At 43.1% G+C, this 144179-nt stretch overlaps 1 protein-coding gene across 1 annotated transcript; it reads right to left on the bottom strand.

Moving 5' to 3' along the window:
* Window positions 1-79647: 79647 nt before the first annotated feature.
* Window positions 79648-143661, bottom strand: LOC124550696. Its single transcript, XM_047125420.1, has 6 exons — window positions 143511-143661; window positions 133229-133457; window positions 110457-110629; window positions 103546-103673; window positions 100478-100653; window positions 79648-80742 (listed from the first exon to the last, which is right to left on the bottom strand). Exons 1-6 carry the CDS (start codon window positions 143659-143661, stop codon window positions 80613-80615), a joined length of 987 nt encoding a protein of 328 aa, XP_046981376.1. The 3' UTR covers window positions 79648-80612.
* Between the last annotated feature and the right edge of the window lie 518 nt (window positions 143662-144179).

Below are 144179 nucleotides of genomic sequence, written 5' to 3'. Positions count from 1 at the left end.
AGGATTCGAACCTGCGACCGTAGTGGTCTTGCGGTTCCAGACTGCAGCGCCTTTAACAGCACGGCCACTTCGGCCGGCGTATGCAGGAGAGCTTCTGTGTAGTTTGGAAGGTGGGAGACGAGGTACTGGCGGTGTCAAAGCTGTGAGGACAGGTCGTGAGTCATGCTTGGGTAGCTAAGTTGGTAGAGCACTTGCCCGCGAAAGGCAGAGGTCCCGAGTTCGAGTTTCGGTCAGGCACATAGTTTTAATCTGCCAGGAAGTTTCATATCAGCGCACACTCCTCTGCAGAGTGAAAATCTCATTCTGGAAACATCCCCCAGGCTGTGGCTAAGCCATGTCTCCGCAGTATCCTTTCTTTCAGGAGCGCTAGTTCTGCAAGGTTCGCAGGAGAGCTTCTGTAAAGTTTGGAAGGTAGGAGACGAGGTACTGGCAGAAGTAAAGCTGTGAGACCGGGCGTGAGTGATGCTTGGGTGGCTCAGTTGGTAGAGCACTTGCCTGCGAAAGGCAAAGGTCCCGAGTTCGAGTCTCGGTCCGCCACACAGTTTTAATCTGCCAGGAAGTTTCATATTGAAGACATTCAGCCCAGGTGTCAATTGTGTGATTATAGCCACAAAGTGTTTCGGGACAACATTGTCCCATTTTCAAGTACTAAAAATAAGAAAACCACATCAAGCAGTCCTATGCCGACAGATACAGACGACCTGAGACATAACCTACCTTAAAAATTTTTTATACCATTAGGCCTCGTCACAACTTTAAAAACAAGCTGCACACGTACATTATCAGCTGAAACATAAAACATTACAAGCTGGAGCATCCATCGCTCCCGAGGTACAGTTGCAAACTGAAAGCCTCTGCCATCACGTACCAATGATGATATTTACTTAAAGGCTAATGCTCAGCACCAGAGATGCTACTGTCTGTCATAAAATCTTTGAGAAATGCCTGCCTAGTCCTAGCCCATTATAACTTAAAACTACCTTACGCTGCAATCCGAATGGAAACAGCATGCGTAAATCCTGTGTCAACAAGTAAAATATATTGGTGGCTGTTTCTTAACAAGTCCATTGCAAAAGTGTGCCCAGAAAGGCCCTTTAGACACTTTCGTCCTCTCATTTAGAACGCAGACGCAATCTCCTTTCAAGGCACAGTAAATCTTTACCTCCTCTAAATTTTTATAGCAACCAGCCTCTTTCTTCAACGTGCAGCATCCTCATGTTATATCCCCAACGAATACTGCTCGTTCTTGATGTGCTCTGCTACAGCTGACGAGCCGTTGTCTCTATTATTACGCTCTTTAAATTTGGCTTTAAAATTCCGTCCCGTCTGCTCCACATATCTCGCTTCACGGTCCTGATATTTCACTTCATAAACGGATGATTCCCTCCTGCAGTTCTCATCAGTGTCGATCTTATGCCTCAGCCTCTGTCGTAATTTGTTGTCCTCCTTGAAAGCGTCTCACATAAAACATCTCACATAAATTAGTGAGGTTGTTTAACAAGAAAGGGCTTAGAATTTCTTTTAAAAAAAAGGCGTGGTTTACTATTAAATTTAGAGGAAGTAAAGATTTATTGTCCATTGAAAGGGGAGTGCGTTTTAAATGAGAAGACGGAAATGTCTAAAGGGCATTCCTGGGTTCACTTTTGTGGTAGCCCCGTCAAGAAACAGCCACCAATATATTTTTCCCGTTGACATAGGATATACGCATGCTATTTCCGTTCAGATTGCAACGTAAGGTAGTTTGCAGATAGAATGGGCTAGGATCAGGCAGGAATTCCTCAAAGATTTTAATACAGGCAACAGTATCTCTGATGCTGAGCATTAGGCGTTAAGGGGAGTCGTACCGCCCTATCTCGACAATATTACTTTGGCTATATAAATGCCCCGTTTTCTCAGGATCTGTTGAGTGTGGTGTTTTTATCACATATTCTCCCATGGTTTGTGACTGTATTGCTCTACAATCACTTTAAAGTAACAACTGGAAAAGAGTTATGATTTTTTCCCTAAACATATAACTTTTTGGTGTAATTTTCACAATTTTAATTTCTTGAATTTTAGCTATTACAGTAAATACTTCTGAAGTAGAGCTACAACATCATTGTACTATCTATGGTGTGTGGTAAATAACTCATTGATGTAGATTCAGAAGTTTCTGAGAAAAAGGGGCTTTTATACTGAAAAATGTCACGTTGAGAAAATTGCGTTTAAAGAAAAAATTTTAATATACAGCGAACTGATACAAAAAAAAAAATTGTTAGAATCCTCCTGGATGGTAGTCCTCATCTCCTCCTTCATCTTTCTCACCCAGTGCTGCCCTCCTTCTCTCGGATCTGGCTTCTTTTGACATATTGTTTGTTGCAACCTCTGCCTTCATGATTCGCAGTTGGTCCAAGTCCATCACACTTTTAGTGGTGCTGTAATCTTTATGAATATCAAGATATTCCAAAACCTGTAGTCTTCCAAAATAGCCATAATTAAAAGTAAGAACATCATCCAAAACACCAAGTTCAAAGACTGACCTACCAACAAAGACATTTTTTGGTATCCTTGACCATACAACATTGTTAAATGATTCATTCGCATTTTGTGTTTTGCCCTTGAGACATTTCTTCAACAGCTCTGGTTGGGCAAGATCGTCAAACACGGTTTCATGCCAAGCATAACAGCATTTGGTATAGTAATTTTGTGCGAGAAGGTGTCTACTTTACCCTTCTCTTTTGCGTTCAAGTATTTACACCATTCAGTGGAACACAGGTTGTGTATTGGTTCAGCATCTGTAGACAGCTTGTGAAAATAAATTGCCCAAACAGCTCTCTTCATACCATCTAAATTATCTCTGATACATCTAATAGCCATACCATAATATTGTGTAATCTGATCAATTTGTTTATCAGTCAGTCGACGTCTTATACTTAGATCATCAGATAACTTGGTACTTCCCAACTGCTGTTTGAGTCTACGTACTCTCGTGCGCATCCTCTTTTGCACATTATTAACTTACTCTAGTTTTGTAATTGACTAATCACCATAAGGATTACTCTCCACCACTGCCTTATATGATCGTGACTCTCCATCCCCAAGAAAACTCATGTAGCGAACAGCACGGTCATGCTGGGACCGTTGGAACATTTTCACCGCAGAAGGAACCGCCATCCCTCCACTAGTTCCTTCATAGTTTCTCTGACAATTGATTTCATGTTTAGTTCGCTTTTCAGTACTCTTTCCTGCTTCCCTACAACCCTGACAGTACATGGTCAACACATCAACATCCAACACTTTCCCATTGTCGATGCTGATAATAGATGCACATGAATTCTTTGACTGGAAACCTCTCTTTTGCCTGGATCTGTCGAATGATATTGCTGTGTCAGAACTACCATTTTCTGCTACAGCCTGCTCTGCTGCTGTAGTCATTGACTCCATAGCGCACGCCTTGACACTACTTTTGTAGGGGGACTACATCATTACCCGGCAGTTTTTTCTTGGAAGCACTCGAGGGAGTAGAAGGACTGTCACTATTTACAATCACATTATCACGCCCTTCGGCGCTAACCACTCATTTTACTACTGCTATATTTGTTCTGTAGTATCTGTTTCCTGTGTTTCGTTTTTTTTTTAACGCTCCTTTTGGTTTAGTCATGACGAAAACTATCACAGGAATCACAGAAACTAAATCGCGGTTAGTGGATAACTGTTGTTGTCAAACCTTCGACCATAAATATAATAGACTGGCCCTGACGTCATTTTCGTGGCTCCAACATCTCTGGGCTAAAGTCACGTGAATGTTGGCAAAACATGGTTGTTTCGTGTTGCGCTTATGGCTGTACTCAGCGTTTTGTCGGGGGAAATGGCATTATATTTCACGTGTGTTTCTATGATAGTGCAGATGCGTTTATTGAAATCTGTGGAAGTGACTTTTATGGGTTTTTTTTTTACAGTTCAAATAGAGTGTCACGTAAATTAAAGTGTTGAAAGTGATGCCTGTAAAGTCAGACTCATATTACATTTTGGAAAGTATCTGTGATAATTCGGTTACAGAAATAAGTATAATTGTTTCTCGTTCCTACTCATAGGTTCCCTAAGGATGAAAACCGAAGGCAACTTTGGATACAGGCCCTGAAACGGAAAAACTTTAAGCCATTTGCACATACGCGCCTTTTTGTATATACAAGTGAGATTATAATAAGGTAAGAGCACCTATTGCCGACACATGAAGAGAATTTTTTTCTACCTTCTAATACTATTAAATAAATGTAGGCTCCAAAATTATTTTCTGAAACTTCAAAATCTCACCTTTCATCTAAAATATCATTTTTTTTAAACTGATAGTTTAAACTTTTGTAAAGTCGACAATTTTGGCACCTATAGTTGACACAATTCTCGTATCCCATCTTCTTTTATAAGTGACTAGGGCTCAAAACGCGGCGAATCAATGTTTAAAGTTTTGACAACGAGTCCACTCTTACTGTTTAAATGAATTTTAACGACATTTTACTTTAATTGATAGTTTATAGTAATTTCCTCCCGCTGCCCACCGGAGGGGCGTTCGATGTATGTGTTAGATTTTATAAATGGTACTGTGAACAAATCCAGGTCAAATGTAGCTCTCACATAATTTTTCGCAAATAAAAAAGTAATTTTTGTTGGAAGCGTGTGACAATCAATTGAGAAATGTGGGGAAAATACGATACAATCATAGGATGGCAGACCGCTGATTTGAAATCCCGCCACGTTTTGCCGACAGTCACGCGGTTTATGTTGGAGCCACACCAGCCCTATAACTTCTGCACAGCAAGGCCAATCTACTGGTATCTATGGTCGAAGTGTCAAACACAAACAAATGTAGAGTTCAAAGAGTTTACTGCGAAGTACCGCCAGTGTAGGCAATGTATGAAACGGACAGTTCTCTACAAAACAAAAGAAACCACAGCTTTCTAGACTATATAGTTCCAGAGAAAAATGCCAATTTTCGAAATGATGGAAAACAAAATTCTCGGAAATGGCATTGCATGATTATTTTCAAATATTTATTTAAAATAGTAAGTAATCGAATATTTCAATAAAACCAACACCAAATTAAACATAAACATCCATATTTTCGTAATTTGCATAGAAGTAAAAATGTCAAATTTTGTCATTTTGGGCAGTACGACTCCCCTTAAGTAAATATCATCGTTGGTACGTGATGGCAGCGGCTTTCAGTTTGCAACTGTACCTCATGGACGGTGGGTGCACCAGGTTCTGATGTGTTGTTTTGTGGATGACTTGACAATGCTCGCGTGCAATTTGTTTTTAAGTTGCGACGAGGCCTAACGACTAAAAAATAACTTTTGAGGTAGGTTATATCTCAGGACGTCTGTATCCTTATATGTAGGTCGGTAGGAGGATTGTTTTTATCTGATTTGCCCGTTTTTAAGCACTTGAAAATGCGATAATGTTGTCCCGAAACGTGTTGTGGCAATAATCACACGATTGACAACTGGGATGAATATCTTCAATATTGTACGAGTACAGGATGTAGACACGTGGTTGACTACATATGGAAGTTTGGATCTGGCCTTTAGTCGTCCACAGATAGCCAAAAGATAAGGCGACCGGTCACGATAAGCCGGAAACTCGGGTTAGAGCCCCGGTCCCAATCGTAATTCAGAATAACACAGGCATTACAGTATCGTATTCATTAGGTTTTCCACCACCTTTATACCTGCTGACTCTTATAACACTTTCCTAATATCTGGGTGTCTCTACCAGAACACTCGTTTTTTTCTTAGACCATGGTATAATTAAGCTCCAGACAGTCCTCGGCAAAACGTTAGTCTTACACTTCCTAATTTCGTTTCCTCAGTTTCACCTGACTTAATTCAACAACTCTCCATTATCCTTGTTTTCTTTTCGTTGTACTATTTTCATAACTTCTATTCAACACAGTAGGCAGTCCGTTCACCTGATCATCGAAGCCCTTCTCTGAGCTCCGGTCGCAGGTTCGAATCGTGCCTCGGGTATGGATGTGTGTGATGTCCTTAGGTTAGTTAGGTTTAATTAGTTCTAAGTTCTAGGCGACTGATGACCTCAGAAGTTAAGCCGCTTAGTGCTCAGAGCCATTTTTGAACCCTTCTCTGACACTTCTATACCATCACCAGAAAACCTGAAGTTTTATTTCATTGCGCCGGAATTTTACTCACTACTGCAAGTTTTTCAGTAGCTTACTGTACTTCTTGCTTAACGTACGCACTGAATAACACGGAAGTTAGGTTACAACACTGTTCCACGGCGTGTTCCGGGCCTCGTCGTTTCCGTCATTTTCGTAACCGCGAGCGCACGACAACGGCAGATTACGGTCACTTCCCTGACGGAAGCTCGTGTTCCAGATAAGTGCCCAGGCGGATCTGGGAGTTATTTCTGTTCCCTTATCGTCACCTCTGAAGGGTCACAGCAGACACGCCAAGGCGAGATTTTCCACCGGTGGAGAGGCATCTGGAAGTTTCTTCCTTCTGTTTCCGCCACAGTTGCGGTCATCTGATTCGGTAAACCAGAATACCTCTTTCGAAATATTGTCTGAGCTTTTCCGCCCGCACTGAACAACACTGCGTCACGAAGCAAGGCGGCTGTTTGAGTGCCCCTGCCTTTGTCGCCGTATCATTATCTGACTGTTGTTTCTCGTTTTGTGTTTCTCTTTTCCCACTCAGTTCCTCAATAAGAGCCTACCGAGCACTGAAGCAGATTTGCGATTGGATTCATGACTTCCTTGCCGATAAAACTTAACACGTCGCTCTTAACGAAACAAAATCGACAGATGTAAAGGTACACTACTGGCCATTAAAATTGCTACACCAAGAAGAGATGCTAATGATAAACGGTTATTCATTGCACAAATATATTATACTAGAACTGACATGTGATTACATTTCACGCAATTTGGGTGCATAAATCCTGAGAAATCAGTACCGAGAACAACCACCTCTGGCCGTAATAACGGCCTTGATACGCCTGGGCATTGACTCAAACAGAGCTTGGATGGCGTGTACAGGTACAGCTGCCCATGCAGCTTCAAGACGATACCACACTTCATCAAGAGTAGTGACTGGTGTATTTTGACGAGCCGGTTGCTCGGCCACCATTGACCACACGTTTTCAATTGGTGAGAGATCTGGAGAATGCGCTGGCCAGGGCAGCAGTCGAACATTTTCTGTATCCAGAAAGGCTCGTACAGGACCTGCAACATGGGGTCGCGCATTATCCTGCTGAAATGTAGGGTTTCGCAGGGATCGAATGACGGGTAGAACCACGTGTTCTGAAACGTAACGTCCACTGTTCAAAGTGTTGTTAATGCGAACAAGAGATGACCGAGACGTGTAACCAATGGCACCTCATACCATCACGCCGGGTGATACACCAGTATGGCGATGGCGAATACAAGCTTCCAATGTGCGTTCACCGCGATGTCGCCAGACACAGATACGACCATCATGATGCTGTAAACAACAGGTGATTGTTGTCTTGCAAACGTCCCCATCTGTTGACTCAGGGATCGAGACGTGGCTGCAAGATCCGTTATACCCATGCGGATAAGATGCGTATCATCTCAACTGCTAGTGATACGAGGCCGTTGGGATCCAGCACGGCGTATTACCCTCCTGAACCCACCGATTCCATATTCTGCTAACAGTCATGGGATCTCGAGCAACGCGAGCAGCAATGTCGCGATACGATAAACAGCAATCGCGATATGCTACAATCCGACATTTATCAAAGTCGGAAACGTTCAAAATGGCTCTGAGCACTATGGGACTCAACTTCTGAGGTCATTAGTCCCCTAGAACTTAGAACTAGTTAAACCTAACTAACCTAAGGACATCACAAACATCCATGCCCGAGGCAGGATTCGAACCTGCGACCGTAGCGGTCTTGCGGTTCCGGACTGCAGCGCCTTTAACCGCACGGCCACTTCGGCCGGCAAAGTCGGAAACGTGATGGTATGCATTTCTGCTCCTTACACGAGGCATCACAACAGCGTTTCACCAGGCAACGCCGGTCAGCTGGTGTTTGTGTATGAGAAATCGGTTGGAAACGTTCCTCATGTCAGCACGTTGTAGGTGTCGCCACCGGCGCCAACCTTGTGTGAATGCTCTGAAAAGCTAATCATTTGCATATCACATCATCTTCTTCCTGTGGGTTAAATTTCGCGTCCGTAGCACGTCACCTTCGTGATGTAGCAATTTTAATGGCCAGTAGTGTAATTCCGGAGTACTTTTCATAACTGAGTAGCCATTTGCAGAATGACATCGAGAGAACTGATGAATGGTGCAGGCTCTGGGAGTTGACCCTGGACGAATGTAACATCTTGCGCATACATACAGCATACTGTACAGCTGCACTATTGCTGAAAAACCGCTGGAAACAATATCTACTGCAAAATATGTAGAACTAACTATCCAGAGGTACCATAATTAGAATGACCACATAAAACAAATAGTGGGAAAAACAGACGGCAGAGTCAGATTCATATGAAGAATCTTAAGGAAATGTAGCTCATTCACGAAAAACGTCGCTTATAAGGTGCTTCTTCGACCTTTTATTGAATGCAGTTCATCTGGGATCTCTACCGGGTAGGACTGATGGAAGAAGTGAATCGACCCACAAGACTGCGTCAAGTTTTGCTACTGCTCACCCTACTGATCCCACAAACAAAATTATCAAGCAATCTATTAGAGAAGTCATTATAGAGAAGATCCTACGAGGATCGGGATCGTTGAGCTGGTGCGAAGGCGTTACGGAGATACTCAACAAACTCCACCTCCAGGTGCTACAAAAGATGCGTTGCGCATCACGGAGAAATTTACTATTGACATTTCGAGAATGCACTTTCTGGCAAGAGTCGGATAACGCATTACTTCCCCCCACATACGTATCCCGTAATGACCACGAGGAAAAAATTCGAGAAATTAGAGCTAATCATTCTTCCCACGCGAGTTAGAGGCCTCAGTTACTCCGTCACACACCTTTAGGTGCCTTGCGGAATATGACGTAGATGTGGATGATTTGATAAGCCCGTCATTACTTCGTCGAGCTTGCAACTTCTTTACGTCAGAACAGGATACGCACCTAACGTCTTCAATTATTTGTTGTATAGGCGAAAGTTGCCTATATTGTGCCTGATCCAAATTTGTTCAACTACTAGAAATTTAAGAACCTTCAACATCGCAGCGCGTCAGCAATCGTTGGTTAATATATTAAAAAACTAAAAACCCGCCTCGATTGCGAAAAAAGCACCTAGTGTTAACCCAGGTTTCGGCGTAGATAACTACACCTTCTTCAGAACATTAAAACCCACAAGTGCCTAAGAAGATCTTTGTCAATGGTAATGTATAGCTATGGTGTTCTTTTAATCATTGACATGAGTTTTTGAAGGTCAAAGTGGCCGATTACTATCGATCGCGTCAGGACCTAAGTACTCCACAGTCACACGAAGAAACGGTAGCAGTATGCTTACAAAGCCGGCCGAAGTGGTCGTGCGGTTCTAGGCGCTGCAGTCTGGAACCGCGCGACCACTACGGTCGCAGGTTCCAATCCTGCTTCAGGCATGGATGAGCGTGATGTCCTTAGGTTAGTTAGGTTTAAGTAGTTCTAAGTTCTAGGGGACTGATGACCTCAGAAGTTAAGTCCCATAGTGCTCAGAGCCATTAATAATGTGTGTCAAAGCGTGTTTATGGTCCAGCTGTAGGAATCTTTATTTAATTTTAAGTTATTTAAATGTAAATACAGTATTTCGCATTGAAACATCCCGTTAGCAAAACTTATATTTTACTGTGCTGGAAAACCTATACGTTATTTGATTTTCCAACAGCTGAGCAGAACTGAACGTACTCAGACATTTCGCTCTTTACTTATCCTGATCAACGCTAAACTGACACACAATATTTTTAACGCAACGCAATCTAACTTTCAATAATCCCTACAAAAGAATGGCCCTGACTAACAATAACCTATACCTTTCATGAATCACCTTCCTCAGAAAAATCTTCGTTATTCGAACTACTGCAATTCAGCGAGCGCCAATACTGCCAGCTAAATAAAAGATTCAAACTACTGAAGGCACTAACTACTGATAGGCATAGTCAGCAAATGAAAGATAAGATTTTGATGGAGAACAAACAATGTATTTACTTATCTCAGTTCATGTCATCCAGTCTTACAAATTTACTCTTTCTGATGGGACACACGTCCAGATCGTCTGCTCTCAAAGTTCTGCCATCTCTCTCCCCACATCCACCACTGCTGGCGGCTCACCTCCAACTGCGCAACACTACGCGCTGTTCACATCCAACTGCCCAACACTACAATAGCAAATATTCCAACAATGCAAACCAGCCACAGACTGCACACAGCACAGTCAGTGATTTTCATACAGAGCGCTACGTGGCGTTGCCAACATAAAAACCTAAACAGCCTACTTACAGTATGCGTTTCAAAATGTTTGGGAGTGTGCGTTGGCTTGGAGACATGGCGGGACCGCTATCGTCAATCACAGTGGTCGTTACAAGGGAAGGTGACTACCGAAGTGAATGGTAGGGGAGTTCTGGACGGTGCGGCGTGAGGGACAGTCGCACAGGACACGGGCAGTTTTGGACAGTATGGGAGAGGACACAGGGGAGTGCTGGAAGTGGAGCAGCGATGGACGGCCGCTGGAAAGACTTGGAGAGTGTAGTAGTTTGCGCGAGGTCGCGGGAGATAGAACTACACTCCTGGAAATGGAAAAAAGAACACATTGACACCGGTGTGTCAGACCCACCATACTTGCTCCGGACACTGCGAGAGGGCTGTACAAGCAATGACCACACGCACGGCACAGCGGACACACCAGGAACCGCGGTGTTGGCCGTCGAATGGCGCTAGCTGCGCAGCATTTGTGCACCGCCGCCATCAGTGTCAGCCAGTTTGCCGTGGCATACGGAGCTCCATCGCAGTCTTTAACACTGGTAGCATGCCGCGACAGCGTGGACGTGAACCGTATGTGCAGTTGACGGACTTTGAGCGAGGGCGTATAGTGGGCATGCGGGAGGCCGGGTGGACGTACCGCCGAATTGCTCAACACGTGGGGCGTGAGGTCTCCACAGTACATCGATGTTGTCGCCAGTGGTCGGCGGAAGGTGCACGTGCCCGTCGACCTGGGACCGGACCGCAGCGACGCACGGATGCACGCCAAGACCGTAGGATCCTACGCAGTGCCGTAGGGGACCGCACCGCCACTTCCCAGCAAATTAGGGACACTGTTGCTCCTGGGGTATCGGCGAGGACCATTCGCAACCGTCTCCATGAAGCTGGGCTACGGTCCCGCACACCGTTAGGCCGTCTTCCGCTCACGCCCCAACATTGTGCAGCCCGCCTCCAGTGGTGTCGCGACAGGCGTGAATGGAGGGACGAATGGAGACGTGTCGTCTTCAGCGATGAGAGTCGCTTCTGCCTTGGTGCCAATGATGGTCGTATGCGTGTTTGGTGGCGTGCAGGTGAGCGCCACAATCAGGACTGCATACGACCGAGGCACACAGGGCCAACACCCGGCATCATGGTGTGGGGAGCGATCTCCTACACTGGCCGTACACCACTGGTGATCGTCGAGGGGACACTGAATAGTGCACGGTACATCCAAACCGTCATCGAACTCATCGTTCTACCATTCCTAGACCGGCAAGGGAACTTGCTGTTCCAACAGGACAATGCGCGTCCGCATGTATCCCCTGCCACCCAACGTGCTCTAGAAGGTGTAAGTCAACTACCCTGGCCAGCAAGATCTCCGGATCTGTCCCCCATTGAGCATGTTTGGGACTGGATGAAGCGTCGTCTCACGCGGTCTGCACGTCCAGCACGAACGCTGGTCCAACTGAGGCGCCAGGTGGAAATGGCATGGCAAGCCGTTCCACAGGACTACATCCAGAATCTCTACGATCGTCTCCATGGGAGAATAGCAGCCTGCATTGCTGCGAAAGGTGGATATACACTGTACTAGTGCCGACATTGTGCATGCTTTGTTGCCTGTGTCTATGTGCCTGTGGTTCTGTCAGTGTGATCATGTGATGTATCTGACCCCAGGAATGTGTCAATAAAGTTTCCCCTTCCTGGGACAATGAATTCACGGTGTTCTTATTTCAATTTCCAGGAGTGTATTTCATAGTGCCAATTTGTGCACGTATGGGATATGCGTGGCTTCTGCAGTGAAGACGTAGTCCGTGTTTAGAACTGAATATCTCGCGAGCTTTGTTGTTGCTCATAACTAATTACGTGAAGTAGGAATCTATTGTTTCTCTGTTATTCAACTTTTGTTTAATTGCTGGACCATCGATACCAATAAGTGTTTTGCAGTAATAAACAGCATTCTTAAATGTTTTAGAACAAATGAGTCCTCGGTCAGAAATATTAAGTGGAAATTGACCAGGTTTCGACGCTACTATGAGCGTCGTCTTCAGAATTAGACTAACTGTTCTAAAAGAGATTAAGTATATAATACATTAATAGAATTGAAGTTTGTACTCACTGGAAAAAGATGCAGTACTTACAAGTCACATATTAAAAAAGATCTAAGCTGGAAAGGCGACGTCATGAATAGTTGTAAGAGAGATAGCGAGCTGCTAAGGGCTTCTCGTACTTTAGTGAACAAGGGTTGCAACAAGGCGTACTTACAATTATTCATGACGTCGCCATTCCGGCTTAGATCTTTTTTAATATGTGACTTGTAAGTACTGCATCTTTTTACATTTTATTAATGTATCATATACTTAATATGTTTTAGAACAGTTAGTCTAATTCTGAAGACGACGCTCATAGGAGCGTCGATACCTGGTCAATTTTGACTTAATATTTGTGACCGAGGGCTTATTTGTTCTAATATAATTCTGACACGGTAAATGAACTTTGGCAGCTATGTTCAAAGTTTTATATTCTTAAACGTACTTCTGCTATCGTACCCATCATTTAAAGTCGTTAAAACTGTACCTGCAGAATTTATTTAATTGCAATCTTTCATTTATAAATTCGAAATTACCGAGCGGTAGGAGCCGTCGACCATTCGATTCATGTGTATATCCATATTGCGTACTGTAGACTCAGCAGTATTTGGCTTAAAATGCGGTAATCACGTATCGCATCCGCTAGACAACGAACGCAACTAAAACTTTTAATATTTCAACTCTGAGTCGGAGGGTACGTAGCTGAGGGCCACCCCTAATCACACTTTTCTTTTTGAAAGCCCACAACATCACACCATGTTTACTTCAACATGGATACAGGCAGTCATTTTTCCCTCGTTCTGTTTGGGAGTGCAACAGGGAGAGCAGGTGCTAGTTGTGGTACGAGGTACCCTCCGACACGCACCGTATGGTAGATTGCAGAGTATGTAAAAAAAAAAAAAAACAAACTGCAACTTCGGCAGTAAATAGTAGTGGCACTGGTAGTGAGGTCTAAGGCGCTGCAGTCATGGACTGTGTGGACTGTGCGGCTGGTCCCGGCGGAGGTTCGAGTCCTCCCTCGGGCATGGGTGTGTGTGTTTATCCTTAGGATAATTTAGGTTAAGTAGTGTGTAAGCTTAGGGACTGATGACCTTAGCAGTTAAATCCCATAAGATTTCACACACATTTGAACATTTGTTGGTAGTGTGGTACACCCATCCACCACAGCGAGGTCATACGACGCCGTTGGGAAATACCGGATTTTAATTGTTAAGAGGCCAAACACCACATAAAAAGCAAAATCACGTTGGTTTTTAATTGTCCTATGGCCAAAACCCAAATAATAAGCAAAATGACATCGGTTTATAACTGTCGTAAGAGTGGCGCAAGACATGTTCAGCATGCTGTCCACCGTTTTCTGCCACAAGCTGAAATCGAGAAACAGCACGTCCCACAACGGCTCGGAGTGTCTCGAAGGTCACGTTCAGAGTGCATTGCGCAATGCATGCCTTCAATTCAGCTACATTCGTAGTAGTGCAAGCAGTGATACCAACGTCTTTCAGATAACCACACAGCCAGACGTCACAGGGATGGAGATCAGGTGATCTGGACGGCCACGCTCTAAGGGAAATACCGCCTGATAGTTCTAGCATTTCCGTAATCCCTCTGCAGCAGCTGGTTAAGTGGCTGTGCAACGTGAGCGGGTGCACATAAACACTGTTGAAGCATTGCAATGACTTCGGTGCGCTGGAGACTCCAACAGCGTTTACTAGTGACGGTACAGGTAACAGGGCTCGGAGGACTCGTTTCCACGAAAAAATACGCCCCTGCGATAAACGATGCCGTCAACACGTACCACCCAGTCACCTTTGCAGAATGAAGTGGAACCGGTTAATGTGCGTGCGGATATTCCGCCCATATTCTGCAACTCTGCATGCTGACATGTCATTGGAGATGGAGAGGGGTTTAGTATATGCACAGAATGTTCCAAGGCAACGGCCTTGCCGCAGTGGCTACACCGGTTCCCGTGAGATCCCCGAACTTAAGCGCTGTCGGGTGTGATCGGCACTTGGATGGGTGACCATCCGGGCTGCCATGCGCTGTTGCCATTTTTCGGGGTGCACTCAGCCTCGTGATGCCAATTGAGGAGCTACTCGAGCGAACAGTAGCGGCTCCGGTCAAAGAAAGTCATCATAACGACCGGGAGAGCGGCGTGCTGACCCCACGCCCCTCCTATCCGCATTCTCCACTGACGATGACACGGCGGTCGGATGGTCCCGGTAGGCCACTCGTGGCCAAGAGACGGAGTGCTTTTTTTTATCCTTACATGAAACAATCCAAATTTTTTTTAACAATCATGAATATGTATTCGTTTTGGTTCGTTTTTAAGATATCGCCAAATGAAAAATGGCGACGTTGCCTGTAATGTAGCGCTATGTTTCCGCCTTTGTACCGGTGCTATTTAACAAAGTTGGTCCTGTAGTCAGCTTTAAAAAAACGTGTTTATCGTTGTTAATGCAACATAATGTTAAGAAATGATATAAAGAATTATCTCATGCTTTCTTTGTCCTTGGTTATTAATCACCTAACTATTTTGTTTTGTAGTATGGTAACATAAAGGTGTTCTAGAAGTTGGAGTACAGATAAACTGAATTTAGCTGTAACAGTATGTCTAAATAAGGATCAAGGGTTAAATAAATGTTCAAGCGTATAAAACGTGCCTAAGCCAACAATTACCTTGTTTTACCGACTATAAGACGCTATGGATTACAAGACGCACCTTAATTTTCAAGCAATTTTAATCATTTTTATTATTAGGCTGCAAAGCTATACTAAAAAAGTCTTTGTCTATAAAACAGAATTGACCTTTAAAATCACTGAAAAGCGTCATCTGAACTGCCTTCTTTTTCCTCATCGTCGTCGCCATTGTCCTCTTCGTACATAAGATGGCCTTCACTGGCATCGAGAGCGTTATTTATGTCGCACTTCTTGAAAGATGTAACAATAATGTCTTCTTTCACTCTACACCCCAAGTATTTCATCCGTTAACACAGTTCTTTGATTGTAGGTCGTTTTACAGCTCCCTTCGACGTGAATTCACGTATCAAGAGCTTGCAATTGTGAAGTAAGTCCTCCTGGAAATACAGGAAGCTCTGTATTTCGCTGTCTCAGTTTCTCTTTCACACAATTTTTCAAATTACTACTACCGTTACATGGACATTTTTAAGACTGGCGACAATTTTATATCAAACCCTGAAGATTTTTGTGTTAATTTCGAGTATAAGACGCAGCTGAATTTCGAAGGCAATTTTTCTAAGAAAAAAGTGCGTCTTATAGTCCGTGAAATACGGTAAAAGACAGGTTGAAAATAAAAACGAAAATTAATTTTGCTCGCAGTAAAGTGTTTTCAGCGAAGCTGGAAACGAATTGTAAGAGCATATTCTTAAATTAGATGAGGTTCAGTTTAAGCTTGCTGGATATAAGAAAACTTGCGTTCAACATTGCAGAAACAATTGGTTTCCCCATAATTTCATCGAAGAAGAAGTCTTGGCAAGCAAAAAGTGGTCGAAAAGTTTCCCGGGCCTCGTGGACGAACAGAATGATCTAGGATTCGCTTGATCGCTGTTTGTTTTCCCCTACAGAGGAGATTTTCTGCCAGCAAAAATGTCATTACACGCGAGCAAAATACATGTTCCAAAATTCTAGTGACTAGAATTTCTGCCTCTGGATTAGCGAGTCCCGGGTTCGATTCCCAGCCGGGTTGGGGAATTTTCCCTGCTCGATGGCTGGGTGTTTCTGTTGTCCTCGTCATTTCATCATCATCATTCTTGACTTTGGCTAGATCAGATTGTGTATAAACTGTGCTGTATTAAAACTGGGAGTTGGTACGGGAGCTGATGACCGCGCAGTCGGGAGCCCCACAATCCAAACATTATCATTTTCGAAAATTCTACAACTGACCGACGTCAAAGATACAGGCCTATGATTCTGTGCGTCAGTTCGATTACTTCTCCAAACCGGGAATGGTCTGTGCTTTTTTTCAGTCCTCAGGAGCGCTTCGCTTCTTCAGAGACTGGAGGTTTTTTTTCCTTCTGTTATTGTATACATGCATCCGCGACATTTTCCGCAGTTAATTAGGAGACATTATTTTTTATTAACACCCGTCAAAGAAGATACAAATCCCAAAGCAGAACGAAGCTTATCTATTCTCGGAGAGAGAACTTGTAAGCTGAATCTGAAACGAAGTTCCCGGAGTTCGCGGTATCCTCTGGAAGAAGTTTTAACAAGGACGTTATACTGCGTCAGTTATGGACAGTCAACTATTAGCGTTTTATGAGAACTGTGCGGAACTTTTTTTTACTAAAAACTCTGTCTGACTCTGCAATGAATGAAACTTTTGCTGTGTAGTAGAAAAGTCTTTTACCTCACGAACTCTACATATAGTAATGGTCAACCGGAATACACAGAGAAGTTAGTGGTTGCGAAGTAATTAAACCGTTTTCAGTTTTAATCCCCCAGGCGATTCGTGGATTTATTAGCTGCTGATTGCGTTCGGAAAATTTCCATCACTCGTGTACGTTGATATCTTTAATTGTGAATGAAGAGTCTTATCAGTAAACGTTCAGTATCGACCTCTGTGCATAAGGGCCAAGCTCGGATAACAATATGGAAACATCGCTAGAACTGTGAGCTTGCACGTAAATTCAGATGCTAGCCGAGCCTGCAGATTGCTCTACTGTAAGAAACTTCCTGGCAAATTAAAACTGTGTGCCCGACCGAGACTCGAACTCGCGACCTTTGCCTTTCGCGGGCAAGTGCTCTACCATCTGAGCTACCGAAGCACGACTCACGCCCGCTACCCACAGCTTTACTTCTGCCAGTATTTCGTCTCCTACCTTCCAAACTTTACAGAAGCTCTCCTGCGAACCTTGCAGAACTAGCACTCCTGAAAGAGTGCCAGGAAGTTTCATATCAACGCACACTCCGCTGCAGAGTGAAAATCTCATTCTGGATACATCCCCCTGGCTGTGGCTAAGCCATATCTCCGCTATATCCTTTCTTTCAGGAGTGCTAGTTCTGCAAGGTTCCCAGGAGAGCTTCTGTAAAGTTTGGAAGGTAGGAGACGAGATACTGGCAGAAGTAAAGCTGTGAGGACCTGCCGTGAGTCGTGCTTCGGTAGCTCAGATGGTAGAGCACTTGCCCGCGAAAGGCAAAGGTCCCGAGTTCGAGTCTCCGTCGGGCACACAGTTTTAATCTGCCAGGAAGTTTCATATCAGCGCACACTCCGCTGCAGAGTGAAAATCTCATTCTGCTCTACTGTATTTTATCACGGACGGCATCAGCGCAATGCACTCAGTACGTCGGAGATATCAGTCGACGTCAGAACACCGTTCTATTTAGTTGTGACTGCGCTATGTTGCAACTAAGTTAATTCGCACGTGTGCAAATTATTGCTACTCTAGTGGTGGGTGCTTCCGTTGCCAAGATGGTCGAAGTGTTTGCTGCTCCAAGAGGCACTGTTTTATCGAAAATTTCTATTGTATACAGGGAAAGCAGAAAATATCGTCTGCAGTGTCAAAATGCGGACGAACGTTTGTGTGTCGTGGCGGAAGGTCGCTGAAGAGTACTGTGACGAAAAATAAGATGACGACAGCTGCAAAAGTCATTGCAGAACTGAAGGCTGCACTCGCGAGCCCTGTCAGCATCAAAACGACAGCGAATTCGAACATTTTTAATAAAATAATTACGTGAACGCCGTGCACCATCGCAAATTAAACGAATAGATTCTCATCTCGTGGAATACCCCGCGTAACTCTAATACTCTCTTTTGTGGAATGAATTACTTCTGCCTAAGAGAGTACTCACCCCTAGTTACTTACTCTAAAGGATGCAAATTATAATTGTTTACAAAGTACCTTATTGGTGTCTGTCAAGTCTAGAGAAACGATCTGATATCATGTTGCTCAAACTCCACTGCATAGTTTAGATGTTTCTTGACGGATAGATCATATATCAAGTTACACACATCTCAAATGGTTCTATTCTCCTCTGTTCCAATTTTCTCAGTCCCTGATTCACTACCAATCAGTGGATCCCCAAATAAAGATCTATCTTTGTTACTAGTACAACTATCTTGGCCAGGCATGACCTTTTTGTCAGTGCTAGTCTGCTTATTATGTCCTGCGTGCTCCGTCCGTGATGGGTTATTTTGCTGGTGCCTAGGTAGCAGAATTTCTTAACTTCATCCATTTCATTATCAACAATCCTGATGTTATGTTTCTCGCTGTTCTCGTTTCTGATACTTCTCATCACCTTCGTCTGTTTCAATTTTCTCTCTATCCATATCTTATATTCATTAGACTGTCCATTCCATTCGAGAGGTCTTCTAATCCTTCCTCATTTTCACCCCAGGACATCAGTGTCATCAGTTTGTTATTGTTGATATCCTTTCATCTGTAATTTTATCCCACTTTTTAATCTTTCACATTCGTCATTACTTCTTCAATGTAAAGATTTAACAGACGGGGCGAAAGATTACACCGTTGTCATACACCCTTTTTAATCCGAGAACTTCGTTTTTAGTCTTCCACTCTAACTTTTCCTTCCCGCTTATTGTACATATTGAATATTAGCTTACCCCTGTTTTTCTCATACCTTCGAAAATCTTCCACCATTTGACACTGTCGAGTAATTTTTCCAGCGCTTTTGTCAAAAAGAGAGATCTGTTAACATGAATGTGTTCGGAAGTCTTTTCTGAAAGAATTTGTGTGGCTTCCAGCTTGTATGGAAGTGAAACGTGAGGAATAAACAGTTCAGACAGAGAACAGAAGATTTTGAAATGTATTGCTACTAAAGATCAGACTATATGGGTAGACTACGCAACAAGTGAGGTAGTAAATGGAAGTAAGAAGAAAAAAAAAGTGCCCTGGTACACACTGTTCTCTTTCAGTGATAGATCTTACTTTCACCCAGCTCACAGTTTCCTGATACGTCTCTTCAGTTTACAACCTGAATTTCTTAGCTGTGTCTTCAGTCCTTACTGGAGAGTAGTGAATTCCTGAGAATTGTATCACGAAGGGGCCTCTACTACAACGACAGTTGGGCCCACAAGTAATTCCTCCAAGTTTCTTGACGCCGTTAGTTTGTAAGTGCGGCACCGGTGTGGCGCTAGTAGATCACAGGAACGGAACTAGCTCCTCCCGTGACTCACATTGACCGACACCATTTTCGGTGCGAAGCGAAACGCGGACGATGAACATTTCAGAATGGAAGGGGTTATGGGGTTACGAAATGGGGTGCTGCTAATGACTGGATTATTGGATTGCATAACAGATGAGGTGTTCAGTCAAAATGGGCGAAAAAAGATATTTATGGCATAACCTGACTAAGGGAAGTAACGGCTTGACTGTACACATCCTGAAGTACTAACGAATCGTCAGTTTTCAAATGATCAGGGATGATGAGAGGGGGTAAAATTGTAGAGGGAATCAGGGCTCGAATATACAGGGTGTTTCAAAAATGACTGGTATATTTGAAATGGCAATAAAAACTAAACGAGCAGCGATAGAAATACACCGTTTGTTGCAATATGCTTGGGACAACAGTACATTTTCAGGCAGACAAACTTTCGAAATTACAGTAGTTACAATTTTCAACAACAGATGGCGCTGCGGTCTGGGAAACTCTATAGTACGATATTTTCCACATATCCACCATGCATAGCAATAATATGGCGTAGTCTCTGAATGAAATTACCCGAAACCTTCGACAACGTGTCTGGCGGAATGGCTTCACATGCACATGAGATGTACTGCTTCAGCTGTTCAATTATTTCTGGATTCTGGCGGTACACCTGGTCTTTCAAGTGTCCCCACAGAAAGAAGTCACAGGGGTTAATGTCTGGCGAATAGGGAGGCCAATCCACGCCGCCTCCTGTATGTTTCGGATAGCCCAAAGCAATCACACGATCATCGAAATATTCATTCAGGAAATTAAAGACGTTGGCCGTGCGATGTGGCCGGGCACCATCTTGCATAAACCACGAGGTGTTCGCAGTGTCGTCTAAGGCAGTTTGTACCGCCACAAATTCACGAAGAATGTTCAGATAGGGTGATGCAGTAATCGTTTCGGATCTGAAAAATGGGCCAATGATTCCTTTGGAAGAAATGGCGGCCCAGACCAGTACTTTTTGAGGATGCAGGGACGATGGGACTGCAACATGGGGCTTTTCGGTTCCCCATATGCGCCAGTTCTGTTTATTGACGAAGCTGTCCAGGTAAAAATATGCTTCGTCAGTAAACCAAATGCTGCCCACATGCATATCGCCGTCATCAATCCTGTGCACTATATCGTTAGCGAATGTCTCTCGTGCAGCAATGGTAGCGGCGCTGAGGGGTTGCCGCATTTGAATTTTGTGTGGATAGAGGTGTAAATTCTGGCGCATGAGACGATACGTGGACGTTGGCGTCATTTGGACCGCAGCTGCAACACGGCGGACGGAAACCCAAGGCCGCTGTTGGATCACCTGCTGCACTAGCTGCGTGTTGCCCTCTGTGGTTGCCGTACGCGGTCGCCCTACCTTTCCAGCACGTTCATCCGTCACGTTCCCAGTCCGTTGAAATTTTTCAAACAGATCCTTTATTGTATCGCTTTTCGGTCCTTTGGTTACATTAAACCTCCGTTGAAAACTTTGTCTTGTTGCAACAACAGTGTGTTCTAGGTGGTGGAATTCCAACACCAGAAAAATCCTCTGTTCTAAGGAATAAACCATGTTGTCTACAGCACACTTGCACGTTGTGAACAGCACATGCTTACAGCAGAAAGACGACGTACAGAATGGCGCACCCACAGACTGCGTTGTCTTCTATATCTTTCACATCACTTGCAGCGCCATCTGTTGTTGAAAATTGTAACTACTGTAATTTCGAAAGTTTGTCCGCCTGAAAATGTACTGTTGTCCCAAGCATATTGCAACAAACGGTGTATTTCTATCGCTGCTCGTTTAGTTTTTATTGCCGTTTCAAATATACCGGTCATTTTTGAAACACCCTGTAGTTTGCAGTTGCAAATGGATGTAGGTTACAGTAGTTACACAGAGATGTTGAGGTTCGCAGAGGACAGAATCTATGGACTGAACAAAGACAGTTAAAATCATTGTGAGTAATTTTACAACGTATTAGGGTAGTTTGTGACGGTAAGTCAGAAGTCTGATAGCTACTAACACATTTCTTCAGCCCACTTACTCCCTCCATGGCCATGAAAGTCGATGAGTAACGCGAGTGGAATACCGCTTGTGGACAAGTGCTATTATTAAGCGAGACGATAAGGGGGACGTAAATAGCTGGAGCGGTGCTGACATGAGCCGGTATCAGCCGTGTTTACACTGGCCCGCTGCGATAGCCTCCAGCCGAGATGTCCAATACACACACATCCGCTACATCTACCTCTCTCTCCGAATACGCATGGTTCTCAGAACGGAAACTTTCCGTGGCACCCCCTCAGATTTAGTGGTAAGATTTCCCAGTGTGGGAAGCTGAACACATGAAAACAGGGGGCCGGCCGGAGTGGCCGTGTGGTTCTATGCGCTACAGTCTGGAACCAAGCCACCGCTACGGTCGCAGGATCGAATCCTGCCTCGGGCATGGATGTGGATGTGTGTGATGTCCTTGGGTTAGTTAGGTTTAATTAGTTCTAAGTTCTAGGTTACTGATGACCTCAGAAGTTAAGTCGCATAGTACTCAGTGCCATTGGAACCATTTTGAACCATGAAAACATGGAGAAGGTGTGCTGAACAACGAAAAACGAAGCAAAAGAGAAACAGTGAACGATTCAAGCTCAGGATGTCCAACATCGACCGAATTTCGACAGCTACGGCGTCGTGGTTATGTTTTTACGGCGTTGGACTGTGAAGGGGAGATTTATAGTCGAACCTCCCCCGTGCCCATGTCTTTCTTTTTTCACAAAATTATGAACTGTCCGTTCTGTCATTGAGCTGTCTGGTTGCTGTGACTCCTGCGTTCCGTTTTGGAAGCTTTGACTCTTCATTTCGTTTGTTGCAACACAATTCACACCAGTTTATTTGTTGTTTTCATTTCTGTGAGAGGTCTATGACGCATCTCGCCCGCTCTCTCACTGTCGCATTTAGTTACGGTGGTAACACACTACTGGCCATTAAAATTGCTACACAAAGAAGAAATGCAGATGATACACCGGTATTGATTGCACAAATATATTATACTAGAACTGACATGTGATTACATTTTCACGCAATTTGGGTGCATAGATCCTGAGAAATTAGTACCCAAAACAACCACATCTGGCCGTAATAACGGCCTTGATACGCCTGGGCATTGAGTCAAACAGAGGGTCGATGGCGTGTGCAGGTACAGCTGCCCATGCAGCTTCAACACGATACCACAGTTCATCAAGAGTAGTGACTGGCGTATTGTGACGAGCCAGTTGCTCGGCCACCATTGACCAGACGTTTTCAATTGGTGAGAGATCTGGATAATGTGCTGGCCAGGGCAGCAGTCGAACATTTTCTGTATCCAGAAAGGCCAGTACAGGACCTGCAACATGCGGTCGTGCATTATGCTGCTGAAATGTAGAGTTTCGCAGGGATCGAACGAAGGGTAGAGCCACGGGTCGTAACACATCTGAAATGTAACGTCCACTGTTCAAAGTGCCGTCAGTGCGAACAAGAGGTGAACGAGACGAGTACCCACTGCCACCGCATACCTTCACGCCGAGTGGTACGCCAGTATGGCGATGACGAATACACGCTTCCAATGTGCGTTCGCCACGATGTCGCCAAACACGGATGCGACCATCATGATGCTGCAAACAGAACCTGGATTCATCCGAAAAAATGACGCTTTGCCACTCGTACGCCCAGGTCCGTCATTGAGTACACCATCGCAGGCGCTCCTGTCTGTGATGCGGCTTCAAGGGTAATCGCAGCCATGGTCTCCGAGTGATAGTCCATGCTGCTGCAAACGTCGGCGAACTGTTCGTGCAAATGGTTGTTGTCTTTCAAACGTCCTCATCTGTTGACTCAGGGATCGAGACGTGGCTGCACGATCCGTTACAGCAATGCGGATAAGATGCCCGTCATCTCGACTGCTAGTGATGCGAGGCCGTTGGGATCCAGCACGGCGTTCTGTATTACCCTCCTCAACCCACCTATTCCATTTTCTGCTAACAGTCATTGGATCTCGACCAACGCGAGTAGCAATGTCGCGATACGATAAACCGCAATCGCGATAGGCTACAATCCTTGCTTTATCAAAGTCGGAAACGTGACGGTACGCATTTCTCCTCCTTACACGAGGCATCACAACAACATTTCACCAGGCAACGCCGGTCAACTGCTGTGTGTGAAAAATCGGTTGGAAACTTTCCTCATGTCAGCACGTTGTAGGTGTCGCCACCGGCGCCAACCTTGTGTGAATGCTCTGAAAAGCTAATCATTTGCATATCACAGCATCTTCTTTCTGTAGCACGACAGCTTCGTGGTGTAGCAATTTTAATGACCAATAGTGTATATTCTTACCATATGATTCATTTTCTGTAACCAATGTATAGTTGCCAGTTGCCAAGACTACAGAAGGAGAACAGACGCGTCATTTACCGGACGGACAGTTCAAAAATTTGTGAAAAAATGGGGACTTGGGGATTTGGAAACGGACCTGCCAGTGGGCCGTCCACCACCGTGACCGCAGAACCATGACGCCGTGGTTCCTACAATTCCTTCGACGTTGCAGATGTTAAGCTTGGGCCATCACTGTTTTGATTTTTCTTCTTTTTTCACGATTAAGTGCACCTTCTCCCTGTTTTCATACTTCATCTTTGTTCAGTTTTTGATGGACTATCCACTGGTACATCTCCCTTGTCAGCACTTTTCCTTGTCAACTGCCTTCACCAAACACGCACCCATTCATCCAACCCCTTTTTGGATCTCGCATGCGAGTTCTTACACATGTTCTGCGTTTAAATTTTCTGGTTGTTTTACAAGAAGTTAATTCCAGTGCTTGCTTGTAGCTTCTGCACAACAAGCTTGCACGTTTTGGTTTCCAATGCCGTTTTCATGAGCACCTGTCATCCAAACTTAATTTAAGAGTTGCCGAGGTCTTTATTTTCAAATTGGGTGCGTGATTTTCTGTTTTAATTTCCGTACGGACCTCAATTTGTATATTATATTTTCATTGTTGCTCTCTTGTGCATTTTATGTCACTGTTCTACTGCCAATATTGTACACACCATTGTTTGAATTGTGTTCGTCATTTTGGGTTAAAATGGTTAAAATGGCTCTGAACACTATGGGACTTAACATCTGAAGTCATTAGTCCCCTAGACTTAGAACTACTTAAACCTAACTAACCTAAGGACATCACACACATCCATGCCCGAGTCAGGATTCGAACCTGCGACCGTAGCAATAGCGCGGTTCCAGAGTGAAGCGCCTAGAACCGCTCGGCCACAGCGGCCGGCATCATTTTAGGTTTTTCTTTTATTTTAAGTACGTCTATCTGTATGATATAATTCACACATGGTTGCATGATGTTATTTGCAATTCTGTTCTTCAACTACTGTTGTATTTATTGTATGATGTGCGGTGTTTGTCGTTTAATGTTCTGTGTTTTCTGTAAGAGCATCTGTATCCAGAATGAAATTTTCACTCTGCGCTGATATGAAACTTCCTGGAAGATTAAAACTGTGTGCCAGACCGAGACTCGAACTCGGAACCTTTGCATCTGTATGTTTGTCATAATGTTGCTGTATAGTGTGTAATGGGACACCCTTTTCTAATAAAACCTTTTTTTTAGAAGTAGCCGATACCAGGATTAATCCCTAATATGGTATAGGTGAACACTGTCTGCTCTTTCACTGAAAGAATTCATTTGATTTTCTATACGATGCATTATATTAATATTGTGAGCACCGCAGTATGTGAGTAGTAGCGGGCATGCCTCTGATGGAGGCGCGCGTGCTTTTTAATTTTGTCTAGAACAATGTAACATGATTTTATGAAAATGGAGATTGGAAGTCAGTGTGGTATAGGAGAATGGGATAAAATAAAAAGATATTCACAGCAACAGAAAGAATTCCATCAGTTACTCAGTTCAACAAGAACCTACAAAATCAAAATTTCAGCTGCAAGAGTGTACCCCTAGACGCAATAACTCCAGCGAACAACAAGAAGACACTCGAAGCTTTTGAAACTAATGAAGTCACTAAGAAAAATGTAATGGTGATATGTGGTAGGGCAAGATTACAAGTGCCATTTGTAATTCTGTTCCAATGTCATTGTCCTCACTGCCGACCCCGCTCTGGTGTTTGTCTAATTGCGCTTTTATTTTACTTTACGAGTGTGTTAATATGCTAATTTCGTCATTTTGTGCTATTCGACTTTTCTGTGATTATGTTTCTTTGGTACTTTGTAACTGTTGCTGGCTGTATGGTTCTTGTAACCCAAAGCGAAAATAAAGAAATGAAAAAGTGCACCTGTGGGTGCTGCGAATAATGAAGCTTATTTTCATCTTACCTATGATCGAAAACGTTTTTTTATGCATTATATTTCTACTTACATCAGGTGGAGTTGACGATACTATGGCATCCAGAGCCACTTTCTGTTGTGAAATATAGTTATTATAAACACGTTGCTGTTATAATATGAAATTTTTCGTGACAATAATTCTTTGACAGCTATTTGCTACATGCTAGATGCTACATCTTTAAAGATTTTCTTTGTCTTTGTGAGTCAGGAATGGCGCGTGTGTTGCTTAGATATTACGAGTATAAGGTTAAAATTATTTTGTGTATGTGTTACCTGTGATGTTTTGTTTATCGTGGTCGAAAATTTTGGTAAAATTTTGTGTAATGCTCGTGTTTCAGAACAGTTTTCTCGTTGAGCAAGTCTTTCAGGAAATTTTCCCCGTGAATGTACTCATAGCTCTCCGAGTCTTTCAAAATATTTATAGTACTTCCTTCAGATACATTGTGCAAAATTTGCACGGTGTTTTCAATGTGTTCTGCATTGTGGTCTTCATTTTTAAGGTGTGGCTAAGATTTCATCTGACTAGTTTCACATGGTGTCGTATGTTCCCTGAATGTAATGTTGATGTTTCTTCCCGTTTTTACGGTGTAAAATTTCGTATAGTTTCCATAAGAAATTTTGTAGTCCCGTGAGTTCGATAATTCTGGGAATTTCGCTTTTGCTGGTCGAATTCGTGTTTTCAGATTAATGGTCGTGCAAAAGACTAATTTTACCTTTGTCTTACATAGAAGTTCATTTTATTCGTTATCTGGCCTTGAAAAGGTGCAGAAATGTCTAGCTCTAAGCAAATAACTATTACGTTTCAGCTACATAAATTGATTTCTTGTAAATAGCCGCATTTCGACATATTTCTTGCTGCAGGTCATATCGATAAAAAAGGGAGAAAAACTAGCGTCGCTTTTATCATTTCCTATACATCCGTATGATAGCCATAAAGTTTAAGTTATCACCTCAAAAGCATCACACTATGACTACGGAATTTAGTGATGATGTTAGTGCTTTTCTGCATCTTCACCCTTGAATGCGACACTGGCACTTCTGCGTCTTTCTGAAGATCCCTGCCATGCAGTGGTTTTTGAGAAAACTGGAAGATCTCACTGCACGTCATGTGAGTATAATATGTGAAATGATTATGTCTGACATTTCGTCTTGATAGTGCATATTCTAAAGGCTAATGCCCTGTCGCTGCAACCACTCTTCTCTGTCACGGCTTTTCGTTTCAGTTCCACATACTTGCCGCATCCTATCATCTTCTCGATTTCTTTCATATACCTCATCCTCAGCAGACTTGGGAAGCGTGCTCGGTGCTCATGCAAAGGTCTGCCCCCTTACGAAGACAATGTGTTGGTTACGCACTATGGCAGCCCCAGAACACGACTTTCCCCTTGCCCGACAATGGTTGGGTCTCTGCACCTTCCAGCGATGTTCAAAGAGACCTCATGTTTCTACGTTTGTTTTTATTTTCCCCTTTGTCCCTGGCTTATAGTGTTACACCCAGGAAGTCACGCTAGAAATATCTCGCAGAAGGAAAAAGAAGGTCGCACCACGAAGAAATTGTCCGAATGGGACAGCAGAAATCGGTAGACGTGACATTTATGTATAAACAAACAAATGATTACAATTTCAGAAAAACTGAATTATTTATTCAAGAGAAAGAGCTTCACAAATTGAGCGCGTTTCTCCACCTGTGGCCCTTACGCAAGCAGTTATTCAAAAATGGCTCTGAGCACTATGGGACTTAACATCTATGGTCATCAGTCCCCTAGAACTTAGAATTACTTAAACCTAACTAACCTAAGGACAGCACACAACACCCAGCCATCACGAGGCAGAGAAAATCCCTGACCCCGCCGGGAATCGAACCCGGGAACCCGGGCGTGGGAAGCGAGAACGCTACCGCACGACCACGAGATGCGGGCGCAGTTATTCAGTTTGGCACTGACTGATGTTGTTGGATGTCGTTCTGAGGTGTATCGCACCAAATTCCGTGGAATTAGCGCTTTAGATAGTCGGATAGATAGACGAATAGTCAGGGGAGTGCAGTAGGTGGTACTAGGGTGTGTTACAAAAATGAACAGCATAGAGACGGAAGTGATGACACTTTCTGCAGGACCTGACCATCAGTTTGCAGGACAATGCTCAAGCACGTACTGTGCAAGCTGTTACTGATTTGTTTGACTGACGGGGCTGCTAAGTGCTATGCCATCTACTGCAATCTCCTCACGTAAGCCCTCGTGAGTTCAACACGATTTCTAAACTGAAAGAAAGACTTCACGTCATTCGCTTCAGAACTGCTACAAATTCGTCTGGCAGTAGACCGCGCCGTTCGAACTGTCAACATAACTGGCTCTGCTAACAGTATCCAACGACTTCCACATCGCTGGCAACGGGTTATACACTTTGAAGGTCAGTAAAACTTGGAAACACATATCTGTTTTGTACGAGGTGTAAATAAATAGTTGCCACTATTAAAGTTCCAACCCTCGTATTAATAATTTAATGATTTACCACACTAATTTATGTACCATACGAAGTTTTTTCCTTTTATGAGCAGCCGGCCGGAGTGGCCGAGCGTTTCTAGGCGCTACGTCTGGAACCGCGCGACCGCTGCGGTCACAGGTTCGAATCCTGCCTCGGGCATGGATGTGTGTGATGTCCTTAGGTTAGTTAGGTTTAAGTAGTTCTAAGTTTTAGGGGACTGATGACCTCAGCAGTTAAGTCCCATAGTGCTCAGAGTCATTTGAACCATTTTTAGCCTTTTATGAGTCACAATAAAGCACTTAAGAAAACTTTAGATCAGTTTTTTTGTTTCTGGGCGATCAGAGTTTCGTTGTGTTTTTGAAATACTGACCACCAAGGGAACGTACGGTAGGCGACAGTTCTGGTACAACTACTCACCGGTCAATGAATCCCCAAATCCCTGCTACCTTTCACCAACTACATTTCGTTGTACTACTCCCGTTGCGTTTCAGAAAAGGTATTCTGCTAATTAGCATGTGATCCTTTCACACATGCCCCTTCGTTCACCAACATAAATCTCACAACAGTTAAAAAACAGTCATGATAATCACATTTGCTTCTGAAGTATACCCAGTTTACCATATTGTGGACATTGCACAGGCGCCGGTCGGGGTCAAAAACGAAAGTAAGTCAATTATTATCCGCAAAGTAGTTATAAAATTTTATTGTAATGAAATAGGAAACTTACAAGAACATCATTTTTCGACATAGCCTCCTTGTGTTTCAACGCATTTGGTCCATCGTTGTACAAGCTTCCTGATGCCCTCATAAAAGAAGGTTCTCGGTTGAGCTGCGAGCCAGGAATGCACCGCTTCTTTCACTGCTTTGTCCGAGACAAATCGACGGCCATTTAATGCCTGTTTGAGTGGACCAAATTAGTGAAAGTCAGAAGGGGCAAGATCGGGACTATATGGAGGATCATACAATACTCCAAATTTGAGTTTCTGGAGCGTTTCAGCAGTGCGGGCAGCAGTATGCGGACGAGCACTGTCGTGCAACAACACAACACCTTTTGATTATTTGACGGCTGTAGTCGGCGTTTGCTTCGAACTGCAGGCTCTAGCCTGGCAGTAACCATCTCACTGTAACGTACATTGTTTATTGTTGTGCTTTTTTCCCTATAATGTTCCAGTACTGGACCTTGTGCGTCCCAAAAAAACCGTAAGCATCAGTTTTCCTGCAGACGGTTCGGTCTTGATCTCTTTCTTGCACGGCAAATTTGGATGTTTCCATTCCATACTCTGCCGTTTACTTCAAAAAAATGGTTCAAATGGCTCTGAGCACTATGGGACTTAACATCTGAGGTCATCAGTCCCGTAGAACTTAGAACTACTTAAACGTAATTAACCTAAGGACATCACACACATCCATGCCCGAGGCAGGATCCGAACCTGCGACCGTAGCGATCGCGCGTTTCCAGACTGAAGCGCCTAGAACCGCTCGGCCACTCCGGCCGGCTGCCGTTTACTCTCCGGCTCGTAATGATGGATCCATGTTTCGTCACCAGTAATGATCACGTCTAAGACGTTGTACCCTTCGTTACCACAGGGATCCAAAAGTTTTTTGCAAATGTCGAAGCGCTGTTGTTTATGCAATTGTGTGAGTTGTTTTGGGACCCATCTTGCACAAAGTTGATGAAACCCAAGACTGTTGTGGATGATTTCGTAGCCAGAAACGTGACTAATTTGCAGATGATGTGCCACTTCGTCAATAGTTAATCGTCTGTCTAAGAGAATTATTTCGCTTGAACGCTCAATGGTTTCTTCATTTGTGGCGGTAAGCAGTCGGCCGGCTCCTTCATAGTGCGTAACACTTGTGCAACCATTTCGGAATTTTTCAATCCATTAGTAGACACTCCGTTGTGAAAAAACACTGTTCCCGTACTGTACCGAAAGTGTTCGATGAATTTCGGCCCCTGATACGCCTTCCGACCACAAAAAACGGATCACTGGACGTTGCTCTTCTTTGGTACAAATAGACAGCGGAGCAGCCATGATTAACAGCACGGGAGCGATAACTAAACTAGCCTAGCAGCTTGAAAATTGCAGAGATATAACAGCAAATAAACAAATGTAATGCCACTTCCTCGGACGAGAAATGAAAATGAAAAATTAGCTCCAAAATTCCCAAAGATTTCCCCAAAACAAGTTCCAAATTCCATGAAAAATGAACAAGCAAACAAATTTCCAGTTAACACTATCATTTGGATATTAACCAGTAACTGAATCAGGAATCTAATACTTCGTAATTTATTAACATACGAAAGAAAAATAGGATTCCAGTAAAATCAAACTCAAAATTCAAAATCATAGTAAATCTCAAAGTGATCGTAATTAAAATTCGCAAAGTAGAACCAACGTTCCCAAAGAATACTCCGTGTGAGTACTCTGAGATTTGTGAGTAATGTCTAATTCAATGCATTGTCACTACGTTACGAGAGTTAGCCGAAGCAGGTCATACTTCTGAATGCTCGTACATGTAGGCGCAATTAGATTGTTTCTTCAGAATCGATTATTGCGATCTACTATGAGGGAGTGAAACGATACTTTGTCTTCAAATATTACGTTATTTAGAATTCAGATAGAGGACTTGCATATATTAGACAGAAGTGACTTTTAATTAGATAACCTGAAGTTAACACTATTTAGGAAGTGAACACAGGTAGACAATTTCATTCGTAATAACTAATGAACTATGGAACTTGGCGATAGTTACGAACCGTATAATTTATAATTCCCCCCCCCCCCCCCCCCCCCAACATCTGGAACAGCTTCTTCCTCACGGCTCTGTTAGGAAGTGACTGATATTGTGTAATAAACCAGCATATTGTGTCAATTCACGCATTTATCATTCACGTTTTACAATATTATCTATAGAGTTTACGTGCTGCGATATTGTTTGACTGAAGCGCTCGGCGCATATGTAGAAACTCCTTGACGTTAGGAATTAATAACACTGTTACGACTGATTATAGATTTAAGATTACAACCAGTCTATAGGGAATTTGGTGTCGCTGGAACTTGTTTGAACTTATCATTAGTATTTAAATATGAACTGATAAACCATCGATTATAAACGATTTAATTACGACATTTGGTGAAGTAAATATCTCACACAAGTCGCGAGTTGAGTTCATCAATGTTATTTTTGTAACGTCAATCCCGATACATAAGAAATAACAACCTTATTGCTCTATCGCTGAGTGTTAGCTAAGACCGAAGATCCGAAGGACGTTACACAAAACATGCGTCATCAACGTAAAACGCCTGTACTACCAAAATAAACAAAAATATAACTAAATTGCGGATAATAATTGACTTAGCTTTGTACAACAGATCAATGTGCAGGCTTGGCTAGCGTTTGCATTTATGTTCAAGGATGCATGCAGTGTTTCCTTGTTTTGTCCAGCCCTTGTATTCGACTGTGGAACGGTAGAAAAGTGGTCTGAAAGTGCTTCGATTAAAACTCTGTGTGAACTGCTGAGTAGTCGCCTAGCTGAAGATGTAGGGTTAAAATACAGAAACACACCGAGGTGACAAAAGTCGCGGAATACCTCCTAATATCGTGTCGGACCTCCTTAGCTCGACGTAGTGCAGCATCTAGTCGTGGCATGCACTCAAGAAGTCGTTGGAAGTCTCCTACAGAAATATTGAGCCACGCTGCCCCTATAACCGTCCATAATTGCGAAAATGTTGTCATACCAGGTAGAGTTGATAGAAGAGGTAGAGAAGATCCAACGGGGAGCAGCGCTCTTCGCTACAGGATCATTTTGTAATAGCGAAAGCGTTACGGAGATGATAGACCAACTCCAGTGGAAGACTCTGCAAGAGAGGCGCTCAGTAGCTCGGTACGGGCTTTTGTTGAAGTTTCGAGAACATACCTTCACCGAGAAGTCAAGCAGTATATTGCTCCCTCCTACGTATATTTCGCCAAGAGACCATGAGAATATAAATGAGAGAGATTAGAGCCCACGAACAATACGAGACTGGAATAGAAGGGAGAAACGATAGAGGTACTCAAGGTACCCTCCGCCACACACCGTCAGGTGGCTTGCGGAGTATAGATGTAGATGCGGATGTAGATACGTCCCATAAATTTTCAATAGGATTGACGTCGGGCGATCTGGATGGCCAGATCCTTCGCTAGAATTGTCCAGAATGTTCTTGAAACCAATCATGAACAATTGTGGTCCGGTGAAATGGCGCACTGTCGTCCATTAAAACTTAACCCTTTGTTTCGGACCACGAATTCCACGAACGGCTGCAAATGGCCTCCAAGTAGCCGAACATATCCATTTCCAGTCTATGATCGGTTCAGTTTGACCAGAGGTCCCAGTCCATTCCATGTTAACACAGTCCACGCCATTATTCACCAGCAGCTTTCACAATGCCTTGGGTCCATGCCTTCGTGGAGTCAGCGCCACACTCGAACCCTATCATCATGTGTTACCAATCATAAATCTGGACTCATCTGACCAGGTCACTGTTTTCCAGTCCTCTGGAGTTCAGCAGATGTGTTCACCAGCCCGGGAGATGTGCCGCAGGTGTTGTGCCTTTTGCAAAACCACTCGTGTTGGTCGTCTGCTGTCATGCTCGTTAACGTCACATTCCGGCGCACTGTCCAACGGATCCCATATCGATATCTGTCGTTATTTGACACAGCATTGTTAAACTGTTAGCACTGGCAGCTCTACGCAAACTCTGCTGCTCTCGGTCGTTATGTGAAGGCCGTCAGCCGCTGCGTTGCCCGTGGTTAGAGTTCATGCCTGAAATTTGATATTTGACACTGTGAATCCCGGAATATAGAATTATCTAACGAATTCCGAAATGGAGTGTCTCATATGTCTAGCGCAGTGGTTAGCACACTGGACTCGCATTCGGCAGGGTGACGGTTCAAACCCGCGTCCGGCCATTCAGATTTAGGTTTTCCGTGATTTCCCTAAGTCGCTCCAGGATGGTTCCTTTGAAAGGGCACGGCCGACTTGCTTCACCATCATTAATAGAATCCGAGTTTCTGCTCAGTCTCTAATGCCTCGACGTCGACGGGGCGTTAAACCCAATCTGTCTTCCTATCTGGATGCGTCCAGCTCCAACTACCATTCCGTCGGAAATCTTTTCACATGACTCACCTGAGTACAAATGAATCTCCGCCATCTGATTACCGTTTTGTACATTGTCTACGCGATACTACCGCCGTCTGTATACAGGATGGTCCATTGTTAGTGACGGGGCTAAATATCTCACGAAATAAGGGTCAAACGAAAAAACTACAAAGAACGAAACTTGTCTAGCTTGAAGGGGGAAACCATATGGCGCTATGGTTGGCCCGCTAGATGGCGCTGCCATAGGTCAGACGGATATCAACTGCGTTTTTTAAAAATAAGAACCCCCATTTTTTATTACATATTCGTGTAGTATGTAAAGAAATATGAATGTTTTAGTTGGACCACTTCTATCGCTTTGTGATAGTTGGCGCTGTAATAGTCACAAACATATGGCTCACAATTTTAGACGAACATTTGGTAACAGGTAGGTTTCTTAAATTAAAATACAGAAGGTAGGTACGTTTGAACATTTTATTTCGGTTGTTCCAATGTGATACATGTACCTCTGTGAACTTATCATTTCTGAGAATGCATGCTGTTACAGCGTGATTGCCTGTAAATACCACATTAATGCAATAAATGCTCAAAATGATGTCCGTTCACCACAATGCATTTGGCAATACGTGTAACGACATTCCTCTCAACAGCAAGTAGTTCGGCTTCCGTAATGTTCGCACATGCATTGACAATGGGCTGACGCATGTTGTCAGGCGCTGTCGATGGATAACGATAGCAAATATCGTTCAACTTTCGCCACAGAGAGAAATCCGGGGACGTCAGATCCGGTGAACGTGCGGGCCACGGTATGGTGCTTCGTCGACCAATCCACCTGTCATGAAATATACTATTCAATACCGCTTCGACCGCACGCGAGCTGTGTGCCAGAGATCCATCATGTAGGCAGTACATCGCCATTCTGTCATGCAGTGAAATATCTTGTAGCTACATCCGTAGAACATTATGTAGAAAATCAGCATACAGTGCACCATTTAGTTTGCCATCGATAAAATGGGGGCCAATTACCCTTCCTCCCATAATTCCGCACCATACATTAACTCGCCAAGGTCGCTGATGTTTCACTTGTCAGAGCCATCGTGGATTTCCCGTTTCCCAATAGTGCATATTATGCCGGGTTAAGTTACCGCTGTTGGTGAATGACGCTTCGTCGCTAAATAGAACGCGTGCAAAAAATCCGTCATCGTCTCGTAATTTCTCTTGTGCCCAGTGGCAGAACTGTACACGACGTTCAAAGTCGTCGCCATGCAATTCCTGGTGCATAGAAATATGGTACGGGTGCAATCGATGTTGATGTAGCATTCTCAACACCGACGTTTTTGAGATTCCCGATTCTCGCGCAGTTTGTCTGCTACTGATGGGCGGATTAGCCGCGACAGCAGCTAAAATATCTACTCTGACATCATTATTTGTTGCAGGTCGTGGTAGGCGTTCACATGTGACTGAACACCTCCTGTTTCCTTAAATAACGTAAGCATCCGGCGAACGGTCCGGACACTTGGATGATGTCGTGCAGGATACCGAGCAGCATACATAGCACATGCCCGTTGGGCATTTTGATCACAATAGCCACACATCAACACGATATCGACCTTTTCCGCAATTGGTAAACGGTCGATTTTAACACAGGTAATGTATCACGAAGCAAATACCGTACGCACTGGCAGAAAGTTACGGGATACCACGTACTTATATGTTCGTGACTATTACAGCGCCATCTATCACAAAGCGAAAAAAGTGGTCCAATTAAAACATTCAAATTTGTTTACGCACTACACGAATATGTAATAAAGGAATGGGGGTTCCTATTAAAAAAAACGCAGTTGATATCCGTTTGACCTATGGCAGCTCCATCTAGCCATAGCGCCACCTGGTTTCCCCCTTCAAGCTAGACAAGTTTCGTTCTTTGTAGTTTTTTCGTTTGATGCTTATTTCGTGATATATTGGGCCTGGTCACTATCAATGGACCACCCTGTACCCACGAGTTTTATTTCCTCATTTAGCTTACAAGACAAACGGTAATGCTCCCTGTCTCTCCCTGCGTCTCTCTGTCTGCCTGTCTCTCTCTCTCTAATATATTTCGGGTTTCGAGCAACGCTGCCCCTCCAGAGCGCCTATGACCGTGTCTGGCATCCTGGGCTCCTCTACAAACTCTAGACCTATGCTCTCCCCATCAACTTCGTCCGCCTCGTTGCTTCCGTCCTCTCCCATCGTCCCTCCTATGTGACTATCTACTATTCCAACTCCTGTACTTTCTATCCCTCTGCTGGCGTGCCCCAAGGTTCTGTCCTTTCCCCTCTATCTCCTGTACACTCCTGATATGCCCAAACCTCCCCCACTGGTTCATCTTCTCCAGTTTGCTGATGACACTGCCTTCCTAGCCCTCTATCCTACCCATCAACGGTCCCAACGTACCCTCCAAACCCACCTTGACCAATTCACCGCTTGATGCAACCAGTGGTTCCTCCGTATCAATCCCTCAAAGACCCAGGCGATCATCATAGGCCGCACCACCTGCTCCTTCCGCCTCCATGATTTCTACCTCACCATTTATGACCATCCTATCCACCTCACTCCTACCCTCAAATACCTTGACCTCACACTCGACCGCCACTTCACCTGGACTCCCCATCTCCTTACTATCCAACACAAAGCTCACAACCGTTTCCACCTGAAACTCCTGTCCGGCCGGACATGGAGTCTGCATCCTTCCACCATCCTTCACGCCTACAAATCCTTGATCCGCCCCAGCCTCTGTTATGCCAGCGTAGCTTGGATTTCCGCCCGTCCGCAGTTCTATAAAGCCCTCCAAATCTTCGAACGCCATGCGCTCTGCCTCTGCTTCTGCATCCGCCTTCCGTTCCCCACGCGCATTCTCTATGACCTTATCCTCTTCCCCCACCTCCTCCTTTTCCTCCACCACATCTGCACACTATATATTGTCCGCCGCCTTGATTCCCCTCATCTCCGTTCCTCTCCAGCCCCAACCAGTTGCCACGCTGTTACCATTGTGTCCCACTCTCTCTCCATCTCCACACCCTCCATCTCCTTTCCCAATGCAACTTCCACCATCTACCCCTCCCGGATGATGAGCTTCACTCTGAGATCTACCCTTCCTACCAACTCTAATCTCATCTTCCTGCCTCCTCCTCAGGGCTCCCTCTCCTCCCCTCACTCCTCCTGGGTGGGTTCCCCCTTTTATTCCCCTCCCTCTCTTGTGCCCCCTTTCAGTGTCTCTGCACTCCCTCCTGTCTTGTCTTCCCTCTTCATCTCCTGCCCCATGTGTCTCCTGCCTCTTAGTGTACCCGCTGTACCCTTTCCTTTGGCAGGTCCCACCTGACAGTTTTACTCTTTGTTGCCCACCAGAGTGGCCGAGAGGTTCTAGGCGCTACAGTCTGGAACCGCGTGACCACTACGGTCGCAGGTTCGAATCCTGCCTCGGGCATGGATGTGTGTGATGTCTTTAGATTAGTTAGGCTTAAGTAGTTCTAAGTTCTAGGGGACTGATGTCCTCAGATGTTAAGTCCCATAGTGCTCACAGCCATTTATTCTTCGTCGTGTGTGCTCCAAGTGTGTTTTAAGTGTGTTTTTCCGGAGTGTTTTTAATACTGTGGCCGACTTTTAAGAATCGCCAACTTTGTTTTTTATCTTTCTGGTGACTTCTTTAACTGTCCGCCATGAATGTCTCCATGTCGGTTTTTTTACTTCCATTTTCTCCCCATACTCTGTTTTATGTTCCCCTTTTTTATCACCTTATGTATGTATAATTTAATCTTGTTTTAGTTGTCGTGTGACTCGGCTGAAGAGCGGCGGATTGTGCCGCTGCCAGCCCTCCCCTGCCCATGTGGGGCAGGGGAATGAAATCACAATAAAGAAAAAAAAAAAAACGCTGCCCCCTGCGTGCTTGCTAGAGGCTGCACACTACTGCCGCGCACGAGGCGCCGTGCGCTGAGGAATTGCCTGCCCTCCTCATCAAGATACATTAGCGGCACCCTACACTACCGTGCGGAGCGTGGCGCTATGCGCTGTCGCGGTCGTACGTGCCCCAGCGAAAAACAGACGCCCACACGTGTGTAGACGCTCGTCTGTCACCGAGGCAAGCAGCTCAGCCCACACACGCCGCTGTCCTCTTAGCAGTTCATCTCTCTGCTCTCGTCTTACACCCGTTCCTGTTATCACGTCCAGACCCGCACCGAACTCTACCGGGCATACTATCAAGAGTTTCCCTCTCGTTTGATCAAGCGTATAATTGTCAGGAAAAAAGAAAGATTATGCGTTCTGTCGATACCGTGTGTATCATTCAGAGGCCTCGGTGCCAACCGGTAACGCGAATCGATGCCACAGATATTAGCGAGAGACACATTGTCAGGAAAAAAGAAAGATTATGCGTTCTGTCGATACCGTGTGTATCATTCAGAGGCCTCGGTGCCAACCGGTAACGCGAATCGATGCCACAGATATTAGCGAGAGCTAGCTGCAACCGAAAACGACTAATCGGAGGGACTAAATACCACACCTCTTGTCTCAGACTGCAGCGCCCTCATACTGATGTCAATATAAAGACGAACAACGAAGTGCTTTGCCACAGTTACAAAACTTACTTACAGCAGTCAACACAATACTGTAGGACCAATTAGTAGTTAAAGTTCCTGATGAAATTTATTTTCGTAAATGTTGCACTTAGTACTGCAAGAGAACAGTTTGTTAATACACTACTGGCCATCAAAATTGCTACACCACGAAGATGACGTGCTACAGACGCAAAATGTAACCCACAGGAAGAAGATGCTGTGATATCCAAATGATTAGCTTTTCAGAGCATTGGCGCAAGGCTGACGCTGGTGGCGACACCTACAACGTGCTGATATGAGGAAAGTTTCCAACCGATTTCTCATACACAAACAGCAGTTGACCGGCGTTGCCTGGTGAAACGTTGTTGTGATGCCTCGTGTAAGGAGGAGAAATGCGTAGCATCACGTTTCCGACTTTGATAAAGGTCGGATTGTAGCCTATCGCGATTGCGGTTTATCGTATCGCCACATAGCTGCTCGCGTTGGTCGAGATACAATGACTGTTAGCAGAATATGGAATCAGTGGGTTCAGGAGGGTAATACGGAACGCCGTGCTGGATCCCAACGGCCTCGTATCACTAGTAGTCGAGATGACAGGCATCTTATCCACATGGCTGTAACGGATCGTGCAGCCACGTCTCGATCGCTGAGTCAACAGATGGGGACGTTTGCAAGACAACAACCATCTGCACGAACAGTTCAATGACGTTGGCAGCAGCATGGACTATCAGCTCGGAGACGATGGCTGCGGTTACCCTTGACGCTGCATTACGTCTAGGAGTGCCTGCGATGATGTACTCAATGACGAACCTGGCTGTACGAATGGAAAAACGTCATTTTTTCGGATGAATCCAGGTTCTGTTTACAGCATCATGATGGTCGCATCCGTGTTTGGCGACATCGCGGTGAACACACATTGGAATCGTGTATTCATCATCACCGTACTGGCATATCATCCGGCGTGATGGTATGGGGTGCCATTGGTTACACCACTCGGTCACCTCTTGTTCGCAATCACGGTACTTTGAACAGTGCACGTTACATTTCAGATGTGTTACGACCCGTGGCTCTACTGTTCATTCGATCCCTGCAAAACCCAACATTTAGCAGGATAATGCATGACCGCATGTTGCAGGTCCTGTACGGGCCTTTCTGGATACAGAAAATGTTCGACTGCTGCCCTGGCCACCACATTCTCCATATCTCTCACCAATTGAAAACGTCTGCTCAATGGTGGCCGAGCAACTGGCTCGTCACAATACACCAGTCACTACTCTTGATGAACTGTGGTATCGTGTTGAAGCTGCATGGGCAGCTGTACCCCCCGCCATCCAAGGTCTTTTTGACTCAATGCTCAGGTGTTATTACGGCCAGAGATGGTTGTTCTGGGCACTGATTTCTCAGGGTCAATGCACCCAAATTGCGTGAAAATGTAATAAGATGTCAGTTCTAGTATAATATATTTGTCCAATGATTACCCGTTTATCATCTGCATTTCTGCTAGGTGTAGCAATTTTAATAGCCACTAGGGTAGTAGTTAAAGTTCCTGATGAAATTTATTTTCGTAAATGTTGCGCTTAGTACTGCAAGAGATCAGTTTGTTAATAAGTACGTCACGCTAGGCTTTTTAATCAATGACAGTTGTAAATTAACCAGAAATACTGCCACAAAAAAGTGTGTCAAAATTAAGCAAATCTTTTATTCATCTCTGTACTTAAAAGGCAATGTCCCGACAATCTTATCATCTCCCAGCCCAAAACACTAAGGATACAAACTTGAAATTTGCAGAGAATGATGACCTTATACTATACGCGGGATCTAAGAAGGGATTTTTCTTAATTCCACCCCCAATGGTGTGAAACAAGGGTAGGAGGTTTTTATTGAAAAAGTGTCGCTATTAATGCAATTTTGAATCTAGACCTTGGAAAATTGTTATTTGTTTCCTGCTCAGAAATAAACACATGTTTCAGAAGTTTTGGAAATTTAGCCTTTTGGAGGAGAGACACGGGGTGATTTTTTCAATAAATGATTTTTGAAGAACTACGGAACTATTTTTAAAGCTACAGCCAGCAGACTGGTATTTTACTTCTTTGTTAGAAATTGTAAGAAAATAAATGTTTCAGTGTTCTCCAAAATTCATTCCCTAAGGAGGCTCTTTAGTGAGACATAAAAAATACGTGTTCCACTGTGTTTGGATATTCAACTACGAAGGGGGTAAAATAGGGGATGAAATGTTTCATGAAATATTTCATTATAAAAGCATGTTTTAAGTTAAACCAATGAAAATTTGAATTTGGCTTTTCGGTTCGAAATAAAATAAAAAAATAGGTCTGTCACTGTTTTTGGGAATTCAGCCGCCAAGGGCATGAAACAGGGAAGACTGATTCACTGACCTGCCTACACCGCTAAGGATAGACACTGGAAATTTGCAGAGGGCGTGGATTTTGTACTGTAGGCATCGTTTAAGCAGGGAGCGTTAGAAATTCCACTCCTAAGTGAGTGAAGGCCTGTTGAAAATATGTCTCTGAGCATTTTTGAACATAGACCTACGTAAGTTAGCCGTTGGTTTCTCAGCCTGATATAAGAACATACTCGTTTCAGCATTTTTGGGAATTAGATGACCAAGGAAGTAAAACAGTACGTGAAAGCTTTTTTTTTAAACAAATCTTTATTAAACTACTAAAACATGCTTACAGCTACATCTATGAAAACAGGTATTTTACATCTCGTTAGAAATAAAAAATACGTTATTCACTATTTTTGGCACCTCGACCCCTATGGATGTGAAACCGGAGATGAAAGTTTTAAAGAAAGTATTTCGTAATATTAAAAAAAAAAAATTAAAGCAAAATCTACGAAAATTGGTATTTCATTTACCAGTTAAATATTAATGTGTGTTAGCGGATTAAGGTTTCTGTGGAATACCACCACAAGAAGCGCAAAAGATATGATTAACAAAAATCTTGGCTTCCAGCTACCAGAATCACCTTATGGTCAGAAGTACATTCGAAAAAGGCTATGCTTCTGCGGTCTTTATTAGCGCAAAAAATTTAGAAGGTCTTGCAGTTTGTGAACTAAATAAAAATTCGATTAAAGAAACACAAAAAAATCTGTGCAGATCATGCAGTCTGCGCGAGCGAAGCAGCGGGCGCTAAACTAGTTAATACAATAAAGTGAACAAATATTTCATGTTTCATAGTTTGATGAACCTTCTCCCGGAGCGGTCAAAGAACCCGCGGGTACGACTGGACGAAAGTAGTATCTTCTGATCACAGCAGTTTGAGTCGGAGCATAAGCTCGGATTGGCTGAAGCATGGGGAAGGAAATCGGCCGTGTTCTTGCAAAGGAACCGTCCCGTCACTTGTCTGAAGCGATTTAGGGAAATCACGGAAAATCTAAATCCGAATTCCGAAATATTACTCCCAATAGCGAATAATTGTCACTTCAGCTACATTAGGCATTAAAAGAATACCTGCTGGTCACGCATGAAAATCCGTGCCCAGACCGGGACTCGAACCCAGATTTCGCGCTTATCGCTAGCGGTCGCCTTAACCATGTCCGATATACGTGCAAGCTTCCAGGATCGATTCAGACGTCCATACGCCAACGTGTTTACATTCCCTAGTGGTCACATGTATGTCTGAAGAACAAACAGACATTGCAAAAATAAGTGTTAAACCTAGACAGCCAAAAACGGCGATAGTATGATGTTAGGATTGTGGGGTGTTCAACTGCGCGGTTATCAGCGCCCGTACAAATTCCCAACCTTTGCTCAGTCCACTCTCGCCACTATCATGAACGACGATGAAATGATGAGGACAACACAAACACCCAGTCATCTCGAGGCAGGCAAAAACCCCTAACCCAGCCGGGAATCGAACCCGGGACCCCGTGTTCGGGAAGCGAGAACGCGACCTCGAGACCACGAGCTGCAGACCAAGGAGGTAGACCAGGATCACGTTCAGTTCTGGAACCAATACTCATGACTTTTTTCCAATAAAATAACGAATAAATAACAAAACTGATATTTATTACTCACACTTAAGATTGTATTATGTATTTGTTTAAGTAGAAAACTTTCACCCTGTGGGCACTACACAGCGACGCAAGGAGTTTCGGGGAGAGGGATCCGGCTTGAAAAGCTCTAAACACCACAATTTTGAACCTAGAACAAAATTTTCGGGGAGAGGGATCCGGCTTGTAAAAGCTCTGAACACCACAATTTTGAACCTAGAACAAAATTTCAAAAACGGCTTTCAAACTGATGATACATTTACACCTACATCTACGTTTATACTCCGAAAGCCACCCAACGGTGTGTGGCGGAGGGTACTTTACGTGCCACTGTCATTACCTCCCTTTCCTGTTCCAGTCGCGTATGGTTAGCGGGAAGAACGACTGTCTGAAAGCCTCCGTGCGCGCCCTAATCTCTCTAATTTTACATTCGTGATCTCCTCGGGAGGTATATATTCGATACCTCATCCAGAAAAGCACCCTCTCGAAACCTGGCGAGCAAGCTACACCGCGATGCAGAGCGCCTCTCTTGCAGAGTCTGCCACTTGAGTTTGTTAAACATCTCCGTAACGCTATAACGGTTACCAAATAACCCTGTGACGAAACGCGCCGCTCTTCTTAGGATCTTCTCTATCTCCTCCGTCAGACCGATCTGGTACGGATCCCACACTGATGAGCAACACTCAAGTATAGGTCGAACGAGTGTTTTGTAAGCCACCTCCTTTGTTGATGGACTACATTTTCTAAGGACTCTCCCAATGAATCTCAACCTGGTACCCGCCTTACCAACAATTAATTTTATATGATCATTCCACTTCAAATCGTTCCGCACGCATACTCCCAGATATTTTACAGAAGTAACTGCTACCAGTGTTTGTTCCGCTATCATATAATCATACAATAAAGGATCCTTCTTTCTATGTATTCGAAATACATTACTTTTGTCTATGATAAGGGTCATTTGCCACTCCCTGCACCAAGTGCCTATCCGCTGCAGATCTTCCTGTATTTCGCTACAATTTTCTAATGCTGCAACTTCTCTGTATACTACAGCATCATCCGCGAAAAGCCGCATGGAACTTCCGACACTATCTACTAGGTCATTTATATATATTGTGAAAAGCAATGGTCCCATAACACTCCCCTGTGGCACGCCAGTTAAGTCTGTAGACGTCTCTCCATTGATAAGAGCATGCTGTGTTCTGTTTGCTAAAAACTCTTCAATCCAGCCACACAGCTGGTCTGATATTCTGTAGGCTCTTATTTTGTTTATCAGGCGACAGTGCGGAACTGTATCGAACGCCTTCCGGAAGTCAAGGAAAGTGGCATCTACCTGGGAACCTGTATCTAATATTTTCTGGGTCTCATGAACAAATAAAGCGAGTTGGGTCTCACACGATCGCTGTTTCCGGAATCCATGTTGATTCCTACATTGTAGATTCTGGGTTTCCAAAAACGACATGATACTCGAGCAAAAAACATGTTCCAAACTTCTACAGCAGATCGACGTCAGAGATATAGGTCTATAGTTTTGCGCATGTGCTCGACGACCCTTCTTGAAGACTGGGACTACCTGTGCTCTTTTCCAATCATTTGGAACCTTCCGTTCCTCTAGAGACTTGCGGTACACGGCTGTTAGAAGGGGGGCAAGTTCTTTCGCGTACTCTGTGTAGAATCGAATTGGTTTCCCGTCAGGTCCAGTAGACTTTCCTCCGTTGAGTGATTCCAGTTGCTTTTCTATTCCTTGGACACTTATTTCGATGTCAGCCATTTTTTCGTTTGTGCGAGGATTTAGAGAAGGAACTGCAGTGCGGTCTTCCTCTGTGAAACAGCTTTGGAGAAAGGTGTTTAGTATTTCAGCTTTACGCGTGTCATCCTTCTGTTTCAATGTCATCATCATCCCGGAGTGTCTGGATATGCTGTTTCGAGCCACTTACTGATTTAACGTAAGACTAGAACTTCCTAGCATATTGTCCAACGTATTTCGCAGGATATTTAAGAAAATGGTTTTAACGAAATGACGGCACTCTGAAATAGAAGTAAATATTTACGACAGAAACGTCGTTATAAAAACTTGCAAAAATACCTAAATTAAAATATATAGCTAAAATTCTAAGTACTACAATAGAAAAAACGCCGACTCACAAGTTACAAAAACGTCTAATGTAACTAACTGCACATAAAAGCTGACAATTACCGAAACCGTAAATTAGTTACAAACTACCGGCGTACGCACGCTGTATTCAACGTGTAAGCGTCACTGCAGATATTAGGATGTAGCTTATGATGTGTCCGATACGCCTGCCATCATTGGCGATGATGTGGCGCAGACGAAAAACGAATTTCTGCATGACCCGCTAATGTGTCGGTGATCTCCTGAATGGCAGTTTTCAGCTGAGCAATGGCTTTTACTTTATTGCTATGTACTTTGTCTTTAATATAGCCCCACAAAAAGGAGTCACCAGTGGGCTCTGGGTTGCCCCAGAATACTGTCCCCAAAGGGCTCCTCCAGGACACAAAACATTCTTCTGCTTCAATGGGGCCGAGCTCCGTCTTGCAGGAACCGCATCTTGTCGAAATCAGGGTCACTTTGGATAATAAGGATTAGATAATCTTCCAAAACCTTCACGTACCGCTCACGTCACCGAGCCATCAAGGAATATCGCGCCCATTATTCCGTGACTGGACACTGCACGCCACACGGTCACCCCTCGAAGGTGAGGAGACCTCCCGATGGAGAAAAGCAGATTCTCAGGTCCCCAAATGCGCCAATTTTCGTTATTGACGAACCCATCCAAATGAAATCCGGCTTCGTCGCTAAATCAATCCATACAGTGCATGCTAATTCCCCATCATGCACCGCGGCCAATCGTGCAGTTTGAACGTCCTTAAAGAAGCCCTTCAGAAGTTATGACGATTTCATATCATATAGTTCCAAACCGGTCAGCCTGTATATTTCGTGCGTTATGGCTCCCTCTAACTTGAATACGACTGTTTGACATACAGCTTGAAACGTCATATCAACATGCAGTAATCGCCACTGGATATCTGATGACGGATAAATTAAAAAAAGCGTCATATGAGCGATAAAGCCATTCCTTGCCTGTGTTTGACTTTTGTCGTAGCGACTCAGTCAGCCTTATTGGAAAACTACTGACTCTTATAATAATGGTAGCCTGTTTGCTGCATGATTTGTGTACCATTTATATTATTCAAATTAAAAAATTCTCGAAAATCTAGGAATCCATGGGACTGATATATAGCCAGTAAGAGTTTCATAACAGGCAAAAAACTGACGAGAGTCTCGATTCCTGGAATGGATTGACTGTCTACATCTACATCTACGTCCATACTCCGCAAGCCACCTGACGGTGTGTGGCGGAGGGTACCTTGAGTACCTCTATTAGTTCTCCCTTCTAGTCCAGTCCCGTATTGTTCACGGAAAGAAAGATTGTCGGTATGCCTCTGTGTGGGCTCCAATCTCTCTGGTTTTATCCTCATGGTCATACGTAGGAGGGACCAATATACTGCTTGACTCCTCGGTGAAAGTACGTTCTCGAAACTTCAACAAAAGCCCCTACCGAGCTACTCAGCGTCTCTCTTCCACTGAAGTTTATCTATCATCTCCATGACGTTTTCGAGATTACTAAATTATCCTGTAACGAAGCGCACTGCTCTCCGTTGGATCTTCTCTATCTCTTATATTAAACCTATCTGGTACGGATCCCACACCGGTGAGCAGTATTCAAGCAGTGGGCGAACAAGAGTATTGTGACCTACTTCCTTTGTTTTCGGACTGCATTTTCTTAGGATACTTCCAATGAATCTCCGTCTGGCATCTGCCTTACCGGCGATTAATTTTATATCGTCATTCCATTTTAATTCACTCCTAATGCCTACTCCCAGATAATTTACGGAGTTAACTGCTTCCAGTTGCTGACCTGCGACATTGTAGCAAAATGATAAAAGAACTTTCTTCCTATGTATTCGCAGCATATTACACTTGTCTACATTGAGATTAAATTGCCATTCCCTGCACCATGCGTCAATTCGTTGCAGATCCTCCTGCGTTTCAGTACAATTTTCCATTGTTACATTCTCTCGATATACTACAGCATCATCCGCAAAAAGCCTCAGTGAACTTCCGATGTCATCCACAAGGTCATTTATGTATATTGTGAATAGCAACGGTCCTATGACACTCCCCTGTAGCACACCTGAAATCACTCTTACTTCGGAAGACTTCTCTCCATTGAGAATGACATGCTGCGTTCTGTTATCTAGGAACTCTTCAATCCAATCACACAATTGGTCTGATAGTCCATATGCTCTTACTTTGTTCATTAAACGACTGTGGGGAACTGTATCGAACGCCTTGCGGAAGTCAAGAAACACGGCATCTACCTGGGGGCTCTGAGCACTATGGGACTCAACTGCTGAAGTCATTAGTCCCCTAGAACTTAGAACTAGTTAAACCTAACTAACCTAAGGACATCACAAACATCCATGCCCGAGGCAGGATTCGAACCTGCGACCGTAGCGGTCTCGCGGTTCCAGACTGTAGCGCCTTTAACCGCACGGCCACTTCGGCCGGCTTCTACCTGGGAACCCGAGTCTATGGCCCTTTGAGTCTCGTGGACGAATAGCGCGAGCTAGGTTTCACACGATCGTCTTTTTCAAAACCCATGCTGATTCCTACAGAGTAGATTTCTAGTCTCTAGAAATTTCATTACACTCGAACATAATACGTTGTCCAAAATTCTACAACTGATCGACGTTAGAGATATACGTCTATAGTTCTGCACATCTGTTCGACGTCACTTCTTGAAAACGGTGATGACCTGTGCCCTTTTCCAATCCTTTGGAACGCTACGCTCTTCTAGAGACCTACGGTACAACCGAGCGAGGTGACGCAGTGGTTAGCACACTGGACTCGCATTCGGGAGGACGACGGTTCAATCCCGCGTCCGGCCATCCTGATTTAGGTTTTCCGTGATTTTCCTAAATCGCTCCAGGCAAATGCCGGGATGGTTCCTCTGAAAGGGCACGGCCGACTTCCTTCCCTGTCCTTCCCTAATCCGATGAGACCGATGACCTCGCTGTTTGGTCTCTTTCCCCAAAACCAACCAACCAACCTACGGTACACCGCGGCAAGAAGGGGGGCAAGTTCCTTCGCGTACTCTGTGTAAAATCGAACTGGAATCCCATCAGGTCCATGGGGCTTTCCTCTTTTGAACGATTTTAATTGTTTCTCTGTCCCTCTGTCGTCAATTTCGATATCTACCATTTTGTCATCTGTGCGGCAATCTGGAGAAGGAACTACAGTGCAATCTTCCTCTGTGAAACAGCTTTGGAAAAATACGTAATTAAATTTGCACAGAGCTCTAATTGTGCGAGTCCTATTCGCATCTGGCCATTTTTTCATGTAGGGTACCATTACCCTAAAGACCTTTCACCACATGGAGGAAAAAAGCCGATAACTAAAGTAAACAACAACAAATATAATTTAAACGTGAACAGTTGCCTGAAGATAAATTTGTCTGTTCAAAACCGGAATCACTTTTATTTGTGTAAATAAACCGCGTTATTAGCAGTGGATGGTTGTTGTTTTCTTCCTTGCAAGAATCGACTTGTACCTTCCATGGCTCTCTAGATTTTGCGTTTTCTTCTAGACGTGCAGTGTTTCCTCTGTCGTTATTGCGAATGGCTGCGCGTGGGGAGTTGTACATTGCCCTTGAGACTGACCTACCCAATGTTCACCGGCGGTGCGGCTCGCTTCCTTTGGCAACAAAACATAAACAAACGCGAGCCAACACTTCCGAGTACTGACTCCCCGTGTTTGGACAGCGAGGCATGAGTTACCACCAGCGCGTTCCACTGCCTGTAAATCATCCGCGCAAACACGCACACAAGTAGGGCTTAGCCTAGCACACTGCGTGAGGGTATTATGCTTAGTAATACGTAGTAATAATGTCTCCTAAGTACTCGTTCACTGTGTGTTGCCACACTAGGGAGTCCATTAATTCATGAAACCTAATTTATAAGTCTGTGACGTTTGCTCGCTGAAGAGTAGGGAACGATGGCAAAAATCCTAGAGTGTCTGTTTACCGTAACATATTTGAGCTGCCGTACCCCTCAATTATAATATGTCCTCATAAAACCTTCCTGATTTGCAATCGAAATTAAAAAAAAAAAATAGTGTGAGACATAGATACACTACTGGCCATTAAAATTGGTACACCACGAAGATGAAATGCTACAGACGCGAAATTTAACCGACAGGAAGAAGATGCTGTGATATGCAAATGATTAGCTTTTCAGAGCATTCACACAAGGTTGGCGCCGGTGGCGACGTCTACAACGTGCTGACGCGAGGAAAGTTCCCAACCGACTTCTCATACACAAACAGCAGTTGACAGGCGTTGCCTGGTGAAACGTTGTTGTGATGCCTCGTGTAATGAGGACAAATGCGTACCATCACGTTTCTGACTTTTATAAAGGTCGGATTGTAGCTTATCGCGAATGCGGTTTATAAGTATCGCGACATTGCTGCTCGCGTTGGTCGAGATCCAATGACTGTTAGCAGAATATGGAATCGGTGGGTTCATGAGGGTAATACGCAACGCCTTGCTGGATCCCAACGGCCTCATATCACTAGCAGTCGAGATGACAGGCATCTTATCCGCATGGTTGTAACGGATCGTGCAGCCACGTCCCGATCCCTGAGTCAACAGATGGAGACGAACAGTTCGACGACGTTTGCAGCAGTATGGACTATCAGCTCGGAGACCATGGCTGCGGTTACACGTGACGCTGCATCACAGACAGGAGCGCCTGTGACGGTGTACTCAGCGCCGAACCTGGTTGCACGAATGGCAAAACGTCATTTTTTCGGATGAATCCAAGTTCTGTTTACAGCATCATGATGGTCGCATCCGTGTTTGGCGACATCGCGGTGAACGCACATTGGAAGCGTGTATTCGTCATCGCCATACTGGCGTACCACCCGGTGTGATGGTATGGGGTGTCATTGATTACACGTCACGCTCACCTCTTGTTCGCATTGACGGCACTTTGAACAGTGTACGTTACATTTCAGATGTGTTACGACCCGTGGCTTTGCCCTTCATTCGATCGCTGCGAAACCCTACATTTCAGCAGGATAATGCACGACCGCATGTTACAGTTCCTGTACGGGCCTTCTGGATACAGAAAATAATCAACTTCGGCCCTGCCCAGCACTTTCTCCAGATCTCTCACCAATTGAAAACGTCTGGTGAATGGTGGCCTAGCAAATGGCTCGTCACAATACGATAGTCAACACTCTCGATGAACTGTGGTATCGTGTTGAAGCTGCATGGGCAGCTGTGCCTGTACACGCCATCCAAGCTCTGTTTGGCTCAATGCCCAGGCGTATCAAGGCCGTTATTACGACCAGAGGTGGTTGTTCTGGGTACTGAGTTCTCAGGATCTATGCACCCAAATTGGGTGAAAATGTAATCACGTGTCAATTCTAGTATAATATATTCGTCCAATGGATACCCGTTTATCATCTGCATTTCTTCTTGGTATAGCAATTTTAATGTCCAGTAGTGTACTTGCCATTTGCGGCATCATACATGGTAACTCAAACGTTTTGTGCAAAAAACTAGTGCACTTCTACATGGAGTCCTTCCGTAGCCTGAAAAATGTCCAAACATACTATGTGCGCACGTGCGTGTCTGGAGTATTGGACGTTACTGCATCCACAATGCGTCTACAGAGGTCGTCATGATGCCGTAAATGCGATGCGTCACAATGCGTTATTAGATAACTCCACAGGAAGAAATCACAGCGAGTACGTCCAGAGATCGCGGGGGCTACTTGGTTAGTCCATCACGTTCTATGAGGGGTGTTCAAAAGGAGAGGTACGAAGCAGCACTGTGGGTATAGCTGAAGTCTTTTTTTTTTCTTTTTTCAAATATAATCACCGGACTCCTGAGCACAGCCACCCCGATATTTCAGGAGGCGTAGTATTCCCTTTTCCCAAAAGTCCTTCAGTTAAACGTCCGGCCTGAAGCGGTTCCCTTTGAAATGCTTGTACGCCGACGAAAGACATGAAGCATATGAAGATCTTATCTGTTCTTTCGGACATGTCCGAAAGAGCAGATATCATTTTGATATAGTTAAGGCTAACCGGCCATTGACCTTCTTCTTCTGTGCTAGATGCACACGCATTGCCGGAACTCTTTCGGGACTCGGTAAGATTTTGTGCCGCGAGTAATGAGTTAGCGGGCAGGGGCAGTACGAATGTGGTGTGTGGACATTAAGTTGGGAATGTGGGTCTGACGGGGAGTGCAAGGGATAAATCCCTGCAGTCGCGCTATCGTCTGTGCCCTCGGTGGCTCAAATGGAGAGAGCGTCTGTCCTGTAAGCAGGAGATCCCATGTTCGACTCCCAGACGGGGCACACATTTGCAAGTGTTTCTGTTGATGTATATTAACGCCTGTCGACAGCTTAGAGTATTGATTTAATTATCATTTCATTAAAGACATGAAAGTCTTAGGGCGACATGTCAGGGCTGTAGGGGTGCTCCTACTTGAACTTGCACATTACACTTTGTGTGACACCGAGCAAGGTGGCGCAGTGGCTAGCACACTGAACTCGCATTCGGAAGGACGACGGTTCAAGGCCGCGTCCAGCCATCCTGATTTAGCCGCTTCATGAAAATACGAGGACAGATCGTTTGAAAGTGCACAGCCGACTTCCTTCCCCCATCCTTCCCTAACCCGATGGAACCGATGACCTCGGTGTTAGGTCGCCTCTCCCACATTAACCGGTCAAATTTGTGTGACCTTGGAGCCATGTGGACGTGCATCATCGTGGAGCAGAATCACTCTCTCCGCGAGCAGCAGGTTTTCCCGTGATCACGGAAGTCGATGACTATCGAACCTCGGACGTCGAAACAGATGGTGAGCACCACCTTGCGTGGTGAGGGCTCGGCTTTGAATTTTTTAGGGGGAGGTAGGGGCACTACATTTGCGTCCCTCGACGTCTCACTACATTACCCCAAAGCAGCATGTGCAAACGTCAATGGGTTTTTGGTGTTGCGACGTTTCGTACCTTTTCATCTGAACACTCTGTAATATCCACGCATACATTTTACTACATACATTTACTACATCATCGTGTGTGGAATCTGAATGAACATTCTCGTGATATTAAATAAAAGGACTTCAGCGTTACTAAAATAATAAATGATTATTGTCAATGACATAATTAAATATTATGTAAAAACCTGTGTGTCACATAACACCTATGGAAAAAGGTAATGATAATCTATACCTTTCGTTATCTATGATTCTTCTAGAATAATCCTTCTTCTTGTTCGAACTGTTGTACTGGTCGGATGTGTCTCGTATCACAGAGGTCTGTAAAAAACTGTATTATGTTGTTAAGTAATATTTGAAAAATACAGTTTCTGTGTCACTAAAATCAACTCTTTCGTTTGAACTTTTGTTTCAACATGACTCCCGTCCTAAATGAATGTTACGTTTTCTTATCAGCTACAATTGAGCGCAGCCATTAGCGCTATTGGTCTATGGTGCGGTTTATTGGTAAATGCTGAATAATCACTGATAAACATTAGAATTACTTTTAAATGTCAATGCACATAGTAAAGGTGCAGGAAAGGTTTTATATATATATATATATATATATATATATATATATATATATATATATATATATATGTGTGTGTGTGTGTGTGTAATTTCCCTTTTGTATATAACGAATAACGAATCCCCACCGACGTCACAAACGGACGTCACATACGGCAGAGGACACGAAGAGTGCTGGACGCGACGGCGTTTCAGACGTACGGTCGCGAGAGAGACTTGGAGAGAGTGGAGCGGTTTGCGCGTGGTCGCGGCAGACAGAAATACTTTGGCGTGCCGGCTTGTGCACTTGTGAGATTTCCGTGGCTTCTACTGTGAAGAAGTAGTGTGCGTTTAGAAGTGAATATCTCACGAGCTGTGTTGTTGTTCATAATTAATTACTTGCTGTAGGTATCTATTGTTTCCCTGTTATTCAACTTGTATTTTATTCAATTGCTGGACCATCGACACCTAAAAGTGTTTTGCAGAAATATACCACATTCTCAAAAGTACTTCTACTATAGTACTCATCATTTAAAGTCGTTAAGATAGTACCTGCAGATTTTATTTAACTGCAATCTTTCATTTGTAAATTTATATGTTACATTCATAATTCGCAACTACCGAGTGATAGAAACCTTCGACCATTCGATTCATGTGTGTGTTCTTACCTTACGCTGTAGACTCAGCTGTATTTGGCCTGTAATGCGGCAGCTAGGTATCGCAGCCCCTGGACAACGAAACCAGCCAAAACTTTTAGTATTTCAACATTGAGTTGGAGGGTACGTAGTTAGGGGCCACACCATCATTCATTTTCTTATTGTTTGAAAGCACGCAAACAGCACCAAAGATTGCTAAAAATCCTTACTCTTGTATTGTTGAGATTATTTAATGTGCATGTAGCTTGTTTCCTGGTCCTATAAGATCACTTTTGTGCACGAACTTGGTGCCATTTACACTGCTTGACAGACGACATTGGTACACGATCCCAGGTCGAGATTTATTTAACAAAATGAAGATTATTAGCCGGGAGAAGCAGATATTACAGAAAACCTCATGTTACGCTAATGATAAGTAACTGCTTTTTTTGTAGTCTTGCCCAAAATTGTACAATACCAATCTACCACGACACACCACAACTCCTTACATCCATCAGAGTGGAAATGTTCGGTTTTGCAAGTCACGGACATATAAATTCCACTCCCGTGGTGCACTATACTACCGAAAGATAACGTTCGGCTGAAGGGGAAGAAACTGAGGAACAGCAAATTGCTCGAGCTTGTCCAGATCAACGATTACTGTTCCTGTGTGCTCGATGAACAAAATGGTCCAACAGTGCTGTCTTTCATCAGCACACACCACACATTCATCTCTTCACTGTCTCTGACATGTGCCCGAATACAGCCGGGGTTTTACGAGCCTGAGGTGCGAATGATGTGCCGGTTAACTTTCCCACTTCGTCAGAGAAGACGACGTTTCCTGGATAGCTACGGTTTTGGCCGATCCATTCCAACAAAGTTCGTGGCGAAGCTGCAATTCGTTCCTCTTCAATGTTTGTACAATGTGAACCTCGTAAGCTTGCATACGAAATCGTTTGTGCAACACCTTGTGAACTGTTGTGCGAGGGATATTTAGCACTCGTGATTCTCGATGAATTGATGTTGATGGGCTTCTTTGGAAGGTCTCTCTGATCTCCTCTAGCATTTCATTAGATGTGCGTTTTCTGCCGAACCTGACGGTTTACACTATCATATCCAGGCCTAATCGTCTTAACTTCGGGTCGCTCCCTTTGAAATTTACGTAGGAAATTTCATTGGACATCAGTGGGTGATTTTGTTTCCGCTTACCGCGTCACGAATTTGGCTTTCTCCTGAGGTGTAGTGAGTTCTGGCTTATGATAGAGCACCTGAAACAAAACAAATCATTAAGGAAAATGCCAGACAAGTGTAAGTAGAAGTCACGCTTTGAGGGTTCCACATAAGCTTAATTATGTATGTAGATAATAAAATATAATAAAGTTTGTAACCCTGTGCAGATATATATTTACAGGTGGTGCCGGTGCCTATAACTTTGACGCTCTCTAGCGTCGTTGGGTGACGTTTACTACGTAAAACTTCATCTACTAAGTCCCCTCTACAACCTCTACATGTGTGTGCAACATGGATTGTGAAACACTCTGCACATAAAAGTTTGAGGGTATCTATTGATCAACAGTGAAAGTTCGTGTAAAACTTAAGTAATCTGCTTTTGAGATTTATACGCCCTTAAAAGTTTGGTTTGAAGTACCTTCTTTAAGTAATGCCAGAGTCAAATGGTTCAAGTGGCTCTGAGCACTATGGGACTTAACATCTGTGGTCATCAGTCCGCTAGAACTTAGAACTACTTAAACCTAACTAACCTAAGGACATCACACACATCCATGCCCGAGGCAGAATTCGAACCTGAACTCAGATACAGCAGCTCGTACGACGTCTAATGTGCTAATTGAATCATCGACGGCGTACGTCATTTGTGACTTTCTCTACAAGAAGCACATTTTACGCAACATGTAAAGTATTAGACAAGATTTACGTTGTGATTGCATTGTAAACTGAAGTCTCATTTAGTAGAAGTGGCTTAGTGGCCCCCATATCACGACATCTATCCACTTCCGTATCACTTTCATTACCCTCACAATTACGTTTTCCTCACCGATCCCTTCCCTGTTCATTCGTTTGCTTCCTTGTATATCCCCATAATAACTGACATGCATCTCTCTGTTGTTGGCTACACAAACCTTAGCTTTTTTACGATCTTATCATTAACTGTCCAAAGTGAAGGCTACTGACATGTATTGATTGTAAACTTTCCTTATTTTACTCTTAATGTAATAGATTATTTGTCCTCTTTCGTCCGAAATGTGATACTAATAATTCTAGTGTTTTCAGCGAGCTAAACGTTATCTACAACTTGTATAGATACAAAACACAGTTATGCAGAGTTCGAAGATGTGAAAAGGGGGCACTGGTCGAGAATGGAGTGAGATCGGGGTGTAGCCTGTCCCCGATGTCATTCAATCTGAACGTTGGGCAAGCAGTCAATGAAGCCAAAAACAAATTTAGAAAGGAATTAAAATTCACGAGGGAGAAATAAAATCTTCGAGATTTGCCAATGATACTGTAATTCTTTACTTTTTATCACAAAACGATATCACGTGACAAAATTTTCTTTTTTCTGAAAACATGATGTACAAAGTCAGAAAAATTAAAAATACCGTAGTCCAACGTTTACAAAGCAGGAATGTATGTTATTAATAAGTCTAACTTGAGAAGTTTCCCCATCTTGCACGTTGTATTGTTTTATGAAGCTAATGTTTTACCTTCAAATATTGTTTCGCCTACCACTTACTCCATTTCTCATTTATATATATATATATATTTTTTTTGTCGGGCTGTTGCAGAGGAAATATGTAAGTTCCTTGTACTATGCCTTAAGAAATAATAAGTGAAGAATTCATTACTTAATTGTGTTACATTTCTTGTGATCAGATGACATACCATGTACCTTATATGAAATAATATTTCCTGCAGTAAATTTATTATTTTTCTTCACAGAAACCATTCTCAAAAGGTTGGAGAGGAACTGTTCGTTGGCCAAACGATTCGAGCTTTATCTGTTCTATTTCGTTACTTAATCTCTGGAATTCTGGCTACCTTAATTCCTACAATGTTTCGGTGAAGGAAGTTTGTTAAACTTTCATAGTCGAGTGTCGCTAAACAATGACGGAAAACAGCCAAAAGATGTGGGCGTGAAACTTAATCATATGTTTCTTTCACCGATGGGCACTATTAATGGTACATTTTATTATTTTCAGAGTACGACGAGTTGATTGCAGGCGGTGTTAATGCCGATTATAAGACACAAAGAAAATCCCATTGCCATTGCAATGTGCTTTCTCGACGCGACTTTGAATCATTCGCATTTCGTAATGTAATTTAGTTGGGGATTTTTCCACTGCAGAATTTTCTCTATCGAGAGGTCATCTTCCAATTCTCGGAGATAGCAAAGGATTTGAAATATAAACTGAATGGAATGGATAGACGTTATGAATATCACCAAAGTAAGACAAAGGAAATGAAGCGCAGTTGGATTAAATCAAGTGATGCTGAAGGAATTAGAAGTTAGATTAAGGAATGAGATTCTAAAAATAGGAGACGGGTTTTGCTCTTCTGACAGAAAAATAACTAATGACGGCTGAAGTAGTGAGGATATAAATTCCAACTACCAATATCAATAAAATCCTTTCTTAAAATTGAAAACCGGTTAACATGTAACGTAAATTTCAGTGTTAGGGACTATTTTCTGAACGTATTTGCCTGGAGTGTAGGCTTGTAGGGAATTGAAACGTGAATGATAAATAGGTCATCAGACAAGAAGAGAATAGAAGTTTCTGAGATGTGATGCTTCAGTAGGATGTAATACGGTGAGAAGATATTATTTTATGTTGCCTTCAGTCGAGTACGATAATGAAAAGATATTTTCCATCCAGAGAGCTGCAGATTAATCGGCTGTTTTAATTTGATCTCTTTCACTTTTGCACCTCTTTGTCCCCATTCATCATATCTGTTCGTAACTGTTTTCACCATTGGTTATTGAAAGAGTATTCGCCTTGACAAAGATGGCGTTAAGAGTTTGACAATGACAGGTGTACTGACGTTGATCATACACTATGAATCATTTGTGTATCTTTTAGTTTCGTGACTTTTTTAAGTCTTTTGACGCTACCGACTTTGGCTAAAAGTTATTTTATGTTTTTTTTCTAGTTTAAAAAGACAGACGCATCTGATGATACTCTCACAAATCTAAGCTGGTCATAAAGTAAAGCAAAAAAATTGCTTTGAAACACTGTTTTGAATTTTAAAAATTTCAAACCTTAGATCACTGTATACTCAATGCGACTTTTTTTTCATGCTACGTAATTTACCTCTAAAATGTTTGATTAGTGACATAAAAAAGAATAATCTACAGAAGAGAAAAATTAGGAATTCGGTTTACGATTTTGGCGAAGTCTATAAGACTTTTCCTTAAATTTTGTTGCTGAAATTACGTACTGCAACGTAGGTTACCGCTCAATCTGTGGCTGATTAGCTAGCAGAAATGCTAATTTACCATCTAGGTGTTTACGTTTTTACTAAAAATTAAGAGATAAGCTTCGCTACAGCAGTATGACCACTCTTGTAACCACACTGCGTGTTTTACATCACTATGACAACCGATGGCAGCAAATTGTGTTGTTAAAAGTAGTCCAGCTTCCTAGAATTGCATTTACTCTTTTGCTTTTTTGTATGGAACCTGCTACGTGCGGCCCTGTAACGCTAATATGAACCTACCATACACGTATGCCATCAGACATCAATTATTTATTGGCTGTTGCTCGTAATCTATATTGCACCACCAAAAAAAGCGTCCAACTCAAAATTTTCTCTTGCAACGATATCAGCGGCATTATGACCTGCAATTTCAGTGGGAATCGGGAAACTCCCGTACGCTGATAAAACTTTGGCAAACATCATCACGTATGTAACTGAAATACTGACATTTTCCTGGTGTGGGAATTACTTATGTTGGAACGTTATGACACGTCGAAGTGATGTCATCTGATAATACTCTCTAAACACAAGTATTTGACATTTTCCTATAATACTTAATACAGGATTATTACATTATCTGCAGGAGATTTTTTTCATCAAGCAGTTACGTTAATTTATTCATTTACTAACTACTTTCATTCTTTCGAATATTATCTTATCTTACCACAATGTGGAAACATGTGTGATTAAGGGAGAAGAGAGTACACGAAGAAGAAGGCATAAAACTGAAAGCAACAGAAAGTAAAATTGAACTGCTTTTACAGTGCAGATATTACAGGAGCATGCCAACTGATAACCAGATGAGTGAAGAATGAACAATTTCAAGGTTTAGTCAGTTACATCTTCCATACATCATTTGAACGAAACTCTTATCGAAATCATGTAGAACGAGTCACTTTACGGGCTATATATACATGATTAGTGTTAACATTAATGAACACATTATTTTTTCAGTACTACTCATTCAACTACACATAAAACGCGTTTTATTTTATTTATTTTTTAACTGGCTACCAGTTTTTAAGTATAAATTCGTCAGTTGAATAGAAGAGGTTGACCAACAGAAACGATTTTAAGTTAGATTTAAAACCTGCTTTGTTTCCAGAAAGACATTTTATGATACTGGGCTAGGGACAAAAAAATTTTATTGCTGCATCTTGAATTCCTTTCTGAGCCACTGACGGCTTTAAAAATGTATAATAAAAGCTGTTTCACCCTCTAGTGCTGTAGGTATCGACATCAATCACCTTCTCAAATTGTGGTGGATTATTTTTGACGAATTGCGTTAGCGAATATATGTTCTGTGATCGCGCCTTTCTTCTTGAAGAGGTACCTGAGTGATGGACGTGGAATAACACCGCATATTATTCTTACCGTTTGCTGTTGTAAAATCAGTGCCTTATCTCTAAGTGATGGGCTAGCGCAGAAAATTGTTCCATAATGCATCACTCAGTGGTAAAATGCAAAATAGGAGCTTCCCTCATTTGTTTCCAAGATTAACAATCATACGATGAGGAAAAGTAGCTGAACTTAGTTATTTGAAAAGCTCAATAATACGCTTCTTCCAGTTCAAGTTTTCACCAATATGTACACCAAAAAACTTGGAGCATTCTAAGCTATTTACTGTTCTACAGTTTTTTATATAAAGCTATTCGCTGTGCAGAACTTAATGCGATGTGTGTCTTTTTCTTTTTTTAAAACTTTATGGAGAAACACTTGGTAATTCCTTGCAAAATATAATTTACACCATTTCTGTTGCTTTCTCTCCAATGACACTTATTATAACACTAGTATCGTCTGCAAATAGTATCAGTTCTGTTTGTTGAATGTTAAGTGGAAAGTCATTCACATTTATAAAAAAAAGGAGTGTATCCAAAATTGAACCCTGTGGGATTCCCTTTGTGCTGGCTCCTCAATCACTAAAATTTTCTATTGTTTCAGCATTGTTGGTATTATTGTGCACAACATTTCGCTTTCTGTTTGTTAAGTACGATTCAAACCAACTATGCATAAAAACATCAGATCCATTGTAGTGGCAAGGCAAGGTTTGAAGAAAAAATTATGTTTATTATGCATCAAACTGGGTTTAGGGGTAAAGAAAAGTCTACAAAGAGTACCCATTGTATTTGGTAAATGTTAAGTGGAAGGTCATTCACATATATAAGAAGTAGGACTACATCCAAAATTGAACCCTATGGAATTCCCTTTGTGCTGTTCCCCAATCACTAAAATTTTCTATCCTTCCAACACTAAATTATTCTGCACAACATTTTGCACTCTATTTGTTAAGTATGAATCAAACCAGCTGTGTGTAAGAGCATCATTTCCATTGTAGTGGCAAGGCAAGATTGGAAGAAAAGCTATGCTTGTTATTGCAGCAAACTGAAATTAGTGGTAAAGAAATTTGTTGATTAAATGCTTCATGTGGAGTGCTTTTGTGTACGGCTGTTGAAGCTGGACATCGAAAACGATAAATAAAAACTGAAGCATTCGAGACGCGATTTTGGAGTAGAAAAGAGAAAATAAAATGCGTGGATAAATTGTAGAACACTGGAAATGGCAAAAGAGTCAAGAACTCTCTTAAATACAGTTAAGAAAAGGAAAGCTGAACGGGTAGGACATACTGTAAGGAAACAGCCTGTCAAACGTACAGTGGCAGGACAGGAGAAAATAGGAAGAAGGTTGAAGAAGGACGAAGGATGAGGAAGGATGAAGCGAAAAGAGGAAGATACCATGAAACGAAGCAGTTGGCTTGGAACGGGCAGCAGCGCTGTTAGGAACCTTCCAATGGGCAGAAGATCTTATGATGACGATGAGCTTTAGACAGGTCATCTTCTCTTCAAACATTTGTGATGTAATCTCTAGAAAAAGCTAATTAACTAGAGTGTAATCATAGTTCTTTCAAATTAAGTTTGCACTAAGGGTATTTCGGTAGGTAGGGCGCAGCACGTTGTCTCGGCAGAAGTAACTGCAGGCGTCTTCCACCCTTTCTGTTAATGCATATGACATATGGAAGTTTGGGGTCTGGCACTGAACAGTGCGCGGGTAGCCTAATGGTAAGGCGACCGCTCGCGATAAGCGGAAAATCCAGGTTCGAGTGCCGGGCCGACACAAATTTTTACAGTCGTCATTCCATTATACAGGTGGGAATACGTTTCATGTCCCCCTGTTAATGTTGTTGGGCGAAAAAGCGTAAGCGTGTTTGAGACTGTCGAACCTTTCGAGAAACAAAAGAGGAGACAGCGAAGAGGAAATAAATCGCACGACCACTAGGAGGCAGAGTCGCTTCGAAGAAGCAATCCGATCTGCAAACCTTCAAAGCTTATCACTTACTGAGTAATGTCAGGGTCGTGCTTAGTGTGTCAGAGGAAAATGTTCCGAGTGCATCAGCTGCGTTACGCTGTCAGGATCTGGAACGGTGCTTCCCCACTAGGACAATATCATGGTATCTTAGTGAAAATGCGTGCTTATGGAATATCGTCTCAGTTATGTGACTGGATGTATGGTTTCCTATCAGAGAGGTCACAGTTTGTAGTAATTGACGGAAAGTCATCGAGTAGAACAGAAGTGATTTCTGGCGTTCCCCAGGGCAGTGTTATAAGCTCTTTCCTCTTCCTTATCTATACTAAACGATTTGGGAAACAATCTGAGCAGCCGTCTTCACTTGTTTGCAAATGACGCTGTCGTTTATCCACTAATAAAGTCATCAGACGATCAAAACGAACTGCAAAACGATTTAGAAGAAATATCTAAATGGTGTGAAAACTGGCAGTTGACCTGAAATAACGAAAAGTGTGAGGACATCCACATGAGTGCTAAAACGAACTCGTTAACTTCGGTTATACGATGAATCAGTCTAATCTAAAAGCCGTAAATTCAACTAAATACCTAGGTATTACAATTACGAACAACTTAAATTGGAAGGAACACATAGAAAATGATGTGGGGAAGGCTAACCAAATGCTGCGTTTTATTGGCAGGACACTTAGAAAATGTAACAGACCTACTAAGGACACTGCCTACACTACGCTTCTCCGTCCTCTTTTAGAATACTGCTGCGCAGTGTGGGATCCTTATCAACCTAGGACTGACGGAGTACACCGAAACAGTTCAAAGAAAGGCAGCACGTTTTGTATTATCGCGAAATATGGGAGAGACTGTGACATAAATGATACAGGATTTGGGCTGGACATCATTAAAAGAAAGGCGTTTATCGTTGCGACGGAATCTTCTCACCAACCATGATAAAATAAGAGAAATCGGAGCTCGTACGGAAAGATACAGGTGTTCATTCTTTCCGCGCACTATACGAAATTGGAATAATAGAGAATTGTGAAGGTGGTTGATGAACCCACTGCCAGGCACTTAAATGTGATTTGCACAGTATCCATGTAGATGTAGATGTAGACTCACAAGTATGAGCAAAAATTTTTCTTTAGCACTAAAAATTGTGATATTGTGAGATGCATGTGTCCAAAACTGGTTCTAAACGTTGTTTTTAGTCATATCAGCCCATGCTAAAAGTTGGTATTGATGCATTACGTGAAGCATTCCTCGCATGCTAGAAAATGTGGCAAGCGTAGTAGAATTACAGCTGGGCAATAAAGCTAAATAATTTGTGAAATTCATATCGCAAGATTTTGACGCCGTTAGTGTCGTCAGGGTACCATATATTTATATATTTCTTCGATCGAAGATGTTGAAGTAAATAATCCAGAAATTGGATCAAGAGCAACTGCGAAGATAAATCCTAGTAATTTAAAAGCAGATCCCCTTCGATTATTTTATACAGCACTGTCTTTTGCTCTATGCTGTACAACAATTAGATTACTTTCCGAAATAATATGACGAAATGTCTCCATTTTTAGCAGTCGTATAAAAACTTCCTCTCAACGAAAGATACATATGTTAAGATCGGAAAGTTACGTAGAACACTTTAACGAACAAGCAATCCGCAAAATTATAAACCTATCTCATTGAAATCTATTTGTTGTAGGATTTTGGAACGTATGGTCATAGATACCTTGAAGAAAAGTCTGTTGACACACATCTGACAAGAATTGCGAAAAAGCGTTCTTCAAATGGTTCAAATCGTTCAAATGGCTCTGAGCACTGTGGGACTTAACATCTGAGGTCATCAGTCCCCTAGAACCTAGAACTACTTAAACCTAACTAACCTAAGGACATCACACACATCAATGCTCGAGGCAGGATTCGAACCTGCGACCGTAGCGGTCACGCGGTTCCGCGGTTCCAGGCTGTAGCACATAGAACCGCTCGGCCACTCCGGCCGGCCAAAAGCATTCAGGTGAAACGCAACTGTCTATTCACCCCAACTAGTAAATGGTTTTGACATAGCCCACCGGAATAATTCCTTCAGTAACTTACAGAATCGAGCAACATTTTTATAAAGACATGGCAGTTCACAAAGAGCGACCGTGTTAATATCCTGTGAAACTGCCTTAATATCACGAGCTGTTGTCACCACTTGTTTGTCGAAAACTTAGTATTTAAGGACATTCCGTGATGATTTTAGTGACTTCCAGGAATGATAGAAAAGAGCACATCTTTCAGTCTTTGAGGTAACAGACCGTGGTCCCAAAACGAGTGGGTCAAGAGTTATAAGTGAAAATCTTTCTGGTACCTCTGACAGTGGAATACATATACCTTTACTTTTGTAACAAAGATTTTAGGCTAAACGTCTTTTTAAGGTACTTATCAGCTCGTAAATACTTTATAAAATCCATGACACACCAATTCTGGTTTTATTTATATTTTATTCTGACAGGTTTCTGACATAAACTGTGTTCACAGCACTGTACGAAACACAAAAGTAAAATCGTGTCAAATATACGAAGGAAATGTCCAAAGAGCTCACAAGATTATTTCGAATGTAACAGCATTTTAGTTGATGATGTGTTATGAAGTATATCACAGCTAATATGCTTGTGATGCTGGTTCTAACTCGTTTAACCCCTTAAATGGTCATACCTTACTATTGATCCTCATAAATTAATGAACGTAATATTCTCTGATTGCCTTAGATGTAGGTATGTTGACTTTTGTTTAAGTGACAAATATGGTGATTGAGGGTACGTAAATTTTATTGCTCTATGTGTAGGTTTGCTATTTTCTAGCGTTGCATGTCAGCATGAAATAATTAATTACACTCTATGTTATCCTAAGCTATTATTTTTATATTTTACACTTAGCAAAATGTATTTGTGCTTCATTTTCGTAATTTTTTTGTGAAAAAGGCATTGTTATTAAGGCACTCTTGACAGAAACATTATGACAATTCTTTGTATCCTTGAAAGTTGTCGCTTATGATTTTGTGAACTTATACTGTTGATTTGGTGTGCTATTAGTATATCACTTCTGAAGGATTTGATCCTCAGTATGCCATGGGATATCCCACTACCGGTTCCCATCAGTTCTCATAGTTTTTCATGAATTTGACAATGCCAGTTTCTGATAACCTTTCTGTAAATGTATCAGATATTGGGTTTAATAATTTCTGTGTTGCTGGATGGTACTTTTTTCCATAAAAATATGTCAACTGAAATAATACCTTTTAGATATATATGTGGGCACGGATTGGATATTTGCAGTATGTTATTTACCTAATTCTAAATGGTTCAAATGGCCCTGAGAACTATGGGACTGAGGTCATCAGTCTCCTAGAACTACTTAAACCTAACTAACCTAAGGACATCACACACATCTATACCCGAGGCAGGATTCGAACCTGCGACCGTAGCGATCGCGCGGTTCCAGACTGAAGCGCCTAGAACCGCTCAGCCACACCGGCCGGCTACCTGATTCTGAGAAGTTTATATGTTATTGTAAAGATGTGGCCCTTTAGTCTTTACGTTAAAGAATGTTGATATCGTGCGTAAAAAAACACTTACGTAATATAATTTCAATTTTTATTACTTTGTTTTCTTGAAGATTTTGGCCTGGAATACAGTTTTGTTGCGAGATGTATGATTAGTGTTATCTTCATCCTGGCTACAAATGTATTATCTTTGTAGTCCTTAATCTTCGTGTTGTTTACTATAAGTTTTGGCCCTGTACTGTCTCCTTTTGGTTCTCTTCAGTTTGTTGCTCTTCACACTGATATCATACTTGTAATGTTGGAAGTGAACGATACTTTTAGTATTTACATGTAATGTTAGCTGCAGATTAATTTTTCGACGTAAGTAATTTTTCTGTTGTTACACTCGAAATAGTCTCGTGACCGTGTAGGTCATTTCCTTCCTGCAATTGAAACTATTTTTGTTTCGTATTTAATACAGGACCATGAACATGGTTTATGGCCGAAACCGGTCTTAATAAAATATAAATAAATTCCACATTTGCGTGTCATGACTTTTTTGTGGGGAATTGTAGGGTAGACAGTTTTCAGTGGTGGTAGTATGGACCAAAACATGAAAATAAGTTTGTTAAACATGGGCTCTGAAATATATACCTGAGGAGCTATATCGTTCATCTTCTACTGAACAAGTGTTCATAGCTCTTAGGGTATGCATTTTAGAATCCTTGTTTCCTCTGGATATGCTGTCAAGATTTTGCAGTTCATTTTGATCGTGTGTAGACTTCAACAAATTTTGAAAGAAGGAGTTAAATGTAAGAAATCTAAGAGCGTTGCTCAGATGTTTCTAAATTATTTATAAATATCAAAAATAGGAAAGGGTCAGTCATATGTCATTGGGGAACGTCAATTGTAACTTAGATTCTGCTTAATAAGATTCCATTTGTAAATACATAGTGTGAACCTTCTGACAAGAAATCACGTTTTCAGTCAGTGGTGCAAAAAAACGTATGGGGTGAATGAATTTCTTTCCTACACTACTTTACAAAATGTGTTTAACTAGAATAAAGAGTTATGTGGGTGTAGTAATTGTTGTTATTGCGTAGCTTAGTGGATGATTCACTAATGAGCTTAGGCTCGTAACTAGTAACACCAAGTAATAAAGAAAATGAATACTGCAACTTCGAAGGCCCTCTCCAATTTATTACATAATTTGGTAGTTTTGTGCTATCACTACATAGGAAAGAGAGAGTCACAGATATGGTAAGAGTACTGGCATGGTAGTCACAAAAGTGAAGGCATGTTTCTTTGCCTATAAATCTTTGTACCAAATTTCAGTCAACGACTTTCTTTTTCCAACGTCAAAATACTTTTCCGACAAACACTTATGCAGCAAGGAGGAACAATAATAGTGTAATGAGAGAAATCAGGGTTCGCAAGAATGATTTAGGTGTTCACTCCTTCCACGTGATTTTCGACACTGGAATGGTATAGATATAATTCCAACACCTGCAAGCAAGTGCGACTTGCAGAGGAGTCATGTAGCTTTAATTATATCACAGGTCAACTTGTGATGTACAACTCATTAGACATTGAGCAACATGAAACATGGCTGAACTGTATTCACAATGCTACAAGAAAAACTAAGTTCACGTTAAGCATATTCCACTTCTTTTCTTTTCTAGGACAACAGTCTTTATAATGGATGAATTTTATTTTCAAATCCATAACTGATACATACCTCACACAGCAGTTCCCACTGTAACGCCTCGAGGAATGTATAGCACGATATTCCATACTGCAGTTACTTCATAACTCCTTGAGGGATGTATGGCATATTCCAGGAATACAATACATTACCTCACACTTCAGTTTCCGCCACAGCACCTCGACGAATATATGGCACATTATAGAAGTATATCGCAGTAATGTACACTGCAGTTGGCACCACATCACCTTGTGGAATATACAGCATAATCCAGCACTATAATGCAGTAACTCACACTGCAGTTCGTAACACACTGCCTTGTGTAATATATGGCATATTCCAGCACTATAACGCAATAGCCCAAACTGCGGTTCGCAGGATAACATAATAGCCCACACTGCAGTGCACACCACAACGCCTTTTGAATTGCATGCCATAATCCAGCAGTATAACACAATACCTCGCACTGAGTTCGCAGCCCAACACCCTGAGGAAAGTATGTGAATAATGACCATTCCTCCTGGGACACTTGTGTTGTAAACTGTAGATTCTGTCGCCCTTTTTTATGCTCTTGCTATGAAACGCTTATCTTTTCATCTTAGCATCTTATTTATTTATTTCACATGTTACATTACATTGTAATACCACATCTGTGAATTTTAGATTAACAAAAATAAGACAAGTCAGCTCATGCAAATACAAAATAAGATTATATCAAGACTTATCAGTTTACTTGGTTCAAATGGTTCTGAGAACTATGTGACTTAACATCTGAGGTCATCAGTCCCCTGGAACTTAGAACTACTTAAACCTAACTAACCTAAGGACATCACACACATCCATGCCCGAGGCCGGATTCGAGCCTGCGACCGTAGCGGTCACGCGGTTCCGGACTGTAGCGCCTAGAACCGCTCAGCCACTTCGGGCGGCTGTCGTACTTTGTTACTATCCTTAAACTTTCTATGCTGATAGCGAAAAGGCCAATGCCGGCTATCAGTTTACTGAAATGTCAAATTATATTTGCTTGTACAGATCTTCATCTTATGACTCCCAATCTGTTAGCCATCTAGCATACATTCAGGGTTTTAAAGATATGTATGAAATTACAATTGGTACCAAAGAGCATCAATACCTCTGAGAATCTTATTGAATTACAAAAGTTGTGAAAGTATGAATTTACGAACTAAGTCTGGTTTATTGATCGGCCGTCGTTCACGCTTTTCAGTTATTTACTTTCTGATAGTGTCCTCTCTGTCGTAAAATTACTGCAGTCTAAAAGCATGTGGTCAATATTTTGGTTGTTTCCTCCATTACAGGCGCACAGTGCGTCATCAATTCTTTTGCACCATTTACAAGAGAGTTTTAGTTTTCCATTACCCGGTAAGGTGACTGCAAAGTTCGGTGATAGTGGTAGCTTAATCGTTAAACGTCGGAGGATCCTAGGAAAACACTATTTCGTATTTCCCCCGTTTCCATTAAATCGGAACACTTCTGTCAGATTTTTCTGTATTGCATGTGAGGTATTTTGTTGTATCTTATTGTTTTCCACGATTTGGCTGTTCTCTTAGCCAGGTTATCAGCTAGCACATTACTCCACATTCCTGTACGAGCTGTAATCCGTCCGAAATCCACCTGTCAGTTTCTGCATCTGCAGTCTTCTGATTTGGCATCGTATATCTTCAACCAAGAAGTTATAATACTTTGGATTTCGTAACTGTCAGTGTGGATTACTGCAACACTTCAAAGTAGATTTTTGTATGTACGTTGTATGTTAACCGTGGACCTAGAAACGACGGACAAACTCCGTCCCCACCGCAGCCGCAGTGGTCCACAACCCCACGACGACTACTGCAGTCCACTTCACCCCTCCGCACCCCACTCAAGGTTGCGGTGCGGTTCGGCCCCCGGTGGACCCCCCAGGGAACGTCTCACACCAGACGAGTGTAACCTCTATGTATGCGTGGTGATGGTGATGTACGAGTACGTGGAGAACTTGTTTGTGCAGCAATCGCCGACGTGAGGCGTAATATGGGGAACCAGCCTGCATTCGCCGAGGCAGATGGAAAACCGCCTAAAATCAATCCGCAGACTGGCTGGCTCACCGGACCTACACACAAGTCCGCCGGGCGGATTCTTGTCGGGGACCAGGCGCTCCTTCCCAATTCGGAAAGCCATGCGTTAGACCGCACGGCTAACCGGGCGGGCATCAGAGTGGATTACTGCAAGTCTATCATCATCACCATCATCATCATCATCATCAGTGTTCTGCTAAAAGGCAGGTTTTCACATGGTAGTTCTCCAGGCTGTCCGTTCTTCTGCCATCCTCTTCAGGCCTGCATAATTTCCTCTTCCCTTTACGTTGTCTATCATCTTGTATCTCCTCCTTCCTCTCAGTCTTCTCCCACAAACCAATCCTTCCATAGCATCTGCTAGCAAGCACTCCCTTCTCAATGAATGTCCCAACCAGTTATTTTTCCTTTCTCTTACAACCTTCAGCAGACATCTTCTCTCACCAACCCTTTCCAATACCCTTTCATTACTTACTCGTTCCATCCAGCTTATTCTGTCCCTCCACATCCACATCTCAAACGCTTCTAACCTTTTCTCATCCTCTCGTCTCAGTGTCCATGTTTCTGCCCCATATAGTGCCACATTCCAGACATTTGGCATCCCTTTTCCTTAGTCCTTTATCTAATTTGCCACATAAGAGTCTCCTCTTTCTTTTGAATGCCTCCTTCGCTATGGCAATTCGAGTTTCCACCTCCTGGTGACATCTTAAGTCTTCAGTTATCGTGCTTCCGAGATATTTAAATTCACTTACTTGGCTAATGGTAGATCGTCCTATTTTAATATTGAACCATCTGCGTCTTGTACTGATGACCATTTTGTTTTTGCTGTGTTTATTTGCATTCGGTACTCCACACAAGCTTCATTCAGATCTTTGAGCATGTTATTCACTGTCCGCTCATTTTCTGCCCTAATACCATGTCATCAGCAAATCTTATACATTCTATTCTCTTTCCACCAATACATATTCCTCTTTTCCCATCTAAGCTTTTCGCAATAATCTCTTCAAGGTATACATTAAACAACAGTCTAACACCTCGTCCAATGCTGCTTCCTTCTGACATTTCATTTCCAATCCTTATCTTTACTTTCTGATGTAAATATAAATTCTGTATCAGTCGTCTCTGTTTTCAGCCTACTCCTTTCCTCTTCAAGATATCCATCAGCTTGTTCCACTGAACTCTGTCAAAAGCCTTTTCTAAATCTATAAAAACAGCAAAGATTTCTCTACCCTTTTCCATATATCTTTCCAATATAGTTCTTAGCAGGCCAATAGCATCTCTTGTTCCTTTTCCTCTTCTAAATACGAACTGCTCCTCTGCAATCCCTCTATCCAGCTTGCATATAACCTTCATTCAACACTCTCAGCAAGACTTTAGCTACATGAGAAATTAGACTGATGGTCCGGTGCTCCTCACATTTTTTAGTGTTTCTCTTTTTCTCTGTTGGTATCATAACTGTTTCAGCGAAGTCCTCAGGCCATTCCCCTTTGTCATATATCTCATTACAGGGGTAGACTATTTCTTTTTTTGCCTTGTTTCCCAGACTCTTCAACATTTCTGCTGGCAAATCATCTATTCCACATGCCTTCCTATTCTTCACCTCCTTCAGCGCCTTTTCTACTTCTGCTTCCAAGATGGTAAATCCATCTTCCGGCACATATTGTTCCTCTTCAACCTTAATTTCGCTTTGCATTTCATCCCCCTTATACAAACATTCAGTATATTCTTGCCATCTGTTCAAAACCTCCTGTGGTTCTTCTGCTAGTGTACCATCCGCTCTTTCTATTTCCATGTAATTCCTCTTTCTTTTACGCTCAAAAACTATCTCACTAGCCAGTCTATACATAATTACATACTTTCCCTCAAGTCTATCAATATTCATTAAATTGTTGACTGACTCCAGCGCATTTAGATTGTAAATTGTTCAGCATTATTATTTGAGCATGCATTAAGCAAATGGGCTGTAATTTATGACTAAGATTCTTCTTGATAAGTATTGCTATCCCTGAGTCCACTCCGTCGTCTGATTTGCTTCCAACCGCGTGTATGCATGTCCAACCTAATTTGATATTAGCTGCATGCCGCATTCATGGTGCTGTAATTTTAGTTGGCAGCAATGCATCTCAGGAAACCTGGGAGAGAATGCTGTTGTTTCCAAATGCAACCAGCAGGAAGCAGTCGAGCGGTACTATTCACTGGTTGGCGAAGCCCGTCAGCTTCAGTGATTAGTGCCATGGCAGAAAGTAGTACCGCCACTCCGACGCCTCTGAAACCTGAGCGTTACACACGTGTCGCTGTCGTGACACTGCGGTATGCCGCAGACTGTGGCGTCAATCGATTTGCACTCGTGAACATGCTATATAACACTTGGATCCACTCTACAGGCAGACACGTGACTCGTCCCGGCTGCTGGCGCGCCAAGTGGCCGAGGCATTTGTCACTTGCAGGCGCCGGCCGTCGCTGCCAAAGTGGGCACCCACAGCGCCGCATCACCGTCGAGACGCTTCTAATTAGCACTGAGCGCCAGCGAGTCACTGATCACCCAGTGCTCGTCTCACTCACCCACTAACTCATCATTCACTTTTTTTAAGTGTCTTGCACTACGTGATCAAAAGTATCTGGACACCTGGCAGAAAATGACTTACAAGTTAGTGGCGCCCTCAATCGGCAATGCTGGGATTCAATATGGTGTTGGCCAACCCTTAGCCTTGACGACAGCTTCCGCTCTCGTAGGCATACGTTCAATCAGATGCTGGAAGGTTTTTGGGGAATGGCAGCCTATTCTCCACGGAGTGCTGGACTGAGGAGAGGTATAGATGTCGGTGAGGCCTGGCACGAATTCGGCGAACCAAAACATCCCAAAGGTGTTCGGTAGATTCAGGTCAGGACTCTGTGCAGGCCAGTCCATTCCAAAGATGTTATTGTCGTGTAACCACTCAGCCACAGGCTGCGCATTATGAGCAGATGCTTGATTCAAAATTGTTAAGGCTTTCGTGGCCACTTGTTGACAAACTGCTGTCTCGGGTTCTTCGGCCGACGTTCATCTGATGATTTTACTGACGTTTCGCCAGCACGAGTGGCTGGCATTGTCAAAGCTTCACCACCCATTGCCGGTGGTGAACCGCATACTGGCAGTTCACCACCGGCAATGGCGGGTTTATTTATATGGCTTAAGTGATTTAAGGAAGTTTCACACTTCATCTAACTGGGGTGAAATTATATTAGATGGTTCCCCATCTGTTCTTGATATACGTGAATGACCTCCCTTCTTATCCGAAAGAAGAAGCTAAATGTCATCGTTTGCTGATGATTCATGCATCATTATGAATCCAGCAAAAGAAACTGCAAAAGGAAATGATACAGATAATGTCTTTCGAAAAGTTATTAATTGGTTTTCTGTGAATGGGCTTGGTCTGAACATCGAAAAAGACAGCACATCCAATTTTCTTCTGCCAGGAGTACGCTTTCTTCAATAAATATAACACATCAACAGAAGTCAGTAGCCAGGGTAGAGCATACTAAGTTTTTTGGTGTACATATAGATGAGAGGTTTAAATGGAAAATTCATATTTTGGGTCTCCTAGAACGAATAGGTTCAGTAACTTTTGCAATCAGAATAATTGCTAATTTTGAGGACACAGGAAATAGTAAGCTAACATATTTTGCATACTTTCACTCTGTAATGTCATATGGAATAATATTTTGGAGCAACTCAACATGCAGGCTAAAAGTATTCACTGCTCAGTAGAAAATGCTTTGAATAATATATGGGGCTCATAGTTGCACATCTTCTAGTCATCTGTTTAAAAGATTAGGAATTCTTACAATAGCCTCACAGTACATTTAATCAGTAATGAAATTCGTTCTTAACAACTCGGGCCAGTTTCAAAACAACAGTAACATTCATGATTACAATACCATAAGAAAGAAAGATTTACACTGTCTTCTACTTAATCTACCTTTGACACAGAAAAAGGTAAAAATATGCTGCTGAAAAACTTTTCGATAAATTACCATGTGAAATAAAATGTCTGAGAGACAGCAGCAACAGATTAAAAAATAAACTGAAATCTTGTCTCTTTGACCACTCCTCCTATACCATAGATGAATTCTTGATCAGGAATAAATAAATCTATAGGTATAATATGTGCACTTTGTTTAATTTAAGGGAATGAGATAGGTAATAAAAATTTTAAGCTTAAAGGAAAGAAACTTGATTCTTGTGTGCATTTCTTACGCATTTGACACATTATGCATCGTAACAGTTACTGTGAAATTGATCACTGGAACACTTAACATACTAACATGACAAACATATTGCAAACATGACATAAATATTGTGTGTGTGTTATTGATGTAGTTTTTGATACATATTTTAGGCAGGGAAATACTGTTAGTTACACTCTCTACATTTTTGATGGACGTTTTAAATGTGAAAATAACATTTTGACTCTTGACATAGGCACTGTGTGTGTTTTTATCTTCTTTACTGCTAAAATTATTCTTGGTCATGTTTATTTCTGTGCATAGTGCCATTTAGGCATAAGACAAAACGTCAGCTGCCTGCTTAGCATCTTATTTAAGTAGAGCACATGTGTTTTGTAGAATTATACATACATGTACAGGTGGAAATAATGTAAGTTAGACACTGTATGTTTTCAGAGATATTTTAGACATAAAAGTTACACATTGCGTCTATGACATAAATATTGTGTTGCTGATGGATTCTTCACATATGTCTTAGATGTAGAATTAGTGCACGTTACGCCCTTTATGTATTTTAGATGTGGAAAAAAACATTGTGAGACCTGACTGATGCAGACACTGCGTATGTGTGTTGCTGTCATATATTTTGACATACATTTTAGATGTGGAATGAAAATTGTAACACTTGACATAAATACTGTGTGCATGTGTGTGTGTGTGTGTGTGTGTGTGTGTGTGTGTGTGTGTGTGTGCATGCTCGTGTGTGCTTACATATTTTTGATAATAGTAGGTACAATTTGATATGAATATATTTAATTTGAGGGCTTCATAACGCCTTACATCAAGTGTGGTACAAAGGACTGAACTAAGATTGTTGACGGATGGTGAGTAACCTTAAAGTTAGATCACTAGCGCCAAGATGAAGATATATTGTCAATATCTTTACAATGTTTCTGATAATTAATCGAATGCTTTTGAACATGGGACAAAATTCAACTTGTTTGGATACTTCTGAGCATTGCATCAAAGCTGTTCCAATAAATTTTCAGAATGGCGCCATTGTACACAATTCAGATGAAATTTACGTATTTTAGATGCATAATTTGGATGTCGAAATACTTACTATTAAGTAAAACCCTTTACACATTTTCAGTAAATAAGTCTTGGCGTTTGGGTACTTTTGAACAGGGTGCAAAATTCAGATCGTTTGTATACTTTTGAACATGGAATCATAATGACTGACAGAGAAGTTGTTGTTTTCACTGCCTTAGATTTTCTTGTAATTTCCCACAAGCACAATTGAGCTAGTTCTGCATATTGCAATTTTTTATATTTCCTATCTCACCATCCTGTCTCACCATTTTGTGTTTTTTAATTACCTGCCATGCCATATTGCAGTTTTATTAAATTTCCCATAATGCCACTAAGTATTTTTGAATTTCCTACTACTGCTATCTCATATTTTTTGGCTATTTTAGTACCGGCTATTGGTGGTTGCTTGAGCTGTTGAACAACTTTGCCACAGCCATTCAACTGTCAGTGCTTGGTTAAATGGTCAAATGATATGAAGATTGGCTATGAACTGTAATGGGTGATTCATGTTAATGAATATCATGGAAGCAATGTTTTCTCACACAGATCCCATGAAGTTCTTATGTTTACTCATCATAGTTCAATTCTCCAGACTGTAGTGTATAATTACTTGTAAACTGCTTAGGAGTGAGCTCTCTGATACTTTGTTTCCCTCCAGGTGACTGCTGCTACAGCGTTATTTTCTTCTTATGGTTGTAATAGATGAAGTGTGGCACTTGTCAAAGGAAAAGTTGACCATCATTTAAATTTATTCTTATTAGTAAGGCATTCTTCTTATTTCTTTGGTGTTTTGTCCATATGTGACATTTTAATAACGCAGTAACGCAGTTGATTCGAAATAACTTTCATGTCATGTACCTTATATTAGAGATGACCACTGACGACGGTGCTGTGCACAAATATCCATAGCATGCGATTTTTGATGCAGCAATGATGACGTATCCGTGCTTGTAACTTAGCTAACTACTGTGTTTGCTTAACACTGCATCTGATGTCGTTGTAGTACGTTCATGTAGCTAGAGGTGGAAATAACATCCTTCTTCAAATAGTATGGGGTTGTTTGATGTGAGGGAGCACCATGTTACCTGAGGACTTGTTTGTATGGAAGACAATGAAATGAAGTCATTGACGATGGTTATGAGGATATTGCGATTTTTCAGCTGCTAGAAGAAAGACACTGAGCCATTAGATGAGTGATTGTGATTTGAGGATGGCTGAGAGTAGGCCCATATTTGGTTAATTGAGATCAGTAAAACGAAAGACACTGACGGCCTAATAATGATAAACGAAATACATTCCCTAATACTGGTCATGATGAGATATTTACATCATGTAACCCAGTATGAGTGGAAACATAATATTTTACTTTCAAAATGTTAGGAGCTGCATATAAATTGATTGTTTTGAAGTCGTAAGGCACGTGAATTAATTGAGATGAAGCGAGGCTAGCGAGAATATTAGTGATCAGTATTGTGTTTGAAGACAGGAAAAAGGCAGAAGCTGGAGCACTGAGAAAATGTATAAATTGTAAAGGTTGCTTCCTCTGTCACTTAGATAAATGATCACCCACTGTGAGCCACCACTTAAAATTCCCAACATGTAGAAAGAAGACAAGTGAAGGTGTTCAATGTTTTAATGACTGCAGTATTGTGGTAAATTGCTCGGACCAAGTTTGCTTCTTCGTTGAATATGAGATAGTTTACTGAAATTTCGAGTGTTTAATTAATGATTTGAAATGAAAGGTGATGATAGATATTCTCCAGACCTTGATTATTTTCCTGGTACTTATTTTCACAGTGATCTGAATTTTTATAAAAGCTGTACCAACCAGCAGTCGCACATGTCAAATTGCGTTCCTCCATTTACCAGCTGTATAAGAACTGGGTGTATTGAAATGATAATGCTATAATTTTGTATGTTTATGTGTAAGTAATAATTTTTTTCTTTTTAGCTGTGTAGTTTGATTTCTACGGCTATCAAAATATAGATGATACATGTGTCGCCTATGTGTGGTGTTGTGGTATAAATTATTTTGTTACTAAGAACACATTTTGTTGACATACCCAGCGAGTACTATGGTACTCTTCTATCGCTTGACACTCTCTTACAGGTGGTGACTTTCTTATGTATGCTCTGTGCTCAATGATTGTTTTCTTCCCGACAGATCGAGGAATGACATCTGCTTACAGATTGACCATTTAGCTATTTTTAGACATAATCACCACTTCTGTCGATTCATTTTTGTAGATGCTGTGACAGTTTTTGTATGCCCATGTCATACCAGCTCGCCGCCATGCTATTCAGAAAGTTATGAACCTCTTCTTTCACCTTGTCGTCGGAGCTGAATCGCTTTCCGGCCAAATATTCGTTTAACCTAGGGTACAGGTGATAGTCACTGGGCGCCAAGTCAGGACTAAAGGGTAGGTGGGTGATTATGTTTCACTGAAACTGTTGCAGGAGAGCAAGGGTTTGCCGAGTGATGTGTGGGAGGGCGTAGTCATAGAAAATGTGTACAACCTTGCTGAACATTCCTCTTCTCCGGTTCTGAATTGCCCGTTTAAGTTTTTTTCAGAGTCTCACAGTACCTTTCAGCATTAATTGTGGTCCCAGCGATTCAGCTCCGACGACGAAGTGAAAGAAGAGGTCCATAACTTTCTGAACAGCGTCTACAAAAAAGTATCGACAGAAATGTTCAAGCGGTAAACGGATGTAAACCATTGTAGAAATAAACAGGTCTATGTAAAAAATAGGAGGCCTTACTTTTGGGATTACTCTCGTAATCTTTAGTCGTTGGCTGACGGACTGTCACATGATTTGATTTAGCATGGTCTTTGCATGCTACTGACTTATCATCTCCTGCAGATCATTCAATGGCCCACCCAACGCCATTCTCCACATCCATAATTGGCGGCATCTTCTGTCATAATAACCCCAACCGTCCCTGTGATGTGTCAGTGTGTATGATGACCCAGTGTGTGTTGAGTGTGCAAGGTAAGTATCCCTCTCTTTCTTAGAAAAACGTTTTGATGCTAGGATGCTATATATTCGATATACCACTTTAAACTGAATTATAGCAAACAGTTTTTCCATCAAGTTATCGTATCTCAAACACTGACTTAAAATTATCAACGTAGTTCCCGTTTTATTTAAAATTCCTGTTTGTCATTCTTATCTTAAGGTTGTTCATAGGTTATTTCAAGCACTTCCTTGGAAATTAGCCGCAGATTTTTCTTTCTTTAATATTTCCGGCGTATCTTGATTCTTCAAAAGATAAGAGTGGCGCTTGCCAAGTTGCTGGAATGTCGTACACAACATAAAAACGTTTCACACAATTTATTTTTAAATGAGAGAGGAAGGGACGAAGTGCGTCTGCTTTACGAATCGAACCACTAACCAGCTCAAGCAGGTCAGGCTTTTACACCTTCCTCAACACACTACTGACGAATTGTCTCCGCTTCCCTGTACCTCTCATTCTGCAATGATATTAATTTCTCCGGACTCAGCAGTTAAAATGAAAAACATCCACAGGTACAACTTCTTCAGACATGTGTAAAATACACCTCTTTCAGATTAAAAAAAAGAAAAACACTCCGTCTTCAGGCCACGAGTGGCCTACCGGGACCACCCGACCGCCATGTCATCCGCCAAGGAGGATGCGGATAGGAGGGGCGTGGGGTCAGCACACCGAAGCCGCTACTATTCGGTCGAGTAGCTCCTCAATTGGCATCGCGAGGTTGAGTGCACCCCGAAAAATGGCAACAGCGCACGGCGGCCGGATGGTCACCTATCCAAGTGCCTTCCACGCCCAACAGCTCTTAACTTCGGTTACCTCACGGGAACCGGTGTATCCACTGCAGCAAGGCTGTTGCTCCTTTCAGATAACATCAATAAATTAAATTAAACAGTACGTAAGTACACAAAGGTGACAAAAGTCATGCAGTAGAAATATGCACATATACATTTGGCTGTAGTATCGTATTCACGGGGTATAAAAGGACAGTGTACTGGCGGAGCTATCATGTGTACTCAGGCAATTCGTATGGTTTCCGACGTGATTAGGGCGCCCGACGGTTATTAACAGACTTTGAAAGCCGAATGTCTTCACTTAACGATCTAGAGCAGCGGCGATAGCGTAGAGTTGTCACTGCTAACACACAACCAGGACTGCGTGACATAACCTCAGAAATCAATGTGAGATCTACGACAAATGGACCCGTTACGATAGCGTGGCGAAAACTGTTAATGGGCTATGGCAGTAGACGGCCGACCCACGTGCCTTTGGTAATAGCACGCTTCTCCTGGGCTTTTGGGTATATCAGTTGGATCCTAGACTAGAAAACTGTGGCCTGGTCAGATGAGTCCCGGTTTCAGTTGGCAAGAGCTGATGGAAGGATTACATTGCGGCACACATCTCACGAACCCATGGACACAAGTTGTCAACAAGGCACTAGGGAAGCGGGTGGTGGCCTCAAAATGATTTTTACATGGAATGGACCGGGTCCACTGGTCCAACTCAACTCACCATTAACTGGAAATGGTCATGTTCGGCTACTTGGAGACCACTTACAACCGTACTTGGACCTCATGTCCCCAAACAATGAGGCGACGTGTCACTGGGCCACAACTGTTGGCGATTGGTTTAAACTACATTCTGAACAATTCGAACCTATGACTTGGCCACACAGATCGCCCAGTATAAATCCCATTGAACACCTGTGAGACATAATTGAAAGGTCAGTTCGTGCACAAAATCCTGCAGCGGAAATACTTTCGCAATTATGGTTACAGAGACGGTCGATCATCAGTCCAGAAACTGGTTTGATGCAGCTCTCCATGCTACTCTATCCTGTGCAACCTTCTTCATGTCCAAGTAACTACTGCAGCCTACATCCTCCTAAATCTGCTTAGCGTATTCATCTATTGGTCTCCCTCTACGATTTTTACCCTCCACTCTGCCCTCCAGTACTAAATTGGTGATCCCTTGATGCCTCAAAACATGTTCTATCAACCAATCCCTTCTTCTAGTCAAACTGTGCCACAAATTTTTCTTCTCCCCAATTCTATTCAATACCTACTTTAGTTACGTAATCTACCCACCTAATCTTCAGCATTCTTCTGTAGCACCACATTTCGAAAGCTTCTATTCTCTTCTTGCCCAAACTATTTATCGTCCATGTTTCACTTCCATACATGGCTACACTCCATACAAATAGTTTCAGAAATGACTTCCTGACACTTAAATCTATACTCGATGTTAACAAATTTCTCTTCTTCAGAAACGCTTTCCTTGCCATTGCCAGCCAACGTTTTACATCCTCACTACTTCGACCAGCATCAGTTGTTTTGCTCCCCAAATAGCAAAATTCATCTACTACTTTAAGTATCTTATTTCCTAATCTAATTCCCTCAGCATCACCTGATTTAATTCAACTACATTCCATTATCCTCGATTTGCTTTTGTTGATGTTCATCTTATATCCTCCTTTCAAGACACTCTTCATTCCGTTCAACTGCTCTTCCGGCTCCTTTGCTCTCTCCGACAGAATTACAATGTCATTGGCAACCCCATGGAGGTATGGCTCAGTATTTCTGCAGGGACTTCCAACGACTTGTTGAGTGCCTACATTATATCGAGCAAAAGGAGGTCCGACACAGTGTTAGAAGGTATCCCATGATTTTCTTTTTCATATCAGTGCAAGTAGGCACGCAAAGAATAACTCCGTATCAAGTTGGAGTTTTATGTCAATCAACATTTTTAAGAAACACGAAGCGCTGACAAAGGCGAAAGTCACGTAAAACTGCCAGAAAAGGGTAATTTATAGATAGTCGAAGAGAGAATCTCAGGTTTTTCCATATAGAGTGAGAGAAATCAGATGAGCCATGACTGGGAAATCAGTTATGTGCAAAGCCTCAATGTAATTTTAAACATAAGATAAAAATAGACGTGCGTTAAAAATCTTCGTAAGAATCTGCGGAAAGGACGAAGTTCTTGCAAATGTATACGAAGAGTAGATTCTGTTGTCTTCACCTTATAGAGAGGCAGTTACAGTAAATCGCTGTTAACACTAAGTTCTTGTACTATCTTCGTCTTTGACATAGTCTAATATCACAAGATTTTTCTTGTTTAATTTGTGGAGTGCATGTTAATAAGGTATACATGTGTAAATCTTTCACATGTTGGGTAGAAGAAATAGAGACTTACATCTTATGTTCATATAGATTTAATTTTATTTATTAATTATTTAATGTCAATGGACAAATAAAGATCATATTATAAAATAGGGAAGCGGTTTTACATGAATCACAGCTAGCTTCTACATTTATAACTTATGAACGAGTTTAGCACAACGAAGGCAATCCTTGGAAAAACATACTCGTGGAGATTACAACGTGGATTCCGCCGCGGCGGCCGGTACATTGACTCTCTTTGCCAAATTTCTCTCGGCAGATGAACACAATTCTTGTCCTGGACCGATGACATCGGGGTTCCACCGTGCTAGTAGTCTCTCCCTGAGCAGAGGGAGAGTTGCATTGTTGCAAACGAATAAAACGAAAAGCAGTGGACCCTGTACCATCGTAGCTATATGGACATAGTATACGTACTGCGCTATGCCTTGTGCCTGGTGGAAGCCAATTCTAACAATCGTACCTATGCCACTTAAAGTGACAGTCTTAGCTGACATGTAAAGAATTAGTTTCTTTGAGCCAAACGTCTCTTTACTATAAATTTTGAGCTGCCGCATGGAATTACGAGTACGTCGGTACATGCATCCCACCAGTCCAAGGCAAACAATATTGTAAGCTACTGACAGAGAAATTCCGACGATGAATATTACCCGACTGTGCAACAGGTAATATTCGCTCGTTCTTTCCAAAGCAATGGTTGCCACCAGTACTACGCTCCAGGGTATTAGCGAACACAACAGCTGACGGCGGAATACCTTCCTCACTTCAGCACGTTCTAGGTCGCTAGGAAGCCTGAGGTGACGAACGCATGCGTACATTTGGTAGCAGAATGAGTTGAGCCAGATACAGCTCAGAAGAGTTAGTGCGCTATCGATCTGCACCGTCGTAGATAAGTCGGGGACACCGGCCATACGATACAAGACCTCAGAAAACAAGATCTGGATCATACCTGTTATCTGAAAGGACAAGAATATCTTTCCGGGCAAGTTACGTAAATTGGGAAGGTACACGTACACCGCGGCAGTCAAAAATCGGAAGAGAATATTCACTGCTACAAACGTTATTTCTAAAGGTTCTAAGCCGTCGATTTTAAAATCCCTGTACTTCAAGGTGCCACTGTTTAGATTCTCTTTGTAGCTCAGTATTCTGTTTGTCGGCTTGTCTTTCTCCTGTATGTAATATCCATGGTTTGGTGAGTACCAACCACGGTGGTCCATGGGGGCGCGACATGCCTCGAGATAACTTGTGGAAGCAAAATCGCGACACTTCAGCAGGAGAATAGCCCTGCAAACAGAGCAGACGGCGTCGGTTGCGTTGAGTTGCGGGCAGGGTTGGTCGTCAGGACCACCGAAAACGCAGCGGGCATCGCGCACAGACTGAATCATACTGAAGGGGACGTCCTGGCAAATGCTGATCGAGTTGACAGTCATCCAGGCGAAGAGGCAGAGGTTGACGTTGGCCCTCTGCGTGTAGGCCAGGTAGCTGGTGACGGGTATGTGGGGCGACCCCTGCGACAGGTCGTGCCACAGCTGAAGGCGGCACTGCTCGCGCCGCTTAGTGGTTTCCGGAGGCAGGTCTTCCAGTGGGCACGTGGGGTGGTCCAGGCCGTTGGCCAACAGCTGCATGCAGCCAGTGTCCACGGACAGCGTAGCGTTGCTTTTGTCCTCCAGCTGCCACTCCTCGCCTGGAAGATCAATGAGAGCAGCTGGGTGGTGGTTGTCGTTGTACGCTGAGTCTGCCACAAATGTGGACAACTTTCCACCACCAACGGTTATCGTATTATTGATGCCACTACCAAACAATCCCATATATGAGTATCTCAACACGGTGTGTCATTCTTAATCTGCTCAGTTACGCTGCCAGCTGGTGTGAAGTGAATAAGTGTTCTTCAATATTCTCAGACCCTTAGGTTGAATATATGAAGATGGTATCTGTTCCTGAAAGATCAGATACCATTGATGACTGTGCAGCTTCTCTAGAACGAAATGTTAAATAAATATAAACCCTTAGCTACCGACAGATGTTGTTGATATATATCAATGGGGACAGCTGAAAATGTGTGCCCAGACCAGGACTCGAACCCGGGATCTCCTGCTTCCATGGCAGACGCTCTACCTATGTGAGCCACTGAGGGCAGGGACTTATCCCTTGCACGCTTCCTGTGGGTCCCACGTTTCCAACTGTCCACAACCTACACTACTGGAAATTAAAATTGCTACACCAAGAAGAAATGCAGATGATAAACGGGTATTCATTGGACAAGATAACTACGTCTACATGACTATTCTGCAATTCACATTTAAGTGCTTGGCAGAGGGTTCACCGAATTGACATGTGATTACATTTTCACGCAATTTGGTTGCATAGATCCTGAGAAATCAGTACTCAGAACAACCACCTGTGGCCGTAATAATGGCCTTGATACGCCTGGGCATTCACTTAAACAGAGCTTGGATGACGTGTACAGGTACAGCTGCCCATGCAGCTTCAACACGATACCACAGTTCATCAAGAGCAGTGACTGGCGTATTGTGACGAGCCAGTTGCTCGGCCACCATTGACCAGTCGTTTTCAGTTGGTGAGAGGTCTGGAGAATGTACTGGCCAGGGCAGCAATCGAACATTTTCTCTATCCAGAAAGGCCAGTACAGGACCTCCAACATGCGGTCGTGCATTATCCTGCAGAAATGTAGGGTTTCGCATCGATGCAATGAGCAGTAGAGCCACAGGTCGTAACACATCTGAAATGTAACGTGCACTGTTCAAAGTACCGTCAATGCGAACAAGAGGTGACCGAGACGTGTAACCAATGGCACCCCATACCATCACGGCGGGTGATACGCCGGTATGGCGATGACGAATACACGCTTCCAAAGTGCGTTCACCGAGATGTCACCAGACACGGATGCGACCATCATGATGCTGTAAACAGAACCTGGGTTCATCCGAAAAAATGACGTTTTGCCATTCGTGCGCCCAGGTCCTCGTTGAGTACACCATCGCAGGCGCTCCTGTCTCTGATGCAGCGTCAAGTGTAACTGCAGCCACGGTCTCCGAGCTGATAGTCCGTGCTCCTACAAACGTCGTCAAACTGTTCGTGCAGATGGTTTTTCTCTTGCAAAAGTCCCCATCTGTTGACTCAGAGATCGAGACGTGGCTGCACGATCCGTTACAGCCATGAGGATAAGATGTCCGCCATCTTGACTGCAAGTGATACGAAGCCGTTGGGATCCAGCACGGCGTTCCGTATTACCCTCCTGAACCCACTGATTCCATATTCTGCTAACAGTCATTGTATCTCGACCAACGCGAGCAGCTATGTCGCGATACGATAAACCGCAATCGCGATAGGCTACAATCCGACCTTTATCAAAGTCGGAAACGTGATGCTACGCATTTCTCCTCCTTACACGAGGCATCACAACAACGTTTCACCAGGCAACACAGGTCAACTGCTGTTTGTGTATGGGAAATCGGTTGGAAACTTTCCTCATGTCAGCACGTTGTAGGTGTGGCCACCGGCACCAACCTTGTGTGAATGCTCTGAAACGATAATCATTTGCGTATCACAGCATCTTCTTCCTGTCGGTTAAATTTCGTTTCTGTAGCAGGTCATCTTCGTGGTGTAACAATTTTAATGGTCAGTAGTGTACATTCTTTGTGTCGCTAATAGATATTTGCCCATTCAATGGTATATGTTCTTTCGGGAATAGATACCATCTTCATATAGTTAAAGGCTACCCGGCCACTGACCTTCTTCTGTGCGAATGCGCACACTTTGCCCGAACTCTTTCGGGACTCGTCAGCTTAGGCTGGCGCGAGTAATGAGTGAATGGGCAAATACCTATCAGGAACACTATGAATGTAGGTTGTGAACTATTAGTACTGTGGGTCTCACAGGAAGCGTGCAAGGGATAAGTCCCTGCAGTCGCACCCTCCTCTGTGCCTTCGGTGGCTCAGATGGACAGAGCGTCTGCCATGTAAGCAGGAGATCACGGGTTCGAATCCTGGTCGGGTCGCAAACCTGTCGGCAGCTAAGGGTTTCGATTTAACTGTCATTTCACTTGGGTTGAAGTTGTTGTTTGTCGTATTTTGTTACTATCCTGTAACTTTCTATGCTGACAGTCAAAAGGTGACCATTTTTAAATTAATTTTAATTACAGTACGGGTGTATAAATGTAGACTAAAGCGTCAATATGCTTAAAATAATGAAGGGCAATTATTCAATCACTAGAAAGAAGGAAACTCATCGTCCACATACTATGAGCTATAATTTTGTACCGCCATTTTTGCTCCATTCTTCACAGATGCAACTGCTAGTTTCAACAATCAATTCTAATTACGCTGCATTCCTCTTCTAAAATTTACAGCACTTATTAATTCGTACTCTTTCATTACTAATATTATTAACATGTATTTTAGTGTTTGGAATAATTCATAATTAATTATTCATGTTTTGTAAATATAAGCAACATCCTTTGTTTCATAAATGGCCTCAAAACCTGTACCTGGTAAGAAAATTACAAGCACAAATGGTGCACGTTCATATTCAAATACTATCACAGAAAAGCTTCCAGAAACTCTTGAACTGATAAGAGCTGTCTAAATCAAATGTTGTTGCTGTTGTGGTCTTCAGTCCAGAGACTGGTTTGATGCAGCTCTCCATGCTACTCTATCCTGTGCAAGCTTTTTCATCTCCCAGTACCTACTGCAACCTACATCCTTCTGAATCTGCTTAGTGTATACATCTCTTTGTCTCCCTCTACGATTTTTACCTTCCACGCTGCCCTCCAATGTTAAATTTGTGATCCCTTGATGCCTCAGAACATGTCCTACCAACCGATCCCTTCTTCTAGTCAAGTTGTGCCACAAACTCCTCTTCTCTCCAATTCAATTCAATACCTCCTCATTAGTTATATGATCTACCCATCTAACCTTCAGCATTCTTCTGTAGCAGCACATTTCGAAAGCTTCTATTCCCTTCTTGTCTAAACTATTTATCGTCCACGTTTCACTTCCATACATGTCTAACCTCCATACAAATACTTTCAGAAAAGACTTCCTGACACTTAAATCTATACTCGATGTTAACAAATTTCTCTTCTTCATAAACGCTTTCCTTGCCTTTGCCAGTCTACATTTTATATCCTCTCTACTTCGACCATCATCAGTTATTTTGCTCCCCAAACAGCAAAACTCATTTACTTCTTTAAGTGTCTCATTTCCTAATGTAATTCCCTCAGCATCACCCGTTTTAATTTGACTACATTCCATTATCCTCGTTTTCCTTTTGTTGATGTTAATCTTATATCCTCCTTTCAAGACACTGTCCATTCCGTTCAACTGCTCTTCCAGGTCGTTTGCTATCTCCGACAGAAATACAATGTCATCGGCACTGTTCACCATGTTTCTCACTCTTTTTTGTGGTGGACTATTGTTCTTTTGCCACTCGATACCACTGTTTCGTCGTACACTGTTTTTCACCACGTAAATATTGCGACTCCATTACGTGTTTCATCTTCTTTGGTATGTTTACCTATTTGTTGCCAACCTAACGAAGTATACGTTCGAGAGTATTTTCTATTTATGATGTTTATACCGTGTGTGTGTGTATGAGTGAGAGTCACATATAGTCTCTGAGTGCATCCACTTTCCGAATGGAAGGTAACCTGAGAAATGAGGTAACTACTTCTACTGGAAGGGATCGTGACAGAAAGGCAAAACTTTCAATTAAAGCCTGAAAATTTCGTCTGAGAAAATAAATGACCATTAAGAGGGACGGCAGAAACAGAAGACACAAATGAAACTCGCAAAGGAGATCAGAGCGCTTCTAGGCGCTTCAGTCGGGAACCGCACGACCGCTACGGTCGCAGGTTAGAGTCCTGCATCGGGCATGGATGTGTGTGATGTCCTTAGGTTAGTTAGGTTTAAGTAGTTCTAAGTTCTATGGGACTGATGATCTCAGACGTTAACTCCCATAGTGCTCAGAGCCATTTGAACCATTTGAAAAGAGGTCAGAGCAATTAACAGCCCAGAAGTGACATCACATAGCGATGTCGATATCAAAATAGTACTAGGTGACGAAACCAAAATCAGTATTGTGTCGTCAGGGACTGGAAGTCGATCAGGCTGGCACAGAAACAAAAGTGCATGATCCAAACAAATGTTAATAGGGGTGATTATTTGCAAACTACGATGAATTATACCTTAGCGATGCCGATTTGAAAATGGTACTGGTCGACGAAACCAGAGTCACTATTGTGTCGTCAGCAACTCGCTATCGACCAGGCTGGCCACAGAAACAAAGGTGTGTGATCTAAAAGTTGTTAATAGGGATGATTATTTGTCAACTGCGGTGAACTATACCTCGGTGTGGTTCCAGGCGTCGAGAAAAACAGATCGTAAGTAAATGTATTGGATAAGTCCAATAAGAGCTGGAAGTGACCTGCTGCAGAAGATGAAGTTTGGTATGACGTTGGAAGTGCTGTAGAAGGGATTTCTGAGTCCAAGGAACTATCACCACATGGACTTTGACAGATTCTGTATTGAAAAAATACTTTTTAAAATAGACACGGACCTTAAAAGCCATATAAGCCAATTGAATTAATACTTTAGAATGATCACACGTATGAGACAAAAAAAAAAAACACATGCACCACAAAGGAATTATCCGAATGGGACAGAAATCGGTAGATGTGATATACATGTAAAGGTCAGGAAAATTTGGACTATTTATTCAAGAGCAATAGCTTCATAAATTGAGCAAATCAATAACAATCTCTGGTCCTTATGTAAGCATTTATTCGTCTTGGCACTGCACTGGCTGTTAGAGTTGTTGGACTGCTCCTGAGGGATATCGTGGCAAATTTTGTCTGATTGGCGCGTTAGATCGTCAAAATTCCGAGATGGTTGGAGGGGCCTGATTTTGTCAGTTTTGTTGATGGAGAATTCGTGTTTTGGGTCTTGTGTTACTTTATTGTGACAGATCCTAGTCTATATCCACGAAAGATTCGCTTTTTCCTACAGCGATAATACGCCCTAGCGTTTTTTAGATATAGACCACGAACACTGAATGTCCCACATAGCTCTCACGCATTATTGTTGATCGTGTCGAGTGACCACTCAAACTAGGGACTGTAATGGGACGTCTATTGTCAAAACCTGAAGAAGGTGTGAACTTTGAACACATGTAAAATTGTGTGGTGAAAAGTGATGGTGGCGCCTACCTCCTTTTTTCCTTCTCTCTTTTTTTTTTGTTTTTGTTTTTTTAGTGCTGTCCGTCAGTGGGATTGTAAATTTTTTGCGGGTACTCGTACGCTACTACGATTTCTGTTCTACGACTTATAATAGAAACAAAGAGGAAAGACATTAAGTATATATTAGTTGGAAAAAGTCATCCTAAGGAAGGCAAAGATAATCAACAAAATGGTTCAAATGGCTCTGAGCACTATGGGACTTAACAGCTGAGGTCATCAGTCCCCTAGAACTTAGAACTACTGAAACCTAACTAACCTAAGGACACCACACACATCCATGCCCGAGGCAGGATTCGAACCAGCGACCGTAGCGGTCACGCGGTTCCAGACTAACGCGCCTAGAACCGCGCGGCCACACCGGCCGGCGATAATCAACATTTTCCATATAAATTGACTGCGATGCAAGTTCTCATAAAAATTAATGAAGTTACGACCGTCTAGTTGTGAAGAGGAAAACTGTTATTCTTAATGGAAATTAAATAATAAGGATACTTCGGATGTTCTATTCGAATAATTCGTTTATTACAAAAAGTTCCCTTAAACGGAAAGATACACAAAAGTGTAAAAAGTTACTTTTTTTGATCGCAACAGAAAAATAGAAGAAAGCCAGTAAAGGTGGTAAATTACATCGGTGGTCTTAGTTGTAACGTAATCGTGACACAGTATCAAACAAATACAACAAAAGATAGTAGTTTTCGCTGGATCTAACTTTCTTTGCGTAACAAGTTTACGTAAGTAAATTTACTGTTGGAACTGACACACGACCGCAGAGCGAAAAGTTTTATTTACGGTATAGAATCCATTATTAAATTTAAAGGAAATTAGCCTATGTAGACAGCACGATTTATTTATGAAAGTATACGATAGATAATTCACAGTGCAATCAGCTTTAAATGGTTATAAGTTTTGTATATCGGTGCAATTAAATCCATCCAGCTAGAGACCATGTTACCCAAACGTTTCTCTAACGGGAGCGCTTCCGTATACATTTTCCCATACTTTGAAATTCACGCATACATATGAGAATTACTTAAGAATTAGGGAATCCTTTCTGATAGCAAGAAAGTCAGATGCGTCAACTTTAATATTGCTTATACGTATATTATTTCAGTCAGAAGCTACACTGAAGAGCCAAATAAACAGGTGCACCTGCCTAATATTGTGTAGCACACCCACGAGAACAAAGAAGTGCCTCAGCACGAATTTGCATGGACTCGATTAATGTCTGAAGTAGTGCTCGAAGGAACTGACACCATGAATCCTGCAGGGCTGTCCCTCAATCCGTAAGAATACGAGGGGATGGAAATCTCTTCTGATCAGCTGACGTTGCAACGCTTCCCAGAAATGCTGGCTGGTTGAAATGGCTCTGAGCACTCCGGAACTTAACATCCGAGGTCATCAGTCCCCTAGAACTTAGAACTACTTAAACTTAACTAACCGAAGGACGTCACACACATCCATGCCCGAGGCATGATTCGAACCTGCGACCGTAGCAGCAGCAAGGTCTCCGACTGAAGCGCCTAGAACCGCTCGGCTCCCAGATATGCTCAATGATGTTCACGTGTTGGGAGTTCGGTGGCTAGCGGAAGTGTTTAAACCCAGAAAAGTGTTCTTGGAGCCACTGCGTTGCAATTCGGGTTATGTGGGGTGTCGCATTGTCCTGCTGGAATTGCCCAAGTCTGTCGGAATGCACAATGGACATGAATAGATGCAGATGATCAGACAGGATGCTAATGTACGTGTCACATGTCAGAGTCGAATCTAAACGTATCAGGGGTCGGTCCCATATCACTTGAACTGCACACGCCCTACACCATTACAAAGCCTACACTAGCTTGAATTCATGAGGTTGTCTCCAAGCCCGTACACGTGCAACCTCTCGATACAATTTGAAACGAGACTCGTCCAACCAGGCAACATGTTTACACTCATCAACAATCCAATATCGTTGGTGACGGTCCCAGGCTAGGAGTAAAGCTTTGTATCGCGTAGTCATCAAGGGTACACGAGTGGGTCTTCAGCTCCGAAAGCCCATATCAATGATGAATGGTTCGCACGCTGAGACTTGCTCATGGTCTAGCATCGAAATCTGCAGAAATTTGCGAAAGGATTGCACTTCTGTCACGTTGAACCATTCTCTTCAGTCGTCGTTCGTCCCGTTCTAGCAGGATCTTTTTCCGGCCGCAGCGATGTTGAAGATTTGATGTTTTACCGGATTTTTGATATTCAAGTCACACTTGTGAAATGGTCATACTGTAAAACCCATAGTTCGTCGCTACCTCGGAGACACTGTGAGCCGTCTTTCGTGCGCTGACTATAACACTACGTTCAGACTCACTTAAATTTTGGTATACCACCGATCTAACAACTGCGCCAGACACTTGTTGTCTTATATAGGCGTCACCGACCACAGGGCCGTATTCTGTCTGTTTACATACCTATGTAATTGAGTACACATGCTTAGACAAGTTTCTTTGGCTCTTCAGTGTATTTTCGAGTACGTGGTTGCACAGGGCTAAATATACTAGCCGGCCGCTGTGGCCGACCGGTTCTATTTTTATTACTAACAGGGCCATTTATTTAAATTTGACTTGCAATCTCATCCCTCAGGCTGGCCACGGTGGCCGAGAGATTCTAGACGCTACAGTCTGGAACCGCGTGACTGCTACGGTCGCAGGTTCGAACCGTGCCTCGGGCATGGATGTGTGCGATGTCCTCAGGCTAGTTAGGTTTAAGTAGTTCTAAGTTCTAGGGGACTGATGACCTCAGATGTTAACTCCCATAGTACTGAGAGCCATTTGAACCATTTTTATATATACTATATCATAAATCGAGACTGATTACTGAGGCGGCCTAGTACACCGTGTTTCGGTGGGCAGAGCCCTCCTTCTCAACTCCCTGCAGCCACATGAGAGTTCGTTCATAACGTTGAAAACGATCCTTACTTGTTAATACACATCCACATAGGTATTTCTCAGATTTACTGTAGGTCAGAGTACTGACATTTAAGCATAGTCCAAGCAGTCTCCTTTAGTGGACCTGGCGCACCTGTTAAGTGTTCTGCCAATGATTCGCAGTCTTTGGTTCGCTCTACCCACAATATGATCTATGTGATCGTTCCAATTTAGGTTATTTGTAGGTGTAATCCCTAAGTATTTAGTTGAATTTACAGCCTTCAGATTTGTGTGACTTAACGTGTAATCGAAATTTAGCTGATTTCTTTTAGTATTCATGTGAATAACTTCACACTTTTCTTTACTCAGGGTCAATTGCCACTTTTCACACCATACACATATCTTATCTAAATCATTTTGCAAGTCGTTTTGATCATCTGATGACTTCACAAGAGGGTAAATGACACCATGATCTGCAAACAATCTAAGACGGCTCCTCCGATTGTCTCCTATGTCGTTAATAGAGATCAGGAACAATAGAGGGCCTGTAACACTTCCTTGGGGAACGCCGGATATTACTTCTGTTTTACTCCATGACTTTCCGTCTATTACTACGAACTGTGACCTTTCTGACAGGAAATAGCGAATCCAGTCGCACAACTGAGGCGATACTCCGGAGGCACGCAGTTTGATTAGAAGACGCTTGTGAGAAACGGTGTCTAAAGCCTTCTGGAAATCTAAAAATATGGAATCAATTTGACATCCCCTGTCGATAACACTTATTACTTCATGAGTACAAAGAGCTAGTTGTGTTTCACAAGAACGATATATTCTGAATCCGTGCTGACTATATGTCAATAAATCATTTTCTTCGAGGTACCTTATAAAGTTCGAATACAGTATATGTTCCAAAACAATACTGAAAATCGACGTTCGTGATATAGTCCTGTAATTCAGCGGATTACTCCTACTTCCCTCTTTGGGTATTGGTGTGACTTGAGCGATTTTCCCCTCTTTAGGTACGGATCTTTCTGTGAGCGAATGGTTGTATATAATTGCTAAATATGCACCTATTTAATAGCATACTCTGAGAGGAGCCTGACTGGTATACAATCTGGACGGGAGGCCTTGCCTTTATTAAGAGATTTAAGCTGCTTAGTTACACCGAGGACATCTGCTTCTATGTTTGTCATCTTGGCAGTTGTTCTTGATTGTAATTCAGGAATATTTACTTCGTCTTCCTTGGTGAAAGATTTTCGGAAAACCGTGTTTAATAACTCTGCTTTAGTGGCACTGTCATCAGTGACTTCACCGTTGTTATCGCGCAGTGAAGGTATTGATTGCGTCTTGCCACTGGTGTGCTTTATGTATGACCAGAATCTCTTTGGGTTTTCTGCCAGATTTCGAGACAGAATTTCGTTGTGGAAATTTTTAAAGCATCTCGCATTGAAGTACGCGCCAAATTTCGAACTTCTGTAGAACTTGGCCAATTTTGGGGATTTTGCGTTCTTTTAAATTTGGCATGCTTTATTCGTTGCTACTGCAACAACGATCTGAACAGTTTTGTGTACCATTGGGGATCGGTACCATCACTTATTAATTTATGTGGTATATATCTCTCAAATGCTGTCGATACTATCTCTTTGAAAACATTCCACAACTTTTTTACACTTACATGATAATTTCCGTAAGATTAATGGATTTCTATTGTTAATGTTAAGCCTCTGGTTTAGTCAGGTTATCCAGGTCCCATCTCCTTAAATTCCCACCTTTTTACAGTTTCTTCAGTTTTAATCTACAGTTCATAACCAATAGATTGTGGTCAGAGTCCACATCTGCCCCAGGAAATGTCTTACAATCTAAAACCTGGTTCCTAAATCTCTGTCTTACCATTGTATAATCTTTCTGATACCTTCTAGTATCTCCAGGCTTCTTCCATGTATACAGCCTTCTTTCATGATTCTTGAACCGAGTGTTAGCTATGATTAAGTTGTGTTCTGTGCAAAATTCTACCAGGCGGCTTCCTCTTTCATTTCTTACCCCCAATCCATATTCACCTACTATGTTTCCTTCTCTCCCTTTTCCTACTCTCGAATTACAGTCACCCATGACTATTATATTTTCGTCTCCCTTCACTACCTGAATAATTTCTTTTATCTCATCATACATTTCATCAATTTCTTCATCATCTGCAGAGCTAGTTTGCATATAAACTTGTACTACTGCAGTAGGCGTGAGCTTCGTGTCTATCTTGGCCACAATAATGTGTCCACTGTGCTGTTTGTAGTAACTTACCCGCACTCCTATTTTTTTATTCATTAATAAACCTACTCCTGCATTACCCCTATTTGATTCTGTATTTATAACCCTGTATTCACCTGACCAAAAGTCTTGGTTCAAATGGCTCTGAGCACTATGGGACTCAACTGCTGAGGTCATTAGTCCCCTAGAACTTAGAACTAGTTAAACCTAACTAACCTAAGGACATCACAAACATCCATGCCCGAGGAAGGATTCGAACCTGCGACCGTAGCGGTCTTGCGGTTCCAGACTGCAGCGCCTTTAACCGCACGGCCACTTCGGCCGGCCCCAAAAGTCTTGTTCCTCCTGCCACCGAACTTCACTAATTCCCACTATATCCAACTTTAACCTATCCATTTCCCTTTTTAAATTTTCTAACCTACGCCACGTCGAAATTAAGTGTAAGCTAGAGACAAATGGAGAGCTGCCAGCCAGTCGAAAGATCGAAGATGGAAAGTACACGAGCAACTATCGCAATTATCTTACGTGGTGTAGAAAATCACAGGTGTTTTTTGTACCTGATTCCTCGAATGACAGTAGAGTCAACAGCCTTCATTGCATAAACGTGAAGCGCGTGTATCCCAGAATCAAACTTACCTTTGATGGCGATAGGTGGTGCATTTTGTGTTCTAGGGTAGCTGGTGATATAGTAATGAATTTTGTAAAGCGGTAGGAAACTTCGAGCTTCGTTGAACCAGACGTGGTAGTAGAAGCCATAGAGGGCGTCGGCGAGAGCGAACATTGGTGACGCCTCTGGCTGTTGCTTCTCACACTGCGCGCTGAAGTCGTCGCGAAAGGCGAGGTGCTGCCCGTGGTATGACAGCAGGCGATCATTCAACAGCGGCAGCCTGTTGACGCACGAGCGGCGAGGTTGAACGTTAAAAGCAAATAAAACAAACACGCCAAATCATGTACAGTGCATGTAAGAACGTAAAAATATGCATGATCAAATTTTCACTCTGCAGCGGAATGTGTGCGAGGATTTGAAACTTCCTGACAGATTAAAAATGCTTACTGGACTGCGACTAGAACCGTCGTGTTTTGTTTTTTAAGTAATGGTCTTTCCTTGTGATGAGCTACAGTGATACACATGGCGGTCCATTGACCGTGACCGGGCCAAATATCTCACGAAATAAGCGTCAAACGAAAAAACTACAAAGAACGAAACTTGTCTAGCTTGAAAGGTGAAACCAGATGGTGTTATGGTTGGCCCGCTGCCATAGGTCAAACGGATATCAGCTGCGTTTTTTTAAATAGGAACCCCCGTTTTTATTACATGTTCGCGTAGTACGTAAAGAAATATGAATGTTTTAGTTGGACCACTCTTGTCCCTTTGTGATAGATGGCGCTGTAATAGTCACAAACATACGGCTCACAATTTTAGACGAACGGTTGGTAACAGGTAAGTTTTTTAAATTAAAATACAGAACGTAGTTACGTTTGAACATTTTATTTCGGTTGCTCCAATGTGATACATATATCTTAAGTTAACTTATGATAACTGAGAACGCATGCTGTTACAACGTGATTACCTGTAAATACCACATCAATGCAATCAATGCTCAGAGTGTTGTCCGTCAACCACAATGCATTTGGCACTACGTGTAACGACATTCCTCTCAACAGCGAGTAGTTCGCCTTCCGTAATGTTCGCACATGCATTGACAATGCGCAGACGCCTGTTGTCAGGCGTTGTCGGTGGATCACGATAGCAAATATCCTTGAACATTCCACACAAAAAGAAATCTGGGGACGTCAGATCCGGTGAACGTGCGGGGCATAGTATGGTGCTTTGACGACCAATCCACCTGTTATGAAACATGCTATTCAATACCGCTTCAACTGCACGCGAGCTATGTGCCGGACATCCATCATGTTGGAAGTACATCGCCATTCTGTCATGCAGTGAAACATCTTGTAGTAACATCGGTAGAACATTACGTAGGAAATCAGCATCCATTGCACTACTTACATTGACATCGATAAATTGGGGGCCAATTATCCTTCCTCCCATAATGTCGCACCATACATTAACCCGCCAAGGTCGCTGATGTTCCACTTGTCGCAGCCACTGTGAATTTTCCGTTGCCCAATAGTGCAAATTATGCCGGTTGATGTTACCGCTGTTGGTGACTGATGCTTCGTCGCTAAATAGAACGCGTGCAAAAAATCTGTCTTCGTCCCGTAATTTCTCTTGTTCCAGTGGCAGAACTGTGCACGACGTTCAAAGTCGTCGCCATGCAATTTCTGGTGCATAGAAATATGGTACGGGTGCAATCGATGTTGATGTAGCATTCTCAACACCGTCGTTTTTGAGATTCCCGATTCTCGCGCAATTTGTCTGTTACTGATATGTGGATTAGCCGTGACTGCAGCTAAAACACCTACTTGGGCATCATCATTTGTTGCAGGTCGTGGCTGACGTTTCACATGTGACTGAACACTTCCTGTTTCCTTAAATAACGTAACTATCCGGCGAACGGTCCGGACACTTGGATGATGTCGTCCAGGATACCGAGCAGCATACATAGCACACTCCCGTTGCGCATTTTGATCACAATAGCCATACATCAACACGATATCGCACTTTTCCGCAGTTGGTAAACGGTCCATTTTAACACGGGTAATGTATCACGAAGCAAATACCTTCCGCACTGGCGGAATGTCACGCGATACGTCGTACTTATACGTTTGTGACTATTACAGCGCTATCTATCACAAAGCGAAAAAAGTGGTCCAACTAAAACATTCATATTTCTTTACCTACTACACGAATATGTAATAAGAAATGGGGGTTCCTATTTAATAAAAACGTAATTGATATCCGTTTGATCTATGGCAGCGCCATCTAGCGGGCCAACCATAGCGCCATCTGGTTTCCCCCTTCAAGCGACCAGTTTCGTTCTTTGAAGTTTTATTGTTTGACGCTTATTTCGTGAGATATTTGGCCCGGTCACTATCAATGGACCACCCTGTATAACGTTAAACAAATGTTGATGTAATTTTTTATCATTGCCAACAGGTTCTTCTATTTATCTACATAAAGCATGGAACTTTAACGGACGACAATAGCAGTGTACATTTTTCATCCGCAAAAGACGTACACGAATGTCTATGTTCTGTGTTATTCCCCCCATCTCCGGACAATCCAAGCCAAGGCACTCTCCCGACTCTCCTCAAGCTCCTTTCCAGCCGTACGTGGGGTCTGGACCCCTCCACCATCTTCCACACCTATAAATCCCTCATCCACCCTATCCTCTGCTACGCCCACCCTGCCTGGAACTCTGCCCCTCCTACCTTTTACAAATTCCTTCAGATCCTTGAATGCCATGCCCTCTGCCTCGCCTATCGCATTCGTCTCCCCTCCCCCACGCGGATCCTGTACAACCTAATTTCGTTCCCCCACCTCCTACTTTTCCTCGAACGGGTACGGATCCTCTAATCCTCCCGAAAACTCGGTCCTCCTCACCCACTTGTCTCACCCATCTTCTCCCACCCCCGACTGCTGCCGTGACTGTATTCCCATGTCCCACCTGCTCTCCATCTCTCCACCCTCCTTACCCTTTCGCATGGTGGCTTCCACCAGCTCCCCCTCCCTGATGATTCCCTCCTCCCCACCATCAACCCCTCCTACCAACATTGATCCTGCCTCCCACTTCCTGTGTTTTTTCCTTTGGGCACCCTCCCTCCCTTCTCTCCCCCTTCCCTGCCACCTCCCTTTCTTTCCACTCCTCCACAAGGCTTCCTTAACCCCCGTCCCTCTGCTCCTCCTCCCCCGGGCTTCCTTAACCCCCGTCCTCCTCCCATCTGCTCTACCATTGGCATCTTCGCTCTCCCATCTCCCTCCCCCTCATCCTTTTCTCCCTCTTGGCAGGTCCCCGGACTCGCGCACGTTACGTGAACATTCACGCGCCGGAGATCATCGCCATCCATTTCTCGTGTGTGCTGTCATGTTTTGTGTTTAGTTTTCACCGTCACACTCCATCGTTCACATGTGCCAACGACATCATCAGTGTTAGTGCGTCGTGTCAACAGTTTGTAGTGTGGATTATCGTCGAGTGTGAACGGCTCCGTGGTTTTGTATTTATGTGGCTACTGTTTTATTACCCACCTTTATGTAAATTATGTGTATTCCTTCTGTGTTATTACACAGGGTGGTCAGAAATAATTTGAAAAGTTTGTGATGGTGTTGCAAGGTATATTGTCGTCAGAAATAATTCTTAAAAAAAAAATCAATACCTAGCGCCGTTTCCGAGATAAATAGCACTGAATTTAACCAATCAGACCGTTTCGTGATCAAATTTCAAGCTCGCCGCCAGGAATAATTACTGTCAGTTGGTGTCAGTGTAGATGACAGCGCACGAAACTGCTCAACCTTTGAGTCTGTTCGATATTGAGTCGGTGTCCCATTTTTATATCATATTTTTGGTTTTCGGGAAAGCAAACCAAGAACACGCTCGGCAACCCCGTTTATTGATACTGCACACTCAGTAACTTGACAGGATAACTTCAGTGCTAATTGACTCAGAAACAGCGCAATGTATCTCATTTTCTTTGTGACATTTATTTCTGAGTGTAACCTGCCCTGTAACAACCTTAGACGCTTTTCAGACTTTTCCTGACCACCCTGCGTACATGATGGGTCACCAACTATTGCCAACTAGAATAAATCCGAAAGTATGATAGTAGCTGAAACGTTTGTGGGACATATGTTGCATGGGACAACGGCTGTCATAATATGACTTTGGTTTTTTGCTGCTCGGTGTGGTCGCTTCAGAGATATGAAGATCAACTTCGATTTTTAAATGGGATGCTATAGTCTGGTACTTGTTTTCTGAAGGCGGCTATCGAAACTAATGCAATGATGTGTAACAGTAAGGTCTTTGAAGGTCAACGAAGATAAAAAATGTGGTTGTTGTCTTCAGTCCTGAGACTGGTTTGATGCAGCTCTCCATGCTACTCTATCCTGTGCAAACTTCTTCATCTCCCAGTACCTACTGCAGTCTACATCCTTCTGAATCTGCTTAATGTATTCATCTATTGGTCTCCCTCTACGATTTTTACCCTCCACGCTGCCCTGGAGTACTACACTGGTGATCCCCTGATGCCTCAGAACATGTCCTACCAACTGATCCCTTCTTCTAGTCGAGTTGTGCCACAAACTCCTCTTCTCTCCAATTCTATTCAATACTTCCTCATTAGTTATGTGGTCTACCCATCTAATCTTCAGCATTCTTCTGTAGCACCACATTTCGAAAGCTTCTATTCTCTGTTTGTCTAAACTATTTATCGTCCATGTTTCACTTCCATACATGGCTACACTCCATACAAATACTTTCAGAAACGACTTCCTGACACAAATCAATACTCGATGTTAACAAATTTCTCTTCTTCAGAAACGCTTTCCTTGCCATTGTCAGTCTACATTTTATATCCTCTCTACCTCGACCATCATCAGTTATTTTGCTCCCCAAATAGCAAAACTCCTTTACTACTTTAAGTGTCTCATTTCTTTATCTAATTCCCTGAGCATCACCCGACTTAATTCGACTACATTCCATTATTCTCGTTTTGCTTTTGTTGATGTTCATCTTACACCCTCCTTTCAAGACACTGTCCATTCCGTTCAACTGCTCTTCCAAGTCCTTTGCTGTCTCTGACAGAATTACAATGTCATCGGCGAACCTCAAAGTTTTTATTTCTTCTCCATGGATTTTAATACCTACTCCGAACTTTTCTTTTGTTTCCTTTACTGCTTGCTCAGTATACAGATTGAATAACATCGGGGATAGGCTACAACCCTGTCTCACTCCCTTCCCAACCACTGCTTCCCTTTCATGCCCCTCGACTGTTATAACTGCCATCTGGTTTCTGTATAAATTGTAAATAGCCTTTCGCTCCCTGTATTTTACACCTGCCGCCCTCAGAATTTGAAAGAGAGTATTCCAGTCAACATTGTCAAAAGCTTTCTCTAAGTCTACAAATGCTAGAAATGTAGGTTTGCCTTTCCTTAATCTTTCTTCTAAGATAGGTCGTAGGGTCAGTATTGCCTCACGTGTATGTGGTACGAGCGACCATTTACAGCAGATGTTCGAGGTGATGACCATTGGTAACTATGAAGTGCTGCAATCTTCTTATCATGAATTGAGTGATATTCCTTATCACTTCGGCACTTATCGAAGCACATGCTCTGACAATTCTCTCTCGTATATCATGCAAATAGTAAATATTCGCCGAATACGGCGTATCCATCTAACGTGCCATCGATATGTAAACACCGTTCGACGGTTTCACAATACATCACTGATGGGAACGACATGACTAGTATCGTCGAATCAAGCGAATGTGAAAGACGTATTCCTTCGAAGAATACGTCGATATGCTTCTCATTTACAGAGATTGCCAACTAAATTCAGTGAGATCTAGAGAGTTATTCGCTGAAAGATATCCCCAACGTACTCACCCTACACGTGTGTATGATAAATTGAGAACAACTGGATCAAAAATGGATCTGAGCACTATGGGACTTAACATCTGAGGACGTCAGTCCCCTAGAACTTACAACTACTTAAACCTAACTAACCTAAGGACATCACACACATCCAAGCCCGACTCAGGATTCGAACCTGCGACCGTAGCGGTGGCGCGGTTCCAGACTGAAGCGCCTAGAACCGCTCGGCCACATGCAGCTGGTTCTTCAACGCATCAGGAACACGTCCGGCAAAGGATAGTTAGTAACGAGGAAACGGAAATTTGTACTCTTGCAACTGTGGTTCGAGATCCTTGTGTTAGTTCGCGTCAAATTGCAAGGGAATATGTTCTGCATCGCCATAAATATCAACCTTACCATATGAGTCTCCATCAAGAATTAACTGGTACAGATTGTATGCATCACATTGAATTCTGCCGATGGACTTCAGATTTAGAGGGATGACACATTTGTTAATGTGATTTTATTTACTGACGAGGCTACATTCACGTACCATGGATGCGCTAATTTGCATAACATGCATTACTGGGCAACTGAAAGTCCGTATTGCCGGCGACAAGTTGCACACCAAAAACCGTGGTCGGTGAATGTACGGTGTGGGATTCTGGAGGAGAGAATTATAGTCCCCCATTTCATCGAAGGAAATCTTAACGGTAGGAAGTACACCACAATCTTGTAAGAAACATTAGGTCTGTTTTTGGAAGAAATACCTTTTGAAATAAGGAACAGAATGTGGTATCTACGCGATGGGTGTCCGGAACAGTTTTCGCTGACGGCTAGACATGAGTTGCAGAGACAATTCCCATATCGTTGGATTGGACGCGGAGATGTGTCGTGGCCGGCTCGTTCGCCATTTATTCTTGAGGGGATTCGTAAAAGACATTGTTTATAAATACGTTCCAGCTACACCTGAAGATATGCGAGAGCATGTGCTTCGATAATGCCGATGTGATAAGGAATACCACAAAATCCATCATAAGAAGATTGTGGCCCTGCAGTATTACCAGTGGTCATCATTACGAACATCTGCTGCAAATGGACGTTCATACCACCTTTGTGACCTTCGTTGACCTTCAAAGACCTTACTGTTACACATAATTGGATTCGTCTCGATAGCCGCTATAAGAAAATAAGTACCAGATTATAGCATCCCATTAAAAAAAAAAGTGGACCTTCATACCTCCGAAGCGGCCGAACCTAGAAACAAAAAACCAACGTCATATTATGGACCCCGTTGTCCCATGCAACTTTTGTCCCACAAACGTTTCAGCTACTATCATACCTTCGGAGTTATTCTTGGTGGCAACAGTTAGTGACTCACCGTATAGTCTGAACTGATTTTAAATGTGAACAGAGGGGTCCAGAAAAATGTAGACGCTCTTCAATAGTCAGTATTAATAGAACAAAATGACATTCCGTTACAATTATTGCACAAGTGGAGGGTTATTTTACGTGATTAAAGTGACCCCCATTAGCAGCCAAGCAACAAAGATGCCGCTGAACTGTTGACCTAATTATGACTGCTAGTGTAGCCAGAGGTTTGCCCAAGTTATCACTGTTTAGAAAAATTATAAAAACTTAGGTAGTACACGAAAGTAACAGTAGTTCAAAATGGCTCTGAGCACTATGGGCCTCAACTGCTGTGGTCATCAGTCCCCTAGAACTTAGAACTACTTAAACATAACTAACCTAAGGACATCACACACACTCATGCGCGAGGCAGGATTCGAACCTGCGACCGTAGCAGCAGCGCGGCTCCGAACTGGAGCGCCTAGAACCGCACGGCCACCGCGGCCGGTGTAACAGTAGTCCCTCTAGTAAAAGTAGTAACACCGTTCATTATAATGGTTTGCTCTGCTCATCTGCTGTGTATCATGTGACCCATTTGAAGACAAAATACAACATCAAAAATTGAAGACCAAAAGGAATCCTGTAATAACTAGTTGCTGTAACCATCTCCTTCCTGAATTAAATAATCTCAGTAGTTCCTGTAACAGTTAAGCAAAAATTGATTCAGGAGTCGTAATGAGTATGATAAAATGGTTTAGATAGTTTGATAAAATAGTTTAGATAAGTAGTTTAGACATGAAGAGAATAGAAGCGTTCGAAATATGGCGCTACGGAGGAATGCTGAAGATTAGACGGGTAGATCACGTAACTAATGTGGAGGTACTGAATAGAATTGTGGCACAACTTGACTGGAAGGGACCTGTTGGTAGGACACGTTCTGAGTCATCAATGGACCTCCAATTTAGTACTGGAGGGAAGCGCGGAGGGTAAAATTCATAGTGGGCGACCAAGAGATGAATACACTGAGGAGATTCAAAGGGATATAGGTTGCAATAGTTATTCGGAGATGAAGAAGCTTGCAGAGGGTAGAGTAGCTTGGAGAGCTGCATCAAACCATTCTCTGGACTGAAGACCACAACACAACACAACAATGAGTTTAACATAGGCTTTAATGTACACTGGTGTATACCTTATTATATACTTCCCAGGCGACTTCTTGTCTTCTTCCACCTTGTAATTCGCTGCCTGCTCGCTGACATATTGCATATCTTGTACCCAACCCCTTAATTTCGTGTGTAGCATGTCCCTCATATGCTCCACGTGATTAATCCAGGTACTGAGTTGCTCATCATTCGGGTCCATTTTCTGAGAAACACAGAGAATAATTCAAATTACTGGCATAATATTCGCAACCAGCAGCCAGTCTTAACTTACATTTACAGGTAGCGCTATTATGTAACATTTAAATTGTGGCCGGCACATGGACTAACACTTAGTTTTCTACAGCCATTGCAACATGAATCCAAAATAAGTGTCTAGCGATGTCTTATTAAATACAGACAATTTTCAACCTATAACAACAGATAAGAGAGTTCCAATTATTTCTAAGTAGCAACAGTATGTGAAGATAACACGATCCAGATTTTTTTTTCTTTTTGCTGTGCTTTCTTTTTCCTTGTTTTCCACTGTACTTTCTTGATACATCGAAAGAGTCTTTTCAGGATGAGTACTGTAAATTTATTTTTTCCTACAGCTATGTTCCTGTTTGCCTCATGTCCTCACCATCAAATATCGTTGTGCTGATTGCTGAGCGTTGTGACCCGACTAATCAAATGTCTCCACCCTGGCCAGTTACCAGCTTCTCTCAGAACCTACTGAGCTGACAGACCAGAGATGTTCTTGATTTGATCCATCCACCTGCTCATTGCCCTCCCCTTCGGAGAGCGTCATGAACCGACGAACCAAGCGTCTCCACCCTGGCCAGTTACAAGCTTTTCACTGAACCTTCTGAAGAGGAAGACCAGAGATGTTCTTGATTTGATCCGTCCACCCGCTCGTTGCCCCTCCCTCTGGTCTTGTGACCACGACGCTTCCTTTCATGATTATTTTCTCGAGATTTTCTTCACCTCTTCTCACAATATGGCCATAGAAATGGAGAATATTTTGGTTGACACGAGAAAAAGGCGCCTGCAGACTCTAAGTTGGTCAATAATGGACGCATTTGTTCTTCTTTCGGCCTGTTTTATGTGCAGCATCACGCGTCAGCTCCAAAGCTCAAATGCTTCGATGCACTGTGAAAGGTCTCTGTCGGCTTCCTTTTAATTTTTTAAAACTGTTGTCATTTTCGGCATACATTCCACTTCTAAATTTACTGTGGTGTTTCTGGCTATCTGGGAGGAGACTGAGCAGTGGAACGTGTTACTTTTACACATAATCAACAACGATCTGTCGCACCACTACACTTTAAAACATAGTTTATATGTAATTCATGTCACACAGTCTCATACGGAACCTACATCCACTTTCTTTTATATGTTGTATATGATAAGATACTGTCATCCCCCTTCCCTTCTGTGTGAAAGGATGTATGAGCAAATGTATTTCTAGTTGCATGCTTGATGGTAGTAGACAAGCCTGTCTGCTTGATAACAGTAGGACTAACGACGGAACAGGTAGCTACGTTTTATAAAAGCAAAGAGGTTTCTATTCTTGGTATGGTCCTGTCCGTCCCTTGTCATGTTGGTGTAGGAAGCTGCCTCTCTGGTCACTTCCGTTTGTATTTGTTAAGCACCCTCGGTAGGGGCCCAAGCCAGTTGGTCCGCGGCGAGTGTCTGAAGTGGTAAGATCTCCAGCTAAACGCGTCTCTCCTAAGTCTGTAGGACAATGGATTTCTTAAGTTCAGCCTAACTGAAAATTTAATCACCTTTATTTCAGGTTTAGATCTAAAATATCTGATGTTATCTTAAATTGCAATACGGTGTAGTTCGAGTGTGAAGTTCAGAATGTCTTCCAGTAGTTGTTTTGTCACTACTTTGTGAGTAAAGTGGAACCACGTGTGGATGATCCGTAACTCTAACTAAGGTCATGAATCTTAAAAGCGAAAGTTTGTGAGATTATAACATCTCGTCTTGACAATATTTTTCAATATAGCAACTTTTCTTTATGTTCAACCCACGTGGAGTGTATTTTGTAGACCAGTACCACGTGCTTATACTATTGTTTGACCCATCTGGTTAATAGTAAGACGATAGTAACCAGTTCGAGGTTTTTCTTTTGTAATTTGTGTTTCGATGTAATTTATTTTAATTATAAAAATTATTGTGGAGTTACACTCTTTGCGTAAACCAAGTTGACCACGTGAAGAATGTAGTGTAATTATCAAAGTAGCCCTCAGATATTCTTTTCGGGAAGATTTCACAGAGAGTTAGTATGAATTTAGTATACCAGTGTGTGGTAATTTCATGACGGACAGCATTGCGCTACGAACGAAGCTTCTTTGGGTGACAATTGAATCGGTTGGTTGTGGTTAATTTCCTCTTGCATATGTTTCAGCATTCTTCGTGTGTTATTTTATGAATGCAGTGTTGTATGCAGTCTCCCAATCTTGGTTCCATATTTGATGTGTTCCGTAAGATTACAAACTCACATTTTCACAATCCTGAATAAGGCACCAGTTTAGTTATGGTAGGTTTGCCTGTCCTTAATCTATTTTCTAAGATAAGTCGTAGGGTCAGTATTGCCTCACGTGTTCCATCATTTCTATGGAATCCAAACTGATCGTCCCCGAGGTCGACTTCTACCAGTTTTTCGATTCGTCTGTACAGAATTCGTGTTAGTATTTTGAAGCCGTGGCTTGTTAAACTGATAGTTCGGTAATTTTCACATCTGCAACAACTGCTTTCTTTGGGATTGGAATTGTTATATTCTTCTTGAAGTCTGCACTAGTAATTCAATTTCTCACTCAGCAGACTGCTAACACATTACGAAGATGACGAAAGGGTTGAATTTTTTCACCGTCCTTATCCGTTTTCAGCTTGCATTCTCTCTCTCTACCAACGCTACAAGTATCGTAGACGTAGGGAGAGTCACAACTGTTGCAGATGGTTAACGTTACAATCGGACAGGCAAAGATAACAACAGTGTGAATCAGACATATAGGAAGCACACTCTCAGAACTGACCACTTACGCGCGGCTGTGTGTGTCACTTTCTCACCCATCTTACGAGTAACAAACTGAGGATGAAAAACGTCACTTACCATGATCTCGAATGCGAATGGAACTAAAGCTGCTGATATGTGCCTCACACCATGTGACAGCAACTGCGCAACATCCCGTGAGTAGCTGGAGACGTGTTCCAGATAGGCGGGCACCTCGGCCTGCAATTCTGGACAAGACAGACGACATTCTAATGAACTACTCATCTGAACAGATTTCTGTCAGAAACACAGCTTTCACTTCCTGGCTTCACCTGTTTCCATGCTACATGTACACAGGACTGCACTGGTACTTGTCAGCAAACCAAAATCCAGGAAATATACACCAACTTTATCAATAATAACTTAGAATACTGTAGCTCCATATTTAGCAATTATATACGACCACTCGCTCACAGGAAGATCCGTACCTAAAGACTGAAAAATTGCTCAAGTTACACCAATACCCAAAAAGGGAAGTAGGAGTAATTCGCTGAATTACAGACCCATATGACTAATGTCTATTTGCAGTATGATTTTGGAACATATACTGTATTCGAACTTTATGAAGTATCTCACAAATTCAGAAAATATCCTTCTTGTGAAACCCAACTAACTCTTTATACCCATGGAGTAATAAGTGCCATCGACAGGGGATTCCACGTTTTTAGATTTCCAGAAGGCTTTCGACTCCGTTCCTCACAAGCGTCCTCTAACCAAACTGCGTGCCTACAGAGTATCGCCTCAGCTGTGAGACTGGATTCGTGATTTTCTGCCAGAAAGGTCACAGTTTGTAGTAATAAAAGGGAAGTCATCGGGTAAAACAGAAGTAATATCCGGCGTTCCCCAAGGAAGTGTTACAGGCCTTCTACCGACCCTGATCCATATTAACAACGAGACAATCTGAGTAGCCGTGTTAGATTGTTTGCAGATTATGCTGTCATTTACTGTCATGTAAAGTAATCAGATGACCAAAACGAATTGCAAAATGATTTAAATAAGATATCTGTATTGTGCGAAAAGTGGCAGTTGACCCTGAAGAAAGAGAAGCGTCAAGTTATTCACATGAATACTAAAAGAAATCCACTAAATTTCGATTACGCGATAAGTTACACAAATCTGAAGGCTGTAAATTCAACTAAATAATTAGGGATTAAAATTACAAATAACCTAAACTGGAACGATAACATAAATAATATTGTGGGTAGAGCAAACCAAAGACTGCGATTCATTGGCAGAACACTTAGAAGGTTCAACAGGTCTACCAAAGAGACTGCTTACACTACGCTTGTCCGCCCTATTCTGGAGTATTGCTGTGCGGTGTGGGATCCGCATCAGGTGGGACTGATGGATGATATCGAAAAATTACAAAGAAGGGCAGCTCGTTTTGTATTATCGCGAAATAGAGTAGATAGTGCAACAGACATGATACTTGAATTGGAGTGGCAATAATTAAAATAAAGGCGTTTTTCGTGCGACGGGATCTTCTCATGAAATTTGAATCACCAATTTTCTCCTCCGGTTGCGAAAATATTCTGTTAGCACCCACCTACATAGAGAGAAATGATTAACATGATAAATTAAGAGAAATCAGGGCTCGCACAGAAAAATTTAAATGCTCGTTTTTTCCGCGCACCTTTGGAGAGTGGAACGGTAGCGAGACAACTTGAAGGTCAACCCTCTTATAGGCACTTTATTGTGAATAGCAGAGTAATCACGCAGATGTAAATCTAGATGTCCACATTGTAACGTTCCTTCAAAAAATAATATAATAGACTTGACGATTAAGTTGAATGAATGTCTGATCTGTGGAATGACTACTGAACTCGAATTGTCGTGTGGCGTGTTGTAAGTGCAAGTAGTGTGCTTAGTCTCTGTAATTGTTAGCAAAACTTAACACGAATCGATTGGGTAATGCAACTCCAAATACCAATAAAGAAACAGTCACTGCAAAATACATTCACCCCCTTAACCACTGAATGCTAAGGCCCTGTTAAAAAACCAATAAGTTTGGTCCCTGTACACGTAACAATGAAATTAAATTGTCTTATCTCTAAAGCAGCAACGGTGGAACGCGTATATTCTGGTCTCTCATAAAAAATATAAATATACTAACTACAGGCTCATCAGTGTGCAATGCTGGCCATAATACTTGAAATGCACATGAAATTCATTTGGCTGATAAACTAGAACATTTAAGAAATTCCAAATTCTTTGAAAAATATATGACCCGGGCTGGGAGGCGGTGATGATTATGATGGATTACTAGCACTCAGTGTTTTCAGCAAAATTATATTCCAAATTAAGTTTGTCTTTTCAAAAACATCTGACAATTGAAGTTACATTACTCACAATTGATTCACAAACAATGAGATTTAAACAGCAAGTATTATCTAACTTCATTAATCCAACGTAAATGCAAATCATCAAATTACACATAGCTCTGTTAACAAATCTTAAAATCATTACAAAAATGAAATACCTAAGTAGACTCTCTGTCGAAACCGTTTATGTACATTCTGGGGTCACTCAACAATAACAAATTGTCAGCCAACTCACCTACACTAACGCTCTGGCAAAAACAGAAATCGTAATTATTGAGAATCTTTACCTTGGTTGCATGAAGACCTCTGCTTCCATGTTCAACAATATCGACATATCTACATTGATCTAACTCTTGGTGGCTTCACACAGCACACCACAGAAGCCGCCCACTCCACCGCCTTTCCCTCACAGACAGCTACCTACAACTATGCCCCCGGCTCTCTCCAACACTACATTCTCAGACCAGAAACAGTATCTCTGGCTCTACGGCCGCGCACAGTCAGCGATTCACATTATCGAGCCTATCAGAGACATTCGTCGTTTATAGTACACTAGTTTCAATTTAATTTATTAATATTCTTATCTCATTCTGGTGCCACATACAAGTGAGCCCCAGTATACTCCTTTCAACATTCTGTTCAACATGAAAGACGAGATTCAGTCTTTAGAAAAAAAAAGTGGGATGTGAACTACTTCCTGTTACTTTTTTTGTGACAATATATATGAAGACCAGTCAGAAAAGGATATAACTGCTAGACTGACTTAACACGTGGACACTGAAAAAGAGAGGTTCCAGCTTTGATGAACATACTCTGAATGAATATCGTTCTGTGGTGATATTGAAAGTGATCTCCTCTATACAGCGAGTAAAGGTATGAAATAAAGTTACTTGAAATCTGTCTGTCAAAAAACACCAATCCAGAATCCTTAACTATAAAATACAGTTCCTCTACTCGAACTTGCTAACGTAGCAGTGACCAGTTAATATTGTCCTCGTCGTAAGATATAACGGGATATAAGATATAACGTGGGATAGTCGGAAGGCTGCACTGTCCAGAATCGGTATGCCAATCCTAAAAAATCCCCGTGAGCAATGAGGCTGTCATTCCACCGACGCCCCTTGAGCTGTTTGTGTCTATTACAGCGTCATCTATCACAAAGCGGAAAAAGTGGTTCAACTAAAACATTCATATTTCTTTACGTACAACACAAATATGTAATAAAAATGGTGGCTCCTATTTAAAGAAACGCAGTTGATATCCGTTTGACCTACGGCAGCGCCATCTAGCGGGCCAACCATAGCGCCATCTGGTTTCTCCCTTCAAACTAGACAAGTTTCTTTCCTTGTAGTTTTTTCGTTTGACGCTTATTTCGTGAGATATTTGGCCCGGTCACGGTCAATGGACCACCCTGTATTCAGGGTGTTACAAAAAGGTACGGCCAACCTTTCAGGAAACATTCCTCACACACAAAGAAAGAGAATATGTTACGTTGACATGTGTCCGGAAACGCTTACTTTCCATGTTAGAGCTCATTTTATTGCTTCTCTTCAAATCACATTAATCAAGGAATGGAAACACACACCAACAGAACGTACCAGCGTGACTTCAAACACTTTGTTACAGGAAATGTTCAAAATATCCTCCGTTAGCGACAATACATGCATCCACCCTCTGTCGCATGGAATCCCTGATGCGCTGATGCAGTCCTGGAGAATGGCGTATTGTATCACAGCCGTCCACAATACGAGCACGAAGAGTCTCTACATTTGGTACCGGGGTTGCGTAGACAAGAGCTATCAAATGCCCCCATAAATGAAAGTCAAGAGGGTTCAGGTCAGGAGAGCGTGGAGGCCATGGAATTGGTCCGCCTCTACCAATCCATCGGTCACCGAATCTGTTGTTGAGAAGCGTACGAACACTTCGACTGAAATGTGCAGGAGCTCCATCGTGCATGAACTACTTGATGTGTCGTACTTGTAAAGGCACATGTTCTAGCAGCACAGGTAGAGTATCCCGTATGAAATCATAATAACGTGCTCCATTGAGCGTAGGTGGAAGAACATGGGGCCCAATCAAGAGATCACCAACAATGCCTGCCCAAACGTTCACAAAAAATCTGTGTTGTGACCTGATTGCACAATTGCGTGCAGATTCTCGTCAGCCCACGCATGTTGATTGTGTAAATTTACAATTTGATTACGTTGGAATGAAGCCTCATCCGTAAAGGGAACATTTGCACTGAAATGAGGATTGACACATTGTTGGATGAACCATTCCTAGAAGTGTACCCGTGGAGGCCAATCAGCTGCCGATAGTGCCTGCACATGCTGTACATAGTACGGAAACATCTAGTTCTCCCGTAGCACTCTCCATACAGTGACGTGGTCAACGTTACCTTGTAAGCAGCAACTTCTCTGACGCTGACATTAGGTTATCGTCAACTGCACGAAGAATTGCTCCGTCCATTGCAGGTGTCATAGTCGTTCTAGGTCTTCCCCAGTCGCGAGTCATAGGCTGGAATGTTCCGCGCTCCCTAAGACGCCGATCAAGTGCTTCGAACATCTTCCCGTCGGGACTCCTTCGTGCTGGAAATCTGTCTCGATACAAACGTACCGCGCCACGGCTATTGCCCCGTGCTAATCCATACATCAAATGGGCATCTGCCAACTCCGCATTTGTAAACATTGCACTGACTGCAAAACCACGTTCGTGATGAACACTAAACTGTTGATGCTACGTACTGATGTGCTTGATGCTAGTACTGCAGAGCAGTGAGTCGCATGTCAACACAAGCAACGAAGTCAACATTACCTTCTTTCAATTGGGCCAATTGGCGGTGAATCGAGGAAGTACAGTACATACTGACGAAACTAAAATGAGCTCTAACATGGAAATTAAGCGTTTCCGGACACATGTGCACAGAACATCTTTTCTTTATTTGTGTGTGAGGGATGTTTTCTGAAAGTTTGGCCGCACCTTTTTGTAACACCATATATATATGGAACGACTGCTACTTGCACACACTTGGTGCATTGATGCATGTAGTATCAGTGCGCCTGCTGTCTGTGTGTAGAATGGGGAAGTTGAATTTAACTGAGGACACATGGTGGGAGTCTCTGCAGGAGCATTTCGGAAATTGTACTACTTGTCGGCTTTTTGAGGAGTTCTGTGGGGAGTGTCTTCAATGCGTGCCTAAACCAAGGTGAAACCACATCCAGACGTCGTCGGGTTGGGCTGACACCCCTCATTACAGATGTCGGATGTTGTAGGCTGGGCAGACTGGTAAAACAGGACAGTCGGCGAACTGTGATGGAACTAAACATCAGACTTTCATGCTAGGCAGAGTACAGTGCAGCGACCACTTCTATCGATGGCAGTCAGCAGACGGCGACCCATGCATGTACCGATGTTAACAACACAACGTAGACAACTACGACTGAAATGGGCACGTGACTATCGGTACTGGACGTTAGCACAGTGGCAGAGCTTTGTATGGGCCGATGAACCCCGATACCTCCTTCAAATGGTTCAAATGGCTCTGAGCATTATGCGACTTAACTTCTGAGGTCATCAGTAGCTAGAACTTAGAACTAATTAAACCTAACTATCTTAAGGACATCAGACACATCCATGCCCGAGGCAGGATTCGAACCTGCGACCATAGCGGTCGCTCGGTTCCAGACTGTAGCGCCTAGAACTGCACGGCCACTCCGGCAGGCATACCTCCTTCATCATGCCGACAGGAGGGCGCGAATCCGTCGTCTACCAGGGGAACAGCTCCCTGACACTGCTGGGCAGAGACGAGTTGGTGGCCATTCCATTATGCTCTCGGGAACATTGACATGGGCATCCATGATTCCAGTGGTGCCCGTGCAAGGCACCGTGGTGGCCAAGAAGTATCGTAGCCTGGTTCAATACTGTACCGCCTGCCATCGGGTTCCCCAGGGAACGTCTCACACCAGACGAGTGTAACCCCTATGTTTCCGTGGTAATGGTTGTGTAAGCGTACGTGGAGAACTTGTTTGGGCAGCAATCGCTGACATAGTGTAACTGAGGCGGAATAATGGGAAGAAGCTCGCATTCACCGAGGCAGATGGAAAACCGCCTAAAAACCATCCACAGACTGGCCGGTTCACCGGACCTCGACGCAAATCCTTCGGGCGGATTCGTGCCGGGGACCAGGCGCTGCTTCCCGCCCGGAAAGCCGGGCGTTAGACCGCACGGCCGACCGGGCGGGCCATGGATACCATACTAGATGAAGTTCTCGCACATTGCGAATTTCTAACTCGTCGAGCGAAGGCGCCGCGACTCGGCTGATACCTCGAAAATTTTCGCCACTGAAATTCGCCGAGAAAACCTGCATTTCCAAAGAACATACTTACAAATAAGGACTCACCTGTTTTGCTGATGAATTCTTCTCGGGTTATCAGCCGAGTGGTGGCGTCGTCTTGTGGCAACGTTTCAATGAGTTTCGTACCGTTCATCTTCTGGCGAAGTGTGTCAACTCCCTCCCATCTTCGCCAGAAGATGATGGGCACGAAACTCATTGAAACGTTGCCACAAGACGACGCCACCACTCGGCTGATAACCCGAGAATAATTCATCACTGGAATACGCCGAGAAAGACTGCAATCGCATGTATCTCACCTGTTTTGTTCAAGTGCCGCTGGAGAAAATTCCATTTTTGGCGCCCGGCGCATATTCTGCCTAGGCGTATGGCTTTTGTGATGTGCCGAAGGGTGCGCAGTAATTTGGAGAGGACAGGATCCCTCTGATCGTCTGAGGTCAGCGTTTCCACGTTCCACTCCGTGATGTTAGACCTTTAAAAATAAAACGCAGTCAGCTGGTGTAACAAATGAAATCCTGAAATTTGATTGTAAGAGGGGATGTGATACGTGGGGAGGCGCCAGTGCCAGTCGCTTTCTCCGTTCGATTCACCCGGATCGATTGTTTCCCCCTGACGTTTCTTATCTTTGCCACGTTGGCCGGTGGTGGTGCTGGTGAGCTGGCGGGCAGACTGGGTTTTGCCTTCGGAACGGCCAGTACGTGTCGCTGCTCAGAGGGTGAAACTTGTGTTTGCGTGGAGTTAGCTGGATTCGACCGGTGTATGTGGCTCGGAGTGCGGAAGTGCACCTGTTATTGCAAGTTCTTGAGGCGTGACTGGCCCATGGTCTTCCACACAGGACACTGAGCAATGTGTTAATCATTTTGGCTAGTGGAGTTGAACTATGTACCACGCAACTGTCTATTGAAGAAGCAGACATTCAAGCTTTCTAGTTTTGCAATCAGGCCTACCCCTGTTTTCACTAGATTCATTCTTATGAGTGTCAATATTGTATTGGAACTGCGACGTACTGGTGTAATACTATTATGCTTTGTCTTATCGTTGCCCTTTTAAAACTAGTCTGTTTGTGCTGGGGCAGTTTTACAAATTTTTAAAATTTGAAGTCTACAGTTAATGCTTTCAACCATTTTTAATTTGCCTTTGTCTTGATGTGATCTATCTTGATAGAATTTTATCTCACTATATTCTGGGGCTGTTAACATTGTTTCTTTTGGCTGTGGCTGTGTGCCTGTGCAGCACTGCAGCGGGCACCTAGTCCGTGTCTAGATCGATGTCCGGATTACGACACCTTGACCGACCAATACCAGAGGGGAACGAAGGTTCTTTTGGCCGCGGGGAAAATGTCAACCAATTCGGCGTCCACTTAGTTCTTCGGGTTGCAGTGAGTGGGGATCTTGCATTAAGTTCAGTTTCCTCTGCAATGGGACGCCAAGGCGTTTGTTCCGTTTGCTATACTCCTTATATATTTACCTTCAAAACCATAAAGGAAGGAGACTAGTGTTCTGAATTATACCTTATATGCAGCAGGAGTTGAACTTATGTACATGCTAAAAAGAAATACTTGATGGGAAGCGGAAATAGGAAATTACGTGAATTGTCCCATTGCGATTGCCCAGGTGACCTATTTAAAAGAAACTTACTTCACCTTTATTATTAAAGTGCCCTTTGTCAAATGAAACTGATTTCACCTTTTATTTTTGAAGTTGTTACAGTTGGTATGGAAGTTATAAGAAGTTCTTCTTTGCAAGTAATTCAATCAGAATGGATTTGTGTAATATATTTTTTTGACTTGTGTATCCTGTTCAAAGAAACTTATTTTACCTTTATTATTCAAGTGCCCTTGTTAAATGAAACTGATTTTACCTTTTATTATTGAAGTGCTTACAGTTAGTAGAGAAGTTATAAGAAGTTCTTGTTTGCACCTAATTCAATTAGAGAGGTATTGTGTAATGTATTTTCTGACTTGTAAATAAGGTACTCTTGTACAAAATTTTTGTGTAAATACTGTACCCTTTGGGTTAAACTGTTGATCAGTTACAAATTAGTTGTATCTTGCAAACCCTCTGTACTTACTATTTCCCTTGTCACCGGTTTGCACGTAAACACGACGATGCAGCATGCTTAAAAGTGATGCCTCCGGATTGTTAGTGTGAAACTCCCAACGCTTTGAAAATAAAACATTCTTCATCTTTACGCTTCACGTTCACATATTTGCAGCCCTCTGACGCTAGAGGGCTCACAACTGTAGGGTGTAAGACGGCGGTGTGTGACGTAACTTTATCAGTGCGTGAGAAACAGAGTGCTGTAATCGTGTTTCGAATTCTAAGAGATCGTCCAGACACAGGGCAACCTCTCCTGACAGACCACACTTGCACGCTGAAACGATCCAGCGCCTCGAGTTCGCTCTCGTCGATCATCCTCCAAACAGTCCGGACTTTGCGCCATCCTACGAGGCGTGTTTTTTAAGTAAGTACCGCTCTGAAATTAAAAAAAGACGTGCTAAGATATCTCAATAATTTTATTTCTACATGAAAGCCTGTACCTTAACCTACTTTTCTACATAATTTTCGTCAATATTGAGGCACTTGTCATTACGTTGTACCAGTTTTTGAATACCCTCGTCATAGAAGTCTGCCTCCCGACTTGTTAACCACTGCATCACCACTGTTTTGACTTCGTGATCGTCTTGAAGACGCTGACCGTCGAGGTCAAGTGCAGGAACAGATGGTAGTCACTGGGCGCAAGATCGGGGCTGTACGGAGGATGATCTAGAGGTTCCCATCGAAAAGATGTGATGAGATCTTTGGTCTGATTCGCCACATGCGGACGGGCATTGTCTTGCAGCAAAACGATGCCCTTGCTCAACTTCCATGGATTGTTTCTTTCTCTCTGGTGTGACGTGGGCCACCCATGTTTCATCGCCCGTAACAATTTGGCTCAAGAAACCATCACCGTCGTTGTGGTACCGCTCAAGGAAAACTTTTAGTTTCGTGGACATCCGTCAACATTTTCGGTAATTCGAGGCTCTGAGCACTATGGGACTTAACATCTATGGTCATCAGTCCCCTAGAACTTAGAACTGCTTAAACCTAACTAACCGAAGGACACCACACAACAGCCAGTCATCACGAGGCAGAGAAAATCCCTGACCCCGCCGGGAATTGAACTCGGGAACCCGGGCGTGGGAAGCGAGAACGCTACCGCACGACCACGAGCTGCAGACCCGGTAATTCGAGTGCTCGGTCACAATGCCATACATAACACTACGAAAAACACTAGGAAAGTCATTCCGCAAGGAGGAAACCGTAAAGCGTCTGTTTTCTCTCACCTTATTGTCCACTTCTTGCACCAAACCTTCATTAACGACCGAAGGACACCCACTCCGTTGTTCATCATGCACAGTTGTGCGGCCATCTTTAAATGCTCTCACCCACTTTCTTACCATTCCATCACTCATAAAGTTTTCTCCGTAAACTTCACAGATCTCACGATGAATATCGATCGCTTTTAGGCCTTTAGCACTAAGAAATCTTATAACAGTCAGTACTTCACAGTCGGCGGGACTCCCGATTATCGGAGGCATCTTAAACACTCAGGATGCAACGTAAACAAGGAAGAATCAGACTGTAATGGCGTCAGTGCGTAGATTAAGGTACAGGCTTTCATGTAAAAATAAAATTATTGAAATATCTTAGCACGTCTTTTTTTTTGATTTCAAAACGGTACTTACTTAAAAAACACGCCTCGTATATTCATCTGTTTCAAAAAGTTGAAGGACACTTTCGCGGACTTCACTTTGATGGTGATTAAGGCGCGACGGTAACACCAAACTGGTCTATCTTGGAGAGAATTGTGGTCGTTCCTAAGGCGAGTACTTAGAGAAAGATATATGCAGACATGAAGAATAAAGATGTAGAGTGTTACTAACATTTGTTTTATTTAAAAATCTATAAGAATTTTCACATAAATTCGGAGACAGTATTTTTCAGCACATCCCAGTATTTTGTGGAACAGAATTGTGACAGCTAAACCCAACTTGCCCTTTCACCAGTATTAATGTTTTCCTTTGGTACAGGCGCCCAGGTCATAAGAGATGACTCAGAGTGAGCTCCTCCAGCGTAGCAGGCCGGAGTGGCCGAGCACTTCTAGGCGCTACAGTCTGAAACCGCGCGACCGGTACGGTCGCAGATTCGAATCCTGCCTCGGGCATGGATGTGTGTGATGTCCTTAGGTTGGTTAGGTTTAAATGGTTCTAAGTTCTAGGGGCTGATGACCAGAGTAGTTAAGTCGCATAGTGCTCAGAGCCATCTGAACCATCATCCTCCAGCATAAATTACGGGTGGTATGCGCGTCTGCTGACACATTTTCGAAAACTGACTGGTCTCTGTTGAAATACAGGGTGTCAGAAAAGTCTTTCCCTGATTACATAAATTGATAACTCAGGCTGGAAGTAAGATAGAGATACGAAACTTGTGTCGAATTGTTTACAGCTATCAAAGTTTTTTTCTGTTTTAGGATCGCAGCACGTAGGTAGTGGATGAGGGAGTGTGCCCAAGAAGCCATGTTAACCAATCAGGAGAAGGCACAGTGTGTCCTGTGGTACCATGAGACACGATCACCAGCCACAGTGCAGAGACATTGGAAGAAACCCACCTGATGTCAAGAGCATTAAAGCCAGGTACGAGAGGTTCAAGAACACAGGATCGGTTGCTGACCTTCCGGGGTCTGGTCGACCAAAAACCTCAGCAGACAGGGTGGAAGCTGTAAGGCAGTCTTTTCTGCGAAGTCCGAAGAAATCGGTGCGCAGGGCCTCATGTGAATTACAGATGCCAAAAAGCTCTCTCCGTGACATTTTACACAAACGTTTATTGTTTCGTGCATACAAAGTGCAAATCGTTCAGGCCTTGTTGCCCAATGACAGTACACGCCGATATGACTTTGCGGTCGAAATGCTATCACGTATTGAGGACGATGATGGTTATCTCAGACGAATTACCTTTTCCGACGAAGCGACCTTTTTTGTCAGTGGAGTAGTGAGTCGCCATAATGTGCGCATTTGAGGTTCACAACCCCCTGGCGAGGTCATGGAGTGCACCAGAGGCAGTCCAAAGGTCAATGTTTGGTGCGCGCTATTGCATGACCGAATTATCGGGCCATTCTTCTTCGCTGAGGCTACCATCACATCTGCAGTGTATCTGGACATGTTGCAACTGTATGCTGTTCCTCAGCTGCTTCAGTATCACCCCGATGTCTTGTTTGAGCAAGACATTCGGGTTTGGACGTCCGTGCCTATCTCGATATGACCTGTCCTGGCCGATGGATTGGTGGTGATGGGCCAACGGTTTGGCCTCCACGCTCACCTAACGTAACCCTAATAGACTTCTTTTTATGGGGTTATGTCAACGACGAGGTCTACCGAACACGTGTATCAGATCTTGAAACCCTGCGGCAATGGACAACTACAGTCGCTTAATCGATCCCTCCAGTGATGTTGGCTAATGTGTGAACGGAAATTGAATATCGCCTAGATGTGCTACGTGATACCAAGGGTACTCATGTGTAAGTTTACTGATGTGTGAAAAAAACTTTCATAGTTTGTAAAGAATTTGACACCAGTTTCATATTTTTATCTTACTTATAGCCTGAGTTATGAATTTATGTAATCAGGGAAAGACTTTTCGGACACCCTGTACAACAATCCCTGTGCTCATATGCACCAAAGAATGTGGCAGGACAAGAACATGTCCTAGTACATGAGGATCATTATCGCCATATTGTGGATTTTGGAAAGCGCTGTTTAGAAATGACTTATTATGAGATTGTGTCTTCTCAGTAATATGCTTGTTGGCAGCCGTGATTCAGGGCCTCCACATTCGTTTGCTGGATGTGGGTTGGTGATCCCGGGTTTTCTGATCTGGGGACTGGTAAGCGCCGGCAGTCCCCTGTCAACGTAGCCTCCGGGGAATGATTCAGCGACCACCATGGCAGTGGAGTGGTTGAACGTTGTGCGTCACAGGGAATGGGGATCTTGGTTTAATTTCTCCGGATAGCGAGGATGGGACAAGCCTCCATAAAAAAGAGAAGCCTATATCTCGAGGTGTGCTGCATGCTGGTGAGATGCATGGCTGTTGAGGTGTAACAGTCTGTGGGGTCTTACCGGTCATCACCAGGGGGAACTTTATTGGTCACAATGGGGCTATGCCCCTTGGACATCAAAATTAGAGAGCAGGCTGCGTGGTTCTGGGTCAAGAAAGGAAATGTTACGAAGATAGAGGAGATTTTAGGCACTGGGGCTAGGGACAAGGGTGAGATTCGGCAAAGGGGTGAACAACTGTGGCAAGAACTATGGGAGACGGACGAAACAGGACGTAGGACATATGAACTTATTTCGAACATTAGGGAACAATTAAAAATGAAATACTTTGAACTCACCAGAGTACTAATTTATTTTCTCACTGGACATATGCCTTATCCGACATACTTACGTTGGTTCGGGAAAAGGGCCACACGCTCGTGTGAATGTAGTGAACGAGAGGGTACTCCCGATCATGTGATTTACGAGTGCCCCCTTTTGCTTCCATACTACGTGACCAATTACCTGACCATGACGCATACCACCTAATAAGACAACAAGACACTTTACAATTCGGCCGGAGTGGTCGAGCGGTTCTAGATGCTACAGCCTGGAATCGCGCGACCGCTACGGTCGCAGGTTCGAATCCTGCCTCGGGCATGGATGTGTGTGATGTCCTTTGGTTAGTTAGGTAATCTAAGGACATCACAAACATCCATGCCCGAGGCAGGATTCGAACCTGCGACCGTAGCGGTCGCGCGGCTCCAGACTGTAACGCCTAGAACCGCTCGGCCACTCCGGCCGGCCGGTCGGCTCCTGATCGTTGTCAGAAGGAGGCTAGTTTTTGATTACGCAAAGACTTCTATTATTCGGAAAATAACAACCCGGATTTCTTTACGTAATCAGTATGAATTTTATAATTACCTAAGGGACCTTTAACAATGAACAATAAAAAAATTTGCATTTGCAAATGAAATCATTAATAAATGTGGCAGCTATGAGTTGTATAGGAGACAAGGAGCGGCCTTCTACGACCAGGATGCCGCAGTATTCTCTGCTGTAGTAAAGGCTGTCTGACATTTATAAAAATAACATGACGTGGAGGTAGAAAAAAAATAAAGGAAAAGAATAGAATAAGAAATCTGGTAAACACTAAATATATTCAAATAATCCTCACACGCAATTAGGGTTTATTTATGAACAGTATAACTTACATAAGTAATTTTCTAACTGTTTGGTGCGATCAGATTTCAGCCTGTCCAGTGTTAGATTCTTGGATCACGTTTTTTGTCACAAATTACAGTCATTACTTTTCTCCTTCCTGCGAGACAATTCTTGCACCAATCAACACCTTCATAACAATAACTTGCCGGTTTACAGTATCGAACATAAATTATTCGAATTTTATTAATTAATAATGTTGTCTGCACGCTGGCAAGACCTCTCCTTTTATGGCTTAAAGACGCTTTCACATTACAAGCAGAAGTACGATAAAATCGGAAGCTCTACAAAGGTTTTTACAGTCATCTTTTATTTAGATCAAAGCGGAACGTTCAGTTCAGCTTCTGTTAAAATGTTTATTTGACTGCACAAACGATTTATTAGCGTCCGCGCTAGATGCGCATCTTTACAGTTACGTAAATCATATAAAACGTCTTCCAAAGAATAGGTATCGTCTCATAAGTTGATCATTTAATATACAGATAGGTGAATGCCTTTCCAAGGGTACTCACAGCTTTCGCACGACGGAAATCCCAATAATATTACTCGCTGACGACAGTGTGTACCTAAAGTAAACTGATATGCATCCTCAAAATGGCGCTAGTGGGACCACTCTTATGCGACTGGCGCGGAATTTGGATAGACGTGGTCTTTCAGATGTAGAAACACGTCTACCATCTTTCGTGTACAACGCACCGCTCTTCTGGCTTTTGCGTTTTTTCCGTCGCTGTACTTGCATGACATCTACATAATACAGATGCATATAAAAATGTGGTATGACCATAGCGCGGAAGTACATACAGCAGGCTAGATTACACTCTCCTGGCCACGCGGAGTGCCCGCGTGATTTGAGGCGCCATGTCACGGACTGCGCGACCGCTCCCGCCGGAGGTTCGAGTCCTCCCTCGGGCATGGATGTGTGTGTTGTTCTTAGCGTAAGTTAATTTAAGTAGTGTGTAAGTCTAGTGACCGATGACCTCGGCAGTTTGGTCCCTTCGGAATTCACATACATTTGCACACTCTGCTGAATGTACAAGTTCTGTATTGTGATTGTACGCCTTTTTTTATATGCATCCGTATTGCGTTGATGTCAAGTAAGTATATTAGTGGAATTATGCTGTAAAGAACACCTTAAATGCCGGCAGTGGTTTGAGAATCAACGTTAAAGTTCGAAATTAGTAACTACCAAGAAATAGCACGCAACGGTAACAAACCCCTGAATAAATAATAATCTTTTGTATTTTCAAAGAAACTAGTGTCCACTAAGGTACAATAACTAATATTGAAAAATGCATAACGCCGTGCTGTCTGTAATAATGTTTTATTTTTCTACCGGTTTCGGTTTTGAGCCATTATCAAAGGCAAGGCAGCTGGACAGCATACAAAAGTGGACAATGTGAGAATGCCAAACAGAAGACGAAAAGAAGAAAAAAACCTAAAATCGATCAAAATACCCACGAAAATCGTCACAAATGTATCAGATGTCATACATGGTTTAACAGAAGTTACCACAGAAACCATAATTGCCAAGATAATACAAAATCAAAAATTGTAACAAGATAAAAATATGATGGCACATTGACACAAATACAGCAATACAAATCAAAGAAATTCTAGGTCAAAGATGACAGTCTTGATAAAACCTAACAAGTTGCCATTAAATAATTATGTGACAATAGGCTAATAAAACTTGATTGAGATTACATAAAAACGCCAATAAAATAAGATGTAAATTAACAGATGAATGTAAGGTTATAAAATGTCTTACAATTCATTCAGAAAAGGTAAACATGTAAAATGCAGACTACAGATTCATACAAGAAGCAAGACTAACAAAAACTAGCGACAAACAGGCAGGGTGTACGACACAACGCATCAGAATAACATGCAGTAAGAGAAGAAATATTATCAAAGATTACAGTACGATTAAGAGCCATTAGTAATAGGCTATAACAGAATTTAATTTAATACCATACGAAATATTATTAGAGAAGTTTATACTATCAACTATGGGAGTAGGACATATAAATCTTAGAGCAAGATCAAAGCACGTTGGGATATAATGATGACAGGCTCTGGGAAGCTAGTAGTTCACTGATGTGGTACGATGAAGACGTTGTTAATATGTAAAAGCTTAAATAATAAACTACTGTACGTGGTAGATAAATTTAATCTCTTGCACAACGTCAACTATTCAGATTTCTCATAATACTAGGTGTGTCTGAAAAGTTCGGTTAGGGGTCTCAAAAAACAAAGGAAACAAGAGTTAGAAATAAAATACGTTTACGGGTCTTCATAGGAAGCAGCACTGGCTACAATACACTTCTGACAACGGCTGTAGAGCTCTTGAAAACTGTCAGAAAAACACTTCTTGTGGAATCTATCGAAGCGCCATGGTCACGTAATGTTGGATATCCGCAGGCTCAACTTTCTCGCTCAACGCAAGCAGTTCTTGAACACCTTCTTATTATCCAGATTGGGCGCCATATGACTTCTTCCTAGCAGTAGTGGACACTGGAAGATCCCAAGGAAGATCCCAGCAGAAGGGTCGAAACATTGATCCTTTTAGAAGAAGTATGACGCGGCGGAATAACCCAGAACATTTTAACTTCAGTGACAACGTCCACGAAAGCCTGCAGACTTACATTAAGCCTGCTGACTTACATATAACTTCTTTTTGTTTCCTCGCTTTAACTTAATGCTGAATGGCTTACGCTTCACAGGCATTTCGGGTATACTACAAGGCGTGACCACGCTACTTCGGGAGATTCCATAAGAAGCGTTTACTGACAATTTTCAACAGCTTCACAAACGATGTCAGAGGTGTGTTGCACCTAATGATGACTACTCTGAAGGTATTCTGTTCGTAACTAACGTTTCCTTAATTTTCGGAGACCATGCACCGACCTTTTCAGACGCATCTTGTACTATTACTTGAAAGGAGTAACAGAACACAAAGCTGATGGGTGCGAATACTAGAGAAACTGAAGTAATAATTTCGTTGCGCGAGAATAAGGGTGCATATCTTTGAGGCCACTTATGAAACTTTTAATGACATATAAATCTACTTGTTCGTCCATACTCTGCAAACCACTGATAAGTAAATGGCAGAGGGTACTTGTTCCACTACCACGTACTGGGCTGTTCTCATGTTTCATTCTCGTCTATGCGAACTGTCACTAGTCTAACCTTGCCTCTGCTATTGTTACGAGAGCCTTATCTAGGGGTCCTATTATACTTCTAGCATCTTCATCGCCAATAGTTTAAGGTCAATGAGTGATACGATACTTTTCAGGATTTACTCCCACCTAAGCACAGTCCTGAAAACGTTCAAACCTCATATCGCGCACATGCATTCTTTCACCAATGACGCACCGATTGTCGTCCATTGCACACACGAGAATGTACCCTAGTTCTGTCACGCGTCAAATAAGACCGAGCAGTTCGTAGTTTACTCAGTATTAATCACAGCCTCTCTGCGGTTCAAACGATACGAAGCTCATAGTGACCGAATTGTTTTATTTGTTTTTTTACCCACAAAAACCAACACACCACCCACGCTATCACAACAATCAGCGTTCTCCTCTCTTCGTCACTCCCTACCGCTCGACTGTTGAATGTGGTGTGGTCGAAACAGACTCTGTTACGGTATAACAAATGTACGTTCACTGAAACATTTTTGTTCTTGATGCTTATACAGGATGGTTAGTTGATAGTGACCGGGCCAAATATCTCACGAAGTAAGCGTCAAACGAAAAAACTACAAAGAACGAAACTCGTCTAGCTTGAAGGGGGAAACTGGTTGGCGCTGTGGCTGCCCCGATAGATGGCGCTGCCATAGGTCAAACGGATATCAAGTGTGTTTTTTTTTAAAAAATAGGAACCCCCAGTTTTAATTACATATTTTTGTAGTACATAAAGAAATATGAATGTTGGACCACTTTTTCGCTTTGTGATAGATGGCGCTGTAATAGTCACAAACCCATAAGTGTGTGGTATCACGTAACATTCCAACACGGCGGACGGTATTTGCTTCGTGATACATTATCCGTGTTAAAATCGACCGTTTACCTATTGCGGAAAGGGCCGATATCGTGTTGATGTATGGCTATTGTCATCAAAATGCCTAACGGGCGTGTGGTATGTATGCTGCTCGGTATCCTGGACGACATCATCCAAGTGTCCGGACCGTTCGCCGGATAGTTAAGTTATTTAAGGAAACAGGAAGTGTTCAGTCACATGTGAAACGTCAGCCACGACCTGCAACAAATGATGATGCCCAAGCAGGTGTTTTAGCCGCTGTCGCGGCCAACCACACATCAGTAGAAGAGAAATTGCGCGAAAATCGGGAATCTCAAAAACGTCGGTGTTGAGAATGCTACATCAACATCGATTGCACCCGTACCATATTTCTATGCACCAAGAATTGCATGGCGATGTCTTTTAACGTCGTGTACAGTTCTGCCACTGGACACAAGAAAAATTACGGGACGATGACAGAATTTTTGCACGTGTTCTATTTAGCGACGAAGCGTCATTCAGTAACAGCGGTAACGTAAACCGGCATAATTTGCACTATTGAGCAACCGGAAAATTCACTATGGCTGCGATAAGTGGAACATCACCGACCTTGGTGGGTTAATGTATGGTGCGACATTATAGGATGAAGGATAATTGCCCCCATTTTATCGATGGCAGCCTAAATGGTGCAATGTATGCTGATTTCTACGTAATGTTCTGGCGATGTTACTACAAGATGTTTCACCGCATGACAGAATGGCGATGTACTTCCCAACATGATGGATGTCCGGAACATAGCTCGCGTGCGGTTGAAGCGGTATTGAATAGCATATTTCATGACAGGTGGATTGGACGTCGAATCACCATACCATGGCCTGCACGTTCAACGGATCTGACGTCCCCGGATTTCTGTCCGTGGGAAGAGTTGAAGGATATTTGCTATCGTGATCCACCGACAACGCCTGACAACATGCGTCAGCGCATTGTCAATGCGTGTTGTTACACGTAGTGCCAAATGCATTGAGGTTGACGGACATCATTTTGAGCATTTATTGCATTAATGTGGTACTTACAGGTAATCACGCTGAAACAGCATGCGTTCTCAGAAATGATATGTTCACGAAGGTACATGTATCACATGGGAATAACCGAAATAAAATGTTCAAACGTGCCTACGTTCTGTATTTTACTTTAAAAACCTACCTGTTAGCAACTGTTCGTCTAAAATTGTGAGCCATATATTTGTGTCTATTACAACGCCATCTATCACAATGCGAGAAAAGTGGTCCAACTAAAACATTCATATTTCTTTACGTAGTACACAAATATATAATAAAAAATACTGGTTCCGTTTGACCTACGGCAGCGCCATCTAGCGGGCCAACCATAACGCCATCTGGTTTCCTCCTTCCAGCTAGACGAGTTTCGTTCTTTGTAGCTTTTTCGGTTGTCGCTTATTTCGTGGGATATTTGGCGCCGTCATGATCAATGGACCACGCTGTATACTGATGCAGTTTGAAGCGACCAATGGAAACTTGTACTAAGTCAGGGATTCAAACCGGGGTCTCCTGCTGACTAGGATGCGCTGACCACTACGCCACCCTGGCATAACGGCTTTGGAAGACTGCTCAGACTACCTTAGCGCACCTCCCTCCTCAGCCCTAATTCCCATTCACGCCTCAGCCCACTTGGTATTCACTCTAAACTCAAACAGCATAGCAGAGGCTTTCGAACTCTATTAGAATAACACCTCCACATCAAACGATTCGGGAATTCGGATTGAGGAGCAATGGATGTGAAAGGGTCCTGTGGTTCCCTTTCATTATCATTTTATTTGCTTTCCAGTGATACAGAACTCTCTGGCATGCGCGCGAGTGAATGAATGTGGGTGTGTTTCATCTTGCTATACGGTAATTTAGTCTGCTGCAGAGAATCAAAGATAGTCGTGCAGAATGGTAACCCTTGTACACTACTAACCATTAAAAATTGCTACACCACGAAGATGACGTGCTAAAGACGTGAAATTTAACCAACAGGATGAAGATGCTGTGCTATGCAAATGATTACCTTTTCAGAGCAATCACACAAAGTTGGCGCCGGTGGCGACACATACAACGTGCTGACATGAGGAAAGTTTCCAACCGATTTCTCATACACAAACAGCAGTTGACCGGCGTTGCCTGGTGAAACGTTGTCGTGATGCCTCGTGTAAGGAGGAGAAATGCGAACCATCACGTTTCCGACTTTGGTAAAGGTCGGATTGTAGCCTATCGCGATTGCGGTTTATCGTATCGCGACATAGCTGCTCGCGTTGGTCGAGAAACAATGACTGTTATCGGAATATAGAATCGGTGGGTTCAGGAGGGTAATACGGAACGCCGTGCTGGTTCCCAACAGCCTCGTATCACTAGGAGCCGAGATGACAGGCATCTTATCCGCATGGCTGTAACGGATCGTGCAGCCACGTCTCGATACCTGAGTCAACAGATGGGGACGTTTGCAAGACAACAACCATCCGCACGAACAGTTCGATGACGTTTGCAGCAGCATGGACTATCAGCTCGGAGACCGTGGCTGCGGTTACCCTTGACGCTGCATCACAGACAGGAGCCCCTGCAATGGTGTACTCGACAACGAACCTGGGTGCACGAATGGCAAAACGTCATTTTTTCGAATCAATCGAGGTTCTGTTTACAGCATCGTGATGGTCGCATCCGTGTTTGGTGACATCGCGGTGAACGAACATTAGAAGCGTGTATTCGTCATCGCCATACTGGCGTATTACCCGGCGTGATGGTATGGGGTGCATTGGTTACACGTCTCGCTCACCTCTTGTTCGAATTGACGGAACTTTGAACAGTAGACGTTAGATTTCAGATGTGTTACGACCCGTGGCTCTACCCTTCATTCGATCCCTGCGAAACCCTACATTTCAGCAGGATAATGCACGACCGAGTGTTGCAGGTCCTGCACCGGAGCTCTGGGCCAGTTACTGCGCTCGTTCTTAGCAGCCCATCTGTCAGGGCCCGGTCGGAAGCCGTCACAGTGGGACCAACGACTTTCCATCGACACCGCGAGACGTACCTGTCGGCCAACAATGTCGAACGCTCAGCTCTGTCTTTAGCGACTATCAGTGGCACAGTCTTCATGTCTCTCTACGTTTATGCAATGTTCCAGGCCTGTATCAGAAGTTGTAATAGTTTTTTGTTGAAGAGAATTTTTCCTTGGTTATTAAATTTCTCTACTGTGGTCCGAATAAACCCCTGTTCTTGATTACCTCTGTTTTATTACTGAGCCCTATCTTTGGGGCGACGTCGTTGTTTTCCCGGGTCGTGTGAGTGGGCGAGTTTGGTACTCAGGAGGAGCCAGGTCCGTGCAGTGCCAGAACACGCTGGCGGCACGCGTGGACATTTCACAATATATATAAATGACCTAGTAGATAGTGTCGGAAGTTCCATGCGGCTTTTCGCGGATGATGCTGTAGTATACAGACAAGTTGCAGCATTAGAAAATTGCAGCGAAATGCAGGAAGATCTGCAGCGGATAGGCACTTGGTGCAGGGAGTGGCAACTGACCTTTAACATAGACAAATGTAATGTATTGCGAATACATAGAAAGAAGGATCATTTATTTTATGATTATATGATAGCAGAACAAACACTGGTAGCAGTTACTTCTGTAAAATATCTGGGAGTATGCGTGCGGAACGATTTGAAGTGGAATGATCATATAAAATTAATTGTTGGTAAGGCGGGTGCCAGGTTTAGGTTCATTGGGAGAATCCTTAGAAAATGTAGTCCATCAACAAAGGAGGTGGCTTACAAAACACTCGTTCGACATATACTTGAGTATTGCTCATCAGTGTGGGACCCATACCAGGTCGGATTGACAGAGGAGATAGACAAGATCCAAAGAAGAGCGGCGCGTTTCGTCACAGGGTTATCTGGTGAGCGTGATAGCGTTACGGAGATGTTTAGCAAACTCAAGTGGCAGACTCTACAAGAGAGGCGCTCTGCATCGCGGTGTAGCTTGCTGTCCACGTTTCGAGAGGGTGCGTTTCTGGATGAGGTATCGAATATATTGCTTCCCCCTACTTATACCTGCCGAGGAGATCACGAATGTAAAATTAGAGAGATTCGAGCGCGCACGGAGGCTTTCCGGCAGTCGTTCATCCCGCGAGCCATACGCGACTGGAACAGGAAAGGGAGGTTATGACAGTGGCACGTGGAGTGCCCTCCGCCACACACAGTTGGGTGGCTTGCGGGGTATAAATGTAGATGTAGATGTAGATGTAGACTGCCGGATGGAAGGGTTGTGGTCACCAGAGTGCACGACTTCGTCATAAACCGGATCGAGCAAGCTTTAAGATGAGTGCATTTCATTCCAAGTAGAGAAACCTCCACCATTGTGACATCTCGCGATTCTCCAGTGACTTGGATTCGTGTTGCTGCTCTTAGCGTCGGCGAGACGAAGAGCAGCGAGTGGAGTGCTTGGGGAAGGTGGATCTGATTAGCTTTCCTCGACTTCTTATTACTATCTACTGCGTTCAATCTCTTACAATTTGTTAAGGTCAACCAACGGCAATTTTTCTTGCGTGGTGGCTGCTAACGCCGACCCGACTTAATTCGACTACATTCCATTATCCTCGTTTTGCTTTGGTTGATGTTCATCTTATATCCTCCTTTCAAGACACTGTCCATTCCATTCAACTGCTCTTCTAAGTCCTTTGCTGTCTCTGACAGAATTTCAATGTTATCGGCGAACCTCAATGTTTTTATTTCTTCTCCGTGGATTTTAATGCCTACTCCGAACTTTTCTTTTGTTACCTGCCCAGCGGGTAAGTGTATGTAACGGCAGCGTACATTTCCTCGCCTTGCAGCTGCTGTCCGGTAAGGCGTATAGCTTTGACAGCTTTCTTGATTGTAGGCCGGTTGGTGATTCTTCTACGCTGGTGGTAGTGATTCCTTTCTCGTTCAGGGCGCTCTAAACACGCTATTCTCGTCGTAGTGCACACCGGCGGTTCCGGCTTTTGCGTATTGTTCCATTTGATTTATCGGACGTCAGGTAGCTTCAGCAAGATTATCATTCGTCATTCGTTAGACTGCAACTAGTCTGAGTTACCATCTTGTAAAGTGTATGCAACCCTTGTCTGGCTGTCTTATCGCTCGCGAAAGTGTTTGTTGCCGGACCTCCTCAGAGGTTGATTCCTGGAGCACCGTCTGGATCAGTTGCTTGTTTTTTTAAAAAATTAACTATTGCTATTCGCTGCTTTACAGCAGGTTTCAATTTTTTTGTATCATTGCCGTTCCTAGCGTGTAAGGCATTCAGCCGTGATTGTGGTGATTTGGTTTAAAATTCTAATTTGGTATTTGTATTTTAGCACTAAGTCTTAAAGCCTTAATTACTGCCATTCCTGGCGTCTGATGCCTTTTGCTGTGTTCGTGGCGACTTACCTTAATATTTAAATACATGTAAGTTGTAAATTGCAGCGAGTTCTTAAACAATTCTTAATTTATTGTCATTCTTGGCGTGTAAGACCTTCAGCCGTGATTAAGGTTGGTTGCCTTAAAATTCTAATTTGGTATTTGTATTTACGCAGTAAGCCTTTAAAAACTAATTTACTGCCATTCTTGGCGTCTGATGCCGTCTGCTGTTTTTAAGGCGACTTGCCATTAATATTTCAATATCTGTAATTTGCAAGTTGCAGCGAATTTTAAGCAATTCTTAATTTATTGCCATTCCTGGCGAGTAAGGCCTTCTGTCCAGATCACAGTGGCTTGCTTTTAAAACATTATCTGTTGTATCTGTATTTAATGGTGATTTGCTACATTGTAACTTACTGAAAACACTATTATTTACACTGTTGCTTATTTCTTCATTAATAGCGTGTGGTATTTTTTAATTTATTGTTGACCCGGGAATTGCTGATTTAAAACATTGTGTGTAACTGTAAAGTGCAACCAATAGTGACTGAATATGGCCCCGTCCACAATCGTAACCGAATCCTGCCCTCCCTTGACTACCAGGTCACAATTATTGCTTCTCAAGCACTTTCCCGTGGGAGATATGGCGTCCCATTTTGCAAGATGAGAAAAGCGGACTACGTTGCTGGTTTGACAAACACTCAAGTACACTATCTCACCTCGACTGGCACACAGTATCACCTGATCTAATGCCATCGACGATCTCTGGGAGTAATTGGAAAAGCGGCTGAAACATACCACTCAACGCCCCTGCAGTTCGGTGCCTCTAAGGGTTCAAAACATCAGGGAACGGCCTCAGCTGGCTGTAGCGTATCTGAAACCTGTTGGATGCTCTTCCTCGCGCGAATTGATGACATCATCAAGGCAGTTCTGATTATGTAGGCTTTCCCGGCGTAATAAGTCTTGAAAGTCTCTTCGGGTTTGCTGCCGGATCCTAAAATCAACTTGACTCGATATTTCGGCCATCTAACCGCCATCTTCAGGAGAATGCTGCTTCTGCTGATGAGTCCCGCTGAGAACTGACGCCAGGCTCCAATCGACGTCCTATATAGGCCACCGTTCAGTAGACGGCGCATGCGCCGCCCATCACGGTTGTTAGCCTCCAATACAGGGAGGTGGCGCCTCCCTTAGTGGAACACTGCTGGCAGCGATATATCGCACTCAGGGCCGCACCGAAGAAGGTTCAGTTTCGATGCGAGACAATACAGGATTCCACGTCTTGCTAAGAGGGAACCCATTGTCACTGTTGATTAAATTATCCGCCAACCTTATTTTTAATCGCCTCTTTATAGACACTGTTCCAAAAACTGGAAATGTTGACAACTACGACAGTTTCATCAAATTTCATACTGTGTCCGTCATTTAAGAACACACATTACAGTGTGTTCTGTCCAGCTTCTAAGATTAAGGCACTATTCGGCTCTGTGTGTAAGTAGTCTGTTTAGGTGTCAGTAGGCCGTTTAGGTTTTTATATTGGTAACGCCACGTAGCGCTCTGCATGAAATTCACTGGCTGTGCTGTGTGCGGTCTGTGGCTGGTATTTTGAGAGCAGACGATCTGGACGTGTGTCCATCAGAGACCGTAAATTTGTAAGACTGGATCTCATGAACTGATATACACTCCTGGAAATTGAAATAAGAACACCGTGAATTCATTGTCCCAGGAAGGGGAAACTTTATTGACACATTCCTGGGATCAGATACATCACATGATCACACTGACAGAACCACAGGCACATAGACACAGGCAACAGAGCATGCACAATGTCGGCACTAGTACAGTGTATATCCACCTTTCGCAGCAATGCAGGCTGCTATTCTCCCATGGAGACGATCGTAGAGATGCTGGATGTAGTCCTGTGGAACGGCTTGCCATGCCATTTCCACCTGGCGCCTCAGTTGGACCAGCGTTCGTGCTGGACGTGCAGACCGCGTGAGACGACGCTTCATCCAGTCCCAAACATGCTCAATGGGGGACAGATCCCGAGATCTTGCTGGCCAGGGTAGTTGACTTACACCTTCTAGAGCACGTTGGGTGGCACGGGATACATGCGGACGTGCATTGTCCTGTTGGAACAGCAAGTTCCCTTGCCGGTCTAGGAATGGTAGAACGATGGGTTCGATGACGGTTTGGATGTACCGTGCACTATTCAGTGTCCCCTCGACAGTCACCAGTGGTGTACGGCCAGTGCAGGAGATCGCTCCCCACACCATGATGCCGGGTGTTGGCCCTGTGTGCCTCGGTCGTATGCAGTCCTCATTGTGGCGCTCACCTGCACGGCGCCAAACACGCATACGACCATCATTGGCACCAAGGCAGAAGCGACTCTCATCGCTGAAGACGACACGTCTCCATTCGTCCCTCCATTCACGCCTGTCGCGACACCACTGGAGGCGGGCTGCACGATGTTGGGGCGTGAGCGGAAGACGGCCTAACGGTGTGCGGGACCGTAGCCCAGCTTCATGGAGACGGCTGCGAATGGTCCTCGCCGATACCCCAGGAGCAACAGTGTCCCTAATTTGCTGGGAAGTGGCGGTGCGGTCCCCTACGGAACTGCGTAGGATCCTACGGTCTTGGCGTGCATCCGTGCGTCGCTGCGGTCCGGTCCCAGGTCGACGGGCACGTGCACCTTCCGCCGACCACTGGCGATAACATCGATGTACTGGGGAGACCTCACGCCCCACGTGTTGAGCAATTCGGCGGTACGTCCACCCGGCCTCCCGCATGCCCACTATACGCGCTCGCTCAAAGTCCGTCAACTGCACATACGGTTCACGTCCACGCTGTCGCGGCATGCTACCAGTGTTAAAGACAGCGATGGAGCTCCGTATGCCACGGCAAACTGGCTGACACTGACGGCGGCGGTGCACAAATGCTGCGCAGCTAGCGCCATTCGACGGCCAACACCGCGGTTCCTGGTGTGTCCGCTGTGCCGTGCGTGTGATCATTGCTTGTACAGCCCTCTCGCAGTGTCCGGAGCAAGTATGGTGGGTCTGACACACCGGTGTCAATGTGTTCTTTTTTCCATTTCCAGGAGTGTATATATTATGACACTATTAAGGTAAATACATTGTTTGTTCTCTATCAAAATCTTTCATTTGCCAACTATGCCTATCAGTAGTTAGTGACTTCAGTAGTTAGAATCTTTTATTTAGCTGGCAGTATTGGCGTTCGCTGTATTGCAGTAGCTCGAGTAATGAAGATTTTTGTGAGGTAAGTGATTCATGAGAGGTATAGGTTATTGTTAGTCAGGGCAATTCTTTTGTAGGGATTATTGAAAGTCAGATTGCGTTGCGCTAAAAATATTGTGTGTCATTTTAGTGTTGATCAGAATAATTAAAGAGTGAAATGTCTGAGTACGTTTACTTCTACTCAGCTGTTTGAAAATCAAATAACGTAAGGGGTTTGGGTTTATCAGCACAATCATTCATAAATTTTTCTAAGGAGAGGTTTCATGTGAAAGATGATTTGGGGCTTAGGAAACCTGGTGTGTACAAAATTCCGTGTCAATGTGGGAAGGCTTACATTGGCCGTTCGACTCACACAGTGCATGACAGGTGTGTGGAACATCGCCGTCATACGAGGCAGTAAAATCGGTAGTAGCAGAACACTGCCTAAATGAGGGACACAGTGTGAAATTTGATGAAACTGTCGTAGTTGCCAATATTTCCGGTTTTTGGAACAGTGTCTATAAAGAGGCGATTGAAATTAGGTTGGCGGATAATTTAAGGGGGGTAGGACGTCAAACGGGCCGACTTGGAGCAGGAGAGGCACCACAGGACATTTTAATTTACACTGTCTGTACTTTTACAAATAAATTCATAAAACCTTGTTAGCATGACCAGGAAGTATTCAGGTTTCACACTCACAGCAGAGGAAGTTCCAAAACGTAACAAAACAAATTGTTTTTACATGTGAAATTTCATCATTTTTTCACTTGGTATTGGCTGCATTTGTTCCTGTAGGTACACTTTCCTTCGTAAGTAAGAGAGATTCTTCGATGAATTTTGCACATAATACAAATCATACTTACAGATGTATGAAACTCTAGAATTTCCCAAATCTGTTAAAAACTGTGGTAAAAATTGAGATAATTAAGTATAAAATTCGAGTTTTCTCTAAACACAAAGTTTAAAATGTAACAGCCCATTCATTTTTCCATAAATTCAAGAGTTTCATACACCTGTCAGTACGGTTTTCAAGCTGCGCAAAATTCATAGAAGAATCTCCCTTACTTATGAAGAAAAGTGTACCTATAGCAACAAATGCAGCGAACAGTAAGTGAAAAAAATTATGAAATTTCACATTAAAAAACATTATTTTTCCGTGTTTTTGAACTTTCACTGCTATGAGTGTGAATTCTGAATCCTTAGTGGTGATGCTGACAAAGTTTTATGAATTTATTTGTAAAAGTATAGACAGTGCAAATTAAAATGACCTGTGTTGCCTCTCCTTCTCGAAGTCGGTCCGTTTGACGTCCTCCCCCCTTAATAAAAAGAGACAATGGGTTCCTTCTTAGCAAGACGTGGAATCCTATTGTCTCGCATGGAAACTGAACGTTCTTCGGTGCGGCCCTGAGTGCGATATATCGCTGCCAGCAGTGTTCCACCAAGGGCGGCGCCACCTCCCTGTCTTGGAGGGCAGCAACCGTGATGGGTGGCGCATGCGCCGTGTACTGAACGGTGGCCTATACAGGACGTAGATTTGCAGCCTGGCGTCAGTTCTCATTGGGACTCATCACCAGAAGCAGCATTCTCCTGAAGATGGCGACCAGTTGGACCGCCGAAATATCGAGTCAAGTTGATTTTGGGATCCGGCAGCAAATACGAAGAGACTTTCTAGAGACAGTTCTACAAGATTTTGGCATGCTCTCGCCTAGGGTGTCTGTTTGACGTCAGATATTAGTCTCGAGGTATGTTGTTGTTGTTGTGGTCTTCAGTCCTGAGACTGGTGTGGTGCAGCTCTCCATGCTACTCTATCCTGTGCAAGCTTCTTCATCTCCCAGTACTTACTGCAACCTACATCCTTCTGAATCTGCTTAATGTATTCATCTCTTGGTCTCCCTATACGATTTTTACGCTCCACACTGCCCTCCAATGCTAAATTTGTGATCCCTTGATGCCTCAGAAGATGCCCTACCAACCGGTCCCTTCCTCTTGTCAAGTTGTGCCACAAACTCCTCTTCTCCCCTATTGTATTTAATACCTCTTCATTAGTAACGTGATCTACCCATCTAATCTTCAGCATTCTTCTGTAGCACCACATTTCGAAAGCTTCTATTCTCTTCCTCTCCAAATTATTTATCGTCCATGTTTCACTTCCATACATGGCTACACTCCATACAAATACTTTCAGAAACGACTTCTTGACACTTAAATCTATACTAGATGTTAACAAATTTCTCTTCTTCAGAAACGCTTTCCTTGCCATTGCCAGTCGACATTTTATATCCTCTCTACTTCGACCATCATCAGTTATTTTGCTCCCCAAATAGCAGAACTCCTTTACTACGTTAAGTGCCTCATTTCCTAATCTAATTCCCTGAGCATCACCCGACTTAATTCGACTACATTCCATTATCCTCGTTTTGCTTCTATTGATGTTCATCTTATATCATCCTTTCAAGACACTGTCCATTCCGTTCAACTGCTCTTCCAAGTCCTTTGCTGTCTCTGATAGAATTACAATGTCGCGGCGAACCTCAAAGTTTTTACTTCTTCTCCGTGGATTTTAATGCCTACTCCGAACTTTTCTTTTGTTTCCTTTACTGCTTGCTCAATATACAGATTGAATAACATCGGGGAGAGGCTAAAAACCTGTCTCACTCCCTTCCCAACCACTGTTTCCCTTTCGTGTCCCTCGACTCTTATAATTGCCATCTGGTTTCTGTACAAATTGTAAATAGCCTTTCGCGCCCTGTATTTTACCCCTGCCAGCTTTAGAATTTGAATGAGAGTATTCCAGTCAACATTGTCAAAAGCTTTCTCTAAGTCAACAAATGCTAGAAACGTAGGTTTGCCTTTCCTTAATCTTTCTTCGTAGGTACCCGTGGTCTAGGGGTAGCGTCTTTGATTCATTATCAAAACTTCGCCTGTCTCATACATCTTGCTCACCAGATGGTAGAGTTTTGTCATGACTGGCTATCCCAAGGCCGTCATTAGTTCTAATGGAATGTTGTCTCGAGGTATAGGAAAAGTGAATGGAAGTGTAAGAACAAGAAGAGTACAAGAGTAGTAGATGTAAGATTGGTGGTTGGGGCTTTCAGTGGCGTACGTACCCCGACGCAGAGCAGGAGTCTATGCAGTCGGCAGCGACGAAGCACGCGAGGTCCATAGCGAGCTGGTTGTTGGCCGTGGCGTCAGTGAGGCCGGCGAGAGCAGCCAGGCCGTCGTCGCACCCGACGCTATAGCGTGCCAGCGTCCAGCTCGTTATCAGGCGAAGCATGGCACGCTCCGCGATGGACCGATACTCGAGGGTCTTGCAGGCTATCAACACGTCAGTGCGTCCTGCAAAACGTTGTAACGTATTACTATCTTTACGACGTTTCTCGTCGAGCCATATGCGTTACATGCATAATTAAATCGAAAGCCACATCAGTCGTAGCAGATGAAACAGCTTCTCTGTATCACTTGGTGCGGCATGCTAAAAACAGACGTCTAACGTTAATTGATGAAGCCCAGACGCATACTGGTACGAGGCTCACATGCCAGAAAGAAATACTGGACGAAGTCCACAGGTACTATGAAACCTTATATGCCCCTACCACAGTGGAAGATGCAGCTCTCGAGGACTTTCTCACTATTTTAGGTCCACAGTTGTCGGGAACAGACAACGCTGACATTCTGTCACCTATTACTAAAGATGAAGTGCATGAGGCAGTGCGTAACTCACCTCTCAAAAAATCTCCGGGACTTGATGGCCTTCCTGTGGAGTTTTATGCCCGCTACTGGTCTTTTATTGGGGACAAGATCACTTCCATGGCAAATGAGGTCCTGAACGGAAAACCGGTCCCTGTAGAGTTTAAGGAAAGTAAAATAGTACTGATTCCTAAGAGTAAAGGCAATACCGACTTAAACAATTTTCGGCCTCTTTCGCTACTAAATTCTGATTACAAAATGATTTCGCGTATTATCAACTAAAGACTCTCTGCCTTTTCCAACAAAATATTGAGTCATCATCAATCTTGTTCTCCGACCAGAACGATATTCGAAAGTCTATCTGCATACAGAGACGTCATTGCAATTACCTCAGTGACAAGTATAAAATGTGCTTTAATCTTCATAGATTTCAACAAAGCTTTTGACCGCGGTAGTCATAGATACTTCTTTGCGACGCTGTCAACAATGGCTTTCCACCCCCAGATTGTGAACATGCTAAGGAATATTGCAACAGGAATAAATGCGAAAATAGCAATCAATGGCCAAACATCTAAACCCATACAGATAAGGCGAGGGGTTCCACAGGACAGTCCCTTATCTATGTTTTTATTTTCCGTATCTTTAGAGCCCTTCCTCCGCACTGTCCACGCAAGATTAACGGGTATAACATTGAGTGGTGAGAAAACTGTCATACGAGCTCATGCTGATGACGTGGGCGTTGTAATAAGGAATAAGGAGGAGACAGTTACACTGGAAAGAGAAATCCAAAGATATTGTCTAGCGTCGGGAGCGACAGCAAATGAAAACAAAAGTCAAATATTGAATCTACGGGGCCTAGATCACCTTCGACTGGCATGGGCAAAATAAGACAACAAACATAAAACTTTGGGAATAACCTTAATGGCATGTCCGATGAGGATGGCTGCTTTTAACTGGACGGAAACTAGGAGGAAAGTTCATGGTGCTGTAATGGAGAACATCCATCGAATTATGGACCTGGAACAAAAAGTCAGATTCATCAACTCCTGCGTTTTGTCTAAAGCGTATTTCACTGCGCAGGTATTTCCAGTCCCTAAACTAGTAGCGAAAGGGATCATGTCCACTGTTATCAATTATTTATGGCGAGGAGACATATTCAGGGTTGGTGCGACTACCGTCATACTGGATGTCAGAAACGGGGGCCTCGGTTTGGTGGATATTCGCAATAAAGTGTCTGCTCTGTTCCTCAAACGGACTTTCCATATACTCAGAGAACTTCCACAATGTATAACCGCAAAGCTCTTTGAGGCTGTGACACCCCATAGCCTGCAAGCACCGATTGATGTGCTAAGGATTAATGCCCGTCTGCAGTATGTGAGGAACTTTTTCCTCGAAGCAAGTTATCTTAGTGACGAAATCAGAAGCAACACACGTATCACAGCGCGCGACATCATACTTGAAAGGAAGTTAAATGAGGGTAGAAACAAAATTGAAACGAAATTCCCAAATTGTGACTGGAAAGCTGTATGGCGGAACATCAACTATGCCAGGCTATGTACACACGCTATTTCCGCATGGAACAAAACAGTTAATAATGTCATCAGCACCAACGAGAGACTATATGGGATCGGTTTAAACCAGACACACCTTTGTGGAAAATGCAGTCTGGTGGATACACTCAGCCACAGATTCACCTGTGGTGGCAATGTGCATAACTAGAATTGGATCAGGCAACAAATCGCCTTTCTCACCAATTCCTCTACGGAATATATAACGCCATCGCTCCTCCTGAGACCAGGCATGACATACTTTCCGAAATTAAAAACCAACGCCGTTAGCTGGTTACTGGGAAAATGTGTTAGTTATGTCATCCACAAACTTGGGTCGGACAACGAGATAGAATTCCGCGTTTACATGAAGTGTGAATATGCAAAAATCAGCCCGTATCGCAACCACAAGAAACACTACGGCAACATGCTGAAGATCATTTTTGAAAGAATGGGTGTTGGTTAAATATGTGGAACCACTACAACACCTTGAACGAGAACGAACAGAAGAAAATTAAAAGTCACTTGGTTTCTTATTATTATTTACTATAACCTTGCTTCCAGAACATTTTTTTTTCTTTTTTCAAAACATTTTATCAAAATTACTCGTGTTCGACTTGAAACGTATTTGTGTGATTCGAGAAGAATTGTTAAGTTTTTATCAGTGCTCAGTTTCTACTCAGAGAAGAGGTTTCTTCGTCTTTCTTACATCGGAGAATGGGAATATTGTGTTAAGATTTCTGCACACTTAGTGCTATGACCCAACAGGGAACATGAAAAAGGGGTGGGAGGGGTTTGTGCCTCGACGCACTGGCAGTGCCGTGAAGAGACCCCACTGCTAGTGCGGCATGTACCACGCCCTGACCATTCTAAAAATACAAAAAAATATATAAAAAATAAATAAAAAGAAAAAGAAAATAAAAGTGGTTAATAAAAATTGGATTGCTGGAAAAAAGATGGATATAAAAAGTGGATAGAGAAAAAACAAAAAAATGGAAAAAAAGTGGTTAAAGAACTGTGGTTAAAGAAAAAAAAGATGGATAGAGCATCTGCCATGTAAGCAGGAGATCCCGGGTTCGAGTCCCGGTCGGGGTATACATTTTCATCTGTCCCCGTTGACGTATGTCAACGCCTGTAAGCAGCTCAGGGTGTTCATTTCATTGTAATTTTAATATTTCAACTCTAAGCTGAAGGCCACCATTAATTTCTTTGAAAGCCCGCAACCATGATGGAGAGTATCAAAGAGAATGACTCCTTCAGAGGCCCAGAAGACCATGATTCTATCGCCTGTGGCTGCGGTTTTAAGCTTTTTGTACGGAGGAGATGTGATATGACGCCACACCATGGCTTTCAGTTCCGTTTCCGGTGCGAAGTGGTGAACCTACATTTTATCGCCCGTGACGATGTTCGATAAGAAATGGTACTATCAGCCTTGTAGCAAGCAAACAGCTCCGCACAGATGGTCCTTCGTTGATTTTTATGGTCTTCTCTTAAGTGGAGATGATCCCAGTGGGCACACACATCTGTGTACCCCTACGGGTAGATGAGTGTGCCAGCACTAACAAAAGAAACAGACAGTTGAGCAGCGAGGTGCGTGTGACGCGTCGATCACTTCGAATGAGAGTGTTCGCACGTTTCAGCATTGCGGGCGGGCCGCACACGGGGCATTGGACAGATTTGCACGACATCTTTGCGATGGTGACAGCCACGTAGGAATTTTTAACATGTTTCAGCCCAGTCAGCAACTGTGATAAATTAATATTTCAAAAATCCGCCTCAGTTGCGAAATGCTACTGGTCTTTACCCAGGTTTCAGTTAACCTAGCCTTCTTCAGAAGCATAAAATAAACTAATACATGCCAGAATAAGACACGGTCAAACATAAAAAGCTTACGTACCGTGATACCAGGTCAACCTACGTTACTTAGCTGAGGAACAGCCCCTTCGTGGAAAGCAGTCGATTAGCCGCGGACGCTACGTTGGAACTGACTGTGGCACGCGGATATGTGCCGAGCAAGATGGCGGATCACGGAAAGTCAAAGGTGCCTGCCATTGGCTGTCTTTATGTTATGTACTGGGAAATTACCCATAACCTTAAACCATAAACCACACCAGTGGCAAGACGCAATCAATACCTTCACTGCGCGATAACAACGGCCAAGTCACTGATAACAGTGCCACTAAAGTAGAGTTATTAAAAACGGTTTCCCGAAACTCCTTCACAGAAGAAGACGAACTAAATATTCCTGAATTCCAATCAAGAACAACTGCCAAGATGAGAAGCATAGAAGCAGATATCCTCGGTGTAACAAAGCAGCTTAAATCACTTAATAAAGAAAAGGCCTTCGGTCCAGATTGTATACCAGTCAGGTTCCTCTCAGAGTATGCTCATATAACAGCTCCGTAGTTAGCAATTATATACAGCCGCTCGCTCACAGAAAGGTCCTTACCTAAAGACTGAAAAGTTGCTCAAGTCACACCAATACCCAAAAAGGGAAGGGGGAGTAATAAACTGAATTACAGGTCCGTATCAGTAATGTCGATTTGCAGTAGCGTTTTGGAATGTATACTGTATTTGAACATCATAAAGTACATCGAAGAAAACGATTTATGGACACATAGTCGGCACTGATTTAGAAAATACCATTCTTGCGAAACAGAACTAGCTCTTTATAATCATGAACTAATGGGTCCTATCGACACGGGCTATCAAATTGATTCCACATTGTTAGATTTCCAAAAGGTTTTCGACACTGTTCCTCACAAGCGTCTTGTAAGGCAACTATCTATGGAATATCGCCTCAGTTGTGCGACTGGATTCGTGATTTCCTGTCAGAATGGTCACAGTTCGTAGTCATAGAAGGAGAGTCATCAAGTAAAACAGAAGTGATATCCGGCGTTCCCCAAGGGAAGTGTTACAGGCGATCTGTTGTTTCTGATCTCTATTAACGACATAGGAGACAATCTGAGTAGACGTCTTAGATTGTTTGCAGATGATGCTGTCATTTACCGTCTTGTAAAGTCATCAGATGATCAAAATAACTTGCAAAATGATTTAGATAAAATATTTGTATGGTGCGAAAAGTGGCAATTGACCCTGAATAAAGAAAAGTGTGAAGATATTCACATGAGTACTAGAACATATCAGCTAAATTTCGATTACGGGATAAGTCACACAAATCTGAACGCTGTAAATTCAGCTAAATATTTTGGGATTACTATTACAAATACCTAAATTGGAACGATCACATAGATAATATTATGGGTAGAGCAAACCAAAGACTGCGATTCATTGGCAGAACACTTAGAAGGTGCAACAGGTCTACTAAAGAGACTGCTTACACCACGCTTGTCCGCCCTATTCTGGAGTACTGCTGTGCGGCGTGGGATCGGCATCAGGTGGGACTGACTGATGACATCGAAAAAGTACAAAGAAGGGCAGCTCGTTTTGTATTATCGTGAAATAGGGGAGATAGTGCCATAGACATGATACGTGATTTGTAGTGGCAATCATTAAAACTGAGGCGTTTGTCGTTGCGACGGGATCTTCTCATGAAATTTGAATCACCAGTTTTCTCCTCCGATTGCGAAAACATTCTGTTGCCACCCACCTGCATAGGGAGAAATGATCAACACGATAAAATACGAGAAATATGGACTCGCACAGAAAAATTTAAGTGCTCGTTTTTCCCGCGTGCCGTTCGAAAGTGGAACAGTAGAGAGACAGCTTGAAGGTGGTTCACTGAACACTCTGCCCGGCACTTCATTGTCAATAGCACAGTAATCACGTAGAAGTAGATGTATATGTAGAAATTTGTGAGGGAACAAGGCACTAAGTAGATAGAATCCCGATGAGCGTTAACTGTAAACCTTGAGCCCGCATCGCATCTCGTGGTCGTGCGGTAGCGTTCTCGCTTTCCACGCCCGGGTTCCCGGGTTCGATTCCCGGCGGGGTCAGGGATTTTCTCTGCCTCGTGATGGCTGGGTGTTGTGTGACGTCCTTAGGTTAGTTAGGTTTAAGTAGTTCTAAGTTCTAGGGGACTGACGACCATAGATGTTAAGTCCCATAGTGCTCAGAGCCATTAGAACCATTTTTTTTTTTTTTGTAAACCTAGACCTTATTAACTGATACGAAATTTACTTAGACGTTACGTTCAGCTTGTTAGATTAAAAACCACATATGATCACCTCTATGTTGGTATGGTTCCACACGATCTCATGCGGGGGATGAACAAGATTATATGTCAGTTTCGCGAGTACTTCTCAAAGTTAGGGGAAGTTGGAAATAAAATAATTTCCATTATCCATGGAGTAATACGTCACTTTGTTAACGCGAAATTTGACTAAGGTTGTTATATTATGGCACTACATTACTACGCATTTATGGCTGACTGGGTGTGTAAAGCTTAGGGCATCATTTATGGCTTTATACACAGGTGGTCAACGTTGTGTTTAGGAAATCTGTAATAACTTAACCAAACATACACTAACTATAAATATAATATGTACGACCGTCCACTGTATGTAGTCACAAGGGTGACGTGGAACAAAACTCTTAAGGGAAAAAAATGGTTCAAATGGCTCTGAGCACTATGGGACTTAACATCTGTGGTCATCAGTCCCCTAGAACTTAGAACTACTTACACCTAACTAACCTAAGGACATCACACACATCCATGCCCGAGGCAGGATTCGAACCTGCGACCGTAGCAGTCGCGCGGTTTCGGACTGAGCGCCTAGAACCGCTAGACCACCGCGGCCGGCTCTTAAGGGAAAAGATTGATTATTAGTTAGCAGTGGGTTCAAGACCCTATGTATTCAAATAGGTTATGCCACGCTAATTGTCGAAATACACACTCTAGTGTATCAGATATTACCTATTTAGGACGTTGCCTACAAGGCTATTAACTATTTAGGATGAGGATTACTGTGAGCGTCCTGGATTTCTCACATAGACTACCAAGAAATAAGGACCTAATATTTAAAGTAGGGTGTGTCAGAATGAGCTTTTCACTCTGCAGCACAGTGTGCGCTGATATGAAACTTCCTGGCAGATTAAAACTGTGTGCCGGACCGAGACCCGAACTCGGGACCTTTGCCTTTCGCGGGCAAGTGCTCTACCAACTGAGCTACCCAAGCTCGCCTCACGCACCCTCTTCACAGCTTTACTTCCGCCAGTCCCTCGTCTCCTACCTTCCAAACTTTACAGAAGCTCTCCTGCGCAGGAGACCACTTGTCCGCGAAAGACAAAGGTCCCGAGTTCGAGTCTCGGTCCGGCACACAGTTTTAATCTGCCAGGAAGTTTCATAGGGTGTGTCAGAACGTACAACGCAACTGCCAACACACTTATGTACTATTGACCGATAAAGGTCAAGCTAATAATATGAACATAAGCTGTATTCTTCCCTATTGAACGGGAACATAAATTACGGATATGGTCTACTAGCGAGCAAAGTGTAAATGTCTCACGTATGTTAATAGCATAAATCAGAACCTAGTATTTAAATTAGGGTGTGACTGGGCCCACAACGGCCCCATCATCACGCTTACGTGCTGTTGACCGACATAGGCCAAGCATTTACAGGATATTGTCTGCAAACTAACCTTTGATAGGAATAATATCTCAAAGGTTACACTGTATACAGCGTGACTAAGCGGGCAACGCTATAGTTCTCATAAGAAAGATTCTTTAGAGCAACAAGGTCAAAGTTATCTGCCTAGGGAAGAATACTTTAAACTGTATTCCATAAATATTAAAGTTAGCCTAAATTGGCGTCAAGATCTCATGAAATAGGATCGGCCAGCTTGAATTAAAGGCGGGCATAAGTCTTAATGCCTATGGGTAGAAAGAAAGGGTAATGTGTGCCAGAACCGGTGGTATGTTTGTCTACCATATTGTCAGTTATGTTGGAACGAGATCTATATATACCGTAAGGAATATTAATTAAACCATAGTATTGAACGTCACTAAATGTCGTGGTGAATTTCTAAGTCTTAAGCGTCGAAGTATCAGGAATGGATATGCAATGACGAGGCACGAAAGTTAGTGTGATACTTTAGCTACGTGCCTTTCTGAACTGTTATTACTCGTAAACTAATCGTTCACTGAATGGGATAACGTTGACCATCTGTATTGCAAAAGTCATCTATATTCAAGTTGCATATAGTGATTTGGAAACTTGACTTGTATGTAACAGGACTATGTATGACAGTACACTACTGGCCATTAAAATTGCTACACCAAAAAGAAATGCAGTTGATAAACGGGTATTCATTGGACAAATATATTATACTAGAACTGACATGTCATTACATTTTCAAGCAATTTGGGTACATAGATCCTGAGAAATCATAACTCAGAACAACCACCTCTGGCCGTAATAACGGCCTTGATACGCCTAGGCATTGAGTCAAACAGAGATAGATGCCGTGTACTGGTACAGCTGCCCATGCAGCTTCAACACGATACCACAGTTCATCAAGAGTACTGACTGGCGTATTGTGACGAGACAGTTGCACGGCCACCATTGACCAGACGTTTTCAATTGGTGAGAGATCTGGAGAATGTGCTGGCCAGGGCATCAGTTGAACATTTTCTGTATCCAGAAAGGCCCGTACAGGACCTGCAACATGCGGTCGTGCATTGTCCTGCTGAAATGTAGGGTTTCGCAGGAATCGAATGAAGGGTAGAGCCACGGGTCGTAACACATCTGAAATGTAACGTCCACTGTCCAAAGTGTCGTCAATGCGCACAAGAGGTGACCGAGACGTGTAACCAATGGCACCCCATGCCATCACGCCGGATGAGACGCCAGTATGGCGATGACGAATACACGCTCCCAATGTGCGTTCACCGCGATGTCGCCAAACACGGGTGCGACCATCATGATGCTGTAAACAGATCCTGGATTCATCCGAAAAAATGACGTTTTGCCATTCGTGCACCCAGGTTCGTCGTCTAGTACGCCATCGCAGGCGCTCCTGTCTCTATGCAGAGTCAAGGGTAACAGCAGCCATGGTCTCCGAGCTGATAGTCCATGCTGCTTCAAACGTCGTCGAACTGTTCGTGCAGATGGTTGTTGTCTTGCAAACGTCCCCGTCTGTTGACTCAGGGATGGAGACGTGACTGCACGATCCGTTACAGCCATGCAGATAAGATACCTGTCATCTCGACTGATAGTGATACGAGGCCGTTGGGATCCAGCACGGCGTTCCGTATTACCCTCCTGAACCCACCGATTCCATATTCTGTTAACAGTCATTAGATCTCGACCAGCGCGAGCAGCAATGTCGCGATATAATAAACCGCAATCACGATAGGCTACAATCCGACCTTTATCAAAGTCGGTAACGCGATGGTACGCATTTCTCCTCCTTACACGAGGCATCACAAAAACGTTTCATCAGGCAACGCCGGTCAACTGCTGTTTGTGTATGAGAAATGGGTTCGAAACTTTCCTGATGTCAGCACGTTGTAGGTGTCGCCACCGGCGCCAATCTTGTGTGAATGCTCTGTAAAGCTAATCATTTGCATATCACAGCATCTTCTTCCTGTCGGTTAAATTTCGCGTCTGTAACACGTCATCTTCGTGGTGTAGCAATTTTAGTGTCCAGTAGTGTAGCATGACAAGCTAGTATATAATGTGTAGGACTATGAGGTCAAATTTATGGTACCAAAAGGTCTTTAACAAAATCAAAGTAATAGCTTATACATACTGGGCAAATAAGAGTGCATTCATAGGATGTAAGTACGCGGTGACCAAAAGAGAATAAGGTGGTCGATGTTAACATAAAGTGAATTACGTTGGACGAAACAATGGTAAGAAACCATCGAAAAAGTATTATGCATCCTACCCATCACATTCCACAACCTCTGTCTAACACGCACTCTCACACATTTCGAAAACGTCTTGGGCTCAATGAAGAGATGTAGACTGATTAGTTTCAGCCTTCCAAACCGCACTTCGTACCATGTGGTCACACGCGAAAGGCTGGACAAAGTCAATTGATGTGTAGTGAGTGTCACAGTCATTTGCTGTCAGACTGTGAATGTTTTATCTTGTTTGATAACGATATATGCAAGCAAAGCCTAGTCTGAGTACTTCAAAACTGGACGGTGATTAGTGTGAATCAGTGCTATACGAAAAAGTACTCACTGAATTCTCTACAGTAGGCGCGATATATCCAGTCTGCACCGTAGCCCTCGAAGTTGGAGGTGTAGATCTTATCGCAGACACAGTCCAGCACCGTAGTGCCGTTCGCCGCCAGCAAAACCAGCAACGGAGCAGCTACCCCCAGTGGATGCATTGTCAGCTGTTGTTGAGACCGAGAGGGAATCACACGCAGTGAGCATCGCAGGCACCGCGGGCCCACTATAAGGATTCTCGTAGCGGAAGTCTTTCCGCAGGATGGGAAAACCACAGGAAGGACGACGACTTCCGTGCTTATTCTTTTTTCCTGTCACAGTAACAACCTGCGAGCACACAGTCGTTTCAGAAAGATATTCCTTCGTTTTACGCGTACATCTGCCACACGTTTTTAGGACGACAGAGAGAGCCACTAAGGGATAAACGGGTGATACCCAGAAGTGAAGGTTTAATTTCCGACATAAGAATTGCGAGGCTTGACCTCCTTTAACACTGATTCACCAACTGAGAGAGGTTGTAGGTAACTCCACTCATTGTAACAATAAATTTTTCATCCCTGTGATTGACGCTATGCCTGTTATCTTATACAGGGAGACAATATTATTGAAATACGTACAATAAAATCGTCATTACGGTTTGTGTTAGGATGTTCAAACTGCTGGCCACGGGGCACTCTGG

This window comes from Schistocerca americana, chromosome 9 (assembly GCF_021461395.2).
Source record: "Schistocerca americana isolate TAMUIC-IGC-003095 chromosome 9, iqSchAmer2.1, whole genome shotgun sequence".
NCBI lineage: Eukaryota > Metazoa > Arthropoda > Insecta > Orthoptera > Acrididae > Schistocerca > Schistocerca americana.
Note: the sequence above shows the minus strand (reverse complement) of the source record. Positions and strands in the feature narration are given on the sequence as shown.

Bases quoted from the DNA above. Each gene is read 5' to 3' on its own strand.
- LOC124550696 (XM_047125420.1), bottom strand. From the start codon at position 143,661: ATGCATCCACTGGGGGTAGCTGCTCCGTTGCTGGTTTTGCTGGCGGCG. The intron at 133,458-143,510 runs GTGAGTACTTTT...AACGTTTTGCAG, and splicing joins CGCCTACTGTAGAGAATTCA to GACGCACTGACGTGTTGATA. The intron at 103,674-110,456 runs GTGAGATACATG...TGTCTTGTCCAG, and splicing joins GCGGCACTTGAACAAAACAG to AATTGCAGGCCGAGGTGCCC.